Genomic DNA, 144179 nt, shown 5'->3' with positions numbered 1-144179 from the left:
GGTAAGTTCAGTGAGTCTTTGGTATAAAAGGAGAAGGGTCAGGTTGATCTGAATGTTATCTGAAGAAGAAAATCATGAATTACAAACCAGGGACAAAGGATCATTCTCTTTGCCCTTTGTAATTCCCTGTGCTCCTCATTGCTGAATACCTACACTGTTTCCATGTTGCAGGTAGAGTTTCCTCTCTGACAGCCCCTTTAAGTGGTCTGTTATGGTCTGAATGTCGGTGTCCACCCCCCACCCCTGCCAATTCATATGTTGAAATCCTAAGCTCCAAGGAGATAGTATTAGGAGGTGGTGCCTTTGGGAGGTGGTTGGATCATGAAGGTAGAGACCTCATCATAGATGGGACTGGTGCCTTTACAAAAGGGACCCCAGGGAGCTGCCTTGCCCCTTCCACCATGGGAGAGCACAGAGAGAAGATGCCATCTGTGTGCCAAGAAGTGGGCCCTCACCAGACACCAACTCTGCCAGCACCTTGATCTTGAACTTACCAGCCTCCAGAACCATGAGAAATAAATTTTTGTTGTTTATAAGCCAACCAGTCTACAGTATTTTTTATGGCCACCCAAATGAACTAAGACATAGTCCCAGGATGCTGCTTCAGGGAAGTCCTCCTCTATTTCTTTCCTTCTGCCTACACTAACCTTCCTCACACACAGACCCTGTAGTTCCCTCTCACTCAGCTCCCAGCTTAGTGCCCCCTTCTCTGCTGCCCCTGTATGGATGTAACTCCGACTCCAGATTTCACCTTGTTTTGTAAGCAAGATCACTCTTGAGATGCACAAGTCACAATCTCAGGCTTATTATTGTGCTCCCCAAACCTAAGCCAGGCCCTTGGGAATGACTGACCAAGCCCACAGCACCCCAAGAATCAAGCCCATTTAGGGAGGGCAATCAGACAATGATCAGAACAACCCCAGGAGCTGGGAACTAGGAATCTAGCCTCCTCTGCTGCCAGTTTGGGGACATAAAGAAGCCCAAGAGATAAAATAGGAAGTAGCATGGTGATGAAGAAAGAGAAATTAACTGAGTCCCTCTAGGTAGGGAGAAAGTACTGTAGAAAGAGAGGCAAGGAGCTGGAATGGGCAGATTCTTGATAGCATCATAGAAAAAAAATGCATCTTTAAAAACATATTCATGATTTTGCATTTCCAGCAGTGTTTAAGTGAACATCAACTTCTGCTGTTAAACTACTGAGATTTGGGGGTTTATTTATTATCAAAGCGTAACCTAGCTTATGCAGATTAACGCAATGCCTTAGACTTTAAGTTTTCAAAACATTTATTATCAAAGGATGGTGTGAATGTAGAAACTGCCCCAATTTAACCTATTGGTAACCAGCTACAGACCTGACCTCCCCCAAATAGGCTTGCCTTTCCCCTCCTATTCCCTCCTCCTGACGTGGAATTATTCTCCTACCCTACCCTAAAGTCCCCACCATGGATGGCATTCCCTGTATTTGTTGCTTCTTTGGACTTCAGCTCATCTTGCTTTGGATTTCTGCTGTGTACCCTGTAACCCAACTAATGTAAGTTCTTTGGGGGCCAGGACCACCTCCCAAACCTCTTCATGCCCTTTACTCTGATGCATTCATAGCAGGTACACAGTGTTTTCTAACTGCACAATTGCTGAGATTTACCTGTGGCTCTTGTTGTAGTCATGTCTGTGAAGTCCATGTAGCAGCTCATCCTGTCTCCTTGGCAGTATCAGTTCTATCAACAGAAAGTGCCTCATACAGTTTTAGACATAGAAAGACAGTGTGGCTCAGTTTGTGGTCTTTGTACTAAACAGCAAATTGTAGGATAATTTACTCCTCAGTGATTGGCCTGTCCCAGGCCCAGCCAGAAAGTTCTGTTGTGGTTGTTATTGCTTTTCTTCCAAAGTAAGTGGCTCTGAGAAGTCAGAACACAGTATGACACTAATAGAATAGTAGAGATAGTTTTCAGGAGTCTATATATCCAGAAATCCCTTCACCTTCCAATGTTCGATCATGCCACTTCCCTCTTATCCCACTTAATTAGCATGTTAATTAGCATGGCTGGCTGGGCATAGTGGCTTACACCTGCAATCTTGGCACTTTGGTAGGCTGAGGTGGGTGGATGGATGAGCTCTGGAGTTTGAGACCAGCCTGGGCAAATTGACAAGACCCCAGTCTGGGAAATATGAAGAGACTTCATCTCTACACAAAATACAAAAATTATCTGGGCATGTGGCCCACACCTGTAGTCCCAGGAGGCCAAGGTGGAAGGATTCCTTGAGCCTTGAGGTCAAGGCTGCAGTGATCTATGATCATACCACTGCACTTCAGCATGGGTGACAGAGTGAGACCCTGTCTCAAAAAACAAACAACAAAACAAAACAATGGTTATCTCTGCACGTTGGGATTTTTGTGCCTTTCTGTAATTTTGTAAATTTTCTCCAGTGAACATTTATTTTATGATCTGACTTTATGATTTATGAATATTTATTTTTTGCCTTCTCCCTCTACCCCCATGCCTTCTCCCCCTGAAAAAACCTGATGATTTCATTCAGAATACTATTAAAGACATGCTAAAGTTCCCTCAAGGGATATCAAGGCCTCGCCTATGGCTCAGTCCCATCTGTAAGTGACCACCCTGACTGGGGGAAGTAATGTGAGGGTGTCTTCATCCATCAACAAAAATGTTCAGCCAAACAACAGAAGCTAAGCAAGAGAAGCCAGTAGGCCCCCACACTAGTACAGCTACACACAGTAGTCTCAGTCTCCACAGAAAGTTGTCCCAAATCACCCACTAGGCTGGATGCCAGTGGTGCCCCATTAACAGTCCATGGTGTTCCTGTTGGGCAGCCCAAGAGTGGGAACCAGCAGCTCCATGAACCAGGACTCGGAGCACTATGAGACTTGGTTCAAACCTGGGAGCGGGAAGGAAACATCTTGGTCAACACAATCCCAGCCTACTCCTTTTCAGTACCTAAAAACAGGATGCCAAGAGATGACACCTTCCAGGTGAACAGGCACCAAAAGTGTGGGCTTCTCAGATTGAGAGCCAGAGAATACTAACATTGGAATTTAGAATGGAATTCAGACATTTCAGAGGCTCAGAGAAGCAAAACGGCATCTCCTAAGTCACACAGCTTGTAAATGATAGAGGCAAGACTGGACTCTAAGTCCCTTGAGACTTCAAGTAAATTATGCTTCAATAGGACAAAAAGAATATCCAGCCTATAGATATGGAAAAACACAGCAATGTTAGCAGTGTCTATAGTCATGAAGTCATGGAGATGCAAGATTGGACTCTAAGTCCCTTGTCATGCAAAGGCACGATATCACACTGGAAAAAGCACAGGGACATCAGAACCAAGTGTGCCTCACCTTCCTGGGACCAGAATCACCCCCTCCTGTTTCCTTAGCCCAGGATAGACCCCCTGGGGTCATGTTTGGGGAAAAAGAGATCCTATTTAGCAGCACAGAAATGGGAAGACTGCCTCTTATTCTATCTAAGAGGCTGTATTTATTTATAAATAAACTTATTTATTTATAAGAGTCTCTGTCCTCCTAACTCTGAGCAGGATGTCTATTCCCTCTTCTAAATTCCACTTCCCTCCCACAACCCTAGGGAAGGTCACTAACTTTTGGAGCATTATCCACCTCCTAAATATTTTCTACTCCCTATAGCACTTATATACACATGTATATTACTCATTGGATGCCTTCTAGGACTGAATTCTAGTCATATGTCTCTTTTAGTAAATTGAATCCCATCAACTTGATGTTCTAATATTTAAGAATGGTTAGAACCTAGTCACTTAGGACCCTTTCCTCAGTCCCTTCAAATCTTTGGCAGCCAGAGGTGACACTAACAATTTGTAATTTACTCTATGGCTCTTATAAATACAGATTAATCAGTTGCCTTCCAATACTTTTTTTTAAAGGTGACTGTTGTAAAGAAGATTCATTATTTTCATATTATCAGGGCAGGAGAAAGCAGGATCCATTTTTCATCCTATTGAGAAATTAGCTTCATTTTAACAATAGTTTTGAACCCAGAAATGTCAATGTCTTCCTACCAGGAAGTCTGTATTACTTCACAGGCATGGAAGGCAGCAGCCCATAGACTGGAAGGGCTGGAGGCATTTCTAAAACCCCTTTCGCAGCTGTGTGGTATCAGCCATGCTGATAGATCCAGACATGGCATCAGATCAAACAGGACCCCTGAGATCACTCATAAGATCCAACTCCTGGATTCAGACTGTTGCTGATATGCCACTGTCACCTCATATGGCCTGAGGCATTTTATAAATGCTTAGTTATAGGGCAGCAATTCATCCCTCTTTGCCCAGGACAGGAGCAGTTTCCAATTCTTGTACTGGCATAATTACCAATAGAGCTTTATTTGATTCATTCTTGTGTCACAATTTGGGCAATATATAATAAAATGATCATTCTATTTACTGATCATCTAGTCCAGCTACTTCTTTTCATACAGGGGGAAACTAAACCCCAAGGAAGTGAATGACAGATATCAGCTCCCAAAGGGAGCTGGTTGTTGACCATCCCCAACAACCAGCCAGCCAGGCTGTACTGGCTTCTCCATGACTTCATGACTATAGACACTCTCCCAACATTGCTGTGTTTTTCCGTATCTATAGGCTGGATTTTCTTTTTTTCCTATTGAGGTATAATTTGCATATAATAAAATACACAGATTTAAAATGTTCAGTTTCATGAATTTTAACTCCCAAAACAACATACAAAGCATTTCTCTCAATCCTGAAAATTTCCATTGAGCCCCTTTCAGTCAATTCTCCCATCCTAGAGGAAAACATATTTTGATCTCTGGCCCCATGAATTATTTTGCCTGTTCTTAGACTTCATGTAAAAGGAATCATACAGCTTATAGGTCTGGAAGGGGTGGTAGAGGGAAGGTAATCATTATAAAATATACCCAGTAAGAGCCTTATCTGTAATAAAGGCTCCTTCTCCAGGGGAAAATATTTTGCCAGGGCCTTATACCAGCTAGGGGAAGAGAATTCCTCCCACTCTAGCCTAGTCTTCCTGTCTCACCTAAGAGGGAAAAAAAATGAAGTCAACAGAGGTCAGAGTTTCAAGAAAATAGATTGGGAGTGGTGCAGCCAGGGAAAGGAAAGGGAACTGGAGGGGAAAAAGAATATGAATGAAGAAACACTTGTGAAGTTCACCTTTCTGAGACACAGGCCCACTAATAGACTCAGACTTAGATTATAGAACGTTCTTTCCTACACCTTACTACTACACCAAGAGAATACTAGTATAATAACAGGGGCTCAGAGCTAAAAGAGCTGCAAAAACATAGGCACTGTCTGGGAAGAATTTAGGAAAGCCCAAGTCAAAAGGACACAAAAACAAGGATAGTACAAGAAGCTGAAGTCTCTGGCACCTGTAACTACAGCACATATTAAACACAATCCAAATCTTAGCCAGATTAACATAAATTCTCACACTAAAGGCCTATTTAGCTCAGTTCCTATTACCCAAAGCAGCATGTTTGGCTTTCAAGAAAAAATTACAAGGCAGAACAAAATGAAAACAGAATCCAAAGAGACAATCATTAGGTCAAGAGTCAGAAATAATACAGATGTTGGAGTAACTGACAGAGAATTATAAATAACTATGATTATTATAAGGATTCAACTGGAAATAAAAGACAACATGAAAGAATAAAAGGGTAATGGGTAGAAATGGAAACTATAATAAAGAATCCAAAGGAAATGCTACAAAGTATAATGGTGGTTACCAGGGGCTAGGGAATGGGGTTTGGGAGATGCCGGTAAAAGGATACAAAATTTCGGTTAAATAGGAAAAATAAATTCAAGAATTCTATTGCTCAACATGGTGATTATAGTTAATACCATGTATTGTATTCTTGAAAATCACTAAGAGATTTTAAGTTTTCTCATCATAAAAAAGTGTAAGTATGAGTTAATGCATATGTTAATTAGCTCAATTTAGCTATTTCACAAGGTATATATGTTCCAAAACGTCATGTTGCACATAATAAATATATGCAACTTTTATGTGTCCACTGAAAATAATTATTTTTAAAAGGAAATGCTAGAAATCACAAATGCTATAATAGAAATGCAGAATGCTTTTGATGGGTTCATGAGTAGACTTAACACAGCCAAGGAAAGAATGAGTGAGCCTGAAGATAGGTCAATAGAAACTTCCCAAACAGAAGTCCAGAGAAAAGAAAAAGAGTGAAAACAATAACAGAACATCCAAGGACTCTAATACAATATCAAAACGTACATCACATGCATAATTGCAATACCAGGAGAATAAAAACATAATGGGACAGGAGAAATATTTGAAGTAACAATCGTTGAGAACCAAACCACATATCTAGGAAACTCAGAGAACACAGTGTTCTTCAATTTTCTGACTTTAGTATTGATTTTTCTGTAGGTTGTTGAGGGGGTATAAAATGACCAATTCTGACTGTATCTTTATTTCTCCCCTTAAAAGGTCAATTTTATGTCATAATATTTAAATTATCTTATTAGGCATATGTACATTTAGGAATACTACATTTTTTCATGAAGCGGCCCTTTTATCATTATAATAGATCCCTCTTTATCTCTGGTAATACTCTTGACTTGAAGTCACTCTTTAATATATTAATAAGCTACACAAACTTTCTTATGCTTAGAATATGAACGGTATAGGTTTTCCAACCTTCTACTTTTGATCTGTTCGTATCTTCATAAAGTGTGTTTCATGCAAGAAGCACATCGATTGTGTTTGTACGTGTTTATTTAGTCTGACAACAAAGGCCTTTTATGTAAGATATTCAAATAACTTACATTTAATGCAAAGTTCATTGGAAACAATATGTTTGAAGAGATGCTTCATCAAAGAAGACATACAGGCCGGGCACGGTGGCTCACGCCTGTAATCCCAGCACTTTGGGAGGCCGAGGCAGGTGGATTACGAGGTCAAGAGATCGAGATCATCCTGGTCAACATGGTGAAACCCCATCTCTACTAAAAATACAAAAAATTAGCTGGGCACGGTGGCACGTGCCTGTAATCCCAGCTACTCAGGAGGCTGAGGCAGGAGAATTGCCTGAACCCAGGAGGCGGAGGTTGCGGTGAGCCAAGATCGCGCCATTGCACTCCAGCCTGGGTAACAAGAGCAAAACTCCGTCTCAAAAAAAAAAAAGAAGAAGACATACAGATGGCAAATAAGCACATGAAAAGATGCTCAACATCATTAGCCACTAAGGAAATCCAAATTAAAACACAATGAAATGCCACTACATGCTCATTTAAATGGATAAAATCAAAAAGACTCATCACCAATTATTGGTGAAAACACAGAAATTGTTTCTCTCAAATACTGCTGGTGCAAATGTAACATGATACAACCACTTTGAAAAACAGTTTGGTAGTTTCTTAAAAAGTTAAACATATATCTATTCTATGATCTTGCCATCCCATTCCTTTGTGTTTATCCAAGAAAATAAAGCATACATCTATACAAAAGTTTGTGCACAAATGTTCACAGCATCTTCATTTGTGGCAGCCAAAAACTGTAAACAACCAAAATGCGTGTCAGCAGAAGAATGGATAAAAACACAGTGGTATAGCTCTGCAACTGAATACTACTTAGCAATAAAAAGAGAGGAACTAGTGATACACCCAACAATATAGATGAATTACAATATAGATGTAATCATGTTGAGTGTAACACACCAAACCTAAAAGAGTGCCTACTGCATGACTGCATTCACATAAAATTTTTGAAAATACAAATTAATCTACAGTGACAGAAAGCAGACCATTGGCTGCCTGGGAATGGAAGGGTGGATGAGGAGGATTAAGAGGGAGAATTACAAGTGGACAGAAAGAAACTTTTGGAAATGATGGGCATATTCATTACTTTGTGGTGAAGATTTCATGGGTGAATGCTGATGTCAAACATCACATTTTACACTTTCAATATTTGCAATTTATTGTTGTGTCAATTATAACTCAATAAAACTCTAATGTATTTTTTTAAGTTATTTGGAATCCAGTTGGCTTCTTATCCCTGCCTTTCGCATGTTCTCCTCCTGCCACTGCCCTATTCTTCCTTCCTAGGAAAAGCTCATTACTTTCAGGTTATATTTCCTTCAGGTTTCTTTCCACCCTTGGCTCTCTGCTTTTTTATAGCAAAGTTTATGTAACATATGATTTATCGTTGTAACAATGTTTATGTGTACAGTTCAGTGGAACTAAGCACATTTACATTATTTTGCAACCATCACCACCATTCATCTCCAGAACTTTGTCATCCTCCTGATCAGAAACTCTGTCCCTGTTAAACAGTTCCCATCTCCCTCTTTTCCCAGCCCTGGGCAACCACCATTCTACTTTCTGTCTCCATTAATTTGACTACTTTAGGTAACTCACATAAATGGACTCATATACTAGTCACCCTTTTTTGGCCAGCTTGTTTCACTTAGCATAATGTCCTCAAGGTTCATCCATGTTGTAGAATGTGTCAGAATTCTATTCCGTTCTATGGCTGAACAGTGTTCCACCATATGCATACCACATGCTGTTTATCCATTCACCCATTGATGGAAACTTGGGTTGCTTCTACTTTTTGGCTATTGTGTCTGATGTGTTTTTAAAGTAATGATTATGTAGCTTATCTGGCTTCTTTTTCTTTTTAAGGTGGAAACAGTGGTGTTTTGCAACCTCCTACTCCCTGACAAGAATTAGAAGTCCTCTGTATACTGAGTTATAATCTCATTTCTTAATCTGGCACAAAATTCTAGAATTGGAAAGATATCCATAGTCTATCAAACAAAGAACAACAACAAATCATTTAAAAAAAACAACAAGTAATAAAGCCTCTGATTTCTAAAAGAGTTTATGTTTTTCAATGTTTGTGATGAGGTAACTGCAGCACAAATAGGCATGCAATCACAGCTGGGCAGAAACTAGAATTCACATGCTTCCATTCTTAGTCAAGCTGCTCTCCTGCGACACTGTGTTGTCTCCATAGCATTAGTGGGAGATGTGACATCAAATTGAGACATGATATCATAAATTAGTTCATTTTTAAATAAAGTAATAGGCAATTTTAACAAAATTCCAATAGCAATTGCAACCGGATAATGGTAATAGAAGGCAGAGATCAAGGCAAAGGCCAGCTTAACTTGACAAAATGACTATTAAGCTCAGCCTGAAGAATAACCATGAAAAAAGAATCCAAAAAATTATTGAAAAATAGTTAGTAATGAATGACTGGCCTTGGCAGATATTAAAACATATTAAAAAGTTACTATAATTAAAAGTGTATTACCAGTGAATGAGTAGACAGAAAAATCAATCTATTCTGTTCTTGAACAAAAATTCTGAAAGCAGATCCAAGAATTCAGTATCTGATTATAATGACATTTTAAATCAGTGATTAAACAAATGGTACTGAGAAAAATTGGGTAAGTACCTGGGAGTGAATAATAAGAATGTTACCGTCATTCAGGTTTCCATATCCAGAGAGAGGTTGGTGTTGCTGTTCTCATTGCACTGTCATTTTTAACACAATCTCTCATGTTTCTATTAATATAATCTTTCCCATTGTATTTATTTTTTTTTGTTTGTTTCATTTACAAGGAAATTTTTACCAGGTCACTCAAACATTTGGATAACTAACCATCTTGTAAATAGTCACTTACTCAAAGTAAGCAATGTTTTTTACTGGCCAATTTTTACGAATTGGGATTTCTTTCATAGTGCAAGCTGCAATGAAAAGGCTAAGGAATATTCTTTAGATATTTCCAAGGCTGGCATATTATTTACAAATATTCAACAAACACAAATTAAACTCATTCTATGGGTCCAGCAGTGTGCTAAGTCCTGATAATACAAAAATAAATAAGGCTTAGTCCTCCCTTCAAAATGCCATTTAACCTATCAGTTATGTCGATAGACTGTCTGCAACATACGTCACCAATTTGCTGATTGTTAGATCACATTGTTTGGCTGTAATAATAAGATTGCATTGGGTAAAAATGTAAAATACTAAGCAAAAATCTAAAATTCCAGAAAAAGTATTCAACATAACTTTTGCTTATTAGATTTGTGCAGAGATTAAGCAGGATCGTTAGCATCTGATACCTGTGTTTGAGGATGTTCACTCTAGCAGATTTGCTGAACAAGATGGATCCTCCAGTCTTTCCCCCCTCACCCCACAAAGCAGACACAGCTGGATGCTTTATCATTGCTCTACCCTTTCCCTGAACAAATCTGACAAGCTGATCGCATTAGGCCATGACATACAAAATATGGCATAATTGTAGACTGTAATCATCATGATGATAGCTGACTTGATAAGAGAGGTCAAATCCCATTTTTATATCCTGAATTTCTAAAATATTGTTTCGTCAAAAAAAATCAATTTCTCATTTTTCTAGCGTTAACTTGAAAAGGGTATAATTGATCAAGCCTAAATCCCTTATATCACCCAGGACTGTGTGAAAGGCTCAGACCCAGCAAGCCACTTGAGTTAGGGCCTGGCGAACAGCAGTTGTCTCCTGCATCTAACACCCATGGGCCTGAACGGCTTCAAAGCAAGAACACGTTTTACATCCTTTGGTTAAGACTGTGGGGAAAACACAGGCTCATGGAATATAGATGCTCAGCTGGCTCATTTGGGTTTTGTGGTCCAATTTGTGGATGAGATACTTATAAAATCCGGTGATTACAATGCCATCTCATTAACATTCGTTAAATGAAAACCACAAAGTGCAGGATGAGAACTCCAGTCTGAGGGGAGAGGGAGGAAGAAGATGCATTGGGAGACTGGTTTTGCTACCTCAGCACAGGCTGCAGGAGAGACCTGAGACAGAGGACCTCTCCCACTTCCTTTAAGTTAGACATTCTCACGTGACTGAAGACAAAGGGAGGGAAGAGGAAGGAAGGTAGCTTTTCTATTTGTCAGTTTTGTTCCATCTCTGTGCAAATCAAATCCAAGTCAAGGTCAAGTTGATTTTCCTATGAATTCAAATTCTCTATTCCTTGTAAGATTTTGCCAAGGTGACACCTCCTCCAGGATGTCTGCCTAGGCTAAATTTACCCCCATCTTTGCATGCTCAGTGAGGCTGCGTGGACTGGACTCTACTCGCAGTATTTCAGCACACAGCTGCTGTTCCTGCCTTGTGACTGATCTCTGCCACTGTCCCTGTGGGGAGGAGTACGGCTTCATAGACAGAACCAAAACTATGCTGTCAGAAAAGCCTGGATTCCACTCTCAGCTCTGGCACAAATAGTCCCAGAACCTCTGATAATATCTACTTTGCAAGAATGTTACAGGGGAAGGGGTTGGGGGAGGAGGGATTATGTAAATTCTATAATATCTATCCAGCAGTGGACACTAAATGGTAGTTATAGTTATTAATACTTATTAATATTGCTGACTTTTCTCTTTTAGTCAATCTCAAACTCACAGTTGGTTTAGATAATGCATTCTATGTAGACCCAGCAACAGGATAATTCATTCAGTGGACAGTCAGTAAATACTATCTGAATGTATGAATGATGCTACATCCACCAGGAGAACACTTAAAAGTTGGGCTCCATCTTCAGTGATTTATCAAATGTAGTGATTATGTCTATGCTGTGTGCAGCAGCTTTACTTAAGGACTCTGCAAAATTTTCAGACAAGTCTTCCTTCTTTGTCAATTATGGAAAACTCTAGATCTCCAGTTTCCTTCTCTCCTAACAGTCCTTGGCACATATATGTCATTCTTCTCACCCTCCCTTCACCCTAGTTCTACAATTTGACAAGATTATCTCCTTGCTAGAGGTTCTAGCTATTCCAGACAACCACCCAACCCAAAGCACACTCAATTTCAGGAAGGTGCTAAATTCTACTAGCCCTGGGACTCAAGCAAGCATCCATCTCCAGAATCTCAGCAGAGCGGATCTGCAGCCAAGCTCAATGGTGAATACTATATTTCTTTGAAAATAATGACAAGGAGGCAGAGCAAGATAGCAGAATAGAAAGCTCCACCAATTATCCCCCCGCAAGGATACAATTTAACAACTATCTACACTCACAAAAAAAAAGCACCTTCATAAGAATAAAAAAACAGATGAGCACACACCGTACCTGATTTAACTTCACGTTGCTGAAAGAGGCACTGAAAAGGTAGGAAAAACCATCCCGAATAGCCGCTGCCACCCCCTACCCTTTAGGCAGCAGTGGTGTGGTATAGAGAGCATTTTTGCTTGCTGAGGAGAGGGAGAATACAGTAATTGTGAAGCACTGATACCACTGCTGCAGAAAGCGAAACCAGACCGAACTCAGCTGACACTCATCCACAGACAGAGCATTTAAATCAGCTTTCACTAAAGAAGAATCACCAATCCTAACAGTCAGATCTTGAGCTCCCACTAGCCTCACCGCCATAGGCTAAAGTGCTAGGGGTACCTAAACAAACTTGAAAGGCAGTCTAGGCCACAAGGACTGCAACTCCTAGGAAAGTCCTTGTGCCGAACTGGGCCCAGAGCCAGTGGACTGGCAGAAAATGTGACTTACAGTGAGACACTAGCTGGGACAGTTAAGCAAGTGCTGGAATCACCCCTCCCCTAACCCCAAACTGCACAGATCGCAGCTCCAAAGGAGACCCTTATTTTCTTCCACTTGTAAAGAGGAGAGGGGAGAGTGGGAAGGACCTTGTCTTGCATCTTGGATACCAGCTCAGCCACAGCAGGATAGGGCACCAGTCAGAGTCATGAGGCTCCCTCTCCAAGCCCTACCTCCCAAATGACATTTCTAGACAAACCCTGGGCCAGAAGGAAATCCACTGCCTTGAAGGGGAAAAAACAGACCTGGTAGGATTAATCACCAGCTAACTGAAGAGTCCTTGAGTCCTGAATAACCAGCAGCAATATCCAGGCACTACATAGAAGGCCTTGGGTTAGACTCTGAGACTTACTGGCTACAGGTGACAGTCAGCACATTCCTAGTTGTGATGGCTACAGGGTGAGACTCTTTCTGCTTGAGAAAAGCAGAAGGAAAAGTAAAAGGGACTTTGTCTTGCTCCTAAGTACCAGCTTGGCCACAGGAGGGTAGAGCACCAAGTAGGCTCTTGGGATCTCCAATTCCAGAACTTGGTTCTTGGATGGCATTTCTGGACCTGCCCTGGGCCAGAGGGGAGCCCACTGCCCTAAAGAGTGAGGGTAAGTTCCAGGCCAGGCAGCATTTACAAGCTGACTAAAGAGCCCTTTGGCCTTATGGGAACATCAGCAGTACTCTCCATGGGCCTGTGGTGGTGATTGCCATGGGGTGAGGCTCCTCTGCCTTAGGAAAGAGGAGAGAAGAGTGGGAAGGACTGCATCTTGTGGTGTGTCAGCTTAGTCATAGTACAATAAAAAAACCAGGTAGACCTCTAAGGTTTTTGACTCTAGTCCCTGGCTCTAGGATGGTACCTCCGGACCTGCCTTGGGTCTGGGAGAACTTGCTGCCCTGAAGGGAAGGATACAGGCCTAGCTGGCTTGACCATCTGCTGCTTGTAGGGTCCCAGGACCTTGATCAAACATAGGCAGTAGCCAAGGAGTGATTACAGCAGGCCTTGGATGAGATCCAGTGCTATGCTGACTTCAGGTCTAACCCAGTGCAGTCCTAGTGGTGGTAGCCACAGGGGTGCTTATGTCACTCCATCCCCAGTTCTAGGTGACTTAGAACAGAAAAAGATACTTTATTTGTTTGGGAGAAAGTATGGCAACAGAACAAAAGTCTCTGCCTTGTAATCCAGGAAATTCTTCTGGATCTTGTCCAAGACCATCAAGGCAGTACCTCTATGAGCCTGCAAAAACCACAGTCTTACTGTGCTTGGGGTGCCCCCCAAAAGCAGATACAGCTTATATCACAACACCCAAGTTCTTTCAAATATCTGGAAAGTCTTCCCAAAAGAATGGGTACAAACTAGCCCAGACTGCAAAAACTACAATAAATACCTAGCCCTTTGATGCCCAAACACAGACAAACATCTACAAATATCAAGACCATCTGGGAAAAAATAAGGCACCAGGGACCAATTCTGGAGAAACAGAAATATGTGACCTTTCAGAAAGATAATTCAAAATAGCTGTTGTGAGGAAACTCAGAGGAATTCAAGATAACACAGAGAAGGAATTCAGAATTCTACCAGATCAATTTAACAAAGAGATTGAAATAATTTTTAAAAATCAACCAGAAATTCTAGAGCTGAAAAATGTAATTGGCTTACTAAAGAATGCATCAGAGTCTCTTAATACCAGAATTGATCAAGTAGAAGAAAGAATTAGTGAGCTTGAAGACAAACTATTTTAAAATACACAGAGGAGACAAAGAATAAAAACAATGAAGCACACCTACAGGATCTAGAAAGTAGCCTCAAAAGAGCAAATCTAAGAGTTACGGCCTTAATGAGGGGGTAGAGAAAGAGATGGGGGTAGAAAGTTTATTAAAAAGAATAATAACAGAGAACTTCCCAAAACTAGAGAAGGATATCAATAGCCAAGTACAAGAAGGTTGTAGGACACCAAGCAGACTTAACCCAAAGAAGACTACCTCAGGCATTTAATAATCAAGCTCCCAAAGGTCAACATAAAGAAAGGATCCTAAAAGCAGCAAGAGAAAAGAAACAAATAACATAAATGGAGCTTCAATATGTCTGACAGCACACTTTTCAGTGGAAATCTTACGAGCCAGGAGAGAGTGGCATGACATATTTCAAGTGATGAGAGAAAAAAAAGTTTACCCTAGACTAGTATATTTAGTGGAAATATCCTTCAAACATGAAGGAAAAATAAAGGCTTTCCTAGACAAATAAAAGCTGAAGGATTTCATCAAAACCAAACTTGTCCTACAAGAAATGTTGAAGGGAATACTTTAATCAGAAAGAAAAGGATGTTAATGGGCAACAAAAAATAATCTGAAAGGCCGGGCATAGTGGCTTATGCCTATAATCCCAGCACTTTGGGAGGCCCAGGCAGGCGGATCACGAGGTCAAGAGATCAAGACCATCCTGGCCAACATGGTGAAACCCCATCTCTACTAAAAGTACAAAATATTAGCCAGGTGTGGTGGTGCGTACCTGTTGTCCCAGCTACTCGGGAGGCTGAGGCAAGAGAATTGCCTGAAACTGGAAAACAGAAGTTGCAGTTAGCCGGATCGCACCACTGCACTCCAGCCTGGCAACAGAGCGAGACTCTGTCTCAAAAAAAAAAAAAAAAAAAAGAAATAATCTGAAAGTACAAAACTCACTGAGAACAGTAAGTACACAGAAAAACACAAAATATTATAACACTTTAACTGTGGTATATAAGCTATTCTTATCTCGAGTAGACAATCTAAACAATGAACCAATCAAAAATAATAACTATGACATCTTTTCAAGAAAAAGACACTACAATAAATAGAAACAACATGTTAAAAAGCCGGGGGGCAAAGTTAAGGTGTAGTGTCTTTATTAGTTTTCTTTCTGCTTTTTTGTTTATAAACACAGTGTTAAGTTGTTATCAGTTTAATGGGTTATAAGATAGTATTTGGAAGCCTCATGATAACCTCTAACTAAAAAAATATATGATAGACACATGAAAAGTAAAAAGAAAGAAACTAAACCATATTGGCCAGATGCCTGTAATCCTAGCATTTTGGGATGCCAAGGCGGGCAGATGCCTGAGCTCAGGAGTACAAGACCAGCCTGGACAATACAGAAAAACCCCATCTCAGCTAAAAAATAAAAAAATTAGCCAGGCATGATGGCATGTGCCTGTAATCCCAACTACTTAGGAGGCTGAGGCACAAGAATTCCTTGAACACAGGAGGCAGAGCTTGCAGTGAGCCGAGATGGAGCCACTGCCCCCCAGCCTGGGTGATGGAATGAGACTCTGTCTAGGAAAAAAAAAAATCCTATCACCGGAGAAAATCACCTTCAAATCACCTTCACTAAACAGGAGATAGGAAGGAAAGAAAGAAGGAAGAGAAGACCACAAAACAACCAGAAAACAAATAACAAAATGGCAGGAGTAAGTCTTCACTTATCAATAATGACAAAGAATGTAAATGGACTAAATTCTCTAATCAAAAGACATAGAGTGGCTGAATGAAGAATTTTTTAAAAAGACCCATTTATCTGTTACCTAGAAGAAACACACTTTAACTATAAAGACACACATAGACTAAAAATAAAGGGATGGAAAAAGACATTCCATGCCAATGAAAACCAAAAAAGAGCTATACTTATATCAGACAAAACGCATTTCAAGATAAAAACTATAGGAAGAGACAAAGAAAGTCACCATATAATGACAGTGGAGTCAACTAATCAAGGGGATATTATAATTATAAATACATATGATCCCAACATTGGAGCACCCAGATATATTAAACAAATATTATGAGAGTTAAAGAGAGAGATAGACCCCAATACAATAATATCTGGAGACATCAACAGTCCACTTTCAGCATTGGACAGATCTTCCAGACAGAAAATCAACAAAGAAACATCAAACTTAATCTGCACTGTATACCAAATGGATATTTACAGAATATATCCAACAACTGCAGGATACACATTCTTTTCCTCAGAACATGGATCATTCTAAAAGATAGAACATATGTCAAGTCACAAAACAAGTCTTAAAATTTCAAAAACTGAATTAATAATTTTATAGCTATATAAGTGTTTACATCAAAAAAGAAAAAAACCTTTAAACAAACAACCTAACAATGCATCTTAAACAAACAAACAAAAAAAACTAGAAAGGCAGAAGCAAACCAAAAGCCAAAAATTAGTAGATGAAAAGAGATAATACAGATCAGAGGACACATTAATTAAATTGAAATGAAGAAAACAACATAAAAGATCAACAAAATGCAAAGCTGGTTTTTTGAAAAGCTAAAATTGAGAAACCTCTATCCATGCTTAAAAAAAGAGAGAGAAGATCCAAATCAATAAAATCAGAGATGAAAAAGGAGGCATTACAACTGACACTGCAGAAATTCAAAGGATCATTAGTGGCTACTATGAGCAACCGTATGGCAATAAATTGGAAAATCTAGAAAAAATGGATAAATTCCTAGACACATGCAACCTACCAAGATTGAACCATGAAGATGTCCAAAACCTGAATAGACAAATAACAAGTAATGAGATTAAAGCCATAATAAAATGTCTCCCAGTACAGAAAAGCCTGGGACCCAATGGCTTTACTTATGAATTCTACCAAACATTTAAAGAAGAACTTATACCAATCTTCCTCAAACTATTCCAAAAAATAGAGGAAGAGGGAATACTTCCAAATTTATTCTACAAAGCTGGTATTACTCTGATACCAAAACCAGACAAAGACACATAAGGAAGGAAGGAAGGAAGGAAGGAAGGAAGGAAGGAGGGAGGGAGGGAGGGAGGGAGGGAGGGAGGGAGGGGAAGGAGAGAGAGAGAAAGAGAGAAAGAAAGGAAAGAAAGAAAGAAAGAAAGAGAGGAAAGAAAGGCAGGCAACTATAGGCCAATATCTCTGATGAATATTGATGCAAAAATCTTCAACAAAATATAAGCAAATCAAATTCAACAATATATTTTAAAAGATCATTCATCATAACCAAGTAGGATTTATCCCTGAGATACAAGGATGGTTCAACATATGCAAATCAATTAGTGTGATACATTATATCAACAGAGTAAAGGACAAAAACCATACAATCATTTCAATTGATGCTGAAAAACATCTAATAAAATTCAACATCCTGTTATGATAAAAACCCTCAAAACTGAGTATAAAAGGAACATACCTCAACATAATAAGAGCCATATAATACAGACACACAGCTAGTATCATAATGAATGGGGAAAAACTGTAAACCTTTTCTCTAAGATCTGGAACATGACAAAGATGTCCACTTTCACCACTGTTATTCAGCATAGTATTGGAAGTCCTTGCTAGAGCAATCAGACAAGAGAAAGAAATAAAAGGCATCCAAATTGGATAGGAAGAAGCAAAATTATCCTTGTTTGCAGATGATATGACCTTCTATTTGAAAAAACCTGAAGACTCTGCCAAAAAACTTAGAATTGATAAATTCAATAAAGCTTCAGAATACAAAAGCAACATACAAAAATCAGTAGCATTTCCATATGCCAACAGTGAATAATCTGAAAAAAATTTTATAAGTAATCCCATTTAGAATAGCCACAAATAAAATTAAATACCTAGGAATTAATGAAGAAGTAAAAGATCTCTATAATGAAACTACAAAACATTGATGAAAGAAACTGAAAAACACCAAAAAATGGAAAGACATTCCATGTTCATGGATTGGAAGAATCAATATTATTAAAATGTCCATACTACCCAAAGTAATCTACGGATTCAATGCAATCCCTATCAAAATACCAATGACATTATTCACAGACATTGAAAAAAATTTAATGGAACCACAAAAGACCAGGATAGCCCAAACTAACCTGAACAAAAAGAACAAAACTGGAGGAATCACATTACCCAACTTCAAATTATACTTCAGAGCTTTAGTAACAAAATGGCATGGTACTGGCATAAAAACAGACACATAATCCAACGGAACAAAACAGAGAACCCAGAACTAAATCCACACACCTATAATGAACTAATTTGCAGCAAAGATGCCAAGAACATACACTCGTGCTGAGAAACTGGATATCCTATGCAGTAGAATAAAATTAGACCCTACCTCTTGCAATATACAAACATCAAATCAAAATGGATTAAAGACTTAAATCTATGACCTCAAACTATGAAACCACTACAAAAAAACACTGAAGAAACTCTCCAGGACATTGGTCTGGGCAAAAATTTCTTGAGCAATACCCGACAAACACAGGCAACCAAAGTAAAAATGGACAAATGGGATCACACCAAGTTAAAAAGCTTCTGCACAGCAAAGGAAACAACAATGTAAAGAGACAACCCACAGAATGAATATTTGCAAACTACCCATCTGACAAGGATTAATAACAAGAATATACAAGGATGTCAACCACTCTACAGGAAAAAAAATCTAATAATCCAATTTAAACATGGGCAAAAGACTTGAATAGAAATTTCTCAAAAGAAGATACGAATGACAAACAGGCATTTGAAAAGGCACTCAACATCATTGACCATCAGAGAAAAGCAAATCAGAACTACAATGAGATGTCATCTCACCCCAGTTAGAGTGGCTTATATCCAAAAGACAGGCAATAACAAATGCTGGCAAGGATGCTGAGAAAAGAGAACACTCATACACTGTCAGTGTGAATGTAAATTAGTACAACCACTATGGAGAACAGTTCAGAGGTTCCTTAAAAAACTAAAAATAGACCTCCCATATGATCTAGCAACCCCACTACTGGGTATATACCCAAAAGAAAGGAAATCAGTATATCAAAGAGAGATCTGCAGTCTCATGTCTGTTGCAGCACTGTTCACAATAGCCAAGATTTGGAAGTAACCTAAGTGTCCATCAACAGATGAATCAATAAAGAAAATGTGGTACATATATATAATGGAGTACTATTCAGTCATAAAAAAAGAGTAAGGTCTTATCATTTGCAACAACATGGATGAAATTGGAGGTCATTAAGTGAAATAAGCCAGGCACAGAAAGACAAACATTGCATGTTCTCACTTACTTGTGGGATCTAAAAATCAAAACAATGGAACTCATGGAGATAGAGAGGAGAAAGATGGTTAGGAGAGACTGAGAAGGGTAGTTAGGGGATAGGGATGAGAGGAAGGGGAAGGAGGGGATGGTTAATGGGCACCAAAAAAATCATTAGAAAGAATGAATAAGACTTAGTGTTTAATAGCACAACAAGGTGACTATAATCAATAATAATTTAATTGTACATTTTAAAATAACTAAGAGGGTATAATTTGATTGTAACACAAAGGATAAGTGGTTGAGGAAACAGAGAACCCATTTTCCATGATGTGACTGTTATGCATTGCACAACTGTATCAAAACATCTCAGCCAAAAGCAGTGGCTTAAGCATGTAATCCCAGCACTTTGGGAGGCCAAGATGGGTGGATCTCCTGAGGTCAGGAATTCGAGATCAGCCTGGCCAACATGATGAAAGCCCACCTCTACTAAAAATGCAAAAATTAGCCAGGCATGGTTGTGCATGCCTATAATCCCAGCCACTCGAGAGGCTGAGATGGGAGAATCGCTTGAACCTAGGAGGTAGACAGTGAGCTGAGATTATGCCACCTTATTCCAGCCTGGGTGACAGAGCAAAATTCTATCACCAAAAAAAAAAAAAAAAAAAACCTCATGTACCCCATAAATAAATATACCTACTATCTACTATGTACTCACAAAAATTAAAAATTAAAAAAGAAAATAATGAAGCACTGCAAAGGAAACCAGCCACTATACAAACAAGCAAACAACCTTTTGGGAGACCATGTCAACCAGAGAGTGCAATAAACCAGCCAGTGGGGATGAAAAGTTATCCCCAGGTTTTACTAAATGGTAAGTCCAGACTGCCTTGAAGAGGAGAGAAGCCTGGCCCAAATAATGCATACATTTAAACGAATCCTCAGATCATTTCCACAAAGCCGGAGTCACCAAGAAGTCACTGCATTAATGTAAAGACAAGAAGAACACATACCACACATAATGTCTAAGCAGCTGAAGGTGCCGTGGCACTTCTGCTATTTACCCAGACCAACTTACATGCAGTTCTAGATGAAAATAGGATGAACTAGAATAACTTCTCCAGTGGTAAGGAGTCTGGACTACTAGCAGTTCAAGTATAATTGCCTTTATCCAGTTGAATGGACCTCATTCATTCCATGAACAAATTTTATGGAGCACCTACTATGTGCCAGGCACTGGTGTGGGTGCTGGGAATACAACTGTGAATCAAACATAAGATCTGACATCTTGGAGTTCACATTTTAGCAAGGATACATACAATAAACAAAGAAAAAAGAAAGAACAAAGGGAGGGAGGCAAAACCTATCACTATCTAAAATTAAAAGCTGGGCTCATATGTTGGAGTGACTAGGTGAACTGAATGAGAAGAAGTCAGCCATGCAAACATCTAGGTGACAGCTATGAGTTATTGCCTCAGGTTTCACAGAATCGTGTACTTTCTTACCAAAAGAGACCTCAGTGATCAAACTCAACACTCCATTTTTTTCATATAATGAAATTGAGACTCAGGCAAGCAGCATGATGTCTCCAAAGTCACTCTGAAAATTACACAGGGACTTCCCTGTTTATTTGGGAGAAGGTTTAAACAGACAAAATGAAATTACTCAATAAACATGTATGGAACCAGTACTTTTTTTTTTTTTTTTTTTTTTTTTTTTTTTTTTTTTTGAGCACTGTGATGGCCACTCTAAATTCTTCAGAGGAAGATGAGAAATACACAGGTGAAGTAAGCATAGACCCCTTCTGTACTAACAGCAGGCTTGACCGTTTGATACAAAGTAGCAAGGAGGAAGATTTACATGGGCTGATTCACCCCAGAAGGCTGAACAGAGGTAGGATGAGTAAGATTTTGATAAGCAGGAAAGGCAGGAGGGTGATCCCATCAGGATAAGGAGAAATGGGGTGGTGAGGACTCAGTAGAACTAGGGAGTAGTTGAAGAAGGGTGGGGCATCAAGAGTAGGGATGGTGCGACCACAAACACAGAGAGAGAGTTGGGGGAAGAGGAGTTGCAAGACATATAAACATATCACCAGGCTCACCCTTTGCCCATCACTCTCAGTACCTGTCAGCTCCCAGCTTGCAGAGGTGCTAACATTTGTGATACTCAAACTCATCTTGATCCTTTTTTCTCATCCCCTTCACTTTTTCTTCACAACAGATGCTGCACTGGGTACCCTACACAAATTAGCTCAAAATAATACCAGTTATCCACTCATTCATTCAGCACTTCGTGCCTCCTATGTGTCAGGCATGAAGCTAAGCACTTTATAAAGAATATGTCTTGTATCCCTCACAGCAACCCTATGAGGTACGTGCTAGTCATTACAATCTTAGCTAGTAAACTGAATCTCAGGTTATATAAGTTGCCTGAGGTCACATAGCTGGAAGACAGTGGAGCTAGGATTTTAATCTCTATCTTTCGAACACCAAAGCCCAAGCACTCTCTAATTATTACTATGAAAATATTCAAATACAAAATTACGTAGAAAGCAAAAACAAATTTTGCCTCCATCATCATCTAGCCTTCAACCATTTCTACCTGCTTGAAGATGAGGTATTTTGGCTCCCTCTGAAATTCTCTTTTTACTTCCTGCCAAATTTCTCAGATGTAGCTCAACTATAGACAACTGGTACCAATATTTGTTTCACAAGCTATTACTAAGTCCTCCACACAGGAAATATGGAATGTATTTCCACAGGTCTTTGAGGCTTTGTAGTTGGCATAGTACTATTAACATCGTATCTTTCTGAAACACACACAAAAAGAATTGGTTAAAAGATGGAAGTGGAACAACAGGGATGAGGCATGAGCAAGTTCAGAGGACATGTGTAAGCTTCATGAGCAGGTGGTCCAGGCCCACATGTTCTCCACCCCTGGCGCCCCAGCACCATTCCTTCACTGTGAGGGAGTCCTTCAGGACCAGCTGATGTAGGAGGAAAAAGGCTGAGTTGCTGCTGTGCTTCAACACACTCTTGAGTGCTGAGAGACGGCAATGAAGGCAAATCTTCCCAGCAGTCAGAGCTTCAGGTGTTGCCACTTTACGTGGGAAGATAAGTGGTCCAAGGCTAGGCTATCCAATAACTCATGGACAATGACCTAGCTGGTTATTCTGAGGTCTGGCAGATCATTTGGAAGACTGGGGACAAGGTCTAGGAAGAGGCATGTGAATAACCTATAGAAAGAGAATATGAATGATGAAGATCTTTATATTATTTGTTGATTCTCATTTCACAGCATCTCTAGTGGAAGACACTAAATAACCAAGTAGACAAAATGAATTGGCCAACTGACTTCAGCCTATTTTTTTTTATCAGCCACCCCAGTGCTGGGATGGGGCTTGATCACAGTTAGTAGCAGTGACTGCATGAAGGAAGCCTATGCATGGGCCCAGCTTTTCAAAGCTACTTGTCGCTGCAGCTTGCCACCATCATCACCAGATGTCCAGCCTGCCAGCAACAGAGACCAGTGCTGATTCCCCGGTGGTGCCACCATCCCTCAAAGAGATCAACCAGGCATTTGGTGTCAAGTCAGTTACATTGGACTTCTTCTACTCTGAAAAGGGCAGCAATTTATCGTGACTGAGATAGACACCTATTTCAGCTATGTGTTTTCCTTTCCTGCCATTAGGCCTGGACAGTACTGCTATCCAATGATTTGAAAGGTGGGGATTCCACAAAACACTACCTCAAGACCAAGTGACCCATTTAACAGCAGAAGTGGCATGAAAAAGGGATATATGACCATGGAATCTGCTGGTTCTTTTACATACTGCACCATAGAGAAGACACTGACCTGAAAGACTAGTGGCGTGCCCTCTTAATGATACAGCAAAGGGGCCATTTTGGAGCTTATACCCTGGAAGGATGGTGCACTCTCATCCAGGTCTTAACATATACCCTAAGTGAACTATATGATTCTGTGTTTCCAGCAGGTAGAATGCACAGGTCCAGGAACCAAGAGATGGAATGATTTACCAAGACTGCATCCAGTAACCCTCCTGGGATATTTGTTTTCTATCCACTCAAGGTTAGGCTGTGTCAATCTAAAGATCCTAACTCCCAAAAGAGGAACACTTGTACCTGGGGATATAGTTTAGAGTCCCTTTGAACTTTCAGCTACAACTGCCACTAATTACTTTGGGATCCTCATACCAAGAAACCAACAATCAAGTAAAGAAATGAACCAACCATCTAGCAACAGTGATTGACCCTGCCCAGCAGGAAGGACTTTGCTTCTGCTACACAACAGAAGTAGGGAAGAATGTGCTTGGCAGTCAGATGGTCCACTAAGAAGTCTCTTGATGTTATCATGCTCACCATTTAATGGTAATGCGTAAGAATAACAACTATAGACTGAGAAATGCACAGTAACTTGAACCTCATAACCCTCTGGGATGAGAGTTTCATTGCTTTCAGCGGTAAGTTACCTAGACCAGCACAGGGAATGGCCAGAGTTGAGGGGAATGAGTGTGTTTAAAAGTTGGTGGGGGGGGGGCAGTAATAAGCCTTGAGATCAAATTGCAGCTGCAAGTGCTGTAATATTTCTTACTAAACTTTCACTTGTAAGCTCCCAGAAAACAAGACTAACCAAAATTCTATAGAAGATGTTCCCAAACATAGTGCAGTTATTGTAAGAAGCGGATTTGAGTGACATGAGGGCTAGATAGGGCACACACTAAGAAGATCTCTACTTAGATCCCCTCTTCAGCACAGACACACTCAATTTAGAATACTGGGTGCTGGGGACTCACAGCTGAGTTACTCACCAACAGTTATCTCAGCTGCAGGGAACTGCCTCATCCAGGATGATGGCCCCTCCTGGGGGCCAGTGACTGGCTTATGAAGGGATACAGAGGTCTGGCCCCATGCTTCAAAGAGGATTAGCTCTAAGAGGCTGTCCTAGCTCCAAACCTCTGTACAGAGCCACCTGAGACCTTTTTCGCCACAGGAATACAGGTTAGTTGTTCCATCACCTTACAGATGTAGCTTCTAAAAACACTTGCAATAACTTTCTGTGTCAAGTCTATTTCAACTCTATCTTCTCTGTTTCCCGGTTCACAATCTCAGGCAGCCTCACTTACACCCAATACCACATGGCCCAAGCAGAACGGCACTGGAACAGAGAGCAGGAGAGTTTCTTGTCTTGGCTCCATCTCCTTTAGGTTCTCCATTTATTCAAACCTACCTACCCTCTCAAAATCTAGGTGGGTAATCCTCCCTCGAGGCCTCATTTTGAATCTATGAGGGTACAAAGATTATTAAATAAACACTTTCAAAAACACTCTGCTCCTTCTAACAAAAAGGGCCAATAAAGACAGTAAGGTAAGGACATTTTAATGTCAGCAAGTTTCACACTGGTGTCATCACAGACTGGTCCATGAGAAAGGGATGACCTAGAAGACTAGGTTATTAAAGTCAAATGATTCTATGAAGGTCATTTAACTTCCATGACTCTGTTTTCAAATCTATTTTAAAAGCTTATTCTGTCTACCCACGAAACTTTCATGAGACTCTTCTTGGTAAAGATAACAATACCTACCTCATGGGGTTCTTAGAGAGCTAGATTAAATCATATATTACAATATCTGGCACATGGTAAACACACCACATATGGCTAGAATCAAATGATAAAATGCCTGCAAATGGCTTGGAAAACTTGAACATGTTACAAAAATGATGGCAATTATGATTACAATGCAGCATATTTAATATGTAATGTTTTATATTTTTTCAGAGGGTTAGCCTTGTCTCCCTAACATGAATAGGGTTCCCCTTTTCCATTTCATGTAAGTACAAAGCAACTAGTGCAATGTATGCCACTTGGTAAATGTTTACACCTTTTTCCTGACTTGCAAGGCAGGAATCAGTGAGAAATACATGCCTTGGTAACCTGTCACTACTAGAAAGTGCTTCTGTAATGTTCTGTGGAAGAGAGGATTTTATATTTTATGCATTAGACTGGAAAAGGGGAGAAGGAGCTACATTTCCACAAACCACCTGAGACATCACCCAATGATTTCAAATGCATTTCTATTTGTCTGAAAGTATTCTATTCAAGAGTTACTTCTAACCACCTGATATTTCAGGGTGGTGGTGTAGGTGCACCCATTTTCCTTTGCATTTTATTAAATGAGAAATCAAGGATTATATCTAGCCTATGCTCAAACTTTTTAATGGAATCAAAATCCTCTAAGATTATCTTAAATCCAGGCAATAATTTTAAGTGGGACCTTAATTTAGCCAAATAGCTGGGTGGTTTAGAAACATGTCTATCTGTCTCCTTAAAGTGATTCCATGAATTTGGATCTGTGTCACTGATCCACTTCAATGTTGACATATATATTATGTGGAAACACATTGATAGAAATTTTTAAAAACCCTCAGATAAATGCCAGTATGTCTCTAGATAAGGATGGTTTAGACAGCCCTAAGCTATGTATTTCCTACCCATGATTGAGGCTTTTTCCCTTATCCCTCATCTTCTTCACTTTATCTATTATTAGTGTCCCAGTCTCTGCATCAACCAAATAGCTTTCTTTACCAGTTATCTCAAACCTTACCTTTTACTTCTGCCTTCCGAATACATATTAATTTCCAGAACTCATCTCACTTGCAAAACTTGGAATGTCCCCCATATAAACAATCACTGCAAATGCCAGGCCAGGAGCTTTGTTCAGCCTTGATTTCTCCCCACAGGACTGAGTCCAAAGCATAAGCTACCACCTGTTATCATGGAAAAAGCTGTAATCATTTTAGAATAACTACCTAAGACACTGTGTAGCATTTGTTGTTTAAATGACAGGTCTCTATCTCACAGAGGAAACATACTACAGAAATTTTTTCAATCATGCCTATTATAAAATGTCATTTATTCACATTAATGATCTACACTGATATTATCCTGGAAGACCTATAAGATTCACTTGCACTTGATTAACTGAGACACTGATTCCCCACAAAATCACAGCAGCCATATCTCAAGCTGACTTTTTCATAGCACCTGAAAACATATCCGTGCTGGGTTCCATTCCCTGAGTTACTGCTCTATCCCAGAACAACATGATGGAAGCATTAGTGCTAAAGTCTTGATGGTTAGTATATGTGCCCTTTCAGGATGGTACCTGTTTTTTCACAAGATCTTCACTGGCTGACCTTAAAGAAATGAGCAGAAACAAAAATTTCAGATGCCATGGGAAGCCAGGAAAACATCATTTTTGACGAAAAAATTCAGAAACTCTATCACATCATACCATATAAATGGTCACTTTTATGTCAAGCAAATTCTGCAATCCTCTTCAATGCTGTGTGTACCAATATGCAAATGACCCAGCTGTATGAACAGACAGTGGCTCATGAGACTTGAAGGTTTCAGGGCTAAAGAGAGACACTCCTCTCACTAGCAAAACCACAAGGTGAGACACAGAGTCCAAGTACCCACCACCATGCTGCTGTCCAAGGTTTTCACTCCTGCTTTCTCCTCCTCTTATCCAATCTCCAGAAGAATCTCACATCTGATCCTAAGACTCTTAAATAACAGAACTTTTAATAGATTGACCATATAGAGTGGTAGTTAGAGGCATGGTCAGGCAGACCTCCATTCAAATCTTAGCTTCACAACTTATTAGCAATATGATAAAATTACTTATCCAAATTCTAAGTTTTCCTTTCTGCAAAATGAGGATAGTAGCAGTTCCTATCTCATAGGTTTGTGTAAGGATTAAATGAGATCAAACAGGTAAAGTCATTGCAAAGTGCAACACACAGTATGGGTTTAATCATTGCATTGTTATAGCCAGCATTTGGCCACTCAGAAATCTAGCCACCACCAAAATATGCCAGCTGCAAAATTATCATCAGTCTTGTCTTTTCTGACTCTAGTCTTAAAGATGGCTAAGGGTGTGAGGCAGGAGGATCCCTGAGTCAAGACCAGAAACTGGAATAGAATAAGTAATAGTCCTTGCTTTGCCACTTACTACTAGCTATGAGTTTAAGTAGCCCATTGACCTTTCCAGGCTTCAGTTTCTTCCCAGGTAAACCATGAATAATAATGCTTGCCCTGTATTCTACCCCAATGAATTGTAATGACACATAAATGAGATAAAGTATATACCATGATACTTTGAAACTGTAAAGTGATATAAAAATTTATTATTATTAATTCTCCAGCAATAGGTTCTTATTACAGCCATAGCTGGCAGGATGCTATTCAAACCTAGAGAACCATTTCTTCTCTCTCTCTCTCTATTTCTCTATGTACCTACTTATCTATCTATCTCTATCTCACTAGATAAGGAGAAAGTCTTCTCAATTAGAGATTCTTTGCTTGAGTCTTGATGTTATATGAATTGTAAATTATATTCAATATCAATAGTAGTTCTCATTTGTAGACTATCCTTTCTGTTGCAAAACACTTTATAACTGTCACCATCTGGAATTCTCACAGTGAAGTCTGTCTTGTCTCATTCAGCTTTGTAGCCCAATGATCAGCAGAGTAATTTAAAATTGTTTACATCTTGATCAAATGAATAAATAAATGCAAAGAGAGAGAGAGAGAATTGACCAGGAAGCAGGAGAACTATTTCTAATCCTGTCCCAGACAAGTGACTTAGCCTCTCTGGATGTTATATACCTCATTAGTGAAATGGGGATAAGTATAGCTTACCTCCTAATGCAGAAAGTTAAAGGGAGTATAATTATCTTATTCTATAGATGAAATGAGGATAAGTGACTTTATGGCCTGGAATTGGTAAACACTTAACATAAATATATGTTACATCCCACAACACATTATTGTTTTGTATAATCAGTGTTCGCTTATTTAGCCACATATTTGTTCTTTCCGATGCTCTTCACTCCTTCCTTCATTTCTTTCCAGTTGTCATCGTTTTCCTTCTGCCTGAAGGACTCTAGAGGTCTGTGAACAACAAAATTTCTCAATTTTGTTTATCTAGAATTGTATTTCTTTTGCCTTCACATTTGAAGGATATTTTTTCACTGGGTATAAAATTGTAAATCAGCTTCTTCCCCTAGCACCTTGAAGATGCCATTCCATTGCCTCTAACTTTCATATTATTATTCTGCCAATTATATTTTTGGATTATTTTTATGCACTGTCATTTTTCACAGGCTTTCCTTAAAATTTGTTAAATGTTTATTATGAGAGTTTTCTTAGTATTTATCCTTTTCAAAGATCATAGAGCTTTTAAAACTGTTACTTGATGTATTTTATCTGTTTGGGAGGATTTGGGGAATTATCTCTTCAAATATTGCTTCTCCCCATTTTTTTCCTCCTACTATTCTGGAACTGCACTAATACATGTGTTAGGCCTTTTCATTAAGTAAATTTTTTATACATTTTTCATTGTTTACACCCATTTTCCCTTTTATGCTTTAGCCTAAATGTTTTCTACTCACGAGTCTTCCAGCTCCCCAAGAGAGTAACTTGGACATCTACCACGACCTGCCAATAATAAGGCAGTCTTCCTACTCTCCCCTGGGAAATGTCAGAACAAGCTAGCTAAGACAAATGTTTGAATAAGATCCAAAGTCTCATAACATAATACTCAAAACATCTATGTTTAGGTAAAAACACACTTAGACAAATAACCAAGAAAATATCAACATTCATTCTAAAATAAGAGCAATAGTCACCAACAATAAGATGACATAGATGTTAGAATTATATAGCAAAGATTTTAAAGCATCCATCATAACTATTCTTCACTGAGCAATTATAAATATGCTCGAAACAAATGAACAAATCACCTCAAGAAAGAAACACAAGATAATCAATTTTTTTTTTTAACTCAGTGGATGAGTTAGACAACAGAGTGGAGTGGGTAGAGCAAAGAATCAGTGGAACAGAAGATAGAACAATAGAAATTACCCAATCTGAACAACAGAAAAAAATAGACCAGAGAAAAATAAATAGAGCTCTAGGAACACATGGGACTGAAACAAAAGAGCTAACATTCATGTAATTAGAGTCCCAGGAGATAAAAGGGCAGTGCTGAAAAAGTACTTGAAGAAATACAGTAAAAAACTTCCAAATTTCACAAAAGACATACATCTAAGATTCAAGAAACATGGTAAACCCCAACAATATAAACCCAAAGAAGTCCATGCTAAGACAAATCATAGTCAAACTCCTGAAAACTAAAGATAAAGGAAAAAATCTTGAAAGCACAGAAAGAGGGAAATGATATCTTGCCTATAGAGAAAATATTATTCAAATGGCAGTGGATTTCTCATCAAAAATGATGGGAGCCAGAAAAAAATATGGCACAATATTTTTCAAGTGCTGAAAGTAAAGAACTGTCAACCCAGAATTCCATATCTGGATAAAATATCCTTCAGAAATGAAAGATAAATTAAGGCAATCTCAGATGAACATAAACTGAGATAATTTTTTTGCCAGCAGAACTACCCTAAAGGAATGGCTTTTTAAAATTGTCTAAGTAGAAATAATATTAGAAAAGAAAAAATACTGGATTATCAGAAAGAAACATACAAAAAAGCAAAAATATGAGTAAATATACTAAATTTTTATTCTACTCTTGATTTCTCAAAATTATGGTTGAGAGTTGAAGCAAAAATTATAACCCAGTCTGAAGTAGTATTAAGTAAATGTAAATGAAATATTCAAAACAAATATAAATGGGGAAAGTAAGGTTTGCAAAAGAAAGTAAAATTTCTCAATGAGAACACATGGACACAGGGAGGGGAACATCATACACCAGGACCTGTCACGGGGTGGGGGGCTAGGGGAGGGATGGCATTAGGAGAAATACCTAATGTACATGATGGGTTGATAGGTGCAGCAAACTACCATGGCACATGTATACCTATGTAACAAACCTGCACAGTCTGTACATGTATCCCAGAACTTAAAGTATAATAATAATAATAAAGAAATGTCCAGAATAGGCAAATCCATAGACAAAAAGTTGATTAATTTCTGCCAGTAGATAAGAGGTGAGGGGAAAAGGAGTAACTGCTTAATGGTTATGGGGTTTCATTTTGGAGTGATTAAAATATTCTGGATCTGGATATTGGTGGTGATGGCATATTAGGTTGTGTGTATTTTACCACAACAAAAAATGATATTCAATTACAAAAAAAAAAGTAGAGTTTCTACATTTCACTTGAACTGGTAAAATGTCAACAATAGCAGGCTGTGGTAAGTTACATATATGTAATATAATACCTAGGGAAAGTGCCAAAAACTATATAAAGATACAAATTTTAAAATGTAGTAGATAAATCAAAATAGAATTTTAATAAATTTTTAAGTAACATAATAAATCAGGAACAAGCAGAAAAATAATAAACAGAAAGCAAAAAATTAAGCACAATATATCAATAGTTATGTTAAATGTAAATAATCTAAATACATCAATTAAAAGAGAAACATTTGATGAGTGGGTTAAAAACCATGACCTACAGGAGTTTGAGAACAGCCTAAACAACATGGTGAAACCCTATCTCTACTAAAAATACAAAAATTAGCTGGGTGTGGTGGTGTATGCCTGTAATCTCAGCCACTCAGGAGGCTGAGGCAGGAAAATCACTTGAACCCAGGAGGTGGAGGTTGCAATGAGCTGAGATCGCACCACTGCACTCCAGCCTGAGTGAGACTCCATCTCAAAATAAAAACAAAACAAAACAAAAAAATCATGCCCTAACTATATGCTATCTACAAGAAACACAATTCAAATATTAATATAATGAAATTGATAGGTTGCAAGTAAAATGATAGAAAAGGATAGATCATGTACATAGTGTAAAGAAAGCATACATGGCTATATTAATATCAGATAAAGTAAATTTCAAAACAAAGAAAATTACCAGCAGGAGGAACATTACATCATGATAAGGTCAATTTAATAAGAAGACATAGCAATCCTGAAGAGTTTTCATGAGATTCAGAGCTGCAAAATATGTTAAGCAAAAACTGAAGGACTGATGGACAAATATATAAGTCCACAATTATATTTGGAAATGTCAACACCTCTTCCCCTCTCAGTAACTGATAGAACATCTTTTTAAAATCAGCAAGGATACAAAACTCAATAATATCATCAACCAGTAGGAACTAGCCAGCACTTATAGAACATACCACTCAAAAACAGAAATATAAACATTATTTTCAAGCATTTATGGAACATAAACCAACATACAACATATTATGAGCCATAAAGCAAACCTTTAAAACTTTAAAACAATTGAAATGATAGAGGGTGTTCTTTGCTCACAAAGGAAGCAAACTAGAAATCAATAACAAAAGTAACAGAAAATCTTTAAACACTTGGAAACTAAATAACACTTCTACATACATCATTGAGGAGTCCAAAGAAAATTTAAAGATACATATGACTAAATGAAAATGAAAATTCAATATAGCAAAAGATGTAGGATGAAGATAAAGCAGTGCTCACAGGGAAATTTATAGCACTAAATGCTTACATTAGAAAAGAGGAGAAGTTTTAAATCAGTAAACTCCCATCCCAAGAAGCTGGGGAAATAAGACCAAAATAAACCCAAAGCAAATAGGAGGGAGGAATATAGAGCAGAAGTCAATGAAATTGAAAACAGAAAAGCAATGGAGAAAATCAATGAAACAAACTGTTCTTTGAAAACAGTTCGATAAAATTGACAAATCTTTAACTAACAAAGAAAAAGAGAGAAAAGGCACAAATTACCAATATCAGGAATGAAATAGCGATATTCCTTCAGACCCTGCAGAAATCAAAATAATAATAAGAAAATCATATGAATAATTCTACACACATAAATTTTAAAGCTTAGACAAAATTTACCAATGCCTCAAAAAGCACAAATTAGCCTCCAGTATTAAATAGATTGAATAGTGCTTTAACTATTAAGAAGACTGAATTTGCAAGTTTAAAACTCTCAAAAAAGAAATCTGCAGGTCTAGGTGATTTCATCAAATAATTCTACTAAATATTCAAAGAATTAACATCAATTCCTTTTTTAAGTTTTTAATTTTTTAATTGACAAAATTGCATTTATTTATGGGGCATGACATAATGTTTTGATATATGTATACATTACAGAATGGGTAAATCAAGCTAGTTAACATATCCATTACCTCACACACTTATCTTTTTTTGTGATGATAACATTTAAAAATCTACTCTCTTAGTAATTCTCAAATATACAACACACTGTTATTAAGTACAGTCACCATGTTGTGCAATAGGTCTCCTGAACTTATTCTTCCTGTCTAACTGAAATTGTGTATCCTTTGACCAACACCTCTCCATCCCACCCTCCACAAGCCCTTGATAACCACCATTCTATTTTCTGTTTCTATAAGATAATATTTATAGATTCCATATTTAAGTGAGCTCATGCAGTATTTTTTGAGATGGAGTTTCGCTCTTGTTACCCAGGCTGGAGTGCAATGGCGCGATCTCAGCTCACCACAACCTCCGCCTCCTGGGTTCAGGCAATTCTCCTGCCTCAGCCTCCTGAGTAGTTGGGATTACAGGCACGCGCCACCATGCATCAATGTCTGGTTTATTTTACTTAGCATAATGTCCTCTAGATTCATCCATGTTGTCACAAATGACACAATTTCTCTCCTTTTTAAGGCTGAATAGTATTTTAAGGTTGAATAGCATTCCATTATATACATTTCTCACCTTTTTTAGGATGAATATATATATATATTTATATATTATAGATGAATATATATATTTATATATATATGAATATATAAATATGTATATTTTTTCACACACACATATATACATATATATATGTAGTGTGTGTATGTGTGGGGGGGTACATATATGTACCCATTTAAGTAAAAAAAAAATTATGTACCCACACACATAGTAATCTCATTATCCACAACTTTGCTTCCTGTGGTTTCAGTTACCCAGTTAACCACAGTCCAAAAATATTACATACAATAAGACATTTAGAGAGAGGTAGAGAAAGATCACATTTACATAACTTTTATTTAAGTACACTGTTATAATTGCTCTATTTTATTATTAGTTATTGTTGTGAATCTCTTGCTGTGCCAAATTTATAAATTAAGCTCTATCATAGATATGCATATATATGGGAGAAAATATAGTATTTATAGGGTTTGATAATATCAAAAGTCGCAGGAATCCACTGGAGGTCTTAGAATATTAAGCCCTACAGATAAGGGGGGACTACTTTGGCACATTTTCTTCATCCATTCCTCAGTCAATAGATCCTTAGGTCGATTCCATATCTTGACTACTGTGAATAATGCTACAATAAACATGAGATTGCAGATATCCCTTTGACATACTAATTTCATTTCCTTTGGATATATATTCAGAAATGGAATTGCTGGATTACCTGGTCATTCTATTTTTAATTTTGTGAGGAATATCCTTTTTTTGTTATAATGGCTGTACTAATTTACCTTTCCACCAACAGTATAGAAGTATTCCCTTTACTCCACAGCCTTGTCAAAATTTATCTCTTGTCTTTTTAATGACAGCCATCCTAATAAGTGTGAGATGAAGAATTAACAACAATTCTGTGAAGTTTCTTCAAGAATATGAGAACAACTCTCAATTCATTGTATGAAGCTAGTATTATTCTGATATCAAATCCAGACAAAGACAATATGAAAAAGGAAAACTATAGAACAATATCCTTTATGAATTTAGATGCAAAAATCCTAGCATCAAAATATTAGCAAATGGAATTCAGCAGTACATGAAAATTATACACCATGACCAAGTGGGGTTTATTCCAGGGATACAAGGCCAGTACAATACTACAAAAGCAATCAAGGTAACCCACCATATTAACAGGCTAAAGAAGAAAAATTACACTATTATATCAATCAATGCATAAAATGTATGTGACAAAATTCAACATCCATTTATGGTAAAATTCTTATAAAAATAGAAATATTAGAGAACTTCCTCAACTTGATAAACAGAAACTGCAAAATCCAACAGCTAACATTACACTAAAAGGTGAAAGACAATATGTTTGCCCCTAATATTGGGAACAAGGGAAGGATAGTCGCTCTCACCACTCTTATTCAATACAGTACTAGAAGTACTAGCCAGTACAATGAGGCAAAAAAAAAAAAAAAAAGGAAAAAGTTACACAGATAAGAAAGGAAGAAATACTATGACCCTTATTTGCATATGTCTAAATGTTTATATTGAAAATCACAATTAATCTATTTTTTAAAAATTAGAACTAAGAAGTGAGTTCAGCAAAGTTGCAGGAGACAAAGTAAACACAAAAATCCACTGTATTTCTATAAATAGCAATGAACATATGGATATCAAAATTTTAAATATAATATCATTTATAATTTTTATCACCCAAAACAAATAAAATTACTGGGGAAAATGTAACTATATATATATATACACACACATACAGAACTTGTATGCTGAAAACTATGCAACAGTGAAGAAAGAAATGAAAGAAGATATAAATAAATGAACAGACATATGTACATAGATTGGAAGACTCAATATACTAAAAGATATCAACTCTTCCCAAGTTGATATACAAGTTTAACATAATTCCAACCAAAATCCCAGCAAGATTTTTGTAGATATAGACATGATTAACCTAAAATTTATATAGAAAATTAAGGAATAAAACAGATAAAACCATTTTTAAAGGAAAGAATAAAGTGGGAGGGATGAGTCTACCTGATTTCAAGATACTGTCTAGCTACAGTAATCAAGACTGTGACATTGGTGAAAAGATAGACACATAGACCAATGGAACAGAATATGGAACCCAGAAATACACCCAATTTATACCCAATTGATTTTTCACAAAAGTGCAGACACAATTCAATGGAAGGAAAGATAGCCTTTTCAATGAATGGAGCTGAAATAATTGGTCATCCATAGGCAAAAAATAAAATAAAAAGACCTAACCCTCACACCTTATACAAATCAACTCAAAATGGATCACAGATTTAAATATAACATGTAAAACTACAAAACTATAAAACTAAAGAAAAAAATGTGAGAACAGTAGGCTCTAGGACCAGGCAAAGTGCTCTTAGCATTGAAACCAAAAGTATGGTCCATAAAGAAAAAGTTAATAAATTGGACTTCATCAAAATTAACAATGCTTGCTCTGTGAAAGGTCCTGTTAACAGGGTGAGTAAACAAGCTGCACACTAGGAGGAAATATTTGCAAATCACACAACTGACAAAGACTAATATCTAGAACACAAAAAGAATTCTCAAAATTCAACAGCAAATAACAAAACAGTAAAAATAAAATCTAACTAGAAAATGAGCAAAGGTATGAACATTTACTGAAACATATATACAGATGACAAAAAAGCATATGAAAAGCTGTCCAACATCATTAGTCACTAAAGAAATGTAAATTAAAACTAAAATAAGACGTTATATACTTACCAGAATAACTAACATGAAAATATCAATACTTAAGCTGGCAAAGACGTAGAGAAATTGAATGACATATTGCTGGTGGGAAAGTAAAATGGTACAGTCACTCTGGAAAAAAATGTGTAATTTCTTTAAAACATGAAATATTCAACTACCAAATGACATAGCAACTGCACTGCTGGGCATTTATCCTAGAGAAATGAAGACTTATGTTCACACAAAAACCTGTACATAAATGTTCATAGCGGCTTTATTCATACGAGCCAAAAACTGGAACAACATTCAAATGCTGAATAGTTAAACAAACTGTGGAACATTTGTGCCATGGTATATTAGCCATAAAAAGGAGCATATTATTCATATACACAACAAACTAGATGGCTCTCCAGAGAATTAAGCAGAATAAAAAGCCAGTCTCGAAGGGCTACATACTATATGGTTGCACTTACGTAATATTCTAGAGATGACAAATTGTAGAAATGGAAAATAGATTAGTTAGTGGTTTCCTACGGATAATGAGGGAATGAATATGTGAGGGAAGTGAGTGTGGCTATAAAAAGCCAATGCAGGGGATCCTTGTATTGATTGACATGTTCTGTATCTTGATTATATTGATGTTAATATCCTGATTGTGATATTGTGCTTAGTTTTGCAAGATGTTTTCATTAAGGAAAACTGGGTAAAGTGTACAAGGGAGCTCTGTATTGTCTCTTACAACTGTTACATGTGAATCTATGGTTGTCTCAAAATTAAAAGTTTAATTTAAAAAATTGGGAATATAGAGTTACCAATTACTTTGATGGGAAGATTGTAAGAGCAATTTTGGGAAGCAGAAATCAAGAGTCCTTAGACATGTTGAGTTTTAGGTCATTATTAGACACCCAAATATCAACTGAGCAGTTGGATATATTTGACTGAAGCTCAGAAAATAGTTCTGGACTCTATGTAAACATGAATATCATTGGCAAATAAATGTTCCTTAATGCTATGGAAGATCTCCTTGCATAAGGAAGAAAGGAATATACAATCAAAACAAGAGAGAATCTAAGGGCAAGCCTTAAAAAAATCCATCATTTAGAAGTCAAATAAAGGAGAAAGAGCTAGCAAGACTGAAAAGACTGACTAGAGATACAGGCAGAAAAAGCATGTCACAAAAAAGCAATCAAAGGGTGTTTTGGGCCAGGCACAATGGCTTATGCCTGTAATCCTAGCACTTTGGGGAACAGAGGCGGGCGGATTGCTTGAGCCCAGGAGTTTAAGACCACCCTAGGCAACATAGCAAGACCTCGTCTCTACTACTAATAATACTAATAAATTAGCCAGGCATGGTGGCATGCCTGTAGTCCCAACTACTATAGAAGCTGAGGTGGAAGGATTGCTTGAACCCAGGAGGTCGAGGCTGCAGTGAGCTGTGATCATGCCACTGAACTCCAGCAAGACCCTGTCAAACAAACAACAAAAAAAGAGTGTTTCAAGAATGCAAAAGTGTAATCCACAAACTTTAGTTGAGAAAATACAAGATAATGGGACCAGACTTATAACAATGAAAGTGCCTGGTCTCTGATTTGCATGATCTAATGCAAAACTGTCTGTGCAATTTGCAGTCTTTTTGCATTTCTCTCTTTTTTTTTTTTCTGGACTTAGGGAAAGGAGGAAAATCATAGGCTCTTTTTGGCCCTAGTTTCATCACCACAACTGACACTACTTCCTAACAAAAACATTCCATTAAAAAAATAAAAGGTACTTACACTTACTGTCCTACATGTTCATTTGTTCATTTCTTGGCTCAACCTCTGCTATCCTCTGTCACTCTTCTACCCTCACTATCTCCTACCATTCTATCCCTGCTCACACTGTGTGCAACGTCCTAAACACATGCCTCACTGGCTTGTCCTTCTCAGCCTCTTTTGTTATTCTCCTTATGTTTCCAAACAGTTCCAGATCCTTATGTTTTCCCTATTTACATTCACTCTCTAGATTATCTCAACCAGCCCTATGGCTTTCACGTATCAACTATACACAGACAACTCTTAAATTTCTGCCTCCAGCCCCAACTTCTAACCTTGACTCCTGACTTACATCCAATTGCCTGTCCAATATCTCCTTTTGAAGGAATAATAGACACTTATAGTTAACATGGAAAAACACTTGATTTTTCCCCATTCTCAACTTGCTCCTCTGTCTTTTTCAGCTTTCATGGAGCTCCCTAATAAATGGTGTGGTAGTTTTAAAACATGGAGCTCCTTAAAAAAGTAAAAATAGACAAGTGGAATTACATCATACTAAAAAGCTTCTGCACAGCAAAGGAAACAATCAATAGAGTGAAGAGACAACTAACAGAATGGAAGAAAGTATTTGCAAATCAGACATCCGATAAAGAGCTAATATCCAAAATATACAAGGAACTCAAACTACTCAATAACAAGAAAATAAACAATCCTATGTAAAAATGGGCAAAAAAAACTTGAATAGACATTTCTCCAAAGAACACATACAAATGGCAAACAGATACACAAAAAAATGCTCGACTTCTCAAAACATCAGAAAAATGAAAATTAAAACCACAATGATACATCACTTCACACCTTAGGTTGGCTCTCAGCAAAAAGATGAAAGAGAAAATGTGTTGCTAAGGATGTGGGGGAAAGGGAACTTTTACATACTGTTGGTAGTATTGTAAAGCAGTAAAATAGTACAGCCATTTTGAAAAGACAGTATGGAGATTCCTCAAAAAACTAAATATAGAATTACCATGTGATCCAGCAATCCCAGTACTGAGTATATATCCAAAGGAATTGAAATCAGTATGCTGTAGAGATGTCTGCACTTTCATCTTCACTGCAGCACCATAGCTAAGATATGGAAACAACCTAAGTGTCCATCAATGGATGAATGGATTTTAAAATGCAGTATATATATGAAATGCAGTACTATTCGCCTATTTTTTAAAAATAGGAAATCCTGTCATTTGAAACAACATAGATGAACCTAGAGGATAGTATGTTAAATGAAATAAGCCAGGTAAGAGGGACAAATACTATATAATCTCATTCATCTGTGGAAACTAAAAAAGTTGATCTCAAAAGAGTAGAGAGCACAATATTATTCTTTTTAATATTCAATTCAGTGAATCCTGGGATTCAACCAAAGAGATCATCTATTTCAACCTGTTGCCTAATTCCGCTGATTTCTACTAATAGCACACTAGCCAGGTAGCCAGCCTTTGTTAAACAGTCATATGAGTAAAGAATTCACTCCATGGAGCAAGCTGCTGTCCTCTAAGACAACATTAATCATTACAATCAAAATCAGCCCCTCTGTCACTTTTACCCTTTGGTCCTAACTCTGACTTAGAACAGGAAAAACTACCCCCTCTGCCATGTGACAGCTATGCAAATATTTGAAGTGGCAACCACACACATTACTGGCCTCTTCTCTAGGCTAAACATTTGCTCTAACTCTTCCACCTAAAGCATGATTTCCTCTTCCCTCACATCCTAATGACCTATGTAAGCTCTATCTTACTGATATCTATATTAAAATTAGGTACCTAGAGTTAGATTAATCTCCAGCCCAGAATACAGGGAATTTGCTACCTTTCTTGTAAGTTGTATACCATATTTCTAGTAATGCAGCCTAAAAATGCATTATCTTTTTTAATGCCACATAATACTGTTGAGTCATCTGAATTTATAGTAGATAAATGCTTCCATCTTTCTCACATGCATTCTTGTCACAATCCAGGAACTTCCCTTGATTTCTATTTTTCAGCCTAAATAAACGGCTTTATATTGGTCCTTGGCTAAATTACATGATGTTGGTTGTAGTTCTAACATACATATTCCATTTTGAATCTTGATTTCGTCTTTCAATATATGTTACCTATGGTTAAAACATTCTCTCTGCGTCACCTACAAATTTGATGAGCATCATTCTAACCTTCAGTAAAGACTTTGCTAAAAATATTGGACAAGATAGGCCCAAGAGTGTTATGGCATTCGACTAAGAGACTTCGCCCCACAATGGCAACCTCAAGTGCTTATTACCTAAACATCCAATAATCCACATAGACCAATAGCAGTACCAAGCTTTAGATGATATGTACCAAATGAGCAAACAAAAACAAACCACAGACATTAAAAAAAAAAAAAACACATCCCACCACCATCAGAAAAGCTTCTATACTTTAGTAATTAATTTCAAACACAACTCTGGCTACAATAGGGTATTTAAAAAGATACCTTCCCTTTCTCAAAGAACTAAAAACAAAACTGCCATATGATACAGCAATCCCACTACTGGGTATATATTCAAAAGAAATGAAATCAGTGTGTTGAACAGTTATCTGTATTCCCATGTTCATTGCAGCATTGTTCACAATAGCTGCATATGAAATCAACCTAAGTGTCCATCAACAGATAAATTAATTAAAAAATGTGGTGTATGTGTGTATATATATATACACACACAAACAGTGGAATATTATTCAGCCTTTTTAGGAAATCCTTTCATTTGCAACAACGTGGATGAACCTCAAGAATATTATGTTAAGTGAAATAAGCCAAGCACAGAAAGACAAATGCTGCATGATCTCACTTACATGTGCAATCTGAATAAGTCAAACCCTTAGAAGCAGAGAGTAGAATGATGGTTACCAGATGTTGTGGTCTGTGAGATCGGCACGTCTGCCGGGGGTCTCTTGACCAGCAAGAGGGTCCCAATACCTGGAAGAGAGAGTGCGCAGAAGAAAAGAATGACAGAAAAGAATGAGGTCTGGAGGGCTGTATCAGGCCAGGCCCAAGACAGCAGTTTATTCTCGTGTACAAGAGTTTATATATGTTTTTTCATACAGTGACTGACGTAGGTCCCATTACAAAAGTTTTATCAGGAGGGAACAGAAAATTACAAAGTAAGCAGGGGAGGGGGTAGCATACAGGTTTATCCAGAGGTCGCTGAACACAAAACAAACAAAGGATTCTTATCCTATAAAGATTCTTATCCTCTTATCAATAACTGCAGTTACAGTAAGTAACATCAAGGCAAGCGATAATTTGAGGGGTAGCAATTTTCTAGTAACATGTGCGCGATCACAGGATTTAGTGAATGCAGGTAAACAGAGTCATAAAACCAGCCCAGAACGGGAACTTCAAGAGAGACAATAGTCTCGTAAATGGTCATGCAGGCCTCACCCAGACATGCCATTAGCTCAGTGGATCAAGAATAGGCTTCTGCAAACTCAGTCCTCTATCACTTCCTTCTTTTTTCCTCAGCTCAACTACCCTCAGCGGGGGGGAGAATATGTCCGGGCTCTAACTCCGTAATGGCGGAGACACAGAGGGGTCTCTACGCTGGTGGAGTGATCCCCATAACCAGGGGCTGGGGAGTGGGGGGTGGGAGAAGGGAGACATTGGTCAAAGGATACGAAATTTTAGTTAGACAGGAGAAATAAGTTCTAGTGATCTACTATACAACATGGTGACTCCAGTTAAGAACAATGTACATATTACATACTTGAAAATCACTGAGAGTAAATTTTTTAATGTTCTTGCCACAAAAAATAAATATGTAAAGTGACAGGTATGATAATTAGCTCAATTTAGCCATTCCATAATATAAACAAATTTCAAAACATCATGTTGTAAATCATAAACATATAAAATTTGTCAATTAAAAATATAATTGAGAAAAAAGTCTTTCCTTCCTGAAATGTGTGTGCATATATATGCACATACATATATTATATTGTATATATGTATATTACATATATAACATATATACAAGATATGTAACATATATATAAACACATATACACTAGGATCACAACACAAAATCAATTTCCTGCTGAGTCTCACCCAGAAAGTTTACAAACACAGTATTAAAATATGAGTGGGACTTGAAGTAGCACAGAGGAGACGAGAAACTAAGGGAAATCTTACCCCATTAGAGATGAATAAATTCCTATAAAATGTAACTCCTTCACTGACCACTGTACTCACCCCACCCCAACTACCCACCATTGTAAGCAACCCTAACATGCAGAAATAAATATTTCAAGTATATATATTTTTAAGTGATTGGTATTCCAAGGTATTACTCACTTTTAAAATTGGTCATATGAAGGCTCAACAAGGCAAGTGGCTCTGGTTTAATATGTGTTCATTTGATGGTCACTCAATTTTTTAAAAAACACCAAGAATACAAAATATCCAGGGTTTCTGCTGTTTGGTTATATTGTGTAATAAAACTAAGGTTAAATATGACCCTTGCAACTGTCCTGATATCCTTCAGTCAGATACTATAATGAGCATTATGAGCCCATAGTAAATTTCACTGTAGTTACACTTTGAAGAAACAAGGTTTAAACAAGGATTTTTTATTCCATCAAATACTTTTTCCTAAGATCTTGGATGGGAATAACTTAACATCTGTTCAGAAAAAAAATGTCCATTCAAAAGTCTATAGTAAATTTTAAGAAGCAATTTCAGCTCAGTGGTCACTTTAAATTAAGACCGTTTCTGTTCCTCTCTCTGTGAAGTCCATCATTATACCTTTATCCCATCAGAAATAGATTTTTAAGGCTATAACCCCCAAACTATTTGGATTAGAAATAAGATATCTAAAGAGCCCACAGGAAATTAACCCAATCATCATAAAGTTCCCATTTTGATAAAAGGGGAACCATATCAAATATCAAATCAGACTTTACATGTGGAAGGTCCTTGAAGAGCATCTACAGAAGGAAAGGCAGGCTCTTGGTCACACAGCTAGACATTAATAGGATTAGGACCAGAATGCAGGCCCTGCCTCTTGATCCAGAACTTGTTTCCACTGCACCCTTGACCTTGAGAGGGTGATGGAGTAGACCTAATTCCTCCCAAACCAGTCATTTATAGCTTTCCCTGACCAACATCCAACTATGTCACAGGAGAACAAGAAAAAACAAAACAATGGGGAAACTTAGCCCATTACTTTGAAATGGGATCTGAATGACAGTTTTTTTTTTCTGTTTATACAGAAAATGAAGTTATCATTATCACCTCACTAAAATGTAAGGTCTGTGAGAACGAGAACCACATCTAACTTATTCATGGTTCTCTTGTGAGCACTTATGTGGTGGCATATTTCCGGGTGCTTTTTATTTATTTGTTTTTGTTTTTACTGCTTACTATTCAAACATTCTATTTTGAGGTGACTCCCTGAAGTGTTCAGTACAGGTGGAATGCAGTGCCCCCTTCTCAGTCCCTGGTGGCTAGGACTCTTGTATATGCTCTAGGAGAGGTCACACCCTAATTGCCTCTTATAGAAGTGACACAGAAACATAGGGTAGTGTGAAAGTTACTCTTAGCTGTGGTGGCAGCAGCAGAAACAAGTGGGTCAGCAGAGGCTTCCTAACTAGTCTATTGCAGGGCAAGATCTTGGCTCTGTTCCTGTTCCTAGTCTCCCTTGGAACTTAGAATTGGTTTCTGCTTGACTCTCCTGACTTCCTATCACGTCTGTGAATTATTTGGTTTCTTCCTCGGACATCCTTTCCTACTTGTTCATCTAAGGCAGCTTCTGTTGCTTGCAACCAAAAATTCTATTAGGCACGTAGTAGGCACTCACGTAATTCTTAAATGAAAAAGTAACGAATCGATTGACTATTATCATAATTTTCGTAGAACACTTTACAATTTCCAAGCACTCTCTCATATCCTAATTACTGCACCTGGTTACTGTCTCATTTATCTTCCAGTTAAGTTATAATATTTAACAAGGACAAACCCTTCTTGATGCAAGAATCAAGTTAAAGAAAATTTTTAAAATCTAAACCAAGCTTAGACCTGGCTTTTCCAAAGTATGCTATGTGATCTCATGGTGTTAGTTATCACTATGAATGGTATCATTTAAGTAAAAAAGAAGCCCTAAAAAATAAAATTGAGACTATGAGCTGGGGAGTAAGAACTGGAAAGTATAGGGCATGAAATAAAATTTAAGACTTTTTGAAGGAGGCTGGGTGCAGTGGTTCACACCTGTAATCTCAGCACTTTGGGAGGCCAAGGTGAGTGGATCACTGAGGTCAGGAGTTCAAGACCAGCCTGGCCAAGATGGTGAAACCCTCATCTCTACTAAAAATACAAAAATTAGCCAGGCATAGAGGCTCACACATGTAATCCCAGCTACTTGGGAGGCTGAGGTACGGGAGGCGTAGGTTGCAGTGAGCCAAGATTACACCACTGCACTCCAGCCTGGACAACAGAGCAAGACTGTCTCAAAAAAAAAAAAAAAAATTGAAGGACATTTGAAATGCAAATAATTGCACAGAAGAGATCTAGAAATGGTAACTGAAACTTCAGATATGAGCTGGCATTCATCAGATCCAACAGCATCGAAGAGGCCTAGAAATGAGCACTGAAACTTTGGATAGGAAGTTTACTATTCACCAGGTACAACTGGGGAAGAAATGGCTCCATGTATTGGTCTAGAAATGGTAACCAAAACTTCAAATACGACTTAGCATTTGCCAGATGCAATAGAATCAAGTCTAGAAATGAGCACTGAACCTTCAGATAGGAGCTGGCATTCACCAGGAGCAGTGGGAGTAGAAATGGCTCAGTGTTGAGGTCTAGAAATGGTAACTGAAACTTCAAATATGAGCTGGCATTCACCAGATGCAGTAGCATCAAAGAGGTCTAGAAGTGAGCACTGAAACTTCGAATAGAAAGTTCACCATTCACCAGGTACAGCGGGAGTAGAAATGGTTCAGTGAAGAGGTCTAGAAATGAGCACTGAAACTTCAGATAGGAGCTGACTTTAACCAGGTAAAGTGGAGGCCAAAGTGGTTCAGACGCTAAAGTAGCAACAACTACAAACGCAAAAACTATGTCTCTTCAAAATACAAAGAATATTTGCTTTAATCATAAGGCTCTAACCAAGGGGGGACTGTGAATTCTTAAAAATGTCTCCATCCACCCCACCTCTACTTTACTAGAAACTGAAGTCAACCACAACCCACATCTTTCTCCAAGAATAAAAAGGGCAATTTTATAATTACAAATGGTATTTCAAAATCTGATGTTTCAGAATTCCATTAATAATTCCACTACCTTGTTATCAAATTACATTGATAAGGTAAAGAATTTGACACAGTGCGCATCCTATTTTGTCTCTGTGAACACGAAGCCCCCAAAAGAGGTTTCCCCAGTCTCGATAGTTGGAAAACCGTTACAAAATCCATTAGTTTATGTCAGTAAGGGATAGAGGAAAGGCCATTTTGTGTGCACTGACCTATCCTCAGCCCCATGGATTATGCAGCAGGAGATGTAGTGCCGAGGTTCCTTTTTTACTCTCTATATCTGATCTCCAGAGAGTCAGTGCTCAACTCTTTCCAGGATAAAGTCTGAAGAACACATTCACCAACAAAAGAAAATAGTAAATACTTAAGAGACGTTTCAGAGAGAGAAAAATATGAAATACTGGGGATAAAGAGCTTAAATCTTTCATGTTTTCACACAACACACTCTATATGTTTCCTGCATAATTTATGACTTTTTAATATTAAAAACAATTTCAAATTGTAATGAAAAGTCATTTGGCTTTAAAACCACCCATGAAGAGAACATAAAGTGTATATACCAAAAGACTAGACTGAGGCTTCCAGTGCTTTTCCGATGTAGATCATAATAATTTTAAAAGGCTTTTGTCAGGCTGTCTGAATACATCAAACACTTCCTCATTGCTGTGTCAACTGTGAGGCTCTAACTGTAGTGGCTTCTTCTCTAGCACGTATTCTCCACGCAACTGTGCCAAATCGTTCTGAGGACACCCAGATTCTCCTCCTCCTCAAAACAGACATTCCTGACTGGGTCCTGGGGCAGGGAGGGGGCGTCGGCCCCTCTCCCTGCCCTCGGGGCTCTCGGGGCACCAGGACTTGTTGCTCCGGCGGGAACTCGCGCGGATCCATCGGCTCGGCACGCCCTGACTACAAGGAGGGCGGCGTGTGCCGTGAGCCCGGCCCCGGGCCGAGTCGTCCGTGCGGCAGCGGAGAGCTCCGGCCCGCGCGGCCCCGCCGGCAGCTGACCTTCGCCCGGCCCGGCCATGAGCCCCGCCGCGGCCTCCCTAGGCCTCCCTAGGCCCGGCGCTGGTTCAGCGAGGACCGGAAGCGCCCACCGCCCGCCCTTCCGCCTCCAGGCCACGGGCGCCAGGCCGGGGGCGGGCTAGAGACGCCCCGCGAGCGCCCCGGGGGCCGCCCTCTTCCCCGCAGGCCCGGAGGGGGCGTCTCTGCCGCCCCCACCTCGTCTTCAGTTCCCCCGGCGCTTCCGCCGCCCAGTGGGTGGGAGAGCAGGCCCGAGCCGGTCGCCAGGCCCTCGGCCCCTCGAGCACCAGCCACGTCCGGCCCGCTGGGCCCAGCGCGGAGAGAGGCCCTCAGGCTTGGCGGTCGGGGCCGGGAGAGGTCGCGCGGCCGAGGACACTCGAGGGCCCGGACTGCCTCCCCGCCCGTCCCCGCCCCTCCCCTCGACCCTGGAATCAATAGTGGCCGCTGACTTTTCACGACAATTGCAGCTGTCTAATTCATCAGCGAATAATTAAATCAAAGGCCGCCGGGTCTGCCTGGAGTCGGAGACGAGGGGTCGCCCCTCTCAGATCCTGTCAAATTGAGGGGCCAGTGGGCAGCGTGGAAAGCGGACAGGCCTCGCCCTGAGCGGAGGCTGGGGGAGCCGCCTGGACCCGGCGCCATTCCGGGCGTGGGGGAAAGCAAGCCCCCATGGGTGGGGAGCGAAAGGGAGGATGAGGGCACAGGCGGGGGCCCCGCCGAGGCCGAGCTCCCAGCTCAGCAAGGCCCTCCTGGCCGGGGCGTGGTCCGGGTGCCCGGCGTGGGGCCGTGGCCGCGGGGCCCGCAGACACCCTCTTGGCGCAGACTTCGCGAAGGGCGCGGAACTCCACCCTCGGCAGGCGCTTTGCCTTTGAGGAAGATGGAGAGGAGCCGGGAGAAGCGCCTAGAAACCGCATTGATTTAGACATCAATCCTGGCCGGCTCCCTCCGCCTCCCGAGCCGCGGGGCCGCGCCGGCCCGTCCCCGAGAAGCCGGCCTAGGGGCCGCCGGGCTCCGCCGAGCCGGCGAAGGGAGCCGCCACCCCGCGCCCGCAGCCTCGACGCCGTAGCCACCACGCCAACAACGATTCCTCGAGGCCAACAGGTTTCTCGCAGCCCTCCGAGTCGGCAGCGCCGCCCGCGTCGCTCTCCCAGCCCGGCCGGCGGGACGCCCTCGGCGCTCGTGCTCCCTCGAGGCCGCAAAGCCCACTGAGCCCGGCCCGGGCGCTGGTTCGCGTGGGCCACGGAGAGCAGGTCCATCTTGTCCAACGACCACGGCCCCCGCGGCTGCGAAACGGCCACCTGCGACCCTGGAGTCCGCCAGAGTCGCTTTCTCTTCCACGTTTGCAAGCAAAACAACATTCGTAATAGTGACATCGAGGCACTTATCCAAAACTAAAATGATCCTAAAATAATCTTAATGCACTCTGTTACTTTTGATCGTGTTACCCCAAACGATCAGCTCAGATACATTTGGTTATTTGACTTCTTTGGGAGATGATACTCGAGGAATCTGATAAAATAGATGATTTTTAAAAACGATCTGATTCACATATTTATTTCAACCCCTCGGTTAGTTTTGTTAGTTTTCAAATAGAAATACTGCCTTTTGAAATCAGAGATAATATTTCTCAAGTTTAACATATAGCCGTCTCTTTTTTTAATACTCCGTATGAAATTTTTTCCATGGTAGCTAGACAATTGAAATTATACACAAAGATGTTTTAACTCTTGGATTTTCATTGGGAGGGGACGTAACAGTTTTTGTACTAATGCCTAAACAATATTGAATCTTCAATCAAATATATTTCCAGAGTTTTAAGAGGGTAATAAATAAAAGCAACACCCGTGCTTAGTGTCTTCGGGCAACTTGAAAACAGCTCCACTTTCAGGGAGTTAAATTTGTCCTTTTTACAATCAACTGCAACTTTTGCCTTCCTTTGGAAAGGATAACAAAAAGATTTCACGCACAACTTGACCAGAACAAAGGAACATCACGCCAGTTTTTCTTTTGTGGGGTGACAACTGTAGGAGAGGAAAAGTTTATTTTAAGCATCCTTGAGTTGTACTTTTGGAACCCTCCTTTAAATAGAAAACGTGACGGCAGATCTCACAACTTAAAAATCGAAGCTGTGGGGTTTTGGGGGAGAAGAGACAAATAGCCGGAACAAAACTGAAAGTCGGTGAGGAGAAATTCTGTCTTCGTTCTCAGACTAAGTTGTCTATTTAAAATGCAACTTTCTTCTAGAGCAAAATCTCCGTTCCCCTAAGAGCTGTGCACCTCCGACCCCTTCTGCAAAAAGAAGTCCTTGGATATTTGCAGGTTCGAATCCTCAAGCTTCCCTCCTTTGAATTACGTTTTCCCAAAGGGGAGAAATCTTTCTCCCATCAGCTTCTGCAGCCTTAGCAGCCGAAAAGACGGGTGGATGAGGCGTTGCAGAAAGGGTCTGCAGTGGGCCCCGAATTCGGAGGAAGAAAAGTCCCTGGCAGAGACTGCAATCCCAGCACCCAGTTCCGGGGACCGGCCGGGATCAGAGGCCCGGCCACCCACTTCCACCCAAACTCTCACGGGAGGGGGCTGTGGGAACCCAAAAAGGGTAGGGAGCCGGAGTAGCAAAGAAATGTACGTGTGTGTGTGTGTGTGTGTGTGTGTGTGTGTGTGTGTGTGTGTCGGAGAAGTAAGGGGTTCCCGAAGACACAAAACTTCAACGGTCCCCATCTATATGGATAGAGGAGGGCGATCAAGGTCGGCAGCCCTGGTTTTCTTTAAAACTAGCCCGGTGGACGCGCTAGCAGCTTAGCTAGGCAGAGCTGGGATTTCGCTTTCCGCTGCAGACTGACATTCCCCAGAGCAGGTGTCAAAGCTCTTTGGGGTGGGGTCTCCTCCCCTTTCCCCTCCCTCAAGCCTGCCCACTCCCGGCTTCTGGACCACTGAGGAAATTGTAGAGTTTGCTTCCCGCTGCCCCACTCTCCACCTGACAAGCAAGGCTCTGGGCTTGGGACTCGGAGAGAACCTTCCCCCAGCGGATAGGGCTCCTGAAGCTTCTTTTTCCTTTTCCTAAGAGGCTGGACGAGGGTTAGTACAAGCCTAACAACCCCATATCTCTCCCTACCCCCACGTCCTCTGCCAGCTCTGCTAACCTGGCGTTTTGAATTTTAACAAGATTAACGGAGAAGAAGGAGACGAAAAAGGGCGCGTTTGGCCTCACCATCCAGAAAACTTAAAACAAACAAAAACTTTCCAAGATCCAACTGCAAATCTGGAAGGTGACAGTGAATTGTGACGGTGAATTGTGACTTGTGACGGTGAATTTCTAACCTGAGAGGCCGAAGAGAGTTAGTGAGGCCGGGCTTCAGTTTTAGTTTCTTTCTCCCTAGGCTCAACCAGCCCGAGCTTTCAGACAGAAGAAAATTGAAACTAATGAAGATCTCAAACACAGCCGCAATTCCGAGGGCCCCTTTTCCGCCACAGGCACCCACCGTCCGTATGCACGTGTAATCACAGAGACTTGCAGTGTCTTCATCACCAGGGGCTCCAAGGAAAGGGAAGAAAATACTCTGTCGTGAAAAGGAACCTTGTGTTGTCACTACTATCATTTCCGTATAGCGACCTAAGAGTTTCCTTGTCCTCTTAAAATTCCCCCACAATATTGAAACAGCATTTGTTTTCCCATTCTTACAAACGCTTGAGGCCTTTCTGGAAAACCATTACCATTCAATGGCTAGAAAATTGCTCTCCTTCCTTTAAAAAAAAAAAAAAAAAAAAAAAGGCAGGCGCAGCAGCAGCTACAACAGACAAAAAAAACTTTCTCCCGCATAATCCTCGCTCTCAGAATGACAAAGAAATGATATTGACTTACCCCCGAACGAAAGAGGTGTTTGATAAGGGGGGGACTTTTTTTTTTTTGAAGATTTCTGTTGGGGAGCTGCACAGACAGCTGCAATTCATGGGCGACGCTGATTGCCAGAAACGCTATGGATTGGCATGGGGTCTGCAGCTCACAGATCCCTGATCAATACCCCTACACTCACACGCCAGATGGTTTGGGGAAGGACAAAAATAAAATATTCCAAATCTACCCACCATTATGTTGTGTGTGTGTGTGTGTGTGTGTGTGTGCGTTGCTCTGATAAACCCATTTGTAGCACAAATGTGTTCTACCCTAACACAAAACATGATGAGATTTTGAGCATTGGGGTAGAAATGAGCAGTCCCACTCCACCCTAGATTTGGGTCGTGGTTACTGTTGTATAGTGAAAACAAAGCTAATGGTCCCCTTATGCAGATTGAGTTTACTTGTGGTCTGTTTATCTTTTTCCGTGAATAATTTATAAAGTCTCTCTTTTAATTGAATGTTCACCTCTGTATGTGTGTCTCTATATTTAAAAACAATTTTAATGTGTAAAACACATATGAAAACCTCGATAGTAAATATTTTTAGTCTTTTACTCAAGTTCAGAGTTTTTATAGTGCAATAGCCTATAATAGCCTTGTTGTCGAAGCTGCATTTTATTTTCATGCTTCTTTTGACCCATTTAAGTTTCTGATCTTGAAGAAAATTGGACCTGTGAATGTGGTATGCTAAGTGAATATTCAATCCTGATATGCTTGGTACAACGGTTTGTCCAGATTCTAATAGCCGTGAACTAGCATTTACCGCACCACATTTCTATACAGTGTGTTTGTAAATCAGATGCTGGTGGGGAATGTGGGAAAAGAGGAGTGTAACTTCAAATTAAAAGAAAAAAATTCCAAGTTGCAGAACTTCTGAAGGTTAAAGTATGGATGCTAAACAAGGGGCAGTTAGGAAGCAACTTTCTCTTATATTTTCTTAAAGAACTATAGAGAAAGAAACACCAAAAATATTTCAAAGCATACTTGAAAATCGTATTAGTATTGATATTCCAAAAATTGCTTTGAAGTAGAAAATATTGTTCTTTTTTAGAAAGAAAGAGAAAAGGGCATCCAAACCTAATTCAATAAAAATTACAGTGCTCACTAAACAAGGACATCCATTTTCCTTTTAAATGGATTTTGGGTTAAAACATAAAACCTCAAACCACCATTAGAAAAACAACGTGAAAAATCTGCTTTAATCTAGCCCAATGAAATTATACACAAAGAAACCAATACGATTTCATGATTTCCCTGAGATCGCCAATATTGATCGAGGGAAGGCGGAGGGATGGTGGGAGAGAGGGAGGAGGGAGGGAGGAAGGAGGGAGAAAGGAAGGAAGCAAGGCAGCGAGAAAAAGCAACTCACCTTTCTGCTCCCAGGCTCATGGAAATATAATTCCCAGGAGCAGATTTATCTCAGTGTCCTGGGAAATGAGTTTATCATTTTAAAAAATTATTTAAATGGCAATTTATATAACTAGGTTTCTGTATGAAGGAAGCGTCAGCTTAGGGTAGTTGGCCGCTCGTTGAGCCTGAAGTCTGAATAGCAGCGGAGGCTACCTTAGCACTGGGCATATCAGACCCACTACTTCCTAGTTCTGCTTCTCTCCTGCTGTATTTCAGTCCCTGTGCACTCGTGGACCAAGAGCAGGTTGCACTCTTGTGAACTTCTGTTCAACTCAGTGTTATATTTCAAACATTAACTGATTAAACTCATCCCAAGTGTCCAGCTGCCATAGATAAGGTAGGGAGTGTGAAGAGAGACAGTAGGATAGAGACAGTAGGAGAGGCAAAACAGAGAAACCAAAACCTGAGTTATTTTACCTGTCTCCTGTTGTGACACTAAAGATGTGAGCAACCAGAAAAGTCTGTCTGGCAAACCAGGGGATCTGTCGCTTTCTTACTCAGGCTTTGATAACACAGAGAAGATGCTATTTGAATAATTGGCAGCGTATTGGCCAGAGCTCAATAAAGTTGATCTATGAATAACGTCACTGTACATTCATGTGACAGGGTGGGGGTGGGGGTGTTCCTCTGAAGCTGGGAGAGGAGGGCGGTAGAAAAGGTCATTGAGAGACTAAGAACTGTTTTCCAAATGAATTAAACCTTCCTTTAGCACCAAGAAGGGACATACAGTGTTCCGGGATGTCCCCTTGTTTTCTTATCAAGTTTTCTCTAACAGCTGGAAGTGGTTGAAGGGGGCTGTCTTAAGGAGACCCCCTGCTCTTCTTTTGACAGCTGATCAAAAGAAAATAGGTCACGCTTCTCAAACTTATGTCCACCCTGTCCTTAATTACTGTCTCTTTAAACAAAGGCAACATCTGCGCAACCTCAGCTAGCTTGAATCTTCGGAGGCAAACAGAGCGCAACCTGCTTTGGAAGAATCTGTTACTTTTAAGGCTTTATGCTGGGGGTTGGCCTCTATGGCTGTCTTCAACCACCCCTCCACCCCCACTCGGGCTACAGAAATCTCCAACTCCTCTGTTCTCCAGTTCCACTCCCACCTCCAGACCTGGGGTTGCCAAACAACGGAAATTCTAGGAAGACTAGGTGCACTTTTTAAAGCGTCGGCTTACGGAGCGTTTGCGGGCCGGCCAGGGCGCTAGTCTTTTCAGAAACAAGGTTTGAATAGGGAAAAAAAGATGTCAGCCTGGGCTCGTTGTCCTCTGCCCACCGCGGTTCCTCTCCCGGGATTCGAGAGAAGCGTGTGTGTGTGTGTGTGTGTGTGTGTGTGTGTGTGTGTAGCGTGTGTTAGGAGTAAGATTGATCCGCGTGTGTGCTTACTCTCTGCCCCCAGGAGAAGTTTGCTTACTAGGAACACTAGCGACCTTCCTCACCCCCACCCCACCAATTCTACACTCTACTCCTTCTTCCAAGTCGCTGATGGAGAAGCACTTGGTCACCTTGAAACGGCAGCTCCCGGAATTCTAGTTTTGTTTTGCAATCTATCAGGGCCCTTCGGAAGCCTCATAACTGAGATGTATGGGCTCGCCGGGTAATTAAATGATGTTATTGTGTTAACTTTACATGCATTTCGGCGGCCCACGCCACCCGTGGGCCACCGACCGGCCGCAGCTCGCTGGCGGCGAGGGCGCTACAGTAGCTCTGGCCGCAAAGATTATGCACGCCTCTGCCTCGGGAATTTACCGTGCATTAGACTACATTAGCGCCTGCATTTTAAAAGGCTAAAACTACTGGCTCCCAGCTAGGGACTCTCGGGAAGTGGCTTGCTAGCGACGAGTGTTTGTCTACACCGGCACACAGTGGAGTCTTTTGCTCCCGGCTTACTCGCCTCCAGGAAAGCTTTGGGGTGAGGCGAAGGCGATTGAAGCAATGCCCCTTCCCGCGGATCGCAGCTGCCCAGGGGGCACACAGCGCGGCTGCTTTCACCGAATCTCGCTTGCTAACTCGCTTGCACTCCAGCCTCCCTCTCCCCAGCGCCCCCCCTTCCTCTCCCTCCCTCTCCTTGACGTTTGATTCCAGTAGCAAAGGAGGAAAAAAGGCACCGAGCCGTCAGCCAAACGTGAAACGCGCGGCCCCGCCCCCTCCACGGCCATTGGCAGCTGTCCATAGAAGGCCCGCCCCCCGGGGCAGCCGTGGCCTCGGAGTGGCTGCGCGTGGCGCCCGTCGGGAGCGGCCCCGCCCCAGGTCCGGGAGGGTAGGTTGGCTGCCCCGGCGAGCGGCAGAGCCCTTCTGGACAGCTCCCGCTCACCCAAACAGAAGACGTCGGCGCCAGAGCGGGCTCGGACATGGCGAGGCAGCGCGCCGGCCCGAGCGGCGGGGCCCGGTGATCCCTCCCTCCCTCCCCGTCCCCTCCCCTCTCTCACACGCACGCCCCGTCCGCCCCCACCCCGCCCCCACCCCGGGCGAGCCCGCCCGCAGCCCGGGGCGCACACCCGCACGCGCGCTCCCCTCCACGCACTCCCGCGCCCGCCCCCGCTCCCGCGGCCGAGCCCCGCCACGCGCGCCTTGCCCGCCTGCCGGCCGCCCCCGCCGCCCCTGCCGCCCCCGGGCCCCGATGGACTGAATGAAGGCTGCCTACACCGCCTATCGATGCCTCACCAAAGACCTAGAAGGCTGCGCCATGAACCCGGAGCTGACAATGGAAAGTCTGGGCACTTTGCACGGGCCGGCCGGCGGCGGCAGTGGCGGGGGCGGCGGCGGGGGCGGCGGGGGCGGCGGCGGGGGCCCAGGCCATGAGCAGGAGCTGCTGGCCAGCCCCAGCCCCCACCACGCGGGCCGCGGCGCCGCTGGCTCGCTGCGGGGCCCTCCGCCGCCGCCAACGGCGCACCAGGAGCTGGGCACGGCGGCAGCGGCGGCGGCGGCGGCGTCGCGCTCGGCCATGGTCACCAGCATGGCTTCGATCCTGGACGGCAGCGACTACCGGCCCGAGCTCTCCATCCCGCTGCACCACGCCATGAGCATGTCCTGCGACTCGTCCCCGCCTGGCATGGGCATGAGCAACACCTACACCACGCTGACGCCGCTCCAGCCGCTGCCACCCATCTCCACCGTGTCTGACAAGTTCCACCACCCGCACCCGCACCACCACCCGCACCACCACCATCACCACCACCACCAGCGCCTGTCCGGCAACGTCAGCGGCAGCTTCACCCTCATGCGCGACGAGCGCGGGCTTCCGGCCATGAACAACCTCTACAGCCCCTACAAGGAGATGCCCGGCATGAGCCAGAGCCTGTCCCCGCTGGCCGCGACGCCGCTGGGCAACGGGTTAGGCGGCCTCCACAACGCGCAGCAGAGTCTACCCAACTACGGTCCGCCGGGCCACGACAAAATGCTCAGTCCCAACTTCGACGCGCACCACACTGCCATGCTGACCCGCGGTGAGCAACACCTGTCCCGCGGCCTGGGCACCCCGCCTGCGGCCATGATGTCGCACCTCAACGGCCTGCACCACCCGGGCCACACTCAGTCCCACGGGCCAGTGCTGGCGCCCAGTCGCGAGCGGCCACCCTCGTCTTCATCGGGCTCGCAGGTGGCTACGTCGGGCCAGCTGGAGGAGATCAACACCAAAGAGGTGGCCCAGCGCATCACCGCGGAGCTGAAGCGCTACAGCATCCCGCAGGCGATCTTCGCGCAGAGGGTGCTGTGCCGGTCTCAGGGGACTCTCTCCGACCTGCTCCGGAATCCAAAACCGTGGAGTAAACTCAAATCTGGCAGGGAGACCTTCCGCAGGATGTGGAAGTGGCTGCAGGAGCCCGAGTTCCAGCGCATGTCCGCCTTACGCCTGGCAGGTAAGGCCGGGGCTAGCCAGGGGCCAGGCTGCGAGGGAGAGGGTTCCTGGTGCTTGTGGCCCAGGGCTGCGCAGCGAGTCTCTTCTCTTGATTCTTTCCTTCTCTTTCTCACACACTTCCTCTTTCTTCTCCTTTTAATTTCTTCTTCCATTTCCTCTTTCTCTTCTGCTCTTCCCCTACTTTCCCTTCTCCTTTTTTTTTCTTCCTTACTCTCTTCTTGTTCCTGAGCTTTCATTGACGGATACCCGCCCCCCATTTCATTCGCCCTCCTCTCAATGTGCCAACCTTTGCCCTCTTTCCCATCTTCCCAGGTACTGGGAGGCGGGATGGGGGTGTGCGGTTTCCTCCAGGAGCCCTGTCTTTCCAAGACTCACGGAAACCGGGACCTGCCCTTTTTCAAAACCCTGTGCTCTTCAAGCCTTTTTTAGGCAACACGTTTCAATTTTCCGGGCTGCCTAGTCTCCCTGTGCAGAGGCAGTTGAGAGACTTTGCTCTGCAGAGGGAAAAGAGCACTCTACTCTCCCACCCACCATATAGGCAAACTTATTTGGTCATTGGCCGAAGGCACAGCCTTGCCCGCGCGGGAAACCGGCGGCCGGGATACAACAGCGCTCCCGGAGCCGGTCTCTGGCCTTGGCGTTGGCGCAGGGACTTTCTAACAGGGCTTGACGGGCTCGGGCCCGCTCCAGTGTCACTACGTACGGCGAGGGCAGGGTGTAAGGTTGAGATGGTCCTATTCACCGCTTTGGGTGGACGTGGGAGAAAAGACTGAGGTGGAAAGCGCTTTGCCTTGCTCACCGGCCGCCCTTGCCCCGCAGCGTTTGCTGGGATTTGGTAGAATTTGCCGGGGCTCCGGGAGATCCTGGGCACTCGCGGAAAGAGGTACTGAGAAATTAAAAATTCAGATTGGTTAATGCATCCTGGCCGCGGGCTGCAGGCTCCACCTTTGCATTAAGCGGGCGCTGATTGTGCGCAAACGGCGGCCACGGGGAGGGCTGGCGGCCGGCGGGAGGGGACCGGTAGAGGCGCGGGTTACATTGTTCTGGAGCCGGCTTGGCTCTTTGTGCCTCCTCTAGCGGCGGAGCCGTGAGGTACAGCCCTCTATTGTTCTAGGAGCTCAGAAACCTCCTATGTGGGCGGCGGGTGAGCGAGCTAGAGGGAAAGATGCAGTAGTTACTGCGACTGGCATGCAGTTGCGCGCTTTTGTGCGCACGGACCCCGCGCGGTGCGCGTGGTGACTGCGCTGCCCCTAGGAGCCAGCCACAGACCCAGAGTGGAAAAATGTCCAGGCCCCCCACTAGGAAGGACACGCTATACCCTACTACATGCCGCGGTGAGCGGCTTCTCGCTGACCGGGTGGAGGGGGCTATCTTTCAGGATCGGCGGGCGATCTAGGGGAACCATTCGTGGTGGTGATTGTTTGCATAGCGCGGATCTTGGGATGCGCGTGGGTCCGAGCTGGCCACGCACAGCTCGCTTCCGGAGCTGCGAGCTAGGTTTCCACCCCTGATCCCCCGGGCTTTCCTTACACTGCTGAGCCTGGCTTGTGGGGTGCACTCGACTGACGCCTGACAGGACTGGGGAATGTGACTGGCAGCAGGTTCACCCGGGCTTGGGGAGGGGGCGTTTCCTCTCTGACAGCATGTTCCTTTGCCGGCTGCTGGTGGATTCCGATTTCCAGTCCGTAATCACCCCGCAGTGTTAATCTAAGAAGGTAAAGAAAACCAGCTTTTCCTGAAAAGAGCCTCCCCCAAATCGGTAGACTCCAGATACTTTGAGTGCATTTAGAAATCTATGTAATCTTTCTCCTTTAGTTTATTCTTCATCCTCTCCTACAGTTTTCTCTGATTTGTTGTTGGTTCGGGGCAAGAGAAAGCAGCGAGTAGAGAGTAATAATAATAGCAGTGAGAAATAAACTGGAGGCTTACTGTTCTTAACATTGTAGTACCCCTTTGTCACAGATCTTCCCCAAATGTCCTAGGCCCTCTCCCCTGGGTTTTAGCACCGGCCAGCTTCTTGGACACCGGGAACCAGAAGGAACTTGGCAGCTGGTCTTGGGGGTACAGTTAAAGGCAGGATGACAGCTATTCTACTCCTGCTCATCTCAGAGCGCTGCCGCCCCCTCATGCCGGTCGCGCAAAGAACACAGCTTTTTAAAAACACTTGCCTTATGCCCATATACATCTGAAAGTGATGTGCAAAGTAATGCTTTGCCTATTAGCGAGTTTCAGCTTTTACAATGACGCCAAGCATTGCTGAGATGAGAACGTGTGGCATCCCCGGGGGTCTTCAGCCCCACCCACGCCCAGAGTGCAAGTCCCCGGGAGCAGATCCGGGAGAACACTGATCACGCCGCTAGATTTTCTGCAGAGGAGAGCTGAGGCCGCCTTCGTGGGAGACACAATGCCTCCTCCAGAGAGTGGGAAAGGCCTGCTGAGGACCCCGCTTTGCTCGAGCATTCAAATGTGTGTCTGTTTTATTACCTTGGGTTGAAAAGGGACAAGAGCTTTAGCCTTTTTATCTGGCCATTTTATCAGCAACTACAAGTGTGTTGAGTGGTTATTATTACATAGGAGGCTTTTCAGTTTGAGGTCAGTAGATCAGTCTCTTCAGACACTGACGCAGAAGCTGAGACTGGTAAGTAGGTATTATGTGCTCGGAGCGCTAGGGGACAGGAGAAAATGGAGAAGAAAAGCGGAGGCTTTCTCCGCCCGGAGTATCGATCGGAATCCCCTGCCGGGACGCCTTGTGGGGGGGCCTCACCGTCGGCCCCCGGAGGTTTAACAAGCCCAGCGGCTCCGGCTCCTCAGGCGGCTCTGCTAGACTCCCAGATTTGTGCCGTTCCAACCCCCGCCCCCCGCCCCCCACCACCTCTCTCTCTCTCTCTCTCTCTCTCCCTCCCTCCCTCTCTCATAGATTATAGGTTCCCTTTCTCTTTCATTTTGGCCCCGCCCCCGGTCCTGCCAAAGAGCCCAGCAGGCCAGGGTTTAGGGGCTGAGAATGAAGAGGTCTGATTTGGCTAGCGCCGGCAAAGCTCACCCTTAGGCGAGGTACTGCCTGTCGCAACAGAAGCGGGTCCTTCCTCCCCAACCTGCCGGTGTAGTCACAGCCAAGGGTGGCACTTGAAAGGGAAAGGGAGAAAACTTCAGAGAAACTCAGATTGCCCCAACGTTAGATTTCAGAGGAATTAACTCCAAATGCACAGATTCATTCGGAAAGGGCGACTAGGCGGCAAGTGGTTGCAACCCTGCCCGGTCGGGCCTCCGCAGAGGTTCCCCAAGACCAGCCCTCGCAGGGCGGTTTTTATCAACCTGACAAGAGGCGGCCAGGACAAATTCCTGCGGGTTCGAGCACACACTCTCCGGCGCCGGGCCCCAGAGACCTCTAAACCAAGCACAAACACAAGCAAGACGGGAATGAGAGAACCCAGGCTAGAACTTGAACAGGGGTCCCACGGAGGAAAAACGAGGCCTCGATGGCAGGCGTGGTTTCTTCCAATGCGCAAAACTCGAATGGAGAGCCCAGCTGGATTCCCTGCGGAGGTTTCCGCCTCTAGTGAGCCGGGATCCCCCAGCAGCCTGTCCCCCCCCGCCCCCCGACCCTGCAGAGGTCCGTAGTCCGACACGCAGCCCACTCCTGGCAGCAAGCCTCCAGCGGCTAGTCTGAAGCCAGTTCTGTTCAGGTGGCCGAGGGCCCTTAGCCAACCCACCATGATGTCGCCTGGGCCACCTGAAGCCCGCAGTGGCGGGACACAGCCCTGGCAGTGCGCATCGGCTCCTGCTAGGGGCACCACGTGCATACTTGTCTCCCGCTGCGCTGGGGACGTCCTTGGGTGACACAGGCCGCTGGGCACCTCCCAGGCCAAGGAAAGCGGAACTCCTTCGCACAGTCTCTCGCCCACCCCCCAACCTCCCACCTCCTCTCTAGCTGCTCGGGCTCCGGGTTCAGCCCACCTCTCCTGGCGGTTTAGTTAGAGATCCGAGCTGGAGAGGCTGAACGCAACCCGCGCCAGTACAGAACAGACGATATGTTTGCTTGCTGGCTGCCCGGATGAATAATTGAAAAGTTCGCCTGAGTCTCTGCTTCATCAAGTCCCGGGTGTCTTGAGAACACCTTCCTAACACGCAGCAGTCTGGGTGGGAGCGGCAGAGGAGGCGGGACCCGAGGAAGGAGAGTGAACCCGAGCAGGAGTTGCAGCCCAGGCAGCCAGGCGCCCTCGACGCGAGAGGTTGGACATTTATTTTTATTCCAGGCTTTCCACTGTGTGGTTATGTCACTTTCTCAAACAAATGTGTATATGGAGGGAGATCGATGCTGATAATGTTTAGAAGATTAAAAGAGCATTAATGCTGGCAACAATAACGTAAACGTGTGGACCCAGATTTCATTGATCTGGAACTTGATCCGGCGCGTTTCCAGTAAGCCCAACGGCGCGCTCTTCCCAGAAGAGCGCTCGCCAGCGCCGCGGCCCCGCGAGCTTTCCAGCCGTGCCGCTTCGCCAGCTCCTCGCACGTTCTCCCATCTGACCGCAGCTCCTCCACCGCTTGCTCCCAGCCACTTCCCTGAGGTTTTCTCCTCTCGCGGGGCTCCCCGCCCTCTCCTCCTGTCCCTGCACGCACACACCGCTACTTGCACTTTCTGCGGTCCCTCTGGGTGGCTGGGTCTGCTTAGCCAATTCGCAGACCAGTGCCTAGCTCTCCTGTGCTTGGCCATTTCCATTGAACCCCCGTGACTAAGCCCAAGTTTGAAAATGACATGGCTAAAGCTGCCTGCTAACGGCGGAGCTTAATTAGCTGCAGATCCCCTCCCATCCTCATCGGTTCTCGTACTAAAAAGTCTCACGCGCAGACTTTTACGCAGATGCATTTGTTGGACAGTTAAACGTGGTCCTAGTAACAAAATCCTGAGCTTCATCCCTCCGAATAGCAGGCTCTGCGCTGGGCTGGTCGAGTCTACTAGGGAGAAGAATCTTGTGTCCTACCTTGGCTGGGACAGGAAAAAGTTAAGAGAAGCAGAGTGGGGAACCCCTGCTCCACCCCTTCCCACCCCCTGGACCTCCTCAGCAGAGGCCTGGGTCACGAGCCCATCGCGGGTAAAAGAAAGAACTCTAAAGCTCTTCCTTCTGCTTGTGGGGGACACCACCACACCCTGCCAACCACTTCCCTGGCCAAATGGTAGCTTGTTTTTCCAGAAGGACCACGAAAGTGAATTTTATGGAAAAAATAAAAGGAGCAGGGATCGAAGTGGGGGTAGGATGAGAACTAATTGTTCTGTTTTTTTTTTTTTTTTTTTTTTAATTATTAATCCCTCCTATCATGGAAGGCTGAGCTTTTCCAAGAGGGGCTCTCAATCTGGAGGGAAAGCAGTGTTTTCCTTCCTTCTCCAAGAACAGTAATTAATAAGAGGAAGGAAAGGAGCGATGGGAAAGCAAATAGTGCATTGTTCTGCCTTGAGTGGAGGCAGAGGGTAGGCTGGTGTTTCCTCCTCATCTTCCCACCAGTATTCTTCCTTAAAGAAGGGAGCTTTGGAGTGCCACCTTGTTTCCTAATCAGAAAGTGCCCTGCTGGCCCCTTTCAAACTACAGTGAGATAGTTGGGTAATCAGCGGTGTAAAGTGAGGAGGGTAGGTGGTTTCTCTTTGGTATGGCAGACAACTGGCTCCCTCCCCACAATCCTCACTTGAAAGACTCCTAGGCTCTGGGAGGGATGAGTGGGCCTTTAGAAGGTGGAATCATAGACTCTCTCCCACTCCAATCTTAGAATTCCAAGATTGGGCAGGATTGCTGGTGAATGGTGAGGGCCAGGCAAAGGATAAACTAATTACCCAGATTCTCTGTGTCCCTACAGGGCACCAGCAGCTGCTTCACTCTCCTCTTGAGCTGGGTCTACCCAGAGGCAACAGCACCCTGGTCCAGTTTTACCATCCCAAGTGCCAGACTTCAGCCCTGTGAAGGAGAGCCAGCCTCTCCTGCTGTCTTCAAACCAAGGCTTCATTTTAGGATTACCCCTTGATGTGGGAGAGAGCCTCCCCACCAGGTTTTCTGGCCTTTAGACACCCTCTTCTTTTAAAGGAAGACCAGAGGAACAGGACTGAAGAACTCTCAGGAAGAAAGTCCTAGGCTCCACACTCTATGGCTAGTGGCTGGAGTTAGCAGAAACTGTCTTCATAAAAGTGAAGGGTGGAGGGGGATCCCTGGAGGAAGGAAAACCTCAAGGGAGAAGCAGAGAGATTTAGTTTCTGGGCTCTTGCCAAAGGAAGGGAAATTAGGAGGGAATAAATAGAAATAATTGCCTGGATAAAGGGCCCTGGGGAGGAGGGTGAAGTTGGAGGCACCCTGGGCCTTAAACTTCATCTAGACTCCCTGGGCTGTGCTGACTTGCGACCCTTTTAGGAACTTTTGTCTTTCCTGACTTGGGAAAAGTTACTTCCTCCAGGGAGATAACTCTTTTTGGAGGGGAGAGTCTATGATGAAGCCCTTGGGTGATTTATGCTGTCAGGTACAGAGCTTGATCAGATTAACTCACCCTGTGGGGCCTTGTCATCCCATCTTATCACCCAAGCTTTTTCCCTAACCAACCTCAGTGCCTTTGGGGAAAAGGCTTTTTGATTTCCCAGTCTCATTCAAGGCAATAACGGAAAATGTGCACAGGTTTTTGTAGGGGCAGGTGGGGAAGAGGCAGGGAAGTGGATTGGGTGACCCAGGCGCATCTAATGCCTGACACGGTGCAGATGGGCAAGACTTGGAGGCAGGCTGTGGACTGTGCAGATAGAGATAGCCTTACTTTGGGAGCAGGATTCCTAGAAGCTGTGGACATTTATTATGAAAAACTGTCCCACACAAATTGTCCCAGAGGGCAGGGAGGCTCTGCATTCCACCTTGGCGCCTCTTTCACCATTTGAGGATCCATTTCTCTTCTGTGGAAAGCAGACTTTGTTTGGGTTGGAAGCACACCTCCAACGTAATTTAATCAGCATTGGACTTTGGCTCTTGTAATCAAATATACATGTACTTTCTCCTTCAGGAAGAAAAATAATTTCTCTGTAACTGGTATTGACTTGAAGTCATGTAATCTCTGGAAAGCATCACATTTTTAAAGGAAAAGGTAAAATTAAGGGGAAAAGAACCCACAGTGTTAGTGGTTTGCCTTGTTGTTACTAAGAAGAGCCAGCTACCACTTAAGAAAGGGCAGAAGAAGCATTCCTAGAGCACAAATACTAGTGCTGCTCCAATTGTAGATATTTCATTTACAGTTTTCTCTGTGTAGCTAGCCTCAGAGATCACTATGGATAGGAAACTAGGTTGACTGACTTACCAAATTCTAGAATGTGGGCTTTATTGCTTATGTTGCATTGCCATCCTTGAAGGAAACTGTTTGATGGCTCATTTTCTGCCCTATTTGGAGAGGCCGCAGGCAGCAGCAACTCCTTCAGTTTCAGCATGATCTGGGTGGGTAGCAAGCCCCTCCTTTTAAAGGTGATTGGCAGCCATTGCCAGCTTGCTCCCCACTCCACCCCAGGGCCCTTGAGCAGGAAGCTCTGCCCTAGCGTGTCCCTTTGGAGCAAGCTTGGAGTCCCCATCCCCCAGGGTGAGGTTCTGGGCTTTGCCCAAGTTGAGTCTGTTAGGGAATCTGTTGTAAACACAGATCCATTGATTTGCATTTGTCAGAGAGTAAAGTTAAACCAGTGAAAAGAGAAGCCCTTACCCTTTTATGCAGGGCCAGGGAAACCTTTCATATTGATCCTATTGATCCAACCTTTCCCTTTAAGGAAACCACATAGTTAAAGACCCTCGTTCAATAGATTTACCCTTCGTGCTTGTGATATTCCTTTAAGTGTTCTCATCTAGGATAGCTGGGCATTAAGCTCACACTCCAAACCAAACAAAAATGAAAAGGCGGGGGTGGGAAGAGAGGGGGTAAAGAGGCAGAATTGTGGGAAGTGAAATTAAATCAAACTGAAATGTATAATGACCCAGTTGGGGATGTTTTTCTCATTCTTCTGAAATGACATGCAGGGATAAAGACAAAATAGAGGCATTTGGCATCTTTTTTTTTCCCAAAGAAAGTCTGCTTATATTCCTAGAGTAAAAATGTCTCAGAAACATAATTTTCTACTGTAAAATTATTTCCAAATCACTAGTTTTCTTCATTTAAGCTAGTTCACTTAAAAGCAGTGATGTTTCCACAATTATTTTGGTTCATTTGTAGCATATCAGAAAAAGAATTGTCCCCAAAAATGCAATATTTTCACTGTGTATATGAGCATAAACACCAAAGTCACTTAAAAAGAGAGAGGGTTTGGAGTTTTGTGTTCTGCTGAAAGTGGGAAGCAGGGGGTAGAACATTTGTTGTGGAGCAGAGTGGATGGGATAGGAATTGCCAGGTATTGCTCAGTATCCCTCTTGCTTGCAGATATGAAAATGAAAGTCTCCTATGCCTCCAGAACCATCGGCACAATCCATTTCATTTCTTCCCTGACCCTTTTTTTTGCTCTCTAAATAACATCCATTTCTGATTTTTTTTCAACATGGTACATGAGCTATTCCTAATTGGCTATCTCTTCGGTTGTTTTTGGACATTCACGTTTGTTTTATGTGATTGAAAAATATTAATGATTCTGTAGGTGAGCTAATGTATTTATCTGCTGAGCAAGTTCAAAGGGCAGAGTTCAGCTATGGTTCAGGTTAATTGAACAGGAAGCAGTGAGCTCTCCAGGCTGTGTTGAACAAGGGATCAGTCCCTTAAAACATCACACTCAGCAAACACACAATTTCACTGTCTTCATCCTAGAGTCTGATGTAAGAGGCTCAGATCAACTTGGATCACTTGTTTAAAAAACCAAAGCAAAGCATAGTAACTGCAGCAAAACCCTGGAGTCCCCCTCGGGGAAGAAGAGTTTTCTCATTGGCTAATTGCTTTATTGGTAGCACTGACCTGCAGAGCAGCTGCAGGAGCCTGGATGAAGGCTTAGACCTCAGAATAATGTGCTCCATTAGAACAGGGCAAAGCATTTTTTGTTTACTCAATTGGAGCTCCCTGCAAAGTGCCATTAACCCTGGCCCAACTGCTTGTGTGCTGCAAAAGCCAAAGGTCACGCCAGTCAGTCTGTAGGCTCAGCAGCTCTGCCCTGGAAGGAAGGGTGGGGGCACATCCTGCTGGCATTGCCCTCCCAGGGGCTTGAGCCAGCCCTCTGGGCCCTTTCCAGGGTTTTGACTAAAGCAAGCAGTTGCACAACTTGTTTACATTTCCCGACTGCTGAATCATGTTTTGATGATTAAACAGTTTTGATCTGAGCACCATCAATCACACACACACACAAAATGCCCCCACTGCCCCTCTATTTATGTTCCCTTCATTACTGTGCATTACAGTAAACAGAATTGTGCAAACGGTGCTTTTAGCAGGACTATAGTTCGGATAAGTGCTTGGATCAGGAGGAAGACAGATTTCCAAACTTGGCTAGGGGGCTGTTTGGCAGAAGGAAGGTTTGAAGTGGAGCGGGGAGCACAGTCAGGGCTTCCACCGCTGGCAGGTGAACTAGAGTGCCACCTGCCGGGAGTCTTCTAACTGCATTAAGCCTTGCACCTCCCACAAGGTCCAAGCCCCTTCCTTCACTTTGTTCCTAATATCTGTGTCCCCATTCCCCACCCTCCAGATCACCACCCATACAAACATTATCTTCCTAGGAATAGCTTAAAGGGCTTTTTTCCTGGTCCTTTGAAACGCTAACCTCTGCCTCTTCTAATTAATTGCCAAGAAGAAATCAACAGTTCTGCTGTCATATGTGAGGTGATTTGCCCATCCTGCACATCGAGGCAATAGTCTCCTGCTTAGTTAGACTGCTTGGGGGAGGAGAAGCAAAGAAATCAAAAAATAGCTGTGGGAGGGAAAAGGAATGGTTATGTGTGGAAGAAAAATGGCTCAGTTGATTGTGCCAGTGAGGGCTGTGCTAACTGTAAGGTGCTCTGCAAAGGTAAAATATTGTACAAAGGAGAGAGGATGGGAGAGAATTAGCATCTACAGAGAGGATGTGGAGAAAGAAATATGCCAAATCAGCAAACTCCACGAGGGCTTTGTAAAATTCCCTGGAAGAGAAAAAGTGAACCAGCCGTTTTGCAATTGTAAAGAAGTGAGCCAGTGAGCTAAACTTGGAGCTAGCCTGTGGAGCTGGCTGCAGCTCTGTTGGCGGGCAGCTGTTTCCAGACTTGCTTCACATGGACCCCTGCCTGGAGTCCCTGGTAGCAGAGCGCCTGTGGGTGGGTTGCTGCCTCCGGGCCCGGCACGGGCTTCAGCACCACGAACAGCGCCATAGAGGACGGCTGGCTGAGGGAGTCTCCACCTCAGGCTACACAAGGGAGATGGACTCTCTACCGGGGTTAAATCCAGGCAAGAGGTTGACCAGTGACTCCAGCTCTGTAGGACTCAGCGCCCCAGTGCAGGGCCTCATATTTTCCTCTGGAGCCCTGTGGCTTTTCAGTTCTCTGTGTGAGATCAGCTATAATAAAGGAAAGAGGAGGCGGTGTCTGGGTGAGAAGACAAAAGATGCTGAAAGACTCTTTCCTTCTAAAGAGGAAGGGCATTACCTCCGCTGTGGGGCGGGGGATTGAACTATTTTTCTCCATGTTGCTGCCTTCTGCAGGCATGATTGCTGCACTTAACAGGATATTTTAGATGTAGTATTTCCTTTCAAGCAGTACTGTCTGCCTGCCCCACGTCCCACCCCCAAGTATACACAAATGTATGCTTTTGTTTCCCCAGTTGCATGCTCCTGATTTTGGAAAGCATGACTTTCATTACATTAAACACTATTCTCATATTATATCAGCAGTAATGTCACAGGGAGAACCAAACTATGGAGCATCACCACCTTCAATAAATCTAGAAACTGGACTTGATTTCTTGAGAGCCTAGTGATGAGGCTCTTTTTAAGAAAAACCTTGCCACTGTTCTGCCCCTGACACCCTACAAAGGGCCAGAGTTGTTGAGTGATTTCCTCCAAGCAGTCATATGGCACTGGCCAGGGTGAGAGCTGACAGTAGGCACTGACTCCTGACTCTGGCCTTTTTCAATCAGTTGCTCTGCTTTATTTCTGTTTTTATTCCAGAGAAAAGAGACAGGTGGGTCCTTTTGGTCGATGATTGAGCATAACTCATATTTCTTTCGGTTTTGAGTAAAATGGCCCTTGACTTCCCAAAACTAATTCAAATGTAAAATTTTTGCTTTATTTAAAAGAACTTTAGTTCAGACCTAATTTATTGCTAAAGTGGTTCTCAGGGAGGTGGAGCATTGGAACAGAGAAGTACGTCTCCTTTAAAAGTCAAGGGTATGATAAGTGAGTTTTTTTTTCCCTGTGACAATTTAAGATCCAAGTGGCTCTTGTGTAAAAGGAGGGAAAATCCAGCCTAAAACAAAACAAACCTGGTAGAACATTCAAATTTGATGTTGAAAAAAAAAAATCCTGTGTGTCCAAATACCCCATATTTTGTTCTAAAAATGAGCAGGAACAGGTCTAAAAATGGATGTTAAACATATGTGGTAAGCAGTTACTAAAGAAGCTTCTTACAGCTGTGTAATCTTTGAATTTGCGGACATACCCTTTTCAGGAGTTGTTGGGTGATACTATCAAAACCTTTTCCAGTAAAACACAGATTTGGCCACAGTAAGTGTAGCCTTTTTGGCCTACTTTATATGCATCACTGCATCTTATTAAAATGAGGCATTACATTCTATAAGGACTTGTACTGAATGCATTTCCTTTGTAGTGAACCCAGTATGCTCTTAAAAAGATATTTTGACAGAACTGTCACATAAACAAGACCTTTTCTAGTATCTGTTTTGACTCCAAATACTGAAAAATGTGTGGAGTAAGATAATTTGATGGTCTTCTGAATTAGTGCCATAGATCCCCAAATCTAAAAGATATAGAGGAAAAATTCTTCTTGGATAAAGTTGCCTCCTAATGTATACTAGAGTTCATTTCAGTTCATGTTCAGGGGACAAGAGTGAATTCTTTATTCACTTTGAATAACTAGCCCTTCTCGTCCTTTCTTTCATTCTTCTGAAGAGGAAGAGATGGACTTCCTGTTGAAGACCACATCCTCTACTGCCTTCACAGGATCCCATTCTTCCCATACATATAAACGTCCCTGCCTTTGTGAAGTCTTCTCTGTCCTCCTAAATTGGGATTTCCTCCCTGTCTTTGCATTTAGAATATAGATAGGTATCATGTGCTGACTTGTCAGTGTCAGCCCATTAGATTAAGATCCAGAAGGGGAGGTTGGATACAGCATACAGGAGGCAGCCAATAAATATCAGTGAGTAAGTTAACAAATATGTTTCTTTTATATGACACTATTTCTACCCATTGTATTTCCCCAAATGATTGTAGACAGCATCTGAAAAAGAATCATCAGCCCCTGCACATCATTTAGGAGAAGAATTTCACAATGTCAAGTTCTCATCAATGTCATTTTCTTCCCAAATTATGGTGTTATAACCATGTATTAATTCTAAAGGGAATCTCAAAGTAGGGTTGAGTCTTATCCAGGTCTTCAGATTATCACTAGTGGAGCAAGAGATGTGAAATGATCATTGCTAGACACTAGACTAGGGACCCATTTTGCCAATTGGCTCTAGTACCCCAAGGTAACCCACCCCAGTCAGGAAGTTCTCCTCACTGTTCTGCTCAGATGTTGTCCTCGCTGTCCTGTCCATGTCTTTGCACATGCTGTTCCTTATACCTGGAATTTCTTATCTCATCCATCCCTCTCCAGGTCCTATTATTCCTAGTTACCTCCAATCCTCCTTCTCCAAAGTCTTCCCAGCTAACTTTGGCCCATTCCTTTCTCTTTCTTTCTGAACTTGATTTGCAATCATTGCAAAGGACAGAATAGCCTGTTGGCTCTGGTCTTACACTGCTCTCTAGTTCTTTTCTGTGTCTCCCTTTCTTCCCCATGGCTCTGGAGGGGAGATAGCATATCTTCGGGTTTCCCATGGCTGCTGATTCACAACTGAAACCATACCAGGCATTCTTTTTTGAGTAAGTCATCTGATGTCCTACCTATCTTTATAGAAGACCCTAATTTCAGTCACTCAGTGGCAGAATAGATTGGGTATGTTTACTTACCTCAGTCATTCTTTTTTAGCTTCTTCTCTTTAAAAATAGGTATTCTTTTCTTATTTTATTTTATTTATTTTTTTTTTTTTTTTTGAGCCATAGCCTCACTTTGTCACCGAGGCTGGAGTGCAGTGGTGTGATCTCAGCTTACTGCAACATCCATCTCCAGGGTTCAATTGATTCTCCTGCCTCAGCCCCTCAACTAGCTGAGATTACAGGCACCAGCTACTATGCCTGGCTAATTTTTGTATTTTTAGTAGAAACAGGGTTTTACCATGTTGGCCAGGCTGGTCTCAAACTCCTGACCTCAAGTGATCCACACACCTTGGTCTCCCAAAATGCTGGGATTACAGTTGTGAACCACTGCGCCCAATCTAAAAAGAGGTATTCTTTTCTATAAATATGTTGGTCATTGATAGAAATATTGGCTTACATAACTTAAAATGGATTTCTATGTTAATCTGAAATGAGTCATAAGCTTAATATAGAGAAAACAGGGCTCGTGGTATCTTGGTTAACAGCAAAGGTTGTTCTGCTTCATACAAAGTGGAAAATTTTACCCACCTCAGAGCAGTTGTGCCAGCAATCATATAAGCAGATCAGAGGGACTACTTTCCTATTTTAAGTCATTTTAATTATCAGTAAACTAAACTTGCATTTAAATGGCCATTACTTGAGATACTACAAGTGCTTAGATTGTTAATAACTTAAAGTTACCTGTAAAGAAAAAAGCCAGAGGTTAATATTTTTATGTTTGTTCTTTTCCTTAGATGAATATATTACTGCCTACATTGTACTGAACTAAGTAGTTAAGAGTGAGAATACATGAACTACCCTTGTCCTCTTTGATTTTACTGTACATTTAAGATTTTAATGGATAAATCCTCACTTACCTTTACAATATCCCTATGGAATTGAGTGAGAACAGAGTTTATTATTATCTCAACTTCAGTAGGAAACTGAAACTAAGATCATTTATTTGCTATACATCTTACATGTAAATTATATATTGCCTTGTGATATTTCATCTTTTTTTACAGTTATGTTTTGACATTCATATCAAATAAGTAACAAATTTGAAGACTAAGCATTTATGAACAGAATTTAGTGTTAAAATGAAAACATTCCAGACTTATTTTCTGTTGCCTCTAATTGAATGCATTGCTGTGCTGCATGATTACTAAGTAAGCAATTGACATGAGGGACTGCCATTTTTGTGCCTTGCATAGCCAAACCAAGTTTCCTCTGACATTGAGGCAGAGACAGGCAGGATTGGGCTGAGCAGGATGCGGCTCTGAGACTTCCCTGAAGGGCCTTAGACTCCCAATAAGGGAGTCAGAGACCACTCTGTTGTCTGACTAGGGCACCATAGCCTAGACATGGCTGGCACCAAAGGCTATATACTTCCTTCTTCAGCCTCCTTTTCTTCCCTCGTCCTAAAGGAAACAGGTGGGCCCAGAAGGAATCCATATTGCTAGCCCCACTCCTCCCGAACCAGTTCTCCATCTAGAGCCTTAGATTCAGGCTTGCATAGGCAGATTCTAGAAAATCCATTAAAAGGGCAGGGTGTGAAGTAAATAGGTGATTGGGTTGAGGGGAAAGGGAGGAAAATTCACAGCAGAGATAAGTGGACTTTTCTAAGTGGGTAAGCTACACCAACTCAAGAATCCAAGTATTCCACCCCTGGACAGCAAGAGGTGAAAGCAAGTTGGTTCCATTGGTGAAAGCAAGTCACTTGGCTGAGCCCAGAAACAGGGTGGAAGGGCTTTACAAAGTTACATGGTAGGAAGCATTGGCACAGAAAAGACAAGGTTGAGAAATTGGAGGTTTTTTTGTTTTGCTTTGTTTTGTTTTGTTTTTTGCACTCTACCTCATGCCACATATTTTCGCTCATTTATTATTGGAAGATACCACTGCTATGGTGATAGACAGACATCAGGATGTCCAATAGTGTAGGACTAATTTTGGCAACAGACAGAAGATAAGTGTGGGGGTATTTTACATTCACAAGTAACAAACCTATGCCCACCTTGACAGGAACCATGCCTCTTTGTATTGTGACTGTTTGTGACGTTCTTGATCTTCTCAGCTAGATCATAGCAAGCAGGGACCATGAGCTTTGTTCTGCTGCATCTTCCCTTTAGCCCCACCACAGTGACTAACACATACTTTGCACTTAGTAAATATGCAAGGCTAAATGATCCCCAGCATCCCACTGCTCTAGTGTCCCAATAGGAGATCCCTCAAGCCCCACCACGTGATTGCATATAGCTCAACCTGCATCTTATCTTATCTTATCTTACCTTATCTTACCTTATCTTATCTTATCTTATCTTATCTTATCTTATCTTATCTTATCTTATCTTATCTTATCTTATTGAGACAGAGTCTTGCTCTGTCACCCAGGCTGGAATGCAGTGGTGTGATCTTGGCTCATTGCAACCTTTATCTCCCAGGTTCAAGCACTTCTCTGCCTCAGCCTCCCAAGTAGCTGGGATTACAGGTGCCCACCACTACTCCCAGCTAATTTTTGTATTTTTATTAGAGATGGGGTTTTGCCATGTTGGCCAGGCTGGTCTCGCACTCTTGACCTTAGGTGATCCAACCACCTTGGCCTCCCAAAGTGCTGGAATTACAGGCGTGAGCCATCACACCTAGCCTCAACCTGTATTTTAAAATAAGGTTTCACTTTAAACTTTTAAATTTTGTTCTACTACAATAATTATCAAATTCCAGAGGAGCAAAGGTCCAAGTCTGTTGCCTACAGAAGTTGAGGCATCCAATTCAGATCTCAGTTATTCTGCATCAAGAAAATCTAAACAAGGCAAACACTGCTTAGTGTTTACCAATGAGTATAGAAGCACGTTGCAAGTGATATCAAAAAGATCAAAAGATTTGCTCATTTGTGATTTTAACGATGTCTAAGTTTTTTTAACCTTAGGTTCTACATTTGGAGCAAGCTTTTTGTTTTTAATCATGAGCAATATTAAAAAATACTTGACAATTTTGTCTTGATTCTTAATGTGGGTGTTAAGGGATGCCGTTCATTAGTGAGTTTGCCCAAGATCATGTGATTATTGCATCCTCCCTCTTCCCTGCCTGTCCTCTAATGATCTGGTGCACAGAGGGCTACTTCAGCTGATTTATATGGATCTCAGTTGCTGTAATTTGTGCATACTTAACTCAGAGAGGTGATCAAATTGATTTCCAAGCCCCAATTCTTAAGACACTGTACTCACATAGATATCTTAGCTGCTCTGACTATTTTGTCTGAAAAGGAAAACATTTTAAGCCTTTAGAAGCAATTTTGATGGACATTTCATTGTGTTCTATATTACTCACATAATTAAATTTCCTTCATGTTGAAGTCTGTTTAAAATTAAAGTGAGAAATATTTTTGAGTTCCATTGGGCAGATAACTTTGTTTAGCTAGATTTGTCCTGCATACATATGAAACAGCATCCTATGAATCAATACTCAGTGCTCACAGTTCCCCTGAATGTGAAGAAATGGCACCCTTAGTAGGCAGTTGTAGTCTCCTGTAATTCATAACAAGCTGTCCCTAGTTATTGAACGTGTTTACCCTGTAATTCCAGAAAGTCCTTGTGTTTTTGTGCCTATGGTTTGGCAGGCTGATTTATTCAGATGCTGAGCATTGTGAACTAAATTCATAACTTCTTTCATGAATTAGCTGGAATCATAGGACTCTTACTTACAGACTCACAGTCCAGCTTAAGGCGGCTAGCTTTCTTTGGGGCATACCGAAGTCTTATTTACATGGCCAAAGGGGTAGAATTCCAAATTGAGTTTGAAAGCAAATGGGGTAAATTGTCAGAAGATGTATTCCCATATGCATCTTTGGAAACAAGACATAGGAACAATTCCTTATTTTTAAACTCCACCCACTCTTCTACTGAGGACAGAAGAACAAGCCCTCCTCATCTTTTATCCTGCCTCTCCTTGAGACAGCTATTCCATTAAATTCTATGGCAAGGGAACCTATGGTGTTCAAGCTGTAGTTGAAGAATTGGCATTCCATAAACGCTGCTTTAATATTTAAAAAAAAAAATTGTTCCAAAGAACTGCTTTTTGTTGCATTGTTAATTAGCCTTTGAACATTTTTGAATTCATTAGAACCTTCAAGGTCTGCCAAGGTCTTTAAGGTTTCTTGTTTATGGCTTTGCCTCAAATAACAGTAGGTACATTGTAAGGTTATCATGAGCCTTAAGTAAGTTAATGCATATAGATGCTTAGAACAACTGGTAAATGGTAAATACTTGCTAAAGTAGCTGCTATTATTATTGATTGATTAATTAGTTGTAACTTCTCCAAACATCAGTAGGAAATTTGGCCTGAGTCGCCAATATTCTCATAGCTTTTATATATTAAGAATATTGCTTGGCATTGTCAATGACAGCATGAGTCCAGCAGATCCAGTTTGCATCTGACCCATCATTTACTAGCTCTGTGATGTCAGGTAGGGGACTAATCTTGAAGAGCCTCAGTTCCCTCCTCTGTGGAAGGAGGACAAGGTAGGTCTGACATTATCTGGTTAGTGTACAGATTAAATGAGATGCCATAAGGGTATATGGCACCTGGTACATTGCCTCCTGTCTCCTCAGTTCTACAGTTACACATAGGCACATCTGTACTTCAACATAATTTTTGTGTCATTTTCTCAGGTGAGATTTAGGATGAGCAAGATTGCCAGACTCTACGCTCATCACTGGGCATGCTCTTTGCAAACTGGCCAACCATGCAGCCGGACTATTTACTCCCCACCCCCAGTGTCCTTTTAAGACTCCCTTAATAATTATGGACATTTTGCTGGGCTTATGCTTAGAACCCGGAAGTTGACTGTGCACACAGTAGCTTCTGACTGAATCCCTACATGCTTATATTGGAATAGAGTCCATTTTGCAAGTCTGGTATGTATTGAGCAGACATCCTATATTTGATGGAAGTTCACATATAAAAATTGCAACTGAGCCAACAAGGCTCAACTCATCTGTCTCTGTAATGATCACACATTTGAGGGGTCTTATTAGAAAGTTATTTTTATAGACACGCAGGTGGTCATGAGATTAAACGTGCTAAGGAGAATGGCTTCCTCTTTAACCTCTTTTCTGTATTTGATGTGTCTGGGCCCTGCTTCTTTATCTTGTTCCTCAAATCTCTTTACTTAGATTCTGACTTGACTGCCTGGAGAGCTCCTGTTTTGGTTCACACCATCATCTTATTCCCAAATGGGGATCCTTAACAAGAAAAGAGAAAAGAAAGAAAATCTATAGACATCCAGATGTTGCTTTTTCTGAAGTAGCAACTTTATTTGATAATATTTTGAAGCCGTGAGCCACTGAATTCTCAACATAGAAGTTTATTTAAACAGTCTCTAGTATCCTTTCCTGACCCCAAATTACTTTCAAGCATTAATTGTCCTGGTGGTTTCATGGCCACATTATTTCATATTCATTAGTGTTTTCATGAAAAATTATAACACTAATTAGAGTGGCTTCCAGTTAATTCACTTGGTGATTCATTACTCCCTCCTTCTTGGTGTTCTGCATGTGGTCATCCTGGAGAAAGCATCCAAGGGTAATTGCAGCTCTGTTCCCTGAGTGATTGCCTAATGCCATTAGTTCTGATCCACAGGAACATCTCAAGCAGCTCTGATGGGGTCTAGTTACAGCTGCACCCTCTCCTGCCCTTTGGATGCAGGGAAAAAGGGAAGCCTGCAGTGAGGACTGGTCTTCTAGAGGGGTCCAGAGAAGCAGAGGGGAGGGTCGTCTTAAAGAAAAGGAAGTAGGGGCAGGGGAGGGAGTTCAGGGATTTGAACATCACTTCAACACCTTCTGGAACCTGGGGTAAGGACAGAACAGAGTAAAATCTGCCCTGAGAACTTGCACATAGAGTAATGAAGGTGGAGTCTCTTCAGTTTCATCAGACGTGTGGCCAGACACTGAGTGGACTTTGGAAAGCTGGTTCCCTCTCAGAGCTCTGACATCCAGTTCTTCCAATTGAAAGCTTATTTGACCTCATTCCCATTAGGATGGCTGCTGTCAAAACAAAATGAAAACAAAAACACAAATGTTTGCGAGGATGTGGAGAAATTGAAACCTTGTGCGCTGTTGGTGGGACAGTAAGATGGTGTAGCCACTACGGAAATAGTGTGGAAGTTCCTCAGAAATTTTAAAGCGTGAATTACTGCATGACCCAGAAATACCTCTTCTGAGTATATACTTCAAAAGAACTGAAAGCAGGGTCTCAAAGAGGTATTTGTCCACCCATGTTCACTGCAGTGTTACTCACAGAAGCCAAAGGTGAAAGCAACCCAACAGTTCATCAGCAGACGAATGGATAAACAAAATATGGAGTTTTCATACAGTGGAATATTATTTAGCCTTAAAAAGGAAGGAAAATCTGACACACATAATACAATATGAATGAGTCTTCAGGATACTATGCTAAGTAAAATAAGCCAATAACCAAAAGACAAACACTATATAATTTCACTTATATGCAGTATCTAGAATTGTCAAACTCATAGAAACAGAAAGTACAATGGTGCTTGCCAGGTGCCTGAGAGGGGGAAATGGAGAGTTGTTTAATGGGTATAGAGTTTTAGTTCTGCAAAATATAAAAGTTCTGGAGATCGTACAACAATGTGAATATACTTAAAACTATGGAGCTACAACCTTAAACGTAATGAAGATGATAAATTTTGTTATGTATATTTTATCACAATTTCAAAGAAAGATTATTTATATTGCTTGCTCAATTTTTTTAAAAAAATTAAAAATAGAAAAAAAGCTGAGTGCAGTGACATGTACCTGCAATCCCGGCTACTGGGGAAGCTGAGGTAGGAGGATTGCTTGAGCCTGAGTTCTGGACTATAGTGCACCGTGCCCATCAATTGTTCACACTAAGTTCAGCATCTATATGGTGACTTCCTGGGAGTGGGATACCACCAGGCTGGTGAAGGATAAAACAACCTATGTTGGAAACAGAGCAGTTCAAAACTCTTATATTGCTCAGTAGTGGAATACTGCCTTGAATAGCCACTGTACTCTAGCCTGAGCAACAGAGCAAGACCCCATCTCTTAAAAACATTTTTTATAACAGTTCTGCCACATTAATGTTTTGCTTTTATTAAAATTATTTTTAATTATTTAAGCAATGCACTAAAACATTCTACTTATAAAAATCAAAACATTAATGATCAGAATGAAGTCCTCTTTGCCCATCTCCTTTAATACCAGTCTTCTTCATTACTTCCCAGCAGTAACCACTCTTCTGGCTACCAAGTGGGTCTGCCAGTCCAGGTACTTCCAGTCCATTTGTTTACCTGCATATGTACTCATATAAATCGTATATAAATAGATAGGTAGAAAGACAGATAGATAGATATCATAGTCTGTGCATTGTTTTCACATAAGTGGCATCACACTGTATGCATCATTCCAAAGCTCCCTTCTTTCATTCCATAGTATGCCTACCCAGCTTCTGCATATAACTGCGGTTCTCCCAACCCAAATTTGTTGCAGAGTGTCCCATGGCATGGCTATTTTCATTTATTTAGCCATTTCTGTATTGATGGACAATTAGGCTGTTTTTCATTTTTGGTTGTTTGCCTTATATGCTAAGCAATGATGAGTGAACATCCTTGTACATTCCTCCCTGTGTACCTGTGGGAGTGCTTCCTAGGGTAAACACTGAGAAGGAAAGTGAGAGGTCATAGAGATGCACATACTGTAATTTTGATAGACACTACCAAACTGTCTTCCAAATTTGCTCCCCATCAGCGATGGAGGAGAGAGCTCCTATTTCCCCCACACTTGCCAAAAGTTAATATATTAGCCACTTTACTTCTTTGGCATCATTGCTGGATTTAAAAATAGCATTTTGTGATTGCTTTATTTTGTTATATTTTTATGATTTCTAGTGAGCCTTGATATATTCATTAACTTGCTGGTCATATATATATTTCCTTTACTGAGAATGTCTTGTTAATATTGTTTTGGGGGGGGTTGTTTTTTATATATTCTGGATGCAAATCTTTTGCTTTATAAATTGCAAATATGGTCTCAGTTCTCCAGTTAAAAGGCATAAAGTGATTGAATGGATAAAGAAACAAGACCCATCTATATGTTGCCTTCAGGAAACCCACTTCACCCATGAAGACACACATTGACTGAAAGTGAAGGAGTAGAAAAAAACATTTCATGCAATTGAAAACCAAAGAAGAGTGGGAGTAGCTATACTTATATCAGATAAAATAGACTACAAATCAAAGACTGTAATCAAAGACAAGGAGGGTCGCTACATAATGAGAAAAGAGTCAATACAACAAGAGGATATGACAATTATAAATATCTATGCACCCAACACTAGAGCTCCCGGGTATATAAAGCAAACATTAATCTAAAGGGAGGGATAAACTGTAATATAGTGAAAATATTTTCTCCCATGGTATTATTTTGAAGCTTAATAAGCCTCCTTTTAACTTTGATGTGTCAAATTAATATTTTTGTTGTTGCTGTTGTTTTACTTTATGTGTTTTGCTTCTTGGGTCATTTTTATTTATTTTATTTATGTATTTTTTAGAGGCAGGATCTCACTCTGTTGCCTAGACTGAGGTGCAGTGGCCCAATCATAGCTCACTGCAACGTTGGAATCTTGGGCTCAAGCAATTCTCCTACTAAAGCCTCCCAAGGAGCTAGGACTATAGGTGCCTACCACCACATCCAGCTAATTTTACTATTTTTTAAAATGGAGATGGGGTCTTGCTGTGTTACCCAAACTGGTCTCAAACTCCTCAGCTCAAGCAATCCTTCTGCCTCAGCCTGTGTTCTGGGATTATAGGCATGAGCCACCATGTCTGGCCTTGGGTCATTTTTAAACATTTGAATCTTTGTTCTTTAATTTGTCTGAAGTTTCTTTTTGTAAATTATGTGAAATTGGAATGTATTTTTTTTTAAATCGCAAATGGATAGCCAACTAATCCAACAGTTTCTGAATAATTCATCTCTTCTCACTATTTGAGATGCAATACTTTCTTTATATTATATTCCCTTATATACTTGGGTCAGTTTCTGCATTCCATTCTGTTCTATGGATCTATTAATTCCTATGTCAACATTGTACTATTTAAATTACTTTCACTTTATGATATATCTTGAGATCTGATAGAACATATTTTCTCCCTTCATCTTCTGTTTCTACATCTTCTTAGCCTTCCTTGTATTTTCACTTTTCCATAGAAATTATAGAATTAGCTTGAGTTTATATATTATTTTGATCTTCTCAATTATGCATAGAGCACAGAGTTCTATTTATTCTAATCCTTTTTTTTTTTTTTTTTTTTTGAGACGAGGTCTCACTGTGTTGCTCAGGCCTGAGGGCAGTGGCACAATCACAGCTCACCGTATCTTTGACCTCCCTAGCTCAGGTGATCCTCCTACCTCAGCCTCCTGAGTAACTGGGACTACAGGAATACACACCACACCTGGCTAATTTTTTGTAGAGACAGGTTCTCACTATGTTACCCAGACTGGTCTCAAATGCCTGAGCTTAAGTGATCCTCCCACTTCAGTCTCCCTGGTATTACAGGCGAGAGCCACCACACCTGGACCCCAAATATTTATTAACGTCCTCAGCAAGGAAAAATAAGTTTTAATTTTGGCCTTTTTATTTTTTGGTTAGAGTTATTTCTAGTTACTTATTACTATTGTGAAGGTTTTTTTCTGTTGCATTTTGGTTTTGTAGTTCTTGATACTCAAGTACCCTAACCACTATAGTTTTGCATTGCTGTTTTTTTTTAACTTCATATAAATAGACTCACTATTATGTGTATTCCTTTGTGTCTGATTTCTTTTTTCCAACATTTAATGCTGTTGTGTGTTGCTGCATGTAGTAACAGTCATTCCTTCTTTTTCATAGCTCTATAATATTCCATTAAACTCGTATGCCACCATTAATCAATTCTCCAGCTGATGGGCATTTGGATTGTTTCCAGTCTTATTACAGAGCTACTCTGAACAATTCTGGTACATGTACATGCATCCTAATGTACTTAACCATACATTTCTGTGGGGTTTTCTTAATTTGAGTTTCCTCAGAAGCAGACCCGGAAATAAGAATTCAAGTACGGGTAGTTTGTTTGAAAGGTGATTCCAGAAAACACTAGTAAAAGAGTAGAGAAGCAAGACAGAGACAGAAAGAAGCCCGATAAGAGTCACTTCATGAAGCACATTACTAGAGTGGGCAACTGAAGCTTAATCCTGCTGAGTAACTCTGTGAAACACCATAGAAAACATGCCTTAGTGTTGTTCCAGCTGGAGAACAAGAGTGCTGGGCTGTGGTAGTTATCTGGCAGCTCCAGTTATTTACTAATTGAGGGAATTTCCTGGACCCTTCCCCAGCCCTTCTGGCCTGCACTGCATGTGGGCAAGGTAGGATCTGGCAGCCAGAGAAAGCCCTCAAGCAAAGAGCTGAAGGTACTGGCAGTTAGAAGTTGGGCTGGCGTGTCCCTTAGTGTTGAAGGCCAAGAGAGTGTGCCAGCACATCACAGAATCTGCTACAAGAGAGTCTTTCCATGAGGAGAATTTCTGGGTCATAGGGCACATACATATTCAACCATTGCAGATACTGCCAAACAGTCTTCCAGTCTGCTGTCCCAGTTTGCACTCCCACAAGCAGCCTAGGAGAACTCCCACAGGGCTGTGTCCTTGCCAGCTCTTGGTATTGACCTTTACATTTAAGCCATTTTGGTAGGCGTGTAATGTTGTCTGATTTGCAATTCCTGGATTACTGATAATTTTGAGCATCTTTTCATGTAATTTTTGAAAATGTGGATTTCTTCTGTGAAGTGCCTGTTCAAGTCTCTTGCCTGTTTTCCTATTGGAATGCTTGACATTTTCTTATTGATTTCCAGAAGATTGTATATATTCTGGATTCAGGCCCTGTGTCAGTCATATATGTCGAAAATATCTGTGGCTTTCCTTTTTACTATCATTGGTGTCTTTTGAGAAACAGAAGCTCTTAAATTTTTTTTAAGAGACAGATCTCTCTGTGTCACCCAGGCTGGAGTATAATGGCACAGCATAGCTCACTGCAGCTTTCACCTCCTGGGATCAAGCAGTTCTCCAGCCTCAACCTTCCAAGTAACTGGGACTGCTACAGGCATGCACCACCACTACTGCCTAACTTTTTAAAACTATTTTTTGTAAAGACAGGGTCTCACTATGTTGCACAGGAGAAGTTCTTAATTTTAATGGGCCCCAGTATAGAAATATTTTTCCTTTGAGTTGGTACTTTTTGACAACTAAGAAATCTTTCCTGTGATTATGAAGAATTACCCTATTTTCTTTTCTCCATTATTGGAGAGAACACATGTTCCTCATGTTCTGCATATCCAGTCTTGTCCTTGAATTCATTTTCCATATGTGTATGGATCTATTTCTGGGTTTCTGTTCTTTTCCTCTGGTCTGGAGTTGTATGTCCTTGTTGCAGTACTACACCATTGTAGCCTCATTAAAGATCTTGACAGGTTGACACAGAAAGTTCTCCTACATTGTTCTTCACCTAGAATAGCTTAACTGTTCTTTGATTTTTTGCATTCTCAGTTAAATTTCAGAGTCAACTTGACAAAGTCAAACTTACTTTCCTTTCTTCTTGAGAGGAAAGAAAGAAGAGAGGGAGAGAAATCTGCTGGGATTCTGATTAGAGATTGCATTGTACCTGTAGATCAATATGGAAAGAATTAAAACTCTTTACAATATTGAGTCTTCCAATCAATTTATTTAGATATCCTTTAATTTCTCTAACAAAATTTTGTAGTTTTCTCTGTCAAAGTCTTGTATACCTACTGCTAGATATATGTGCATTCTTGATGTTTTGATCCTGTTGTAAATGATATCATTTTCATTTACTGTTTGGTGTGTTATAGAGAAATACAATCGATTTTGTCTACTGACTTGAGTCTTAGAATCTTACTAAATTCTCATACTACTTCTAACAGCTCATCATGTATTCTCTTGGATTTTTAGGTACACAAAATCAATACTGATTGTCTATGTTCATATTGAAACTGGCCATCTTACTGAACTTTTTTTATTCTTTCTAGTAATTTGCCTTTCAAAATCTTGAGTTTTCTAGGTTAAAAAAAAAGACCTCATATTAACTTACAATTATGAGGATTCCGTTTCTGCCTGAAGACGCTGTTAAGTAAAAGAAGTATGGAGTCACACTACCTGAATTTGAGGTCTAGCCAGTTATTTACTATATAATATGAAGTAATTTGCTTAACCCTCTGTACCTTGGTATCATTAATTATAAACTGCCTCATAGGGTGGTTGTGAAAATAAAATGAGTTTATATACTTAGAATTGTGCCTGTCAAATAATGAGCACTCAACTTAGGTAAGCTTTTGTCATTTCATCAGTTTCCTAAATTCCTTTATAGATTTTCTTTCTAAATTTTCACTTCTCATTTATTTTTTCTTATTTTATTGTATTGGCTACTTTTCCAATATAATATTGAATCATAGTGGTGCTTACACACCTAATCTGAAATTTCAAAACTTTGAAACATTTCTTTCTAGTTTGTTTTTTTTTATAGGCGTGTTTTGTTTTGCTTTTCATGTTTGATGTATCTGAAATCGTCTTTGACTGGACTTTCAAATCTGGTGGTAAACTGTGCAAGACAGAGATACTTTGCAAAGGAGCGTCTTTTTCAAACTATTATTCACATAAAGATGAAAAACAATAATGAAACCATTTGTTTTTAAACATCAGGATTTGGTTGTGAATGGAGACACCAACCCTTCTCCCTTCCTGCAGATTCATTACTATAGTCTTAACCAAGAGGTGCTCTTCATTCATGTAATAAAACTTTTTAGGATGTTTGCAGTGAGCTCAGGGATATTCGTAGCCACATAGGGCTGTTGGCCAATTCTTTTTTAAGTCAATATCACATTCTTGAGCTTTTACATTTGATTAAATTCTTAGTAAGCTGGAATATGTTTTCAAGTTATTTTTCTTTTCATAGAAAGCCTATAGATAGAAGTTTTGAGTCATTAAATAACTAAGAATGCCTTTCTACAGGAAAGATCATTTGAACTGCATAAAATTCTAGCATTACCACCACAGTGTCAGTTTTGTTCTCAATTTCCCCCAGTGCTACTACTGTATTTCTCATTTTCCTGCAAATTTTAAAATCTTACTCATTTGTTGTTGTTGTTGTTGTTGTTGTTGTTGTTGTTGTTGGAGAGGGTTGTTTGTTTTGAGACAGAGTCTCATTCTGTCACCTAGACTGGAGTGCAGTGGCATGATCACGGCTCACCACAGCCTCTACCCGCCAGGCTCAATCGTTCTCCCTACCTCAGTTTCCTGAGTAGCTGGGACCACAGGCATGCACCACCCATGCCTGGCTAATTTTTTGTTTTTGTTTTGTTTTGTTTTGTTTGAGACGGAGTTTTGCCCTTGTCATGCAGGCTGGAGTGCAGTGGCGCGATTTCAGCTCACTGAAACCTCCACCTCCTGGGTTCAAGAGATTCTTCTGCCTCAGCCTGCCGACTAGCTGGGGTTACAGGTACCTCCATAATTTTTTTGTATTTTTAGTAGAGACGGGGTTTCACCATATTAGGCAGGCTAATCTCGAACTCCTGACCTCAGGTGATCTGCCTGCCTTGGCCTCCCTAGTGCTGGGATTACAGGCATGAGCCACCGCACCCAGCAACTTTTGTATTTTTTTTGTAAAGACAGGGTTTTGCCATGTTGCCCAGGCTGGTCACAAACTCCTGGGCTCAAGCAATCCGCCTGCCTTGGCCTCCCAAAGTTCTGGGATTACAGGCATGAGCCACCTCGCCCAGCCCGTCTTTTATCTTACTTCTTTTTCATGACATATGGTTACTTACAAATTGCTGTCTGTTTTCTTCTTAATAATTTTCTGTTCCTGTTTCATAAAAGCCACCTCTTTTGCATCATATTGTTATATCAGATGATTCTCTAAAATGTTCTTTAAGTTTCTAGATGATATTATCTGTTAAATTTTCTCTGATTTTCAGATAATGATTTCTTTTTGTCTTCTACTATTTTTTCAATTGTCTCTTTTGTCCTGTTTATTCATTCTCAAATGAGACAAGACTCATTCTGGCTTGCCATGATCAATTGAAAGGGTGTATGTTTTGCTCATGACCTCCTTTCTGGGTGTTAGTGCACTCATTCTCTAAGCCCTATACTAAATCTCCAGTTGATACCCCTAAGCAAGCCTCCATCTAACCAGCTTCCTTGTCATGTGGCCCTACTGGACTGATGTGCACTCCTCTCCTGCATCCAATCCTGGGTTGCTGAGAAGCTGCTCAAATGGAATACACGCGGCAACCCCTGGTATGCTGCACATCGAGGGCTCCTCTTGTCCCTGCACTCACCCTGAGTGCTCTGGAAACTACTTCTCCAAGAGAGTGATATACCAGCCTTGGTGTCCCTCCTCCACCCCACAATTTTTTTTTCTAATTGTTTTCTGAGAGTTGCAGTTCTTAATTGCAGATGGAAGGGAGTGGGGACCACTCTGGCTCTTTCAAAAGGCAGCACCTACCAAGTAGATGGATAGCTGCTAAATTTAAATTTCTCAAAAGTTGGAGGACTCGGGTGTTATTTTTCAATCCTGATGTCCCTTTTCAACCTAGTTTCATTGGCCTTGCATTTAAGTGAAAATTCCCCAGAAACCCCCAAAACAGGCTGATTGCAGTCCTAGTTTTTGGTGTGCTAGTTTTATGTTTTATTATAGAACTTCGAGATGGTTTTAATAGAAAGTTGAAGAAGCTGCCCCATCCTCTCCTAGTCATCTTAAGCCAGATGTTTGTATCTGGAATTAAATATTTGTTTTAGCAACTCACGACTTCCTGGATGGCTTGCAGGAATGCAGCTTGGCAATAGATCTAAAGATCCTTCTTTGCCAGGCTTCTGCATAGGCAGAAGAGATGACCGAGAATTGTGATTTCAAAGGCTGAGTGCTCCAAATGATTTATTCTAGTAGAAAAGTGGGAAGTAAAAGCCCCTCCTGTCTAGTCCAGGAGGGAATATGGGTCCTTAGGGATGTGTCACTACATAGGTGGTCCTTGCTGGGAGTTCTGATCTCTTACCTCTACAAACGAGGTTAGACCAAGTGCTCTCTAAAATCCTGCCTTTCTAGGATTCTGTGGTTTTACCAGCTGGCCTAGACCGTCTGCTATTAGAAACCTGTTCTGTGAGGTTTCTCATGTTTGTTAGCTTCTGCTAGAGGGAAGCAGAGGTGAGAGGTACATCTCCACTCGGTGTGCAGGCTCCAGTGTGCTTCCTACAGGCAGCACCTGCAGGCAGCTTCGGAGGCCTGCACCTCCCCCTGGGAGATTTGCCCACTGGGGGCACTCTGGGCCTTTGTCAGGCCCCGCCTCCATATACGAAAGTTGTTAGACATCCAAGAGCCCTAATTTCCTGAGTCCCCTTCAGTGACTTTGTATTGAAAGTAAAAATAGAGACAGGAAATAAAACTTGTTTTTTTCAGAGAATGTCTTTGAAGCTTGGGAACACAGAATGGTTGTTGTGCGGTCTGCCTCCATCCGACAGTAAGTGGGCACTGGGGAGTTGCTCTAACGCTTGTCAAGACCAGCTTGTTCATAACCCTCCCAATGTCCAAGTGAAAGCAGAGGCGGTGGTGTGGAGAAAGAACAGAGATTTGCCATTCCACATTTTCTTTTCTTTTCTTTTCTTTTTTTTTTTTTTTCGAGACAGAGTCTTGCTCTGTCACCCAGGCTGGGGTGCAGTGGCATGATCTCAGCTCACTGCAATCTCTGCCTCCTGGGTTCAAGTGATTCTCCTGTCTCAGCCTCCCGAGTAGCTGGGACTACAGGCATGCACCACCATGCCTGGCTAATTTTTTGTATTTCTAGTGGAGACAGTGTTTCACCATAATGGCCAGGCTGGTCTTGAACTCCTGACCTTGTGATCTGCCTGCCTTGACCTCCCAAAGTGCTGGGATTACAGGTATGAGCCACCATGCCTGGCCTGTCATCCACGAGAGGAAGAGCATACTACAGGAAATCTCCCCAGGGTCAGAGATTTGTCCTGTGTCTGAGGTAAAGCCCAAGACACGGCTCCCACTGACATTCCAGGGCAGTGCAGAGCCTCCCAGGGTTCCAGGCATCTCTGAACTTGGGGGCTTTGCCCCCATTCTCCATCATTTCCAGAATGAGGGGACTGTGCATGTGTGCATCATGCATGGCCCCTCTTGCCCTCTTGTTCCTTCTCCCTCCTCTCTCCTCTTTCTTCTTGCTCCACTGTTCTCCCACCCTCAATATCTGCTCTAATAAGCCAGACGGCAGTGCTTCAACCAGCCCATAGGTGGTTCGTGCTAGAGTATCTTGTGCAGGATAATTTGCCAGATGAGTTAGAGGTCTGTCTTGCCAGGGCTGTGCCTACACCCACAATTAGAAGGGAGTGAAAGGAGGTGGGGAACCCAACAACCAAGAATGGCTCCATATCCATTTGCACAGCGTTCACCCTGTCTCTGCCCTTGGCCTCCCAAATGGATGTTGGTCTGGACGTTCAGTGGCTGCACTGCCTGCATGGATTGGCATCTGGTACATGAAGGTCAAGTTTCTGAGGAAAGCCAGCTCTCAACTTTGAGACAAAGCCATTAAGTTTCTCATCTGACTCAGGCCAGGCATGTTTGGAGAAACGAGGGCCAAGTTAGAGTTTAGCTCTAGGGGTGGTTGGGGGTGGCGAGCAGGCTTATGGTACTGGCTCCACAGTCATCTGAACCCAAGTGGCCTTTGGTGATGCAGCAGAACCCACAGTGAAGAAGGAAACCTGAAAGGTGTCTAACTGGGAACTTTTTTTTTTTTTCCTCGAGTCGGAGTTTCGCTTTTGTTACCCAGGCTGGAGTGCAATGGCGCGATCTCGGCTCACCACAACCTCCGCCTCCTGGGTTCAGGCAATTCTCCTGTCTCAGCCTCCCGAGTAGCTGGGATTACAGGCACGTGCCACCGTGCGCAGCTAATAACTGGAAACTTTTATAGTTCCCAAAATTTAGGGAACACAAAATAATCAAATAATGATTTTAAGACAGCCCCTCCCCCTCCATCAAGGCCTGGCTCCTCCCAGGTGGGTGATCAGTGCTTCTGGTACCAGCTGGTCCTGAGTGGCCAGGGGAGCTGAAACCGAGCCCCAAGTCCTGTGTGTCAGACCCCCACTTCCCAGGTCCCTGTGGCAACATGCTGACACCTAATTATGTGCTAGCCCTGAGAAGCATGCCTTGCTATTTACCAGCATTTATGGCTTACTGGACATCAAATATGTATTAGCAGAGTGCATGATTCTTTTATTATCTTTTTTCTTTGTTTGAATTCAAGGAATCTTATACCACTTTCATTTTAAAGGCTCTTGATCATGCAGATTAGTTCCAGAGGAAGGTGCTCTCCTGGATACCATCACCTCTCCCATCATCTTGCCATTCTGTCAGTACTGAAGGGGCCACCAGTTCAGAGCAGGGAAGTAAAAGGGGTTTATTTCCATTTTTCGTACCTCAAGCACCTGTAGGTTTCTCAGGGAATAAGGCTGGAGGTACGAATGTGAACCCACTTTTGTAATTGATTTTTCCGACATAACCCCAATTGTCTGCCTTAGTGAATCTTTCCAACGGATCAGCAGCCCCTGTGTCCTCCCAGGAGTGTTCCCTCCTTAGTGGAAAGGGTCATGCTCCCCACTTTGCACAAGACCTCCTAGGAGGGGAGCTGCAAGCTCTTCAGCTGAAAGGTGAAAAGGCCTCTTCTGCAGGCATACTTTTCAAACCTGTATCCCTGGAGGCTAAGTATCTGCTGACAAATGCACACCCTGGATGGTCTCTCTCCCCACCCCCACCCTTGCCCTGGCAAGATCACATTGAACTATTCAGGGAAAGTATTTACTGAATGCAAGGAGAATAGAGCACTTGTGCATTATTTATTAGGGGCTAACAATACCCATCATATGTAGAATGTATTTGGACATAAATTAGTGATGTTAGGAAACTCCAGTGGTCCAAAACCTATTAGGATCTCTGACATATATGTAAAAACACATCATAGTCTTACCTCTCATATGAGGCTGGGAATAGGCTATGAGACAACCACACAAAGCAAACAAACATCTTTAACCTTGTATTTTCCATTAGGCCTCTGGGCAGTTGGTCTACTATTGAGAAAGACTTGGAATCATGAATTCTTAATCTCACCTTACACACCTTCTTTCTGCTTTCTCTAAGGAAGGAAGAATGAATGTTCAGATTTCCTGAGTGTCTACTGTATGTCAAGTGTTACAGCAAGCCTCTTGATGTCCTGGAGTGGTGGGTATTAGCATCCCCACTCTATAGATGAGGGAACCGAGGCTCACAGTCGTACAGCTGATAAGTGACTGATGGGAAGTAGGAAACTGGGTCTTGTCTTCCATCTGAGCTTCTTACAGCACATTTGACTCAACCCTGGGCAGGAAGGCAAAGGTCGTTCTGGTCTTCTGTATCAGTTATCTGTTACCACAATAATGCTGCAAAGCACAGAACCACAACATGGGTGGTATAAAACAATAAACATCTATTTTTGCCCAGAAGCCTGTTTGTTGGCAGGGTGTGTCTGCTGATACAGGCCATGCTTGGCTGATCTCAGCTAGACTCAAGTGTCCATATGCAGTCAGCTGCTGGGTCAGCTAGGGCTGCCCTGTCCAGGATGGCCTGGGCCAAGACAGCCTATCCAAGTTGAGTGGGGAGTTTCAGTTCCAGGGCAGGGAGGACTGGAGGATTCTGACCCTGTGTTGAGTCACTCTTACTTCACGGGCTTCCCAGGAACTGTGGAGGCTGAGAAGGGGTTTTCCAAGATCAAATGCAGGATCCAGTGCTAATTGGGTCACCCTAAACAAACCTGTGTCCTTCACCAAGGGTAAACTGGGAATCCATACCTCTGCCCCACCTTCCTCTCAAAGATGTTGTGGAAAAAAGTCCCAGTGGGGGAGCCAGACTTTGGCCTCAGCAGGGCCTCACCTCATTGTGCCTTAGTTCCCTATGTGAAACTGAAACCCTGGACTGGACAAAACACTAAGGTTCTGTGGCTCTGTGAGCAGGCTGCTAAGAGAGATAAAAGATGTTCAGGTGCCTTGAAGAGCTAACACCACTGCACCTGTGGAACCAGGTGTCAAGGTGACATGGTTCCGGGGTAATTCCCCAAACTTTATCTGTCTCCCTGAACCAACCAGATACTGTCCCCCTTACCTTACCCTCCACACCACACATTCACAACCACACACACACACACAACCGAGGTCACTGTACCCTGTGTCCGGGAATGGGCCCTCCCCCAACCTTCTCCTTGCTTCCTCTCCCCACCAGCACAGAGGCCTTGGCTTCCAACACCCCATTATCGCTCAGCATGCAAATATCCAAAGACCTTTGTCACTAGAAGGAAAATGCATGATGGGTGAAAAGCAGCCTTTCTGGCCAGGGAAGCTACTCATTTACTGACCTCTGCAGTCGGCAGCAAGGACCCCTCCCCAAACTGAGGGAGAAGGAAGAGCACAGGACACCGCGTGGCCTTTCCTGCCCTCCATAGTGTTCTCCGGTCTCACATGGTCCCTCACCATGTCCCGCCTCCCTTTGCCTCCCCTCTGGATGGGACTCATCCCTGGCTTGATGAGCTTTGCTGCATGACTCTGACCACACACCTTGGTGCTGCCCGTGGGTAGGCAATGGACAGGGCCAGGGCCGGTTAGTCTGGGTGTCAGAGGACAGCTGACCTCCTAGAATGCCCAGGAGCAGCCACTCTGGAAGCAAAGTAGATCTGACCCCACAGGGAGTTCGGTTGGGATGGGGGAGGCATGGAGAAAGGAGGCATGGAGAAAAGTCGTGGAGAGATGTTCTATCTCTCCAGGTTAGAGCTGGCGAAATCAGCTATGGGAAGCAGCACATCCTTGGAGATGCACTTTCTTCATCCTGTTTTTGACCTCCTGAGGGACAGAAATCCAGTGGCCACCAGGGAAAAAGCAAGTTGGTATCTCAAGATCTCAGAGGGGGCTTGTGCCCCAAGCCAGGGCTTCCCTCATTTTACCCTGGAAACCCAGTCATTTGAAAAATTCGTCTACCAAGGAACATGTATTTTTAGGCAGTAGCTGTCTGCCATCCTTCTTGTTAATCACAGATTATACACAGATGTGTGCATGCCTGCCAGTACCAGGTCCTGGGTCACAGGACACAGCCAGCATAACCAATCTGAGTCAATATTTCTTTCAAAAAGTGGGGAAAGGTACTATAAGCTGCAAAGGTAGCCTTATCATAGGTAAACAAATGACTTCTCTTCATCTTTAAAATGGAAGCAAGCTGTTGGCCTTCCACATGGTCTTACATAGGACCTGCTTCCCTGTGAGAGGGAGGGAGGACAAGAATGGCTGAGGGCTTTCGGGGTCTACACTCACCTCCCCATCAGGTAGTGACATATCAGCTCCTGGCATGCCCTCCCTGCTTTCCTCCTAAAAAAACAGAGGAGAAGAAACAGGTCCAAATGGTCTAGACAGGGTTGGGCTAACCTCACACCTTCCATGGCAGAATTGGCTTTGAGCAGCTGGAGTCCAGGAGACCCTAACCAGCATGTGACCGTGCCAAGACTGAATCCATCAATGCCACTGGAACACCGGCTGTTTCGCTGGGTTTCTAATGCATCGTTGGGTTGGAGGGAGCTACTTGGCACTTTCCTGGCTTTTCAGAAATGGACACATGTTGACTATAGAGTGTAGCAATTGAACAGCACCAAAGTCGTTTGCACTTTGCTTGTGCCTGCTGGCACTCCTGGCTTCTCAGCCTGGGTCTGAGGATGCAGAGGTCACAACCTCACACCAGCTCCCCGATGTCACTGGATCTGTCTACTTTTTCTTAGACTTTCAAGGCAGATGTTCTCCCTCCTGTTTTTATTTTCCTTTAGCTCCTGACCAACTGCTTTTGTCAGAATCAGTGGCTGCCAGTTGCTGGCTATAAAAACCCGGGGCAACATAAGGACATACTGCCTGATTATTTGGGGCTTTTGGACTTGCTGTACACTTCTAGATTCCAAGCTACAGCTTTGCATTTGCTGCTGTGGCATCTGGTGGCTTCTGAAAGCTATTGGGAAGGCAGAATGTATTGATCTGTTCTTTCTGTGCAGTTTGCTTCATATTGTCTTTAACATTTTCTCTTAAGTATGTGTGTGTGTGTGTGTGTGTGTGTGTGTGTATAATGTTAAAAATATATATATATATCTCACACAAAATATAATCTGACAAGCCAATGTGGACCTATATGCCCACACTGTCTCATCACCCTATTAAAAGCACAAAGACAGCATTATTTGAAGAATAATCAATATCAGTATGAAAATTGAGAGCTATGTGGTTAATCCAAAGGAGCATGAATTGACAGAAGACCTTGGCCAATGTTTGCAGAAGATATTTGCCTGGATTTTGTTATCAGGAGACTATTGTGCATCACTGTTTATTCAGAATCCTCCAGATGAAGGCTTAGTACCAGTTGTACTTAGTACCCAGGGGTAGCGGCAGGAATGGTGGTCCAGGAACCTGAAGTGGCAGTACAGGCAAGCATAGTTGTTTCTACATCTTAAAAGGGCCTGCAGAGGTTTATAGAAGCACAGATTCCAGAACCTGGCCCCATATGATGGAAATCAGAATATCTAGGGGTGGAGACCCAGAGGCTGCCCTGCATAGAGGTCCCCTCTGATATGTAGTCGGGTGTCGGTGCCATTCCCTACAAGAGAAAGGTTTATTCTTCCTTTCCCTGGGTCTGCAGCAAACCTGGCATGTGGTGTCAGTGTCATCACTTACACTCCAAGGTCTCCATGTATTTCCTTTTAAAATGAAAATCATTTTACCTGATTTGCCTAGCTCAGAGTTACTGGGGTAATACAATGGGAAGGAAAGTGTGAAGTGAAGATGTGCCTGTTATCTCACTTAAACCTCTCTAGAACTAAGCATTCTTATTTCCTTATTCAGATGAGGAAGACAGACACCAAGAGGTTAAGTAATTTGCAAGGCCCCAGGTCTTGGAGGTGGGGAAGCCCAGGTTTGAATCCAGAGCTTTCCATTGCGTAACTTGCTCCTCTGAGACTGTAGAAATCAGGCAGACCCATACAACTCAAACCGAAGCATGTGGACCAGCAGCATCAGCATCACCTGGGTGCTCATGAGAAATGCAGAATCCCAGACCCTGTCCAGGCTGACTGCACGAGAATCTGCACTTTGATGAGCCCTCCAGATGATTCCTATGCACCTTAAAGTTTAACAGCACTTCTGTAGGGGACTTCAGATTGAGCAAGAGAGAGTAGACCTCAAAACAAGGTTACCCTACAAAGGCTATTTCTGTATGTTACCACCACACAGGAATCATCAGAATCCAACAAAAAAATGCAGTCCTCACAGGAATGAGCAAAGAAGAAATCATTACCAGTAAGCTGTTGGAAGAAGGATGGCAGTGATCAGTCTTAGCCCTTTCTGTCTGAGCTCCCATTGCAGGGGAAGCACTCCTCATCCAAGAAAGCCCAAACGCCCCAAGAGAATGAGTTTCAAGATGAAAACAAATTGTTTTATGTGGATGTGTTGTATGTGTGTTTAATTTTTGAAGACAATATGAATACTTTTAGAAATGAGAGAAGGAAAAATCTGGAAGAAAGAGTTTAGCAAAGCTGATACAGCCTAGCAGTTTTCCCATTTAGGGGCTCTCCTCTTCCTGCCCTTTGAGAGTATCAGTATGTTTTGATTATTTCAGAAGTGATTCCTTCATATTACTTTATACACAGCATCCAGCAGGGAGGGTGGCCAGTTAGGTAGGAGGAAATTCAGCTTCCACATATCTTTCCCATAAGTGTTTGTCTTCAGGTTAAATCCTGTCTTCGTGTGGTAAGGCTGCAGTAACAACCACAACAACAAAATACCACAATTTAGTGCTTATAAGCAACAGGAGTTTATTTCTCACAGTTCTGGAGGCTGGGAAGTCCAAGATCAAGGTGCTGGCAGATTCAGTGTCGGGCAATAGTCTGTGTCCTGGTTCATAGAGAAGACTTTCTCACTGTGGCCTCCCATGGTGGAAGGGGCAAGAGGTCTCTCTCAGGATTATTTTAAAGGGCACTACCCCTATACATGAGGGCTCTAACTTCTTGGCCCAATCACCTCCCAAAGGTTCCACCTCTTAAATACCATCACCTTGGATGTTAGGATTGCAACATACGAATTTTGGGGGTGACATAAACATGCAGACACCATAGCAGACTCTCCAAATAAGATGCTGCCTGCAGAACTCAATGAGTAGGAAATGCTGTGACCAAAGGCCAAGAAACAAAATATACAAGCCAGAGCTTTGAGAAGCATAGAAAATCATCTGAGCAGCACCCTGGGTGCCAGGCTTGGGAGAATGTCAGTCCAGTGCAAAGGGATTCTCCACCTCCGACCAGAATATCCAGTGGGATTGATTCTGAGGGCAGCAGACTGCCCCATCTGGGCCTCTGCTACTTCCTGGCCTTTCCCCAATTCTTTCTGTTGAGGCCACACTCCCAGCACACCCTTAGGGGGAGCTGGGATTTATTTTAAGTGATTTTGTTGTTGTTGTTTTGTTTTTGTTTTTTTGTTTTTTTGAGAGTCTTGCCCTCTTGCCAAGGCTGGAGTGCCATGGTGCAATCTTGGCTCACTGCAACCTCCGCCTCCCGGGTTCAAGCGATTCTCCTGCCTCAGCCTCCTGAGTAGCTGGGACTACAGGTGCACGCCACCACACCTGGCTAATTTTTTGTATCTTTAGTAGAGACGGGGTTTCACCATGTTGGCCAGGCTGGTCTCAAACTCCTAACCTCGTGATCCACCCACCTCTGCCTCCCAAAGTGCTGGATTATAGGCGTGAGCCACTGCGCCCAGCCATTTCAAGTTATTTTAACACACATTCTCATGTTTTAACATTGCGATTTGTAATACTGTATTATTTAACCTTTACAGGTCACTTTTCTGAGACATCAAACCTGTCTGTGAAGTGTACAGATTCCCTGAAAGAGTCAAGAAGCCATTTGTCCTCATTGTCCCAAACACTCCAAAAAGAGGCAGTCAGGAGTACTACAGAGACCTGGTTGCTGCCTTCTAGAAACTTTTAGACTAAGGGAGAGGTCATGACATATGATGTCCTTGACTGCATATGTCAACCCAGGCATGGATACTCATTTCTGCTAAATCAGAGACTCTGCATATACTGACTGACATATCTACAAGCCTGAAGTCCTATTGTAATGTTGGGCTTCTTCCCCCACCCTTATCCCCTGTCGTCTTATACTGGCTTCCAATTTCAAACTAGCCAAATGAGAATTGGCTAAACCAATTTTTCTATAGTCTTTCCCTCCCTTGGTCTTCTGTTTTGTTTTGTTCTAATTTTTCAAAAGTCTGGATGAAAGGAATTTGGGTTGGGATGATACCATCATTCACTTCTAATTTCCTTCTGTTAACAATTTTTAGAGTCACGTGGGTAGAAGCTTTGATTTTGGAAAACTATGCACTTTTATGTTTTGACTCCAAAAGGTAATTTCAAGTCAGCTGTAAACAATTCGAGAGGGTGAATATGAAAGAGGAACTGCCTCACCAGGCTTCCCCCACCCTGGTGTCTGGAGTCCTCTCTGCCTTCACGGCACCTGATTTCAGAGATAAAGAGTTTCAAGGATATGCTGGAGCAAGGGAAAGACAAGTGCAGTTAGTTCAAAACCAGACTATGTGAAACAGCCCTGCTGCTTTCTCCCTTCTCCCATCCCCCACTCAGTCACTGATGCCTTCCATCACCCCGGGATGACGGGAAAGGCTCGTTATTGACAACTGGGCAGTTTGCACAATAAAGTTTAACGGTTTACATCTCTCTGTACAGCTTTGTCAATGTTTTCCATGGATCACCTTCTCGGGTGAGCCCACTGACTCCTCTCCTTCTTCTCTTTCCCTTCAAGCGTGCAAACGCAAAGAGCAAGAACCAAACAAAGACAGGAACAATTCCCAGAAGAAATCCCGCCTGGTGTTCACTGACCTCCAACGCCGAACACTCTTCGCCATCTTCAAGGAGAACAAACGCCCGTCAAAGGAGATGCAGATCACCATTTCCCAGCAGCTGGGCCTGGAGCTCACAACCGTCAGCAACTTCTTCATGAACGCCCGGCGCCGCAGCCTGGAGAAGTGGCAAGACGATCTGAGCACCGGGGGCTCCTCGTCCACCTCCAGCACGTGCACCAAAGCATGATGGAAGGACTCTCACTTGGGCACAAGTCACCTCCAAATGAGGACAACAGATACCAAAAGAAAACAAAGGAAAAAGACACCGGATTCCTAGCTGGGGCCCTTCACTGGTGATTTGAAAGCACAATTCTCATGCAAAGAAACTTCTATTCTAGCTGTAATCATAGGCCAGGTGTTTTTTTGTTTTTAATGGCTATGGAGTCCAAGTGCAAGCTGAAAAATTAATCTCTTAGAACCAGACACTGTCCTCTGAGCATGCTAAGCATCCCAGAAACCCAAATGGGGCCTTCCTGAAGCGAGTTAATTCCAGTATGGTGTCACCCAAGCTCAGGATTGCTTAAAATATCATCCGTCCCACTTCGGGTCCTGTCAGTTTCTTGCAGTCAGAGTTCCTATGAGTAACAATGGGAATTTGGCCTATGTAAATACTCTGAGTTTAGGCTTCCAAGATGCAACAATAAGAGAAGAATCTAGCAACAAGAATGACCTCATTTGCTTTCCACGTGCTTAGCCTCATTATACCACAGTACGTCTAAGTTCACAGCCATAACATAAAAAACATCAGAACGGTAGTTACTGAGCACAAGTTTTAAATATGGACATTAGAAAAACAATCCAAGGACCTGTTTTTCCAACTCAGACATTTTTTCATTGAATGATTTAGAAAGCTTCAAGTTGATCCAGCTTATAATTTTTTTTTCTTTACCTCCTGAAAATCTCATATGGTCTTGGATCCGTCAAAAAACCAATCGGTTCACTTGAGCTCAAAGTATCAAGCACAACAAAAATAAACAGAAGTAAGAAAGGTTCTGGGTTCATCGCATCTAGGTTTTCAAGACACCTATTGTGAAGTCATTAGGGAATTGATGAGAATATGGCTTCAAGCACATTGCAGTTTGCTACAAATTCTGTTGTATGTAATGCAGACGCACACTCAGGAGGCCAATTTAACTGTTATGGTACATGGAGCAAATGCAGCATTTTAAAAGATCTAGATTTTTTTAGATCATTAATATGTCCTTCATGGTTGATCAGTCATCTGGTCCCTCCTACTGTGCATTATGACCACCACGTAATCCATTCTCACTCTTTCTGATTTGGGGTTTTTCCTCATCTATACCATTAGTAGGGATGTTTTCTGTGTTTTCTAGCAAGAAAAAAAAAAAATCAATCAAACCTCCATACATGTTACTTATGACTGTCATCTAGTCCTAAATCTCTTCTGTTGTTGAATCATCCTTGCAAAACAGCTGAATAAATCTGGAGAAAACACAGCACACCAAAGAAGCAGAATACTGCAAACCAAAGACATTTATGACTTGTCGTTTTCTAGCCTAAAAATACTGTGATTACTTTTAGAAATCAGAAAACCTCTGCAACTCCGAATGGCATTCAGCTCTTGCATTTGGCGCACCATCGGGCTGAGCGGACCAGCTACGCCAAAGACGTTAGCCAAGCCACCCAGTGGAGTGGCTTTGCCATGCCAGCTGTCACCTTCCCTTAGCAAGTGGAAGAGCGCCTACAGAACTCTGGGAGATTGCGAAGGTCACAATGTGCATATTTACCAGTGAATGGCCCCAGGTGGGCACCATGGGGGTGTTCAAAGCAAGCCAAACGCTGCAATGATTCTTTACAGACACTTGAGACTGAACTTTTTTATGAATTATTTAATCGAAACCAAAGAAACTTTTTCTGCACCTACTTCTGCAACAAACAAAACTGTCCCATTAAAAATGAATAAATAAATCTGTCAATCAATGGAAATCACCACCAATAAGAAGGAAGCACGCCAGAAAAAAAACAAAAAACAAAGAAACAGCGAGACACACTGTTCAAACAGACCTCTTGGGACATTTTTTGGAAGCAGATTTTAAAGGAAGGGTTGAGACAAAGATAGAAATAACGAAGAGCCTCAATGGCTGCTGCTTCATTTGACAACTCACACGGTAATCTTAAAGTTGAAGATTGTCTTTAATTTGTGCCTATGCAGTTTTTCAAAAGAACACGGAACAGAGCAACAGAAACCTCAACAGCTACAATACCAAAGATGAGGATTTCTCACACCCTTTGTTTCAGTTCATTATCTCCTCTTGCCTGGCTAAAATACTAATAGCGCCATTGATCTGTATAAAGGTAATCAATTATGTTTCTCTGAGCAACAAAAGGAAAGGGCCATTTATTTGATTTTATTGTTTCCCTTTAATTTTGTTTTATAGCTTTTTACCCCAACATGGAATCTCTCAGAAGTTTCCATGCACTCTAAGTTTAAGATGTTGGGATATTGAACAGTTCTTGTCTCTCTGCTCAGCAGAGAGTAGGGAATAACATTATCACTTGAATGTTCTTTGCTTAACCCTTAGATTTGGTTCCTTCTATGTTCAGAGTCTCATCATCAGGGGAGGGAAAGGGAGTAAGGGTCAGGGATAGGGGTCTTGGTGATGCATCCTCTCCTGAGCCACAGAACCAAAGAGTTTATAGAGGAATTTACAGCCTCGTTTTCACGTGATTGCTACATCCTAACAGGGCTTCATTTGGGGGTGGGGGGAAACATGTAAAAATAATTGCCAGTTTCTACTTTTCTATTAGCTTTTTAAAAATCAGCTGTAAAGTTGCATTTCTAAAGAAAGATATATATAATATATAAATACGTATATAGATCAACTTGACATTGGTGATAACCCAAAATTATTGCTTTCCAAATTCATGTCTTGTTTTTATCCAGTGCTTCATTTGTTAAGTATTCGGTTCAGAATTTTTCTCATTTCTCATGCCATTCCAGAGTTAATTTGCCACTGTGGATGATTTGAAGTATTCAGATCTCTATGGAAGTTTCTGGGAAAGGTTTAAAGTCAAGATCAAGCATTTCAGCATTTAACCTGTTGATAAATGGATCCATGGTGTAAATGAGTTTTATTTGTATTCGGAGTCATCTCTATTCTGTGCCTCAGGCTTGACAAGGTGGTGAGTGAGGTACATCCACCAGACTTGGCCCAGAACTGGGCCCTGACAATGGGGTGCTCATCTTCTGTAACTGCTGGGAAGGCTCACTGATCCATTTTCACCAGTTACAGAATATGAGGCCAGCCCAGAAATCTGTTCTCCTGGAGCTGCCCTGTCCCATCTAGGTGTGCCAGACCCTCTCGGTGAGCAGATCCACCAAAGGGACTTCTCATAGGGGAAGTCCAGCTTCTGTTGCAATGGGTTGATAGATTTCCTCAGGGTGGTAATTACCAATTTGTATTTTGACAAGCCTATGTGCAACCACAGCTGGCACTGGGGTGGGCAGTGGTGTTGGGTGGGGTAGGGGAGAGTGTCTCAATCCTGGAGAGAAAATATGAAGCAGGTTTTGGGGAGAATCCCAGAGTCCTGCCCCTGGGGAGCCCCATTGTTGTTCTTTGTGCCACCTCCTCATTCTCGCTGTGTGGGTCTCCCTGTGCAGGGGCTGTGAGAGAAAAGAACTCTCCATGATTTTTATAATTCATCCTGCCTGGGAGATTGTTCCTTGGCTTTTCCCTTGTGTCCCTTTGTCCCTTGCTGATCCTCCATGTTTCCTTTGTCAAAGGACTAAGAAAAGAGCATATTTCAACAGAGGAATGTTCCCAGGTGGGTTGATTTCAACTTGGGTATTTCTAAACAAGTCCTTATAACATGTAGCCAATGGAAATTGTTGCTCTTTTCCAGACTGGATTGAGGAATGGAGCCTACTTAATTTGGTTAGTGATTCTTTGACACTCTAATCTCAGCATTTGGGTCTCCGGCATCCTCTGAAGATGTCTAGACCAATAGAGGCTGCCTTTGTGACCTGATATTTCAACACTGGTCAAACCAGTCCTCTGGTGATCAGAAGAACATGTCATAATATTAATAAAAAAAAAAAGGCAAGAATTTTTCCCCAGGAGCTTTAATAAATGTCTCATACCAGATAATGTCATACCAGAGAGAAGTGCTTGCTTTTAAAAAATTATTTACATACATATATAAATATGTGTGTATCTATACAGTTATGTGTCAAAATTTTAAGCCCTGCAGAATTTTAATTTGTTAGAAATCTAACAGAAAAAGATGCTATATTGAAAGGTAATAGAATTTAACCCAGTGAGTTTACTCAAGGATTTTAAAATTTTATTTTAAGTTAATAATTTCAGAGAAAATACTCATTTGGATTTTGTTATAGTTTAGGATCCATTACCTCAATCCAAGGAAAATTCCAGGCATTCCTCAGCCATCAGCAAAAGGGACGGTGTGAAGGAACAGTTAAAGAGCAGAAATCCAAACTCTCACAGAAATTGAGTGGAAAAATAATTTCCTTCATTCCTTTACACAAATAGGCTTGCATTGTTTTTGTTTTAGTGTGATTTTGGTACTGGGGATGTAGTTATTTCATTCCAGGAAGTAATAATAATAAAAAGAGACAGTACATTTCTTTTTTAAAAGGAAACAGTAACAACAATAAAAACTCAACACCAATTTTAAAAGCTTTTCCAAAATGTAAAAGAAGTGTTTAGCTTGCACCATGTATAAAGGTACAGGCTAGTTGAGCCAGGAAGCATGGCACTTCATCTGGAGAAATCCAGAAAGAATTGCCTCTAAGCTGCCTTTTCCCCCTGCAGGCTCTTGGCAGTTGTAGGCTTTAGGAAGTCCAAAATAATTTTCAATTCAAGCTAAAATAAAATAAAAATTTGGAATGTCAATCTGATACACACACACACACTTACTTTTCTAAGTCAACCAATATATTTCAAAGCCAAAAATAAATACTTTTTAGATAATCAGTTATTTTCCCTTGTCTATACTGGGCATCCACCTACTAGTGCCAGTAAATTAAAGTTGAACAGATTTTAAAGTCACTGTTATCTGGATAGAAGGGGAAACTTCCCCACTTTTGAACATGTTTGTAGGATTATAGGAATGTCTGTTTGATTATCATTACCAAAGTCTCATGACAGTATGCCTTTGTAGTGAACTCAGATTTTCAGGAGTTTGACTAGTTGGATATTTTAAAATCTAAGAAGAAAAGGCCTGTTTGCAATGTTGTTGAATAATAATGGACTCTATCAAAAAGTGGAGAAAAAGTTGATACATGTGGTGGAGGTTGACCACAAGGTCCAGACACAACTACCTTGGCGATAACCTTCTAGATTCGTAACAGGTTAGAGCTGACTTTTTGTTTTTGTTGTTGCTGATGCTGTGTGACTCGGACTTCTTAGCCTAACCAGGAAGAGTAAGTGGAAATGGTAGAAGAAGGGATAGAGATGATGTACCTATAACTTTCTGATACTTGTCTGCCAAACTTGATAGATTAGTAATTTTGTATCTTTAGCGAAGACCAAGTCACCTCTGAAACAACAGGAGATTCTAATTTTAAAATAAGGCCACAAAAATCTTTACTGAATAAAGAATGGCACCCCAGTTGGTTGTATAAGCCTTACAGGATAATGATGTTGGCTTTAAATATGGATGTCTCAATGCCTATTTTCTATCAATGATTTGTTTATTTCCAAGGTGAGGGAGGGAAAGAGGGGAGGGTTTATCTGTTTTAGAAAGTCTCAGAATACTTGTAAAATACGAAAGTCATTATTAAAATATATAGGACCTCACATAGGTAGATCCAGAACTTACCATTGAGGCTGATGGGCTGTTGTGTGAATCACACAGGACCTTAAATGAGACTCGTTATTCTCAGACACCAAAATGACTGACAGCCTGAAGCAGTTATTGCTAGAGCCCAAGCTTTCCTTAGAGGTTTTGGAGTTAGTTGTTTGGAATTAACCAGCTAATACTTTTTTTTGGTGGAAAAAAATGTGTATAAGAAAAAAACACATTGTTATCAGTTTGTTCATTCTATGGAAGTCTTCCACTCTGCTCCATTTTCAGAAGCAGGCATTTCGCATCGCATAAACCTTGGCAGATAAGTCTGCCTAAAGCTTATACAGTCTGTCGGCTTGGATGTATACAAATTTAGATACATATTTTAACATGTATTCTCATAGACGTCTTTACAACAACACGTTACCTATAGGTGTCTAGACTGTGTACATACAAGTGTGTGCAGACATGCCTCATACATATAAACTGTAATCTGTTACAATAAATAGATTTTAAATCATTTAACATGTATGTGGTACTTTTACAATGTACATTGTTTTCATTATTTATTGTAACATTGAAAACCAAAGTGCAGGGAAAACAGAAGTGTCCCAGCATCTTCATCTTGTACACTTGGAATTAATTTCATTTGGGCCCATCCAAGATAAACTCAACTTTCAAAAAGCCTTTTATATTATTTAATCATCTGTGTTAGGATGACACCTATGCTTGATGACTTCGGTTGAATAGCTTTATTCTGGATCTTTCATAACTAAAGCTAAATCCAAAGACCTGAAAAAGGACAAAAAGGAAAAAAAAAAAAAAAAGAAAAAACAAAGAAAAAGAAGAAAAAATAGTAAAGTCAAGCGCAAACCAATGGGGAGACAGTGGGCTCTGGTTTCCAGGGTTGAGACAGTGGTACTGTGGTCCTGAGGAGGCTGCATTAGCTAGTTGGGAGTGGTGATATTTTTCATGCTTGTCACATCTAAGTGGTCTTTAACATGAGAAAGCTTCAGAAGTTATAATTTCCTGCTCTATTTTTATTTAGACTATCAAAAGAGGTTATACATGTTGTCAGTCAAAAAATGAAGACACCCCCCACCCCGCCCCACAGAATGTTTTTTATCTTGACTCTTTGGGTTATGACCCAACAATCTAAGTATCATTAATGTAATTAACTTATTTAAATTAGTTTCTAGTACATAAATGTATAGGATTTGGGTAATTATTTGACCATCCTCTCTTAGTTTGATTTTAGTCCTTGTGCTTATTTATCAAAACCTAGACCGATGGTGCATCAGAGATGCAAAATTCCACTTGGAATACTCTTGAAGTTTAGTTTGCTTTATAAAGCAGTGAAATTCTGTTACAGACAGGGAAGAAATACAGGTTACAAAAAGAGAATTTGGGATATTCTTCCCTCTTAAATTAGCTTTTAAAATAATCTAAGTAACAATTATTAAATTATTTAACTTAAGTTTGCAGCCCCACCTGGTACCAGGTGAACTTCACCTCTTAATTATTGTGGCCCTCAGAGCCTTCATATTGTAACTTATTTATTTAACTTATTCAGCATCTGTGAAAGGTGCACTATATAGTTTATATTTTTTATTTAAAACAACAGAGAGCACTGCAGTTTGTTTGCTGTCAGAACAACAGAGCAAATTTTGTGGACAAGCAATGACTATTCAACCTGAACCTGTGCATTCAGAAAACATAAGTCGAGACCCTGCTTCACCAGCCTGGATTTCGGGGCTTCTATACAGAAACTGGAAAAATAAATTTAAAAAAAAAATCATTAAGCAAAAAGAGAGAAACCCTTACACTAGCTGCTTCCAAGAATGAACTCTGTGTGTATGTAAAGCAACAAAACAAAAAAGGAAAAAAAAAAGCAGAAAAAAAGAAAAAAAAAGGAAAAACTCTATTTCTAGTGAGAACCAAAGAAGGCTACCTCACTGACTTTTTCCATTTGTAATTTTAATCGTGTTGATGACACCAAAGATACCAAAGATTTCTTTCTCTGTGCGGTCTGCATTTTGCTTGTGCTCTTTTATAATTTGAACGATTTTCTCTGACATATGGTATGTACAGCCACAGCTCAGATACCCCAAAGAAATAATTATCTATGTGACGGCGGCTGCTAATTTGGAAAGGGATATTTTCTGTGTTTGTCTTATTTGTTTGCTGTCCCCTCCGCATGTTCAGGATGTGAGTTCAGATGCTGCTGTAATTGGATTCCTTAAATTCTGATTCCAAATTGGGGAAGGAAACTGGTTGGAAATGGCCTTCAGTCCTAGCCATGGCCTCTGTCCCTGCTGGGAGCTATCACAGTGAAGATTGCCAGTTACTGAACCTCAGAAGCTCTGACCATTGAGTAGTGAGCTGGAAGAGACCTTAGGAATCATTTAGTCCAAGCCCCGGTGGCCTGGAGGAATGAAATAGTTATCCAAATCAAATAACTCTCAAGAGTGAAAGCCAAACACGCCTCCTGGTTCCTGCCCCAGCACTCCGCCTATTGTGCAGTGCTGCCTATGCATAGACAGGTCCCACAGGGACAAATAGAACAGTGGCAATCCTTTAGCAATGAACAGGGACTGGGGTTTATCTCTTAACATGTTCAGCCTGTAAAAATAGTCACAAGCATTTTCAGTGTCCCATTAGTATCTCAACGTAGTCACGTATGATCAGTGGCTTCGTGAAGGTGGCCTGCCTTGCAATACAAAGACTTTTTGCCCTAGGAAATACATGTTGATCCCAATAGTATGATCACTTTTGAAATTTTCCATTACAAAGCATTGTATAAATAAGTTTTTAATTCAGAGGGAGAAGAAAGTTCATTCTTGGCTTGTTGGATTTGATTATTATGGGTATTTTAAAGTCAGTATTTATCAAGAAAGGGAATTTGACCACCATTGGCACATGTGACATTTAAGCTCTTCAGCCTTTTCCTTTTCAGTTATAGGTGTTGACATTTCGTTTGTAAGCCAACTATGTATTTATGAGAGAAGTTTAAGCCTTACAGCATTTGATAACAAAGGGTTATTCATGGTAAATGAAAAATGACCCCAAAATTACAGAGGAATGGATATGCCAGTTTAAGAAATGGCTACTTAAAGTTGCTTCTCTCTTTCCTTCTTACTCATGAAATTAATTGGTCTTCTTCAAGTTTCTTTAGATTCCATTAAATGATTAAGTCACTGTTAAGATCCGTTCATCAACATGATTTGTGTGTTAGCCAATGAATCTGTCTCTCAGCTTTTGACCAAATGGGTTTTAGACACATGCAAAGATCCACCTCTAGTCCATATAGCTCTTTTTGAGTGCTACTCTTTTGCATTTCACATAACGTAGTTATCTTTGAGCTTTTAAAGAGACCATTTAGACAAAGAAGCAAAGAGAGGAAAAGACCAATCAACTCATCAGTTCGATGCCTCAACAAAGCATACATAGCTAGTAGAGAATATAGATGACAGATTGGCAAACTGTAGGAAACACTGTTACCCTCTTTCTGAAGATTTCAAGTGCCACCTGATAAGAAAGTTCCCTCCTGTCCAAACAAGCTCAAAGCCCCATCTTCTCCCTATACAAGGCAGACCTGTAAGGCCTTCCTTCCAAAGAACACATTGCTTTAGTTTTCTTCCCAAATTCCTATTGGAAATAGAACTCTCAGAATCCCTGGGAGACAGAGCAAAAATGACTTGATTCACTGAGCAGCAGAGCTCCCCTATAAGCGAACATCACCTTCCCCAGTCTTCCTACTGCCACACCCATACGAGAGAGGACCTAGGAAGAGCCATGGCAGCCTGAACACAGAAAACATCCCCACTTGGCAGACACCTCCTCAGCAATCCCCCCAGCCTCATGCTTCACTTGCAAAGTGTGACATAACCACGGGACGAGTGCCTTGCTTGAACCAAAGCAACGATTTAGCCAGTCTGGACCTCTCTGTGCTTTTTTTAATTCTTCCTGTGAATACCTCAGCTTCAACTGGGCCTCCATACAGTCAATTGGTGGGCTTATTGTACTGTGGTGCTTTGCAATGCAACCCTGCAAAGAACAAGATTTGTACTAATACCAAAGGTTCTTTCTCTATGTCTCCTCCTCTGCCTCCCTCATTCTTCCCTTTTTTCTAGTTCTTCACGGTTCCAAAGCTTTACTATGAACCCGGGCACGTTGGCAATGCAGACCGCGCAATTCCTTACCGAATTTTCTCAGATATACCTCATAGACAATAGTGTTTAGAGTAATGTTATTATAGCGTATGTAATAAATTATTCACTGTTTCTTTTGGTAACTGTGATTTAAAAAAAGAAAAAAGAAAAAAAAAGCTTTATACGTTTTAGGTTGTGCTTTTGTAATAGACGAAAAAGGTGCGCTTAAAAAGAAAAATGTATGTTTTTTTCCCCCCTTTGGATTTTGTTTATGCTGGATTGGGGAAAGTTGCAGAATGAGCCCAAAGTTTACAGTTTCATATTTTGCTGAAGAAACAATCTGTGTTCATTTGCTCTGTTAAAAAGAATAATTATTTTCTACATTTGTGCTACTTGGTCTGAACAATTAATTGTTCTGTGTTAACAGTGTAGTATTATAATTAGCAACTGCCAATCAGTGCTATAATTTTATGCATGAGGCTAAAAATTTAGCAGTGTGATGCATTGTGGTCTTAATAGCAACATTTTTCATTTTGAGCTAGATCTTCCCCTTTGGTTCAGTGGACTTTATTTATGCATGGGCGCCTATTGTTTGTTAGCAGTTGTGGAACAGTTGTGTATACATTAAACTGTGAAAATGTACACAGTTCAGCCCCAGACGGTGGTAATATTGGTTTTATTGGGAGATGTCTCACCTCGAAAATACCCTTTACATCTGTTGGGATCTGAAAATGAGTCGCATTGAATTGGGTTCAGACTTTATGACGAGAAAGGATTATTCCAAGTTTTTGAGTTAGCCAATTTGCATTCCACAAATTGGGATCCTCATAACCCAGATATATCACCATATCAGAGAGGGGTTTGAAAGCAAGTATTGAAAAACTCACCTTTGCATATTTAATTTCGTCTAAAAGGAGTTATTTTGGCTTTATGCTCATGAACTTAGACCTAATTGGCCCTGTATATGGAGGTGCAAATAATCCAGCTCTGGCCCTCTTTGATCTCTGCTTGGGAATGGCTGTTTTTGACTGTGCGTGGTTTCTTCTAGTATTTTGTCATCAGGTCAGTTCCCAGTAGAAACTCAAATGGCATTCTTCTCTGGCTTTTTTGTCCACCTCCTGGACATTCCCACCAACTATTCCAGTGATTTGGACAAAAATACGCAGCCATGTCCCAAAACTTCACATGTGCAGCTATCATGGCTCTCCCTCCCTAGACTTGGAGGTGACTCTAACTTAATTTTTACCTACCCGACAATATTCCATCTACCTTCTACAAGGGACTATAAGAAGAAGTTTTGAAACCCACTTTAGGAAAACCATCTTCTTTAAATCCTCCAGTTATCTGAGGTCTCCATATGTCAAATGTATTTTTCAGTTGCAGGGGACTGGGCAAACTTGTTCTTTCTTATACTTGGGTTCGGAGACCCAGTCCCAAGTTTCATATTTCCCAAACCAAAATGCTTGACATAAAGCCAAATCAACTGCCAAGCACACTTTATTTTGCATAGGAGCATGCAGGCTAGGAAACCCTGGTGGAAAAGCAGCAGTCTGCTATGCAAAATATTGGAAATCACTGACAGTACAGCATTCATATTATCTGTCAATGAGGAAATATCGGGAACATGCTGTCGTGAATAATACAAAGAAACATATTTTTATTTGGCCTTATGAAGTAGATTATGGTAATGTAAACTTTGATATATAGACTTTTTATTTTTTCCCTTATTAATCTGCCAAAGATGGGAACAGATACAAGAATTTTTAAAAGCAGCTTCTGTAAGACAGTTGATGATTGTACTAGTGTTTAATCTTCCAGAAAGCTTTATGTGTTCTTCCACAATAAGTTTTCCTGACACCCACAAACCCACGAACTCTTCCTCTTAATGCAGATATTGTAGAATCTACCAAGTTCAAATGCGTTTTTGATCCAAAGAAAACAGAGGGGTGTTTGAGACGTGAGTGTACCCAGCCCCCACCCCAGCTTTTTTTTTTTATCACAGGCAACGCATGGGTCTGGCTCGTTACACTTTGCCAATAAGACTTGTCTTATGAAATCCAAGGTATATTTTGTTATGCCATTTTATGTCCTTTTTTTTTAATATTGTGGAAAGTGGTATGTTGAATCAAGTGTAAGCTGAGTTTTCCAGACAACTGAAGTAGCTACATGGTGAATGTTATTTTGTTATTAAAGGGTTTTTACTTAATGCTTTGTACCAGTGGATGTCCTTTTCCTTGAAGACACAAAACTATGAAATTACCTCAGCTTGGCCTGGTTTTCCTCTCTGCCCTCTTGGGGAAACATGGGCCTGGCCTGGGAAAAGGCAGATCATGGGCTGGAAGGTAGGTTTTGGTACTGGGAAGAGACCTCTATGTCTGTCAGCTTTAAAGAGAACTGGGCCAAAACTCTCTAACCTCACTCTCTCTGGACGCCAACACTTCCCTGCAATCCCCTGGTCTTGAGCATGTGCCAGCACGAAGGCAGACTCCAAGTCATACATGAAAGGCAAGAAAAGGAAAATAGTAACCTTGAATCTTCTGGGGCTCACCAGGCACTCACCTTTCCCCACCTTGCACTCTACCCAGTCAAGGCTGTTGCAGCCCATGTGGTGGCTTCACCTGGGACATTACTGAAGGCTTCTTCCTTCATCCTGGGGTTGCAAAGGGTCCAGGTCCCCTCATCCAGTGGGGCTCTTCCAGATCAGAAGTCTCCTTCCCACCAGCCTGTGCATCTTGTTTAGCTATCCCATCTATACCTTTTGGAGATGATTATTTAGAAAACAAAGCGAGGTATGGAATGGGGTTTTCTATTGTTTTGTTTCTAGATTATATTTTAGTCATTCTCAATTCTTTGATCTGGAAAATACAAGAGGGAAAAGGAGACCCCACTATCTCCCTGTGCCTTGCTCCCATCTCAGGAAGCAGGGGCAGTGCACATTGCCTGTGCTGTTGATCTATCTTAGGGGATTGGCTGAACCACAGCTATTGCCCCAGCCAAAAACATGGCTCATCCATGGCTACTTTATCTCTGCTTGAAAGTCCTATTCAAAAAGTTGTAGAGTTTGTGGCTTTTTTCCCCCCATATCCTTTGCTTTGTTCCAATTTGGCCTTTAGCTTAAGAGTCAGCTTACTCTCTAGGAAAGTTTTTTCAGATTATGATAAGGATCCTGCCATCTGGGAAGAAAAGAAATCCAAAGACTATCTGGCAATTGGATGGGTAGTCATATCATTAACAGATACTTCCTTGAAGGTAGGATATTATTTCCTTTCTTTACTGTGCTGTTTTGTGTTACACAAGTCCAAGTGGTGCCAAAAGACTTCTTACCATGAAAGGTTGGAAAACGCCTGACATACTGAAATTTCTGAAATAAAAACACAAGCTTCACATTGATAACTTGATAAATAACCACTGAAGTTTCGATGCAGGGACTGAGATGATACAGGCAAATTCTTGGTGTTGGTTTCTCGTCTAATTCGTATCTCCAATCACCTAATCTTCCCTCAATCCAAGAGCAGTTCAGTCTTTTCTCCCCAGGTCTAGGATGCCAAAGAGCTTCATGAAAAATGATAATTAGGAATTGACCAGCATTTCAATTAGTTTTCTTCTTCATCCTTTGCATGTCTTAAAAGTGTTATCCTGAACCAGAGAGAAAGAGCCTGTCCGTTTTTTTTCATTCTTTCTATTTGAATATTTCCACCAAGGTAATACTTATTAACACAGGTACTGTAGATCTTTCCTTGGTCAGTGAATTATTACAAGAGAGACTATCCTTCTACCAGAGTGAGTGAAAACAAGTTTCAGTGTCTTTTCTTCCATCGAGTTTTGTTCTCAGATACCAAGTCAGTCCTGGCTCTTTTCTCACTTTAGGCACTGGCCTCAGATGTGTTTACTTTTGTTATTTAAAATACCTTTAAGTTTCACCTGCTGGCCTGCAGGATTTGCATCCTCTCTTCTATACTGTTGACTGCTTGATGTTATTGAAAGGTGACTATAATGAGGGAAGAAAGGAGGAGGTAAAGAGAGAAGAATTTGTCCCAGTTCTGTTTAAAGTTTTGAAATTTTAAATGGGACCCATTAAATTATGGGAAAATGGCTATAGAGTGTGAGCCTCCTTTGACCATATGCTCAAAGACCATACTCTGCCACCTGCCTTCTAGGTAGCTATTCTAGAAACTCGGCCCTTTAGTAGAAACCCAACTACATTTTATAGGTCTCTTTCCAGATTCCAAAAGGACAAGAGATCAGAGAGTCACATATACGCCTCTTGTTTTATTTTCTTGCTTTCACAGATATTATCTCCAAGAAAATCATAGGAGAAAACTTTATTCTTTTCAGTTGATCCCTTTGACATCACCTCTCATGTTTAAAATCAGGAAAACACACCCCTAAAATTTGCACTCCCTTCTGTTTTGGAAAAGAAAACCCACACACAAATCCACACTATTACTGTCTTTTCACCCTGAGCTGTATTTCCAAAGCATATTCCAGATTTTGCCCCATCTCAAACATGTTAAGTCAGACTGTGCTGAAAGACTTTCCAGGGACGGTCAACAGGGTATATGTTCGGTGGCTGCCCTGAAATCCTGGTGGGGATGAGGATCACACTTCATCATCAAGGGGATGCCCACCCCCTGATAAGCTCCCAGTCCTTTTGCAAGATTTCTTTGAATGTTAATTGCATTTTCAATTTTGCTCATTTCCTACCCCAATGTTTTGTCTGTGACATCGCTTACACTGGATTCTTTCTATTTTTATTCCTATCATTAAATGGTAGTGCTGTAAATTCTGCAATTAATGTTAAATAAACTGCTTTAATTCATTGACCATGGCTCAGTTGCCTTCTTTCTCTTTTCATGGAAGAAATTAAGCACTCTTCCCCCTACTGCATCCCATTGTGGTTTCATTTAAAAAAACAGTAATGTTGTTCTTCTTCGTGAGACTACAAGTTCTATCTCTGACAGTAGGCAAGACACATCTTAATCAACAAACCTGCCATCCTTGTTATAAATCACAGAAGAGGAGAGATGCTCCATAAAAACTATGTTTTCCTTAACCTATTAACACTTTAGAGATAGCCTGTCCTAGACTTATCTTTACACAGATTCTACATGAATGTGGAATATGGTAAGTCAAAAGAAGGATCATTTTATTGTCACCCTATGGAAGAATCAAGAAAAATAGATGAAAAAAAAAATAATAAGGCCTCATACGGGATCTAAACCCTGCCACAAATTAGTTGTATGGCTTTGAGCAAGTCATGAAACCCTCTGGGCTTCCATTTCTCCACCTGTACAAGGTCAAGTTTAAACATGGTTTTTATCAAAAGTTCCTTACATCTTTGCATTTGCCCTAGATTTTAAAAAATATTAACGTTTTTGTACAGATTATATCTTGGTTTATTATTTTCTCTAAGTTAATGAGTTTGTTTATTCATTTTATTTTATTTTATTATTTTATTTTATTTTCCAAGATGGAGTCTCACTCTGTCACCCAGGCTGGAGTGCAGTGTCACAATGAATGGCTCACTGCAACCTCTGCCTCCTGGGTTCAAGCAATCCTCCCACCATCTCAGTCTCCAAGTAGCTAGGATTACAGGCGTGTGCTCAGCTTAATTTTTATTTTATTTTAGTATAGATGGAGTTTCACCATGTTGGCCAGGCTGATCTTGAACCGCTGACCTCAAGTGGTCTGCCCCACTTGGCCCCCAAAGTGCTGGGATTCTCACCCAGCCTTTTTATTCATTTTAAATTTAGATGTCTGAGATTGGAGACTATTATTCTAAGTGAGGTAACTCAGAATGGAAAACCAAATATTGTATGTTCTCACTGATATGTGGGAGCTAAGATATGAGGACGCAAAAGCATAAGAATGATACAAAGAATGGACTTTCGGGACTTGGGGGGAACAGTGGGAGGGGGACAAGTTATAAAAGCTACAAATACAGTGCAGTGTATACCGCTTGGGTGACGGATGCACCAAAATCTCACAAATCACCGCTAAAGAACTTACTCATGTAATCAAATACCGCCTATGCCCCAATAACTTAAGGGAAAAAATTGAGATATCCACAAGCTTCAAAGGAGTCCTATTGGGTTAACCCTTGGTCTAACTCAACCTATAACCCAGCCCATGAAGCATTAAGTGTCTTCATCTAGACTGGTGGTTTTCAACACTGGGTGCATGTGAGAATCACCCAGAGCTTTTAAAATATACTGTGTCTCAAAATCAAACACCACATGTTCTCACTCATAGGTGGGTGTTGAACAAGGAGAACACATGGACACAGGGAGGGGAGCACTATACACAGGGGTCTGTTGGCGGGGAGGGGGGATAGCGGGGGGGTGGGGAGTTGGGGAGGGATAGCATGGGGAGAAATGCCAGATATAGGTGAAGGGGAGGGAGGCAGCAAATCATACTGCCATGTATGCACCTATGCAACAACCTTGCATGTTTTTCACATGTACCCCAAAACCTAAAATGCAATTAAAAAAAAAATTAAAACATGTTATACTCCCACCAGAAAAAAATATATATATATACTGTGTCTAAGATCCATCTCAGACAAGTTCATCCGATTCCACAAGAATGGGCCTCAAACATTGGTGTGTCAGTTAGCTTTTGCTAGAGTGAGTTAGTGGGAACAAACCACTGTAAAACATAGTGGCTTAAAAAACAACTGTATAACTCACAATTCTGTTGGTTGTCAATTTGGGTTGGTCTCAACTGGATACTTCTGATTAGACTGGGCTCAGTGGTCAGCTCTCCAGTTGGCTGGGGACTGGCCAATCTAGGATGGCCTTAGTTTAATCAGCTGAGCTCTACTGTCCTTTTTCATCCAGCAGACTGGCCTGGAGAGGGTTCCAGGAGATCAAGTGAATCACACAAGGCCCCTTAAGACCAAGGCTTGGAACTGGTATGATCACTTCTGCTGCATCTTACAGACTGAAGGACACCATAAGTCCAACCTCACAGGGGTGGGAGTGGAAAGAGATTTCACTTCTTGATGGGAAAAGCTGAAAAAGCACATTACCGAGAAGTGAAAGACTGTAGCCATGTTTTACAATCTACCACAATCTGTATTTTTAAAAGCTCTGCCAGAAATTCTAATGTGCAGCCAAGTTTGCAAAATATTATTTCAAAACCTACTGTTTTTCTATTTTTTTTTCTCACAACTCAATGCTTATCTGTGTTAACTCCCTCAAATGTCTTTATTGTGTCGCTTCAACTCATTTTACGAAAAAAACAATTTACAACTTTCAAACTTGTAGAGTAGGTATCATTACAGGCTGAATTTATACAGTTGAAAAAGTCTTCCACAAACCAGAGGGATTTAGACACCAGTTTTATTGGCAGGTAAACTCGCAGCCTCAGCTGCTGGTGGCTGCAACCATTCACTAAGCCATCCCATGTCCAAGGCGGGTGGGAAGCTGTGGGAAGGGAGGAGCCACAGCTTTCTGTTGGTGGAATCTTGGGCTGTCTCAGGCATATGCTGAGAACATTACTGGGCCTAGTACCACCTTGGGGTCCATCATGGAGATCTTGGACAAAAAGCAGCATGGCCTTTGGTTCTAGGATCAAATCCTTCTTACCATAATGTGTTTTTGCATAATTCTTCCCCAAATGTCATGCCCTTATGTATTTGCAGACCTTTTGACAGAAAGGAGCATCTTAAGAGGACAGTTGCATAAATGGTCTCAGCTTATGCCAAGGCAAAACTAGATAATCACCAAAACCTCTTCCATCTTGCTATTTTCTGCCTCTAATGATCTATCACTGTTACTCAGAGAAGGAAACAGTAGCTAAAGCTGGCCAGTTTCAACGCTAGGGATCTCTGGTCTCAGCTTAGCCGCATCAGGATAGCTAAACTAAGAGAAATGTGAAAGTCTACGTGGGACCTTTGAATGAGAGATTAGGCTCACTGAAGTAAAATACTTCCACACTTTAGAAGCTTTTTGGTATGAGACCATTTGCTTAGCATCTGGTTAAAGACATTTGATGGTGTGAAGTATCCTTTAGTCAAAATGCTTTAAGTTATTGGTAACTGCCCTTGCAAATCCCTTCTCTCACTTTTGTCTTCTCCCTGGATTCTTCCCTCCTTAAGTGGGGCTAGGAGGGGGGAAATCACTTGCAAAAAGAAATTAAAAGGAGGAATAAATCCATGTGGACCCATTAAGCATGAGGAAGCATTGGGCAGTCCACAGTGGTTCACTGAGCACAATATTTCTAGAATTAATGATGTTGGTTGCCAACCTGAGAGGCAGCCACTATGCTGTCACCTCTAGAATCCCCTTCCTTGATCCGCACAACAATCATGCAGGAAACATGGGCTAGGGCAGTGTGCAACAACGCTGGGACCAAGAGGCAGAACTAGCGTTCAAACTCAGATATCAGAGTTGACATCTGGTTTTGTCAGATGTCAGCACAGAGTGACCCCATGCAACTGGTCACTCGGTGCTACACCATGGAGAACTGGAAGTTAGTAAGGCATGCTTCCTCAGGTTGCAGTGATAAAGCATGTCTTACTGAGTCATCCCTGCTGTGGAGCCACATCAGCTATATTGCAAATAAGTCACACATACAAAAAAAAGAAAATGCCAAGTTCAGACAAAATGGGGATCATGCTAAACAGGGCTAGTCCAAAAAGGCCTCTCTCATTTCATTAAGATTTTGTGTGTACTACAGTTTTATTACTTAATCTAAACTGAGCATAACTCAGTGTGTGGCCAAGCAATCTAGCTTTGTGGGAGTAGATTATGTTTCCGCCCCCAGGTGGCTGCTCCCAGGTAACTAACCTAACTACACCAGATAGTATTTTCCTTAGATTATCAAGATGTAAATGTTTCAATCATGCCTCCAGTAATACTTCTAGCTCCCACTTGAGAGAGAAAGCAATGGTTTGAGTCAGAAGATGTCCATTCATGTCCTAGGCCTACCTCTTACTGATATGTGGCCCTGGGAAAGTCATTTAAATTCCCATCGATTAACTGGGGACAAGAATATAAAACTGTATTACTGTCCTGCCTGGTTCACAAAGTTATTGTGTGAATCAAGCAGTGTGATATATGTTAATATATCTCTATGAAAGACAACCACCATTTTATAAAAGAGAAATGTGAGGCTCAGCGAGGTTAGGATACTTGGCCTAGGTAACACGGCAGTGGAGCTAGGATTTGAGCCCAGGGTCATCAGCTTCAAAGCCCACCTGAAAGTGTCAACTAAATATGATTCCCCCTAGTGACAGGAGAGAGCTGCATCATGGCACTGTGGTGATACATGCCACAAGACCTAAGCCATCACTTAACAATTAGCTTTGACAATAGAAGTGCAACTAGTAGAAGAATTTATAAACTTGCTTGTTTTGCCCTGAAATGACTATTCATAAAAATTGTCATGAGCCGACTAAGCCAATTTGGTTATGCACAACTTTTAGGTTCTTGTGGTAGCTAATGGTACCCACCCAGAGGTTTTGAGATGGGCAAGAGTTAGCTACTTTCCCACAACTTCCTGCCATATTTTGAAGAAAGTGAGTCTGAGACCAAATATTGCCACAGACAGGTATTTACTTAACATGTTTTATTTAGCAAATCAGTCACAGAACCACACATACCACCCCCTGTGGGAGTTCTGTGATGTTTGAGGTCTCTGTATTATTGGGAGTCCTAGCCATACTCCAGATAGACCTAGGCACATTTTGGAGGCAGGCTTTTGTTAGTCCTTGGGCAGCATCAGACAGCAGGTAATATTCTAGACCGAGAATGGAACACAGGAACTTTTAGGGATCAAACCTCTCCTGTATTCCCTAAAGCAAGTTAAAGGTTTTACTGAAGTCATACTTTGTGCATGCAAGAGAGCAAAGTTAGGGCTTCCCCAACCCACCAGTCTCAGATACCTTTAATTTTACCAGTCAGCAGAATCATTTGTAACATTTTCCATGATACAGTGATAGGCGAGTGTCTTGGAGTGGACTGAGATGCGGATGGCTAAAGCACTCTTAGTGACCACCCTGCAGTGAGACCACTCTGAAATGATGCTCACCAACTCCCTCTTCTTGGCTAGGGCAATTTATTGCCCCCAAATTGAAGCTTAAACAAACAGACACGTGAGTAACACCAAGCTGTCTGTGCCAAAGTTTATTAAAATAAAGTCACAGTCATTGCAACAAAGAAAAAACATGGCCCCATCCTGTATTAGAAAAGATTATAGACTCTGTGTTAATTTTAACATAATTACACTTTGTGTGCATTTATTCATCTCATTTTTCCCTGCAACCTACAATGCAGGTATTATTATTATTATTCCCATTGAATAATTAAGTGCTAGAAGTCTAAATCATTTTCCACTGCCTCATCTAATAATGACAGCTTACATGTATAGATATTTCCTATGTGCTAGGTATTGTGCTAAACTTTTCATGATTTATCTCATCTTGTTCTACTATCTTGTGAGACAAGTACTGTAATTATCCACACAATACACATGAAGGAACTGCTCTTTAGAGAAATAAAGTAACTTGCTTCACACACTAGACAGACTGACTCCAAGGCTAAGCTATGACTAATGTCGAGTTTTACTTCAGCCAATGGCAGAGCTTATATTAGTACTCACTGCTTAGGACTATGACTCTTGTGTTCTTTCAATAGAATTCTGATTGCCTCTCGGAGTCTGTTTCCCAGGGAACCTAACATAAAGCACCCATTTATATGCCTCCCCTTACTACACCTCTCTCCAAAACTGGCCTATTCTTCAATTAGAGACATTCTTTTCCTAAGGAAAAATGTGCAATATAAAATATCAACGTTCTCTAAAATCTGCTGTGGGAAGGTCAAATCAGAACCATGGACAGCCTCCGAAACCATCCTCCTTCCCATGCTTAATGACTGCCCGCTGCTCCTTAGCTGCCTTTCTCTGGCTGGGCCTCTTCTTGTTCAGCATTCTACAGCAGGTCCAGCAGAGAATTAACAGCAGTCGAGAGTGAGTCGTGTGATATTTCTTCTTAGCAGGGTTAGAGCAGCCCCTCAGGCTCTCCTCTACCCACAGGGAAGAGCAGAACAGGAGACATGAGGCCCCAGGTCCTTGTTCCTTGATGGGCTGAAGAAGGACATTCATGGCCTACTGTACCAGAGAGGCAACTAGTCCCTTCAGAGAAGCAGCTGCATCTTCCAAAGCCAATCTGGCCATCTAGCCACTCAGGACTGAGCTACACTCAGACATTTCTTTCAGGGACAGCTTTCAAACACCACAAGTCTAAGAACAAAGAATGACTTTGTACCTCCTGCATGCACAGTGGAAAACCTTACACACACAGAGAATGGACAGTAGCCTTTATGGAATATGAGATAAAAGTGCTGCCTGCTCTGATCTAAAACCCCACCATTCACAGTGTGTTAGGGGAAGGACATTAAATGTTGTCCTCTTTGGGTATTCATTTTTGCTTATCTTTCCTTTAAAGTGCATCTCTTGCACATATATGTATATATATACACACACATATACATATATATATTCATTCATATATATATGAAGGAACTGAAGCTCAAGTTCATTCGTGTGTGTGTGTGTGTGTGTGTGTGTGTATCCTTGTTCTTTACATAGGTAGTTCTCAACCAGGGGTGATTTTCTCCCAAGGGGACACTCGGCATTTCTCCCAGAGACATTTTTGTTGTCACAGCTGAAGAAGTGTTGCTGGCATCTAGAGGGTAGAGGTCAGGGAGGCTGCTAAACATCCTATAATGCACAGGATGGCCACCCACTACAAAGATCCTCCAACTCTGAGTGTCAGTAGTCCAAGAATGAGACAGTGCTCCATGCCCATTTCCTTCTGTCATAGCCATGTTATCATTTCATTTGTATGTGTTCACATAAAATCATCATTGTTGGGTGCATATATTTTTAATTTATGTAACTAGTATTTTATTAGATTATCTCACTCTACCTTATGGTTTCTACTCATCACCCTGTTGTTGAGGTCCATTTATATGACTGTGTGTACTCTGATGCATTGCTTCTGAGTTCCACGTAATAATCCACAGAATGCATCACCACATTGTTCCCATCCATCACCTCCAGAAAGGGATCCCCAGGTTGCCTCCTACTGTCCACTATCATAAACTTTGCTACAGAGAACATCCTTGTGCATGTTCCCGTATGACCCTGCATGAGAACTTCTGTGGGGTAAATACTAGGAGTGGAATTTCTGGATATCAGGTAGGTGTATTGTAAACTTAACCAGATATTGACAGACAGCCCTCCAGAAAGACTCTCCCAGTCCACACTCAAACCAGCAGGTCATGACACTTCCTACATCCCTCATTTAAAAGGTACTCTTCTTGAAAATTCACATAACCTATGCTAAGATTAGCATATTAAGTCACCATTACCTTCCAGGTGAATCCATCAGATCATCTTCCTCACAGGAAGTAGCTTCAGCGGCCCGGGTGCCTAGACTAGAAAGGCTTCAGGTAGGGAGTGTAAGTAGAAAGAAAAGTGGGAGGGCCCAAAGACAGACTCTCTCCTGCCTTTCAGGAAAATTTTCTTCACTCCTGAATTTGCTACCATCCATTTTAATGGATTGATGTCTTCCATTATTAAACTTCTTTTTAACTTTTATAACTTCAGCTTGAAGGGTGTTTTCTTTTTCCATAAACAGTCTCAGCCTAAATCAAGAGGAACAACCTAGAGAAACAGAAGCATGCAGGGTTCAGACTCTTGTGAGAGGCATTCGTGCTCATCGTGGCACTGCTCCTGCTTCCTCAGTCATTCAGCTTGCCCGCGGGACACAGGGATCAATAAAGCGATAGAACCACAAATAACACAAGCCTATCATCAGCAATATATTAGCAAAGAGTGTTTAAAAGCAACTTTTAAAGAAGATTCAATAACATTCGACTCCGAAGTTGGCTCCAATGTCCTGAAGCTCAAGTTCATTCCTACCGAGTTAGCAAATGATGGACAATGAGCCTGACCATCAGACAGATGGGCCTGGACTGCTGGGAAGGCCATTTAGGGTGTCAGAAAGTCTGGACCGACAGCAGGGAGCCCCCTGGGAGGGTCTTATGCTCTCAATGGCAGTGCTTTTGAGGTCCAAATGTCCTCAGAGGTGGGTCAGGACAAAATCTCTAGAACAAATAGCACCTCCAGGTAAGAAAAGGGATTTTGCAAAGCCCCATTACTTTCTAATACTTTTTTTTTCCTTTAGACAGAGTCTTGCTCTGTCAGCAGGCTGGAGTGCAGTGCCATGATCTCAGATCACCGCAGCCTCCATCTCCTGGGTTCAAGCGATTCTCCTGCCTCAGTTTTCCAAGTAACTGGGACTACAGGCATGTGCCATGATGCCAGATAATTTTTGTATTTTTATTAGAGACCAGGTTTCACCATGTTGGCCAGGCTGGTCTCGAACTGCTGACCTCAAGTAACTCACCTGCCTCTGCCTCTCAAAGTGCTGGGATTACAGGTGTGAGCCACAGCACCCAGCCTCTAACATGTTTTTTACCTCAGAATAAGGCGTAGCCACTAGGAAATCCCTTTCATCCACTCCCATGGATCATTAGGTAACTGAGCTGAGCCCTGAAGATCCCAACAAGCACCATCCCCGCTGGGGGTTTCAGGCCAGAGGCAGAACACCTGCTCTCTGCCAAGTACTTGATGTTCAATAGGGCAAAAGGTAATATACATAAACCACTACAACTGGGCCTCACACATGGTGTGAGCTCTACAAGTGATTGCTATTATTGTTTATCATCACAACTGTCATCATGATTATTAGATCCTGAGGATTCAAATGTACCTAAGACAAAGTCCTTTCAGGGAGTTTATAGATAAGTAGTGCAGAGGCATATAAGAAACCATTAAATAATAAGCATGTAGAATAATAATTGAAAGTTATAATAAGTGCAGTGGAAGAAACAAAAGCCTGGAAGAGAGAATTAGGATAATGCAGGGAATTTTAAATGGAATTAAGCTGTAAAAAAGAGAAAATGCTGCTGGGCACGGTGGCTCATGCCTATAATCCCAGCACTTTAGGAGGCCAAGGCAGGAGGATCGCTTAAACCCAGGAATTCAAGGTTACAGTAAGCTATGCTTGCACCACTGCATTCCAGCCTGAGTGACAGAGTGAGATCCTGTAAGAAAAAGAGGAGACAGGAGGAAAGGGGAGGAAGGAAGGGGAGGGGAGGAGGGAAGGGGAGGGGAGGAGGAAAGGGGAGGGGAGGAGAAGAGAGGAGAGGAGAGGAGAGGAGTGGAGGGAAGGGGAGGGGAGGAGGGAAGGGGAGGGAAGGAGAGGAGAGGAGAGGAGAGGAGTGGAGGGAAGGGGAGGGGAGGAGGGAAGGGGAGGGGAGGAGAAGAGAGGAGAGGAGTGGAGGGAAGGGGAGGGGAGGAGAGGAGAGGAGAACAGAGGAGAGGAGAGGAAAATAAAAAAGAGAAAAGGGGAAAGGAGAGGAGAAAGGAAAGGCAGGCAGGGGAGGCATAGGGGAGGGAAGGGGAAAAGCCAGCTGCCATGGTTCACACCTGTAATCTCAACACTTTGGGAGGCCAAGGCAGGCAGATTACTTGAGCCCAGGAGCTCCAGACCAGCCTAGGCAACATAGTGAGATCCCATCTCCATAAATAACACAAAAATTAACTGGGCATGATAGCACAGGCCTGTACTCCAAGCTACTCGGGAGGCTGAGGTGAGAGGATTGCTTGAGTCCAGTAGGTCAAGCCTTTGGTGAGCTGTGATCACACCACTTCATTCTAGCCTGGGTGACAGAGCGAGACCCTGTCTCAAAAAAAAAAAAAAAAAAAAGAGAGCGAGAGAGAGAGAGAGAGAGAGAGAGAAAATGAGGAAACGCAGTGGCTTTGGGCTGTGTCCATTTAGATCTTAATTTCCCAGATTTTTCTTCCCTGCTTAGTTGTGGGTTCACATAAACATGAGACATTTTGCACAAGAACTGGAAATCAAATTAAAGCTGCAGGCTTTTAAAAATTTATTTAATGCTAGGAAGCATAGTGCAGGCCACCGGTGACTGGCGCTGTTGCAGATTACACATGCTCTCCCCCATCCCCTTGCTGGTGCAGGGCAGCAGCCCACGCAGCAGCTCCTGCCCTTGCTCCTCCTTCAGCTGCTCCAAATCCTGGGCTGGTGACAGCAGCTCCATGAAGGCTGCCAGCTTCTTCTGCAGCGCCAGCATCATGAAAGTTGGCTGTCAGGAGGCAGTGAGGGACAGATGTGGATTCCAGCTCATCTGAGGAGTTCCAGCTCATTCTTCTTCCCCCCAGTTCACATTCTTTAATTGCTTTTGCTTTTGCTGCCATATCTAAGAAACTATCCCCTAATCCAACATCATGAAGATTTACACACCTACTTTTTCTTCTAAGAGTTTTACAGGTTTAGCCCTTGCAGATACATCTTTGGTCCACTTTAGTTTGTGTGTATGCTGTGAGGTAGAGGTCTAGCCTTTACATATTTTCCCAGCCCCGTTTATTGAAAAGACTATTCTTTCCCCATCCATTGTCTTGGTAGCTGCACTATTTTACACTCCCACCAGTAATGCTGGGGGATTCCAATTTCTCCACATCTTTGCCAACCTTTGTTATTGTCTGTCTCTCTGATTATAGGCATCCTACGTGTGTGTGAAGCCGTATCTCATTCTCATTTGGATTTGTACTGATAATGTGGAGCATATTTTCATGTGGACATTGATTTGTAAAATAAACTTTCGATTTTAGAACAGTTTTAGGTTTGGCTGGGTGAGGTGGCTCACAGCTGTAATCCCAGCACTTTGGGAGGCTGAGGTGGGTGGATCACTTGAGGTCAGGAGTTCAAGACCAGCCTAGCCAACATGGTAAAACCTCATTTTTACTAAAAGCACAAAAAAATTAGTTGGGTGTGGTGGCATGCACCTGTAATCCCAGCTACTCAGAGGCTGAGACAAGATAATCACTTGAACCTGGGAGGCAGAGGTTGCAGTGAGCTGAGATCCCACCATTGCACTATAGCCTGGGCAACAGAGTGAAATTCTGTCTTAAAAAAAAAAAAACAGCCGGGCACAGTGGCTCACACCTGTAATCCCAGCACTTTGGGAGGCCGAGGCGGGTGGATCACGAGGTCAAGAGATCGAGACCATCCTGGTCAACATGGTGAAACCCTGTCTCTACTAAAGATACAAAAAATTAGCTGGGCATGGTGGCGCGTGCCTGTAGTCCCAGCTACTCAGGAGGCTGAGGCAGAATTGCCTGAACCCAGGAGGTGGAGGTTGCGGTGAGCCGAGATCATGCCATTGCACTCCAGCCTGGGTAACAAGAGCGAAACCCCGTCTAAAAAAAAAAAAAACTGTTTTAGGTTTACAGAAAAATTGCAAAGATAGTACTGAGAGCTCACACATACCCCATAACCACTTTCCACTATAATTAGCATTTCATATTAACACAGCACATTTGTTACAATTAATAAACCAATAATGACACATTATTATTAATTAAAGTCCAGATTTTATTCAGATTTCCTTTGTTTTTACTTAATGTCTCTTCCTGTTCCAGGATTCATTGATTCCATGTTACATTTAGGCATCCTATCTCCTTAGGCCTCTCTAGGCTGAGATAATTTTTCAGACTTCCCTTATTTGTGACACTCTTGGCAGTTTTGAGGAGTACCAGTCGGGTATTTCACAGACTGTCCTCCTACTGGGATTTATCTGATGTTTTTCTCATGATTAGAGTAAGGTTGTAGGTTTGGGGGCGACCACAGAAGTAAAGTCCCATTCTTATCACATTATATCAGGGGCAGACACTATTGACATGACTTTCCATTGTTGATGTCGACCTGGGTCACCTGGCTGAGGTAGTGTTTGTCAGTTTCCTCCACTGTGAAGTTACTCATCCCCCATCCCCTTCCATAATGTCCACTTTGGAAGGAAGGCACTATATGCAGCCCATACTCAAAGAGTGGGATATCTGGCCTGGCGCGGTGGCTCATGCCTATAATCTCAGCACTTTGGGAGGCTGAGGTGGGCAGATAATTAGGTCAAGGGATCAAGACCATCCTGGCCAACATGGTGAAACCTTGTCTCTACTAAAAATACAGAAATTAGCTGGATTTGGTGGCCCGTGCCTGTAGTCCCAGCTACCCGGGAGGCTGAAACAGGAGAATCGCTTAAACCCGGGAGGCGGAAAATGCAGTGAGCTGAGATCGCGCCACTGCACTCCAGCCTGGTGACAGAGTAAGACTCCATCTCAAAAAATAAAAAAAATAAAAAAAGGTGGGATATCTTTCTTCTTCCCCGCTTTCTGCCCTGAGTTTCTCATCTTTTCAAAATCTTCAGCTCAGCTCAATCTTAGACTGAGGGCGAAGAGTTCATTTGCAGGGAAACAGAGCTGCAAGCTGCTTCCCTTCCTCACTTGGGCCTTGCCAAGCTTGGACTCAGGAGGAACAGCCACACCTTTGTGAGAAGTTACCTGTCTCTACACATCTCCTGTTCCAATGGAGACAATCGTCTCAGAGTTCCTACAAAAGTCCCAATCTCAGTAGTTTGGTTCAGCATTCCCTAAATATGCTTCAAACCCGAACTCAGGAAGAAAAAAAAAAGGTTCATCAGATCAATAATGTGTATGCATACACACACAAACACACACACACACACACACACAGAAAGTGTGATGTAGAGCAGACCCTCAGCAAAATTCTGAAGCAGAAGGAATTTATCTTTGACGTCCTCTCACTTGCCTTTTTGGGCTCTCCCTAGAGGTCTCCCATGAAGTCTCCCATCCTGGCCTGTTCTCCAGTAGCCCTGGATCTCTTTGCCTCTTCTCCCTCTTAAACCGGGAAAAAATAGCAAGCAAATTAGTATCTGTGATTGCAAACTGTGTCCAGGAGAGGCAAGGCAGGATGGAGACACCAAACTCTTCAGCGGAAGAAAAAGGCCAGGGAGTGTGGGTTGGCAAAAGCAATGATTTTTAATTCATTCACCTGTTATTTCTTGAGAACTTTGAAACTTCCCTACCTCTGTGCTTTCAACCTATAGAAAATGCAGCCATCATCGAACAGTGAAAAATTGATTCTGCCTCTAGGAGTTTCTGTTTAGCCAGGGGATCTAGAGGCAGCTTTAGATTGACATTTCTATCACTCCTTCTCCAAGCCTGATTAAGGTAACCTGTGCTTCCCAATTGCCCCGTTATTTTTCACTGTGGTTACCTTTGGCTTCTCACATTCCCAATCCAACTCCATTTTGGAAATACTAGTCATTTCTCAAAAACTTAGGAAACTTTTTCCCTGTGTGAAGTTTTAGAAAAAGGTTTATTTTCCCCTCTAGGCTTATTTTACTTGACTGAAGTCATTGGAGACAGCGTAGACTTTGCATTTTTATGAGACCTCTTTCAAATGTGCTGGCGCTGCAGTTGAATTTCAATGACTGCATTCAATGATTTGCAAGAGAGACTATCAAAAAGGCCCACTTCCAAAGCTTTCCTGTTGAGAGAAGTCCAGACAGCACAGTGTTTACTGTCTATTTATTCTCAAGATAAGTACGCTGTCTTCTTATTCTTTTCACAAATAATTATGAGCACTCTCATTTGCACCCAACATCTATGTTAACAGCCAAAAACACACAAAAAGTTCAAGATAATACACTTTGCTTCAGAAGCTCATAATCCAATCGGGAGTCAAGGTACACACATAATATGCTTAAATAACATTCTAAAGTAAGGTGAATGTGTTTGGAATAACTACTCCTACATATCTAGAGTAGTCACCTCAAGGGACAAAGCCCTCATTCCAACAGTACTGCCATGGCTCAAAATGTGCACATTTGTTACAATTAACAAATCATCCAATTAAATTAAGGAAAAATCCAATTAGTGGATCTTTCATAGGGCTAACTCCAGCGCTAGTTTAACAATCACAAAAGAGAACCAGCTTCTCTATTTCAATGTTAGAGCTTGGTTTTGTGGTTGCTTTTAATATTATAGCTTCCTATCTGATCACCCACTTTCTTCAGAAGCTTTGACTAGAAATGACTTTAAACTGTAATCAAAATAACATCCATTCTCAAAGGAGTATTTTTCAACCTGTTCCATTCTCAATCCACCAGCCTCCTGCCATCTTGATTTCTATCCAGTCCAAAGCATGGAACTTAATCTCTAGTGACACGCTGCCCAAGCTCTTAACTCCTTTGCTTCTGTGGGCTTCCATTCCACACACGTGGAAACATCCCAGCCTGAGATTCATCCCACTTTCTGCCTCCTCTGCTTTATGCCCAGGTCCTCAGGAACTGGGAGTTCTCCTTGGTTTCTCTGTGTCCCTCATCCTTTACCTAATTGGTGACAATTTTACTTGCTCAAAGTCTCTCAGATCTGCCCCTTTTTCTGTCCCTCTGCCACTGCCTGGCTCAAGGATTCTCATTCATCATTTCAGTATTGGATCTTCAAAAAGTGTCTTGACTGATCTTTCTGCCTACAGAATGGATTCTCTCCAACTCAGTGTCTACACTGCAGCAAGATCACTTTTTCTAAATCATTAATCTGATTTTGTCACTTCCTAAACCAATTCCAATGGTTCTCCAATAAACATCTTAGGATAAAGTCCAAAGTCTTAGTGTGTCTCTCACAGGTTTTCTTGATCTGAAATCTGTCTACCAGCCTCACCTGTTACCAACCAGCTTCCAACCCTAGAGCCACTGGCAGGTACCTACAGGCACCATCTACCTGTTTGCCCCTAGCCCTTTATATATGCTCTTCCTTCTTTCTGAAATACCTTTCATTGGCTGATGAACTCCTACTCATCTTTTAAGGCCTGTGTCTGGATTGAAGGTCTCTCCCATGTCCTTCCACGATCCTTCCGGTTGGAGATCTATCCCTTGACTTATCGTCCTCACTGCACTGTGAGTTGCTTGGAAGTAAGTGCTGAATTTTACTCCTTTTCATATTCCCAGAATCTAGCATGATGTCTTCCACATAGCTGATATTCAAAAGCGTTTGCTAAATAAGTAAAAGATTTGATGCCATGAGTACATTCAAAAGGAAAAAAAAATAGCTAATACTTTCCAAGAAGTCACTGTGCATCAGGCACTGTCCCAGGCACTTTACACATGTAGTATCTCTTTTTTTTTTTTTTAGATGGAGTGTTGCTCTGTCACCCAGGCTGGAGTGCAATGGCACTATCACAGCTCACTGCAACCTCTGCCCCCCACCCCAGGTTCAAGGGATTCTCCTGCCTCAGCCTCCCGAGTAGCTGGGATTACAGGCATTGCTAAGACCCCTGGCTAATATTTGTATTTTTGTAGAGAGGAGGTTTCGCCATGTTGGCCAGACTGATCTCGAACTCTTGACCTCAAGTAATATGCCCTCCTCGGCCTCCCAAAGTGCTGAGATTACAGGTGTGAGCCACTGTGCCCAGTCATATCTCATTTTAATTACTACAAGAAACTATTGTTTATCTTGTAATATTGAGGAACTACTATTATCCTCCATTTCACAAAGGCTCACAAAGAGTTTTAAGTAGCCTGCCCAAAGTCACAGTGTAGTGCAGGCTTTCAAAACGCCATTCCAAGAGAATTCCCAGGACCACCTTCTTTCCCTGGTAAGGGACTGCACCAATGACTGCATTATTGGTTACTGAGCTATTTGTAGCTCTTGCCGTCAGGTACAAACAGCCCCTCAAGAGCACTGAAGTTATCATCTAAAATCACTTTTGCTGGATGATGCTTCCAAGGACCTCCGTTTGAGTAGAACAAGAGCAGCAAGGAAAGTTGGGAGTCCGGTAAAGATAATTATTTCTAGAGCCAAGGTGAGTCAGCTATTATCCCTAAGCCCCAGTTCACGACAGCCAATTTTCCAACTGATTTTTGCCTTTTCCTATCTGAGCTTGATGATTGCTCAATCACAGCACCCTAAACTTACTTTTGTCAGGCTTCCTCAGCCTAAGAAGGGGGAAAAAAAAGGCTTTGTCACAGTAGGGGACTTTCCACACTTGCCAGAGAAGATCAACACGAGACAAAGGATGAGTATATATATGCCCCCTAACTTCTCAGTCTCCCATGGTTATTTGATCTTCTGCAGATATTAGAGCTCCAGAGATCTGATTTTCTGAGCATTCAAGATGCCAGGATGATTTAGTTACAGGTAAGTTGATAAATTCATCCTCCTGCTCTATGTCTGTAACAGGTCTCGACAGTGACTGCACGTCAACATATAAAGCTCAACAAGGAATTTTATGAACATCAACAAGTCTCTTGGCTTCTGCTCCCAAAATTTTTCCTGACTCTGTCTACTGCCTTGTGACCTCATTTCCCCTCCTTCCTCATCAAACATGAGGACGTTCATCTTCTAGCTAGTCTTGTTCCTTTCTCATCTTCCCTCCCTTCCCCTAAGACATTATCTATCCCACAGCTAAAGTTAAAGTGACAAAGCATGGGTCTGATTATGTTGTTCCCTTGCTCTGAAAACCTGAAGTCTCTTCAGTTGGCTACTCAACAGTCTAAACACCATAAGCTGGCATCTTTCCTGCTTCCCAGCCTCCTGTCCCACTTCCCTCTTTCTCACTCCAGCCATGCAGCATCATTTACTTCTTCCCAAACTCTCCCACGCTCTTTCCCAACTCCATGTATTTTACCACTGCCTGGGAATATCCTTCTCTATCCCATCTGCCTGTTGAGGTGCTCACTATCAGTAAAGGAAGACTAGGTAGTTCAGACAACTCCTTCCTCAGGAAATAACAAGGAAATCTGAATGAAATACAGAAATATTGTATTAAAAGCATCAAAGACCTAATAAAATGGTGAAAACCAGCTAACCAAAGTGTGGGAGGCCCCAGGCACCTAGAGAGATGAACATCACTTGGGAGAGCTTTCGCCTGGGAGCATGTGCTGACGCAGAAGAGTTGAGATGCTAGGCTGTGCATTTGGCAGTCTCTCAAAAGCTGCGGGGACAAAAAATAGAATCTGGGAGCCTACCAATGGCTGGGATGCTTAAGACTGCATCACAGGCATTCAGATAGCTGGAAGTAAATCAGTCCTTATGTGGTCATCTGTTCAGCCAAGAAAGTGTCAAACCTTTAATGTGCATCAAGTGTGCTGCGCAAAACTGCTAGCATTCCCAGGGAGTGTGGCAGAAACAAACAAGCAAACGAGCAAACATCTCTCTGGGGGAAGATAACATCATATGAGGTCATAAACATTTCCTTTATTTATTTATTTTTTGAGATGGAGTTAGGCGCTTATTGCCCAGGCTGAAGTGCGATGGCACCATCCCGGCTCACTGCAACCTCTGCCTCCCAGGTTCAAGCGATTCTCCTGACTCAGCCTCCCGAGTAGTTGGGATTACAGGCATGCACCACCATACCCAGCTAATTTTGTATTTTTAGTAGAGATGGAGTTTCTCCATGTCGGTCAGGCTGGTCTCGAACTTCCAACCTAAGGTGGTCCTCCTGCCTCGGCCTCCTGAAGTACTGGGATTACAGGCGTGAGCCTCCGTATCTGGCCATAAACATTTCTATAAACAGTCTTTCAAACACAATGCCCAGCACCCAGTCAAAATAACCAAGTTTCTCCACAGTGGGGCAAAACCAGAAACTAACATTAGACTTTGATAACTCAAGGGTGCATATTATACTTCTAGAGTAGCTTCTTGTGAATAGAAAAGAAGAATGTAGTACTTCTTAATTAATAAGGAGGAAAAAATGGAATAACAATATTAATAATAAACCCAAAAGAAAGCAAGAAAGGAGAAAAAAGGGAACAGAGCAGAGTGCACAAATTAAGGAGCTAGTCATCATTCAAGGTGCAGCTCCAATGTCTTCTTTTTCCCTAACGACTCCTTATCTTCTCCCCCAATCCAGTGCTCTCTTCATACTTTATTTAGATTTCTACTGTAGCATTTATCCCATGGTGCTATCATTAATTGTTCAAGTGTTTACTTTCCCAGTCTTATTTTGCACACCTTCAAAGGAGGTGTTCTGCTTAGTCATCTTTGTGTGTTCTGCTTAGTTATCTTTGTATGTTCAATGCATAGCACAGGGCTTGGCTCACAATACACATTCAACAAATACACACTGAAGTAAATTTAGTTGAAATGAACTAACTAAAAGAATACTGAGATGTGATGCTGGGGGAGCTGTCTGTGATTGTTCTTGCCTGCAGAGAGGGGCACGTGGCTCAGGGAGGCTATCACCCTACTTGTTCCCCATTTAGAGTATTCGTACAAAGTCTTATGACTCAAGTGATACTAGTCCTCCATAAGAATTAATATACAGGCCAGGTGTGGTGGCTCATGCCTGTAATCCCAGCACTTTGGGAGGCCAAGGCAGGCGGATCACCTGAGATCAGGGGTTTGAGACCAGCCTGGCCAACACAGTAAAATCCCAGCTCTACTAAAACTTCAAAATTAGCTGGGCATGGTAGCACACACCTGTAATTCCAGCTACTTAGGAAGCTGAGGCAGGAGAATCGCTTGAACCTGGAAGGTAGAAGTTGCAGTGAGCTGAGATCTTGTTATTGTACTCCAGCCAGGGCAACAAGAGCAAAACTCTATCTCAAAAAAAAAAAAAAAAGATGTAATATACAAGGAAAAGAAGAGATAATTCAGTTTCCTTTTGTATCACACACTATACAAGTATAGCCTGGTGATCCCAGAAACCATCATGGTCCCACATGGAGAAAGTCATGTGAAAGTGGGCAGTGCACAAAGCAAAGCAGAGCCAGAGTTGGTGAGAGAGACAGATCCCTGGAAACACTGTGTCAACCCCTGGATTCAGCTACGACTGAACATATATCCACCTTGCTTCCTTGGCTAAGAGCCGATAAACTCCCTTTGTTGCTTAAGCTAATTTGATTTGTGTTTCTGTGGCTTGGAACCAAAAGGAGTCCCAATAAATACAAGAGACTTCTATGAGAAATTCTACATATGAAGGCTCTTGCACTAACTTGTACTGGGATCAGCAGCAAGGTGTAGATGATCAGAAGACACTGGAACACTGGTAGATTTGACTGTAAGGAACATAAAAACTCCATAACTCTGATTTTCTAACAAACAGATTAGAATGCATGCATCCAAATGTGTATCGATTCTTTCATAGTAGCTACCTTGGGAAACCAAATACGTATTCCAACCATTTGGAAAGAACTAAGTGAAAGGGCAAGAGTTTCTACGGAAAAGGCCCCAAAATTAGAAGGAGTATGAGGTTTTGAGGCAGGTGGAAACATGAATATGGGAAGGATCAACCCCAGGGAGAGGGGAGCCAGGGCCATCCCACAAAGAATAGGGAGGTCCAGAACTAGCCAAGCTCTAGCAGCCAGCTAATTGTCCAAAGACTCTTGGAAAGTGGGGCCCTGAGCCTCTGTTTTGAGTCTTGAAGACCTAGCTTTGGTGGGGCCCACCATTCCCTGGCCAGGGCAAGGCCTGATGATGGGTAAGGTGGAGGGGCTAGGATGCCACTTCTCATGAGAAAGCTCTGAGAAGTGCCCAGACACCATGGCCTCATGCCACTGAGAATATTCAGGGCCCAGGAACCAACACATTAAGGTGGATTTGTTTGGTACCAGAAGCATGAGCCCTGGACAACCTAGAGAACACTTGAATTTCCTCCCTTCCCCGAAGAAATGAGTAAGGATGCTATAAGTTTCCATATTACGTTTTCAAAACCCTTGGTGAAAATTTGCTTCCTCTCTGTGTCCATCTCTTTGACATGTATATACACAATGGCCCTGACAAGAAAAGTCCCTCTCTTGTATACGAGCTGCCATCTCTCTCCACCCCATCCCCCGCAAATGATGATACAATATTTATTAAGGCTTAAATAGCACTGTTAAGTGCACATGTTGATTTAGAATGATGGAGTGTGTCAGTGCACAGAACAGGAACTCAGCCACAGACTAGGGACCCACAAAGGACAAGGAGATACATCATTAGCTAAAGACCCAAGCTAGCAAATGTCACCAGCAGAGACAAGTCCTTAATGATGGCTTTCTTTATACCTATTCTTAACACCAATTTTTATATTTTCAAAAATAATATAACATTATATATGCATAAGCTTAAAGAAATTTAAACTGCACATACTGGTATGAAATAAAAAGTAAACCCTTATCCGCTCTCTCCCACACAAGTCCCATACTTCAGAGGAAATTCTCATAAGCTTGTTTTTTAAACTCTTCTGATAAGTTACCACCATAATTCTAAACAATATGCATAGATTTCAATTTCTTAGCTTGCCAGGATTCAATAATATCAAGTCATTTGCATTATTTAATAGAGGAGAAGTTTAGTTCACTTGTAATATTTTCAATCATCTCTCTCGATTCTGAGTTTCATTATATGATTGTGTTTAGTTCTTCAATTAGTTGCCTTTTTATTTTTAAATAATATACATAATCCTTATTTTTGTCCCATCTTCTTTACACATTATCTCTTCTCTCATCCCAAAGTCAAATGAAGAAAGTTGCACCTACACTTGGCCCTCCCCCTTCCCCTTCTGTTCACTTGAATTCCTCTAGCTTGAGCATCACCTACGCAGTGTCAATTGTCAGACACTCATTCTAGTCTATAATTGCCTTCTGTTTGATTATAAAAATTGAAACTAGCAAGCATTTAGTTATAACTATGTAAGTGTGATTATATAATTATTGATCACTATAGAAAGAGTATGATCAGACCCATTGAAAAGGAAATATGATCATATGTCACTAGCTGACTCTCTCTCGAGGAATGTCCCCAGGAGAAGGTCAAATGGATTCTCTTTTTCTTACATTCCATCAATTGCTCAAAACCAGGCCACATTTCTGCTGGTTTTATATTTGAACCAAACCTTTCTTCTCTGGTTTTTCCATTTTTTTCTTTGCATTTCAAATTGTGCTTCTTCTTTCCTGAAGAGAAGGGAGAAAAAAAAAGTAGATATATATACTTTAATGTATATAAGATTAAAATTAAGGGATAAAATATCATTCCAAGAAATCCAGCATTCAAGTGATGAGAGAAGGAACAGGAGAGAGGAAATGAACAAATAAATCGAAGTAGCGTGAGCTTAACAATTCCATTCTTAGTGTTGTTATGGATTTTTCATTTTTAGATGTCTTTACTGTCATCTCACTGGGATTTTGTGTTCATCTGCCATCTTGCACCAAAGGGTCAATCACCTTAAGGGAAATATTCCTCCTCCCCTAAAGCCATTGTTACCCATAAGATAATGAACAACGTTTTGACTTTTGAATTTTATTTTCCTGCTGGAATTTCTGTCGCTACTTGTGGCCAAAGCATACTGTTTTACACTGACAAATAGTGATCCATCTCAACAGAAATTTAAACAGAGCCCAGGTACGTGGGTATGTTCTAATATTCCTCTACAGAGTTTTTGCTTTTGTTGTTGTTTGGTTTTCGGTTTGTCCCCAGGCTGGAATACAGTGGTGCAATCTTGACTCACTGCAACCTCCACCTCCTGGGTTCAAGCAATTCTCCTGCCTCAGCCTCCAAAGTAGCTGGGATAACAGGCACCCGCCACCAGGCCTGGCTAATTTTTAGTAGAAACGGGGTTTCACCATGTTGACCAGGCTGGTCTCAAACTCCTGACCTCAAGTGATTGACCCAACTCGCCTCCCAAAATGCTGGGATTACAGGCGTGTGCCACCATGCCCAGCCCAGAGTTCTTAAATTGAAACATTTTTAATGAGATGTGTATAGATGAGGCCAACTCCTGTCCTTCTCCCTTAACGATAAGTGGTTTGGTGAAATTGAGAAGTGAGGGTTTTTCTGTGATGTGCCATCTGCAATAGAGTGGGAAAGCGCTGGTCTAATGGTGAAGGGAAGTGGATTCCAGTCTCTGCATAGTCACTCTCAGTGCCGGTGATGGCCCCCAACACTGCGCCTCAGTCGCCTCATCTGTAAAGAGGGCATCAACACCCTTCCTGCATGTCTCTCAGGGCTGATATGAAGAGGAAAAGAGCTGATGTGCACACATACTCAGTACTCACTATTATTTGTTCATTGATTAAATGAAGAGTTCAAGACAGGGGTCTCTTATTAAAGGTGTGGCTGCTCTGGCTGGAGGCCATCAGAGTTGATCATCCTTGCCGGCAGCCAGCTTGGCATGTAGAGGGGACCAAGCTCTGCCATCTCTCTGACAGGTCTTTCAGGATGACTTTGGTGGTCACTGCAAAAGCAAAGATATTCTAATCACCCTCATCTGATCACTGTACATTATATGTATGACACCATCACTACGTACCCCAGAAATATGTATAATTATTATGTGTCAATTAAAACTTTTTTTTTTGAGACAGAGTCTCGCTCTGTCACCCAGGCTGGAGTGCAGTGGTGCCATCTCAGCTCACTGCATCCTCCACTCCCAGGTTCAAGTGATTCTTCTGCCTCAGCCTCCCAAGTAGCTGGGACTATAGGCTACCACCACACCCGGCTAATTTTTGTATTTTTAGTAGAGATGGGGTTTCACCATATTGGCCAGGCTGGAGTTAAACCTTTTTTTAAAACAAAGATAGCCCTGTTCATGGCCTTCCCCAGCTTGCTGGCCACTGGCCTTGAGAAGCCAACAGTTTCTCATATGTTGGAAGAGGAACAGGAACAGCTGCCTATGTTAAAATATCAGGAAGGCCAGCCAGGGAGCTGATGGGAGGATGGGGATTATAAAGGGTCTAATCTCATCCTCTTCATGTAGACATGGGGGATCAAGTGGCTCTGAGAGGGAAAGGATGTGCTCAGTTAGTGACAGAGCCACAACTATGGGTAATCATCACAGACACCATCACCCAAGACCACACCTCACCCTAAAGCTCCATTCTGAAGCACTTCACGGAGTAGGTATCTCTTCTCACCATTGCCAAGCTGGGTTTTTGGAAGCTGCCCTAAACCCACCTCAAGCCCAAGAAGGCTTTGGACCCCAAATCCATACAAACACCTGCTGGAACTCACAGTTGGGAGAGATCTCTTGGAGAGTAAGTTCCACTTGCCCAGTCCCCAGGCCACTCTTTTTTACAGTGGCCTCCAAAGCCTCTGAGCCTAGCTGCCAGCTCCACTCCCGGCTCTGAGGTCCCACCTGGCAGGAGCACACGTGCCACCGCTTTACACCAAATCCCCAAAGTGCCCAGCACATTCCAGGCTTCCACTGTCTCCAAGGGACCCTAGGGCCCTGCTAGAGAAGGGTAATGGCAGGAAGCCATAATATATTAAAACAGCAGATTAAAACAAACAAGAGCATTTTGGATCATATTACACGTCACTTTCCTCATGTCTGACAACAGAAAAAAATCAAAGGCAGTAAAAAACAATCGCAGACCATAATGGTCTAATAAGTTGGTGATAAAAGTGCTTGTGGGAGCAGTATGGGCGTAGGCAGCTCCGGGTGCAGGAATCAAAGCCCTCTTCCAGATCCACAGTGGTGTGCTCAGAGGCATTACTGCTTAAGTGCTCGTTTAAGACTTCCTCCAAAATGCAGCACACTCGCTGGAGAATCATAATTAGGCCCCAACTGTGGGCCATATTCACACATTGTGCATCATTCTTAAAGATGACAGAAAAAAATTACTCAGGGCTATGTGGAGTGGATATTAGATCTTTTACCGTTGTCCTCCATGGAAAAAAAACAAAAAACACTTAGTAATCTCCTGTCTAGACTCATAGCTTTTTGAATACTGAGCAACACGACTTAGTTTTGTTTTGAAATGGAAAAAGGAAAGCTGAGAAAACAGAAGGCTGTGTACAGTGGAACTCTGGCGTTTGTTTTACAACCTACAGACATGGTCAAATCCATAAGAAAGTAGAGTGTAAGGGATCTTTCATTCATGAGGCACAGTCCAAACCAAAGTCAGACCAAAATTCCAGAAAAATCTCAGAGCACGTTAGACAGGAGTGTATCAGCCCAGATCTGATTAAACATTTGGAACATGTCACCTTTTGAAAACAACTTTCATTTATTTATTTATTTATTCATTCATTCATTTGATTTTATTAATTTTTTGAGACAGGGTCTCACTCTGTTGCCCACCTGGAATGCAGTGGCAGAATCTTGGCTCACTGCAACCTCTGCCTCCTGGGCTCAAGTGATCCTCCCACCTCAGCCTCCCAAGTAGCTGGGACTACAGGTGCAGAACACTGCCCCTGGCTAATTGTTTTTTGTACTGTTTATAGAGATGGGGTCTTGCCATGTTGTCCAGACTGGTCTTGAACTCCTGGACTCAAGCAATCTACCCATTTACTCAGCCTCCCAAAGTGGTGGGATTACAGACATGAGCCACCACACCTGGCTGTCACTTAACAGTCTGTATGCTGAAAAAAATGCCTCAAAAATATGCAGCCGTTTTCCCATGTCTCCTCCCCATTTCCTCCCCTACCTTCTAAACCCAAGCCCATTTCCAGCCCTATGTTGTCTCATGAGAAAGAACTTTCTGGAATTGAGAAACAAATCTGCCCATGATTCACATTCTCCATGCCAGCCTCGGTGCTCAGCTCACTGCTGCCTTTGCCCCCATGGAAAAGGTTTCTTGGGAGAACCATTCAGGTCAGGTCAGCGGACCTAAACGTGAATTCAGGTCATTTGTGGTTTTAATCTGAACATTCCTACTGCTGTCATTTTCTCATCTGCTTTTTAAAACTGACCCCCCACCCCAAAGTGGCATCTATTTATTGTTTTTGTTGTTGTTTGGGGTTTTTTTTGTTTTTGTTTTGAAAGGGAGTCTTACTGTGTTGCCCAGGCTGGAGGACAGTGGTGCAATCTCAGCTCACTGCAAACTCCACCTTCCAGATTCCAGCAATTCTCCAAGCCCAGCCTCCTGAGTAGCTGGGATTATAGGCGTGCACCACCACGACTGGCTAATTTTTTATGTTTTTGGTTGAGACAGGCTTTTGCCATGTTGCCCAGGCTGGTCTTGAACTCCTGAGCTCAAACTATCCACTCCCTCAGACTTCCAAAATGCTAGGATTACAGGCGTGAGCCACTATGCCCAACCTATTTATCTCATTCTACTCACATAGATTTATACATGTGATTTATAGATTTATCTACAAATAAATGGTGTGTTTTCATGACAACTCTGGGTGGTCAGTGACAGATTGTTATTTTCACTTTACAGATTCTAAAATCTGCAGATTCTAAAATCTTCACTAGTCTCACAGCTAGTGGAGGTATTACAGGTCAGTGAGAGATGAATGAATTCTTTGAATGTGATTTTGAAAACAAAATTGGCTCTCTTGGTGGTGTAAACATCTAAATTCTTATCTCACATCATAAAACAAAATAAACTCCTGACATATTAAAATTATAATACCTGAAAAACATGAAAACCATAAGAAAATGTAGGTAAGTATTTATTTAATTCCTGCATTGAAATGTTTCTAAGTATAAAGTAATGAAGGAAGTCACAAAGAAAAGGACTAACATATTAGATCACACAAAGACTGTGAACATCTAGATGCTGAAAAATTTAAAGCAAACAATGAACTGAAAAATATTAGCCACATACATGACAGGCAAAAGGTTAATATTCTTACTATACAAGGCATTCATACAAATCAATAAGGAAAATAGAAAAGGTTATGAATAGATAATTTACAAAAGAGAAAATACAAATGTTTGGCTAATACACATAAGAAAGCTATTCAGCCACAAAAGGAATCCAAAAAATTTTAAAAGTCACCAGAGATCATTTCCTACTTATCAAATTAGCAAAAAATAGAAATATTAATAGTACCAGATGCTACAAAAGTGAAGTGAGAGTGGAATACAAATTATCTGACCTTTCTGGAAGGCAGTTTGGGCAGTGAGAATCAAGAACCTTGAAAACACTCATGTTTTCTGACCCAGTAATTCCTTTTTAAGGACTTCATTCTAAAAAGTAATAGAAATGTGGGCTAACATTGATGATAGACTGGACAAGGAAAATGTGGCACATATACACCATGGAATACTATGCAGCCATAAAAAACGATGAGTTCTTGTCCTTTGTACAGAGACATGGATGAATCTGGAAACATCATTCTCAGCAAACTGACACAAGAACAGAAAATCAAACACTGCATATTCTGACTCATAGGCGGGTGTTGAACAATGAGAACACATGGTCACAGGGAGAGGAGCATCATGCACTGGGGTCTGTTGGAGGGGGCTAAGGGAGGGACAGTGGGGGGTGGGGAGGCTGGAAAGGAATAACATGAGGAGAAATGCCAGATATAGGTGATGGGGGGATGGAGGCAGCAAACCATCTTGCCATGTGTGTACCTATAACAATCCTGCATGATCTGCACATGTACTCCAGAACCAAAGTACAAAAAAAAGAGAAAGAAATGTGGGTTAAGCTATTTGTAAAAGATATTCCTTAGAGAGTGAGTTATACCAGCAAAATATGGAAACAATGTCCCCCACCAGGAGAGTGGATGAAATTATAGTGCATCTACATAATGAAATATTGTAAAGACACTAAAATTGAAAAACAATATTAGTGGCAAGGAAAAATACCTGTGCAATAGTGTTAAATGACAAATCTGTCGCAAAATGGTCTATAGTATCTCAAATATAGAAATGTATGCCTGGGAAAAGAACTGTAAAGTAGAATCAACTGTGTTTACCAGTGAGTTGAATAACAATACATAGCTTAAAATACATTTTTCTAATTTTTTACAATAACAGGTATTTATTTTATAATCAGAAAAATACAATTGAGAAAACCCTCTTTTTATTTTTTCATACTGACACTCCGTTTATATTTTTAATTTCTTTTTATTTTAAAATATTTAACTAACACAGCAGGGTGCGGTGGCTCATGCCTGTAATCCCAGCACTTTGGGAAACCAAGGCAGGTAGATCACAAGGTCAGGAGTTTAAGACCAGCCTGGCCAATATGGTGACACACTGTTTCTACTAAAAATACAAAAATACAAAAATTAGCCAGGTGTGGCAGCACATGCCTGTAGTCCCAGCTACTCAGGAGGCTGAGGCAGGAGAATCACTTGAACTCAGGAGTTGGAGGTTGCAGTGAGCCAAGATCGCACCACTGCACTCCAGACTGGGCAACAGAGTAAGACTCTGTCTCAGAAAAAAAAAAAAAAATTAACGAAGATTGAATATATTCAAGGTGTACAATGTGATGATTTGATATATGTATACATTGTATAATGATAACCACAATCAAATTAATTAATACATCCATTACCATCCATGCTGTCCATTAGATTTCTAGCACTTGGTCATCTTATGATGGAAAGGTTGAACTCTTTGACCAACATCTTCCTGTTTTCTCCAGCCCCCACCACCTGGCAACTGCCGCTCCAAGCTCTGCCTCAATGTGTTTAACTTTTTTAGATTCCACATGTGTGAGATCATACAGTATTTGTCCTTCCATAGCTGGCTTATTTCACAATCTGGCACAATGACCTCTGGGTTCACCCATGTTGCTGCAAACAAGCTTTTGTGTTTTTAATGGAAAAGTCTCAAAAAGGTAAACATCATAATGGAACTCCACATCTGGTCACATGAATCCATAACCACTGTTTTTTCTGCCCTGTGAACTTTTATTTTACAGTAAGGACAAAACATACAACTACAAAGCCCACAGTACTTTAAAATCACTTCTGAATTGGTCAGTATACATAATTGCAATTATATAGTTATTAGTAATCAGTCCTAATTAGCGTTTCTGTGTTTAGCTTTGTCTATTTAATATGATTTAATCTTTAAGTGCCCATGTGTCAGCATAGTCAACATGCATATCCCATTGACAGTGTGGCAATCATTGCTACATGTTCACCAAACAATTCCCCTTCACCCTGCGTTGATAGCAAGACTACATTTCCCAGCCTCCCTTGTAGTTAGATGTGGCCATGTGACTGGGTTCTGACTCCTAGAATGTGGGTAGAAGTAATGTTGCCTCCAGACCTCCGAATCTGGCTCATGAAGCCTCCCTTGCAATCCTCTGTTCTCCCTCTCTTCCCTCATGGATCTATCAGATACAGGGAGGAAATGGTGGAGCCACTAAACACAGAAGCCTAGGACCCTGAGTGATGGCATACAGAAACCTCTCTCCCCTACAGATCCACATTGGGTTGCAATGAGTGCAAGAAATAAACTTTCATCGTGCTAAGCCACCAAGGTTTGTGTTTATTTGTTAAAGTAACCTACCCGTCCCAAAGTTGTCCTACCCTAAGCCCAAAGACTTAGCTTCTACCCCATTGTCTTGACAGGTCATAGTGCATAACCAATTTCCTGTCTTGGATATTTTCATTGTTTCTAGATAATGCCATGATTATCTTGGAAAAAATTATGGTTTTTCATTTGCTCCTTTTGGCTAATGTTTATGGAGTATATTCCCCAAAGTGGTATTACCAATGCATTAGCAGGGAATAATGTTCACAGTTGTCGTTACACTATTACCAGACTGCTTTCCCAATGCGTGGTGTTTCCCGCACCCTCAGCAACACTGGGTTTTATTATTTTTAGCATTGTTTGCTAATGCTGTGGCACCAACTAGAAAGTACTTCCAAGGTCATTTACACTTGCAATACTTAGTGAGTGTCGTTATACTATAGAGTATGTGGCAGATAATATTTTGATCTAAAACCTCACCCTACTTATTCACCCTTTGGCCTGACTTCTGATGTAGGCAGCCGCAGGGACATTCACACGCCCGCATTAGTGAAGTGATGACATTGCAAAATGCAGTAAAAGGAATCAAGCTTTCACTTCTGCGTTACAAAATAGGCTCCTGGAAACTCACAGCAGAGACCATAGTTTTAAGAAGGGAAGAAGCTTTCTGTATTTCAAAGCCTGGCTTTTGAGCATAAGAAGCCTCAGGCCTGAAAGACTTAGGGCATACAGTTTAGGCATAAATAATAGATTTGGAAGAATATGTGATCAGTCAGAGCCAGACAGCCCTGCCCCAGGCTGGATAAAGTTTCTCTGGACTGAGGCAGTGGAGAGGTAGAGAAGGAAGAAGAGGCTAAAATGGTGGGTCCTGAAGGCAGAGGGCTGCGACAGGAGCCACAAGGGGCAGATGGAAGCTGCATTCCCCACACCGCTCAAGTCCACGCGGTGCAGTGGAGGAGGCTGCGCACAGCCGTCACTCATTCAGGAGGGGTTCCTGCGCAAGTGCTGTCCTGAGCACTGTGGATAAGGCAATGAATGTAAAAGACCAAATCGTTGCTTCTGTGGAATGATGTTCTAATGGAGGAAATGGACATCAACAAACAAATAGATTTGCAGGCACGCCTCGCTGCAGTGCGCCTCACAGATGTTGTGTATTTTACAAATTGAAGGTTGGTGGCAACCCTGCATGGAGCAAGTCTGTCAGAGCCATCTTTCTGATAGCATGCGCTCACTTCATGATTCTGTATCACCTTTTGGTAATTCTTGTCATATTTTGAACTTTTTCATTATTATTCTTGTATCTGTTATGATGATCTGTAATCAGCGATCTTTGCTGTTACTACTATAATTGTTTTTGGGTATCACTAACCGCGCCCATAAAAGATGGCAAACTTAACAGATGAATGTTATGTGTTCTGACTATTCGGCCTCCCTATGCCCTGAGACACACAAATATTGAGATTAGGCCAATGAATAGCCCTAGAATGGGCTTTAAGTGTTTAAGTGAAAGGAAAAGTCACACGACTCTCACTTTAAATCAAAAGCTGTGAGTGATTAAACCGTGAGGACGATACATTGAAAGCCAAGACAGGCTGAAAGCTAAGCCTCTTGTGCCAGTTAGTCAAGTTGAAAATGCAAAAGAAAGGTTCTTGAAGGAAATTAAATATGCCACTCCAGTAAACACACAAATGATAAGAAAGTGAAACCGCTTTATTACTGATGTAGAGAAAGTTGTAGTTGGTATGGATAGAAGATCCAACCAGCCACAGCATTCCCTTAAGCCAAAGCCTAATCCAGAACAAGGCCCTAAGTCTCTTCAATTCTATAAACACTGAGAGGGGAGGAGGAGGAGGAGGAGGAGGAGGAAGGAGGAAGAGGAGGAGGAGGAGCAGGAGGAAGAAGAAGAAGAGGAGAAAAAGGAAAAAGAAAGAAGGAGGAGGAAGAAGAAGACGAAGAAGAGGAGGAAGAGGAAGAAGAAGAAAAGGAAGAAGAAGAAGAAAGAGAGGAAGAGAAGAGGAGTTGGAAGCTAGCAAAGTTTGGTTCGGGAGGTTTAAGGAAAGGAGCCATTTTCATAGGATAAAAATGTCACCACTTGAGGTAAAGCAGCAAGTGCTGATGGAGAAGCTACAGCAAGTTCTCCAGAAGACCTAACTAAGATTATTGATGAAAGTGGCCACACTAGCAGATTTTCAATGTAGATGAAACACCCTTATATTGGAAGAAGATGCCATCTAGGGCTTTCATAGCTAGAGAGGAGAAGTCAATGCCTGGCTTCAAAGCTTCAAAGGACAGGCTGACTCTCTTGTTAGAGTCTAATGCAGCTGATGACTTTAAGTTGAAGCCAATGCTCATTTTCCATTCTGAAAATCCTATGACCCTTAAGAACAATGCTAAATCTACTCTCCCTGTGCTCTGTCAATGAGACAACAAAGCCTGGCTAATAGCACATCTGCTTATAGCATGGTTTACTGAATATTTTAAGCCCACTGTTGAGACCTACCGCTCAGAAACAAACAAAAAAACCCTTTCAAAATATTACTATTCATTGACCATGCACCTAAGCACCCAAGAGCTCTGATGGAGATATACAAGAAGATTGATGTTGTTTTCATGCCTGATAACACAAAATCTATCCTAAGCTTATGGATCAAGGAGTAATTTTGACCTTCAAATTGTATTATTTAAGAAATACATTTTATAAGGCTATATAGCTGCCATAGTGATTCTTCTGATGGATCTGGGCAATGTATGTGACTCACTTTATCATGATATTCACTTTAGTGTGGAGGTCTAGAACTAAATCCACAATATCTCTGAGATGTGTGTATATGTGTGTCACACATATATATCACACACACAGGCACACACACACATGCATATATATGTGTGTGTGTATATATATACACATATAGGCACACACACACATGCACATATATATATACACACACATATATACATATATACACACACACATATGTGCATGTGTGTGTGCCTGTGTGTGTGTGATATATATGTGTGTTTGTGTGTGTGCCTATATGTATATGATGTCAGTGGTGATAAGTGCTCTGAAGATAATTAAACAGGACTGAGAGTGATGGATGGTGCCATTATTTTAAATAAGATGGTCAGGGAAAGCCTTTCTGAAAACCTGATGTTTGAGCAGTTGAAGTGGAAAGGGAGCCCTGAGCATATTTGGGCACAGAGAATTCCAAGAAGTAAGAAGAATGAGTGCAAAGGCTGAGACAGGAGACTGTCTTGGCATTGCCAGACCAGTGTGGCTGGAGCAGGTGAGAGAGAGGGAAAGAGATGGTGGGAGAAAGTCAGAGAGAGCAGGGAGGCCAAGGCACAGTGGATGGGCTGTCTGGATAGACAGGATGGAGGCAGCCTTGGTTAACACAGGGTTTCTCTCCTCCTTTCCCAGCGAGGTATCTATATCCCAGAGGGCACTGAGGGGTCAAGGCAATGAGAGTAGGGTGCCCAGGGGGGACAGTGTTTGGATGTGGCTTATGGTCCTCGAGGCCTCCACTGCATCCTCCTGGCTCCGCACCACTAGCCTCTGTGTCCACTTTCCACTCCCTACCTCTGGGCTTTTCCTAAGCCACAGCAGACAGTTGGCTTTTCCCATACCTTTGCTTGCAGGGTGCTGAGCCAAGTTCAGAGGAGAAGTTGGTCTCTGGACCCTGGCATCCCTTTCCCCTGCTTTACATCTGTGATGGTTAATATTGTCAACTTGATTGGATTGAGAGATGCAAAGTACTGTGTCTGTGAGGGTGTTGCCAAAAGAGATTTGGAGTCAGTGAACTGGGAAAGGCAGACCCACCCTCAATCTGGACGGGCACCATCTAATCAGCTGCCAGTGTGGCTAGAATAAAGCAGGCAGGAGAAGATGAAAGAGTAGACTGGCTGAGTCTTCTGGTCTTCATCTTTCTCCTGTGCAGGATGCTTCCTGCCCTCAAGCATCAGACTCCAAGTTCTTCAGCTTTTGGACTCTTGGACTTACACCAGTGGTTTGCCAGGGGCTCTTGGGCCTTTGGCCACAGACTGAAGGCTGCACTGTCAGCTTCCCTTCTTTTGAGGTTTGGGGACTCAGACTGATCACCACTGGCTTCCTTACTCCTCACCTTGCTGTCCCTATCATGGAAATTTACCTTGTGATCGTGTGAGTCAATTCTCCTTAATAAACTCCCTTCATATATGCATATATCCTATTAGTTCTGTCCCTCTAGAGACCCCTGGCTAATACAGCATCCTTGCTGCGACTTAAGGCCAAACCACTGTTGCCTTGGCAGACCACCAGGTATAGGCACTGGTTTCAAAATCACCACACCTTCCTTGAGCTCAGGAATTCAGGCTAAAAATCAACTGATTATGCGAAGAAGCAACTCGAACATAGAAATATGAATTAAGGCCAGGCATGGTGGCCCATGCTTGTAATCCCAACACTTTGGGAGGTCAAGGCAGGAGGATCACTTGAGGCCAGGAGTATGAGACCAGCCTGGGCAACATAGCAGGACCCTCTCTACAAAAAAAAAAAAAAATCAGTCTGGTGTGGTAGCACATACCTATAGTCTCAACTGTGTGGGAGGCTGAGGTGGGAGAACCACTTGAGTCTAGAAAGTTGAAGCCACAGCAAGCCATAGTTGTACCACTGAACTCCAGCCTGGGCAACAGAGTAAAATCCTGACTCTATAAAAAAGAAAAAGAAAGGAAGGAAGGAAGGAAGGAAGGAAGGAAGTAAGGAAAAGACAGAAAAAGAAAGCTAGAGAGAGGGAGGGAGGGAGGAAGGGAGGAACGGAGGGAGGGAAGAAGGGATCCTCCATGGAAGTTGGTTGCTAAGTAACATAAATCTCTAACTAGGTGAACATGGAAGAGGAGTTCTTTCTTTTTAGCAGTTTCTTACCTATCTCTCCACTCTGGCAGGTAAGCGCATACACACACACACACACACACACACACACGACACAAACACACCCCTGCATGCTCCAGAAGAACAAGGATCGGGAATCTGGCCCCAGCTATTGACAGATGGCCGCTCCTGTTCTAAATGAACTGCTGACCAGGGCCTCCTTTTCATCTCAAAGGCCATTTGGCATAACCTCATTCATCTGCGCAGACTGTCGAATTCTCTCTCCCGGACTTCTCCTGTGACTTTCATTTTATTCTCTGCTCGTGCCTGAGTGTGGCGGCTGAACTGGATTGATTAAAGTTTTAGCCCTGTCTTGTTTTAATTCAAGAGCTAAACTGGGCATTTAAATGAACTCGCAGCAGGACTGACTGGCAGGCTTCTGGAATCTGGTTAACATTCGTCCCGAGGCTCTCTCACCCCCCTTATCTCTGCTCTGTGTCCGGGTTGGTTTCTGGGTGAAATTCACTGTTGGTTAAAAATGACATCATTGGAGCAAGTGAGAGTAGATGAATGTTCACTTCCATCCATCCATCCATCACTGGAGACCCTGGGTTCATTAAGCGTTCACCAGGCATGGTTTCCCTCCACATCTCATAATTCATTCATGGGTCTAATGAACCAAGATGGAGTTTGTCAGTTTCCCCCAGTTTGACTAGATGGAACAACAATTCTTTGGTGCTCAGAATCTTTCATCCTATAGAGAGAGTCTGTGAGAAGAAGAGAGAGCAAGTCCCAGCACAGTGACACAATGTCAGTACACATCCCTCCATCATTTCTACCTACAAACACAGTGTCCCACAAGAGCTGGGACACTGAACCCACACCCTTTCTTCTGCCCTGGATCTCAGTCTGATTGCTATTATTCAGGGAGTCACCTGGCCTCTCCATTTGGTTATCCCACTGTAATTGCCTGTGGTTGCTTTTAAGACAGAGGAAGGAGCATGGGAGGACAGGCCTAGGCATCCATCACTCAGGACTGGATCAGGCATATAACTTCATACCATGCCCCTTCTAAACTCTCAAGGGTCTGCTCATCCATCCATCCATCCTCCCACCCATTCATCTGTCCATCCATCTGTCTATCTGTCTATCCATCCATCCATTCAGATATTTAATTCAGCAAGTATTTATCACTTGCCTTCTTTATTATTGTTATTATTATACTTTAAGTTCTGGGATGTGTGTGCAGAATGTGCAGGTTTGTTACACAGGTATACACGTGCCATGATGGTTTGCTGCACCCATCACCTGCTGTCTATATTAGGCATTTCTCCTAATGCTATCACTCCCCTAGTCCCCCATCTCCCGAAAGGTCCCACTGTATGATGTTCTCCTTCCTGTTGTCCGTGTGTTCTCATTGTCAACCCTCACTTATGAGTGAGAACATGTGGCATTTGGTTTTCTGTTCTTGTGTTAGTTTACTGAGAATGATGGTTTCCAGCTTCATCCATGTCCCTGAAAAGGACGTTAACTCATCCTTTTTATGGCTGCATAGTATTCCATGGTGTATATGTGCCACATTTTCTTTATCCAGTCTATCATTGATGGGCATTTGGGGTGGTTCCAAGTCTTTGCTATTGTGAACAGTTCTGCAATAAACATATGTGTGCATGTTATCACTTGCCTTCTATGTAACAGCTACTTTACCAGATGCTGAGTTTCATACCCAGGAGGTCATTCTTTTTCAGAGATGGTGTATTAGGCTGTTCTTGTATTACTATAAAAAAATACTTGAGGCTGGGTAAATAATAAAGAAAAGAGGTTTCATTGGCTTATGATTCTGCAACAGTACAGGAATCACGGTGCATAGTGCCTGCTTCTAGTGACGGCCTCAGGAAGCTTCCACTCATGGCAGAAGGTGAAGAGAGAGCAGGTATCTCACAGGGCGAGCGCAGGAGCAAGAGAGCAAGTGGGGAGGTACCACACTGTTTTAAACAACCAGATCTCACATGAACTCAGAGCTAGAATTCACTGGTCACCAAGGGGGTGGCACTAAGCCATTCATGAAGGACCCGCCCTGATGACCTAAACATGTCCACCAGGCCCCACCTCCAACCCTGGGGATTACACTTCAACATGAGATTTGAAGGCGACAAATATTCAAACAATGTCATATGGTAAGGCCAGCAGATTAGGAGATGACCACCACTGAAAAGATAGTTTGTTACTTACAGTTCCCAAGAGAAGGGGACACACCACACCACAACGTTCAGGGCCACAGAGGGAGGCATCTGTTGGGTCAGGAGGCAGGAGTGAGAGAAAAGCATGGACGAAGTCTTTTCTACATTTGTGGCTCTCAAGGGAAGGAACGGGCGAGGCAGAGTAAACCACTGAGCAAGTTTAGGATTGGATAGGTTGAATGACTTCGGCAGGCTCTGGGCTATCAGGGTGGTCCCTAGTTGAATGGCTCTGTCTCCCTCTTTGCCCACAGAGTGAATATCTTCTCACTCAGGCAAACCAGAGAAACTCAGAGGCTTGAGCTAATAATGCTGGCCCAAGTCCAAGCATGTGTAAGGACCCAGGTGAGGTCCTCTAACCTCTCAGAGAGCAAGTGTCAGGAGACAAGGGGGGGTGACTGGGCAACTAGGGGAGACAGGAGACCTGGCCTCATCCCTGCACAGATACCACCTTTCAAAGACACAGGTATCAAATGCTGGAACCCAGAACCACTCACAGTCAGACCGTGCCCCTTCTTCAAAATAGCTGCTCTAGGGAGACAGAAATGGAGAAGAGCTTTGCCCTTACTGCTCACTCTTCCCAAGAGCTAAG

General features: G+C 42.2%; 1 protein-coding gene across 2 annotated transcripts; it reads left to right on the top strand.

Annotated features, from left to right (window-relative positions):
* Positions 1 to 53751: 53751 nt before the first annotated feature.
* ONECUT2 (one cut homeobox 2) lies at positions 53752 to 108284 on the top strand. Of its 2 annotated transcripts, XR_010343615.1 has the most exons (3): positions 54095 to 55322; positions 93442 to 95857; positions 100935 to 102331. XR_010343615.1 is itself a non-coding variant. In XM_021672042.2 (2 exons), the coding sequence occupies exons 1-2, from the start codon at positions 54095 to 54097 to the stop codon at positions 93726 to 93728; spliced, it is 1515 nt and encodes a 504-aa protein (XP_021527717.2). In that variant the 5' UTR covers positions 53752 to 54094; the 3' UTR covers positions 93729 to 108284. The 2 variants fall into 2 exon arrangements, 1 of the variants encoding a protein (XP_021527717.2); XM_021672042.2 differs by having other exon boundaries at positions 53752 to 55322; positions 93442 to 108284.
* The last annotated feature ends 35895 nt before the right edge of the window (positions 108285 to 144179 follow it).

Source organism: Aotus nancymaae, unplaced genomic scaffold (assembly GCF_030222135.1).
Source record: "Aotus nancymaae isolate 86718 unplaced genomic scaffold, 86718_ANA_hifiasm-v0.15.2.pri h1tg000020l, whole genome shotgun sequence".
Taxonomy (NCBI): domain Eukaryota; kingdom Metazoa; phylum Chordata; class Mammalia; order Primates; family Aotidae; genus Aotus; species Aotus nancymaae.
The sequence above is the reverse complement of the archived record's forward strand: the minus strand, read 5'-3'. Positions and strand labels throughout refer to the sequence as shown.

What these genes read in the sequence shown, in the direction of transcription:
- ONECUT2 (XM_021672042.2), top strand. Translation starts at nt 54,095, where the DNA reads ATGAAGGCTGCCTACACCGCCTATCGATGCCTCACCAAAGACCTAGAA. An exon ending in GTCCGCCTTACGCCTGGCAG is followed by an intron (nt 55,323 to 93,441) that starts GTAAGGCCGGGG and finishes TTTCCCTTCAAG; the next exon opens with CGTGCAAACGCAAAGAGCAA.